Source organism: Serinus canaria, chromosome Z (genome assembly GCF_022539315.1).
Source record: "Serinus canaria isolate serCan28SL12 chromosome Z, serCan2020, whole genome shotgun sequence".
Lineage (NCBI taxonomy): Eukaryota > Metazoa > Chordata > Aves > Passeriformes > Fringillidae > Serinus > Serinus canaria.
Genome location: NC_066343.1, coordinates 48,201,942 through 48,310,887, shown reverse-complemented (window position 1 = coordinate 48,310,887; position 108,946 = coordinate 48,201,942). Strand labels below are relative to the sequence as shown.

General features: G+C 37.2%; 3 protein-coding genes across 9 annotated transcripts; 2 read left to right on the top strand and 1 right to left on the bottom strand.

The window, feature by feature from the left end:
• Window positions 1-2,746: 2,746 nt before the first annotated feature.
• Window positions 2,747-17,224, top strand: LOC103823841 (programmed cell death 1 ligand 2). Of its 3 annotated transcripts, XM_018924063.3 has the most exons (8): window positions 2,747-2,863; window positions 3,646-3,889; window positions 9,237-9,305; window positions 10,624-10,986; window positions 12,015-12,296; window positions 13,686-13,826; window positions 14,601-14,642; window positions 16,690-17,224. In XM_018924063.3, exons 3-8 carry the CDS (start codon window positions 9,251-9,253, stop codon window positions 16,770-16,772), a joined length of 966 nt encoding a protein of 321 aa, XP_018779608.2. In that variant the 5' UTR covers window positions 2,747-2,863; window positions 3,646-3,889; window positions 9,237-9,250; the 3' UTR covers window positions 16,773-17,224. The 3 variants fall into 3 exon arrangements, with proteins under 3 accessions (XP_018779608.2, XP_018779607.2, XP_018779609.2); XM_018924062.3 differs by lacking the exon at window positions 3,646-3,889; XM_018924064.3 differs by lacking the exons at window positions 3,646-3,889; window positions 13,686-13,826.
• Window positions 17,225-36,273: 19,049 nt separating this feature from the next.
• Window positions 36,274-83,206, top strand: RIC1 (RIC1 homolog, RAB6A GEF complex partner 1). Of its 5 annotated transcripts, none has more exons than XM_050987410.1 (26): window positions 36,274-37,023; window positions 46,747-46,854; window positions 50,836-50,912; window positions 61,200-61,307; window positions 62,381-62,523; window positions 62,761-62,894; window positions 63,861-63,952; window positions 65,015-65,103; window positions 65,953-66,097; window positions 66,571-66,619; window positions 67,740-67,889; window positions 68,184-68,387; window positions 69,823-69,861; window positions 70,118-70,228; window positions 70,811-70,900; window positions 71,516-71,676; window positions 72,670-72,808; window positions 73,869-73,985; window positions 74,753-75,481; window positions 75,801-75,959; window positions 76,070-76,203; window positions 77,185-77,471; window positions 78,253-78,447; window positions 80,208-80,385; window positions 80,515-80,703; window positions 81,006-83,206. In XM_050987410.1, exons 1-26 carry the CDS (start codon window positions 36,883-36,885, stop codon window positions 81,289-81,291), a joined length of 4,254 nt encoding a protein of 1,417 aa, XP_050843367.1. In that variant the 5' UTR covers window positions 36,274-36,882; the 3' UTR covers window positions 81,292-83,206. The 5 variants fall into 5 exon arrangements, with proteins under 5 accessions (XP_050843367.1, XP_050843368.1, XP_009097234.2 ...); XM_050987411.1 differs by having other exon boundaries at window positions 62,758-62,894; window positions 63,864-63,952; XM_009098986.3 differs by having other exon boundaries at window positions 62,758-62,894.
• A 3,978-nt stretch (window positions 83,207-87,184) lies between these two features.
• Window positions 87,185-108,124, bottom strand: ERMP1 (endoplasmic reticulum metallopeptidase 1). Its single transcript, XM_009098998.4, has 15 exons — window positions 107,835-108,124; window positions 106,922-107,223; window positions 103,415-103,542; window positions 102,982-103,087; window positions 101,956-102,102; window positions 100,327-100,419; window positions 98,735-98,947; window positions 97,314-97,534; window positions 94,356-94,530; window positions 93,620-93,810; window positions 92,730-92,882; window positions 92,039-92,241; window positions 91,268-91,383; window positions 90,585-90,748; window positions 87,185-89,440 (listed from the first exon to the last, which is right to left on the bottom strand). The coding sequence occupies exons 1-15, from the start codon at window positions 108,113-108,115 to the stop codon at window positions 89,276-89,278; spliced, it is 2,658 nt and encodes an 885-aa protein (XP_009097246.2). The 5' UTR covers window positions 108,116-108,124; the 3' UTR covers window positions 87,185-89,275.
• Window positions 108,125-108,946: the final 822 nt, after the last annotated feature.

Here is a 108,946-nt window from a genome sequence, read left to right as displayed (position 1 = left end):
TTGAGATATCAGGGCCATTTATAGACAAAGTACTGACTCAGCACAAAAGTATACAATCATATCACCACATAAAAGATTCCCTTTCCAGACAAGATGACCTTTTCACTTTCTACTTCCTGTTTGAGACTGGACAAGTTGTGTGCATATTACAGTAAAAGTGAAGACGTCTCCTCTTGTTAGTTCTTATTGGCCTTTGCAAGGCAGTGCTTGCTTAGTGTTATGGAACTGAAGTTAATATCTTTATCAAACTCTACTGTAGAGTTTGATAAACAGCAGGAACTGTTACATTTCTCTTTTCCCAGTAGGAGAAAGGGCAAGTTACTGTTGAAAGTGCTGTATATCAGATGAGTAAGATAATGAAATGAGGGAATAAAAACAGAAGTTCTTTAACTGAACCCTAACTTCTAAAATGACAGTGCTTGAATTCCTGAGTGCTTGATGGAAAGCATAAAATGTTGCTACTTCTTTAGAAAAGCGAGACATGTGGTAAATAACAGGTAAAGTGAAAAGCCCTGCCATCACTAAATAAGCTTTCTTTTATACTTCTCTGAAATACAAAGCTGAACTTGTCTAATCTTATTTTAGAAATTAAACTTTTAGTGTAATTTAAGTTTTGTGGCTTAACTTTTATGAAAGTGAAGGAGACAGGGAGACAGGCCCACATGTTTATCCTTCAATGCCATAAGTGGTTTCAGGTCAAGTATTTTCTGCTCATAACAGAGGCAGAATACACATCAAAGTGAAAATAGAACACATTTAGTTAATCAGAACTAGGTAAGTGAAAATTCTTCCTATCCTAACACAAAAAATGTAGTTAAGCACTATATATGTAATAACATTTTTTCTTTCCATTAAAAACTTTTGCATGATGCTTCAGTGTTTTCAGATAGCTGGAAGACAAAATACAGCAGCAAGCAGGAGCAGACTTAACTTCAGTAAGCTGCATTTTACTTTCTAGTAGCCAAGCATTATTAGATTTCCAAAAGTGCTCAGAAAAGCCTGGTTCATGTGCACAGTCAAAGTTGGCTTATTGCTATTTTAGTTCAGAACTCATTTATTTTACAAATGTAACTACGAACCAGTGTGGTGGCCTGCTTTGTGATGTGACATTTAATTTTGTGGAATATGAAAGCTATTGATAATTACAATTCCAATAAAGATCTAATAATATGAAAAATGTAATCATTGCTATTGACCTGCACAGCTTTTCATGAAGTAGAGCTGCAGGACTTTCAACTGTGTCCCTTTTCCCCTTTGGTTAAAAAAATCCAATAGTGCATCATTAAAAGCATGGGCTAGCCAGGAAAACAACAAAGGTATTAAGAGTGGAATTTCTGCTTTTGCAGACCTTAGCAGTAGGACTTCCGGTTTTTCAGCATATTGTCCCAGATTCCCTGTCTCTCTCTGTCTCCATATTTTTCTGGCTCTGCAAGTGTATGATTGTCCCAGTCAAGGCAGATACTACTGGGTTCATGTGATGCCCTAGGTAAGTCACTGATTCTTGGGCAATTTCAGTGAGCTATCTCCTTGTTCCGATATGGGAACACAGGAAGAAAACATACTGTAGGCAGGACTAGCTAAGAATGAGTAGAATATGGTGATGGTGGTTGTGAAGTAACTTTGGTGTTTCTTTTCTGTCATCCAAATCATTGACTTCTGCCAAAGTAGTCATTGGAGCTTTTCTGGGAAAAGGTGAGACTACTCTTGAATTACTATGTGTGACAGGGCTACACATGACAAGCGTACTGAGGAAAAATGAAGTAATGTAACAGTGGTTTTGTTGAGCTAGTTGATCTGTACTAGGCAGCAGGAGACATAATTTCTTAAATCAGGCTGGAATTGTGAGGCAGGCAATCATCATACATCATCCCAAACCAGCCAGGATTTGCAGGAGTAAAGCCACAATAGTTTTTTGTGTTGAGGTAGAGCACAATTCCCACAAGCAGTGAGAATCTAATAGGAGACAAAAGAGTGTGTGTGTCCCACCTCTAGCACAAACACATCTGTATCTCTTTTATGTCTCTCACTTATTATGTCATCATAAATTAAAAGATGGAGTGATGAAAAATGAAAAGATGCATCCATTTATAAAGCTGTTTGATAGAACAAAATTCTTTTATTTTGGAAGGGGATCTATCAATCACCTAATCCAATCTTCCACTCAAAGCAGTGACTTTGTAAAAACAATTGTGCAGGCTTTGTCCTGTAAAGTTCGGTGCATTTGTAAACATGGAGATTCATAACCTCACTGAAGTGTTTGATTAGCCTCATAGTGGTTTGGTTTTTTTTGTTGTTGTTGTTTTGTTTTTTTGTTTTTTTTTTTTTGGCAGTAACATCAACTTAGATAAAAATTAAGAGGAAATAGATTCTGCAAATATTAGGTAATTGCTTGATGAATTCTTGTAAAATTAATCTGATGAAGGTAAGAAAATGTAACTTGAATGTACAACAGTCCTAGTAAATGCAAGTTCAGATGAAAATGCTGTACACTGCTTTAAAAGGTTATAAACCCACTGAAAATCATGGGTATAATCAAAAGCAGAATTTGACCACACAGATTTTACAAAATGCTTTGTATAATTTAGGTAGACACATGCACATTCTCGGCAATGCAGAGAAGTGAGCTCAGTGTACATTCAGCATGAAACTGAAACTGATAACCTTCTGAGAAAAGCCCTTTCAACATAGTCAGGCTTTTTATGACATAAAGCCTGAATAAGAACAGCCTACAAGCTGTGCTATTGGTGCATGTTATACCCTGTCATAAGGCTTGGGTAGTCTCTGCTGTTGTGCAAATAGGAGAGTTTTGGGAATCTTTGCTGTTACATGAATCAGATTGCAATGTTCTGCGTAAAGATCTGATGTGAGTATAACACTGATAAAATGCAAATTGATGTTTCCTGTATTTCTGGCTCATGGATTGCAGGATTTTTCTTGGAGTCTTAAGATTTACTTAAGTTTATTTTCAAATTATTACTGGGATACGGACTCTGATTCTGAATGAAAGACTGGATAAGTTCCAGATCCTAAACCACAGGTCCATACAAATTTCTAACCCTGATATTTTTAGAAGTTGAAACTCTCTTACAATTCTATCTTCTTTCATAGGCAAAGGCAGAGGAGTGGTGCTGATGAGCATCTTTAGCTTATGCATGAGGATGTAGCTCTTAGTAAATATTTCATCCTGAATTTCAGGGAGGATTTGAATGGCGGAAAAAATCTCTGTATATATTTGTATCTATATATTCCTGTTTGCTTTCTTTTAGTTATTACTAACATACTACCTGCAGGTTGTTTTGATTCTACAGCAAGACTGGAGACTTTCACCTTCTGCATCCCAGAAACAGCATAGGCTATGAAGAGGAGAAGTTCTTGTGCCTCTCTGAGAAATCTTTCTTTCTGTAGAAGCTGGAGATACAAAAGAAAATTTGCAGTGTATCATGCCAGAGTGTCAGCCTGTATTCAGTAATGCTGCTAAAAGCAGAAAGGCTCTGAAAGATTCTATGATATGCACAACTGCTTTTTAAATGTAATAAAATTTCACCTCAATTCTATCCTAGTATCTATAGAAAAAAAAATTCAGCCGTATTAGAATGATTGTATTTGTCATAGAACAAAAAACTGACAGTGGAAAATATTCAACAGGTGACAGTTAAACAATGCAGGGAAAGTGAGAATTCACAGATGGCGTGAGCAAAGGAGGAAGTGAGAAATTATGTCTCTTCATCTGAAGGCTGAAAAGAGATGGAGAGCAGACTGAAATGATGTAAATAGGCTGTCACATGTAAACATCAGGAATAAACCAATCGTCCCCACAATATATTGCCTCTGTGGTGATGTGGCCAACAAGGGACTGCAACAAGTGTGCAAAAGGCAAGAAGAACAGCAGGTGAGATGGTATTTGGATGAGGTGGGCTTGAGAGAATGAGAACAAGAGATTATGTCCACAAAATATACTGAGACAGGCTGGAGAAATGGCCTTTGAACAAATTCTAATATGCATGGTTAGGATCTTTTATTAAATTCCTGAAATAGAAAAAAAACCCAAAACTTCTTTCTGATGGTGAGATATGGAACAACTGTAGTTTGAGGATCTAATGCTTGTTTTTTGTTTGTTCTCTTGTTTATTTTCAGACCTAGGATTTTTAAACTTTTTTTCTATAATTTTTTTGTTTGTTTCTTTTTTTTAAAGTGGATCCTTCACAGAAAGTAAAATCAGTTTAGCCATTTCATGAAGACGTCAAAAATTGATTATTTTTGCACATGTGAGAGTGTTAGAAGAAAGCTGTTGAAAAAACTTACTTCCATTGCAAAATGCACAGAAGGCAGGGGTGTTTCAGTAACAGAAAAAGACAAAAGAAACTGTGACTGGGACCATATAATCTTTTGCTGTGTACATAGGTGCATGAGAAGATAGTCTCTTTTCTAACTAAGTGATCATAATACTCCATTTCACGGAGGGAGAGTCAAATGAAGCCAAGTCAGATGACTGTTAACACAGCTTGATGGCTTGTGATTAAGATGAGTTTGTCATTTTGGATTATTTCCAGAAAGCACTGTCCTATGCTTAGTATGGGTTCTAGCTTTGCAGTACAACATGACAGAGAGTAGAAGGAGAGGGATTAGGAAAAGCATAGTCATTAGGAAAACGTAGCTGATCTCAGCTCAGTAATGTTGCAGAGTCTGTCAGCAGCAGAGCAAAAACATTGAATGTAGGAGTGAATAGATCAACTGCAATATTGGTATTTCAAATCTGTAACAAAGTCTGTCAGTTCAAGATGTCTCGGGATGCAAGACCACTTGCAAAACTCTGTTTGCAAAAGTGTATGGGACAGTTTGTGTTTTGGTGAACGCAGGCCAGCTGGCCAGTCTGGTGACTCATCCATCCTCCCAGCTCCCAGCTGTGGAGTTCAATGTCCCCACTTCCTTCTATGTTCTAAGCACACCTGTGTTGTACTTGCTGAAACCAAGCAGGATCACATCGGAAGTGCTGCCAATGGGATACCTTGGTTTGCAGAAAAATACAATTCAAAGAAGGGTGTGTCTACCATAGCCATTAAACTTAGAAAGAACCAAATACCCCTTCTTTGTCCTTTAATACTTCGATATTCCAGATTGAAATCTGAGAGATTATTGTGAACTTCTGTGTTGATTTGACTCCTGCTTTAAATCTGGAGGAAAGCCAGTGCGCTCGAAAGTTTGTTTAGCTTTCCCAGCTGTTCTGATTATTCTAGTGGAAGTTATGGGTCTCCTTGCTTAATGCTGCCAGATTACATTATGTAGACACCAAATGTGTTTACTGTTCTAAATCATACATTAGCTGGAAAACAAATATTTTAATAGCTGAAACAATGTTTCTGGGAAAGGGTTTTCCATTATTTATTAGACTATAAGGTCCCTGAATCAGTGACTGTGTCTCTAGTTTTTTGTTTAGTGAACAGCACAAAGACTTGTTCAGGATCCTTTGTTAAACTTGTGTTGAGAATAATCATAGAACTACAGAACCATTGAATGATTTGAGTTGGAAGGAACCTTTAAAAGTGATCTACTCCAACCCCCCTGCCATGTGCGGGAGCAATGATAGCAAGGGTACTAATCAAACGTAGCTCCAGAGGATCTTACACTAAGATGCTTTTTTATTTAAGAAAAGGATTATGACCTTCCATGGTTGAAAATAGGATTTAATTTACATTACTCACATGTGTGTTTTAATCATTATTACAAAGGAGTAGATTGTAAGATATTCTGTGAGCTTCATGTTCCTTTGCTTAAAATACTTCTTGTAAACTTAACATTATGAACACTGTGAGAGTTGTCACTAACACAAAATCAATCCTAACCCTTGTGACCAGACTGGTGCCAACCTCAGTTGCTAATGCACTGTGGTGAAAACACATATGAGTGTTTTCTGAAAATAGGATCCAGTAAATAACAATAAACACATACCAAAGAGATCTATACAAAGCATGGCTGCTAAATGAGCTACCCAAGCTTTTGCTCAAGAGCTCCACAGTTTAAGCATGTAGCAGATTGATGTTCATATTTTGCCACCTGTTTCAGTTCCTGTGAGCATCCTTATAATATCCAGTCATGATAAGCACCTTTTCACTTCTGTCTGTAGAATAGAATAAAGTCTATACATTATGTTGAAAATCGAATCATATAGTTGCATGGAGCACAGAGCTTGTACAGTCTGAAGTGGAAATACTGAGTCTAAATTTTCCAAAAATAACAAAAAATATCCTTCTTACTCCTTACAGAAGGATTTTGGACAACCACTAAACATTTTATATGAAGTGAGGCCAAAACTTACCTTTTTTTTTTTTTTTGAGACAAGTGTCATAAACCCTCCGGATAAGTGAGCTGGGGCCAAGGCTAAAGTTACGGCATGATCACGTGAATGAATCAAGAGGAGAAAAATAATACTTAGTATCATTTCAATCTTTGATGGAACTTCAGCAATTTATTATCATTACCATCTGGATTTCAGTCAGCAATCTAAGAAAATTTACCAGAATATATTGCTTGTGGCCCAATAAAGTCAAGTATGGGTTTCAACTTTGTATTTTCAGTAAAGCAAAAAAGCTGTATAAAAAGAAAATATTATATTCCTCATTTTCCCTGATCATTGTCATACTTGTGTTTTCATTGGTCCTGTTTAAACTTTTTGTCTTGGATCCTAAATCTTCATTGAAACTATTACAACTCATAAAAAGCCATGATGGTCTTCAGATGTTTGATGTGATGCTTTTTACCACCTCAATTATCCAAGGTTTTTTGACTTAATTCTCATAACCACCGAGCACTGTGTGAAAACTTGCTTTTTCTTTTGCAGGTTGGTCTGGGAAATCAATTTACTGACTCCATCTGAATTGGTCTTGAAATGTCATGCTACTTCTTACTGTTGTCAGATGTGTATTTTCAATTCCTCACTTTGCTCCAAGAACCATTAAGTACTAATTTTTGTGGCACAGTGTTCCTTCTTTTATCCCTGTGAATTTGTAACAGGCATATGATGAATACATTTTAGAAGTGGCCTTTTTCTTAACAGAAAAACAAAAGACTTTTGCATAAGCTTAGTATAAGTTAGGATGGTTGTGTACAAGGACTGTTGAAGAGCAGGGCATGACATATGTTTTATGAAAAGTAGGGAGAACATGAGGGCTATTCTGTAATATCATGGATGGTTAGTAGTGCAAGCTCAGAAGAAATCACCCTCTAGATGCTGGTGCAGACTTTTCTATGGAAGTGTGTCAGAGCCACATGATGAAGCTGAATGGGTAAATTGCACTGAGATTGCACAACAACTTGATTTCTGCTTGTGAGATTATGGAAATAAAGGATGCCTTCTAATACAGATCCTTGCTGACAAATCCTTGATCTTTCTAATACACATCTGTGCTAATAGATCTTTGATCTTTCTAATATAGATCCTTGCTGCTTCCCACAAGCATTCTATGACTGCTTTCAGTATCCCAAGTTAAAATGTTCTAATATTTGGTTTCTTTTGTGTATTTATATTATATGTAATACTTTTCTAAAACTAATCTCTTTAATCAGACAAGATTTACTTGATATGAAATAGTTATGATTATCTTCTGGGGCATATTTTGTATCTTCTTATTTTTACTATCAGTAATATGTGTATTTTTTAAAATCCTATCTCCTGCATTAAAAATAAACATGTTCTGCATTCTCTATGTACTCTAAACTATAAAAAGAGAGCAGAATACCTAAAATGTCTCACATAAGGTTAATCCAGGGATCTAAATATTGATGTGACATATTGTTTCATTCTTCATTCCATTCTTTCCCTTATGTCCATGAGCATAGTAGGAGACTGAGGATGGTAAATAGTAGCAGTCTTTACTTCTGCATCTGTAAAATAGAGATATTGATGGTGTTTATTAGCTTCTTTCTCATGCAGCCATAGTAATTTTGATTAATCACACATTAAATAGTGATGGACTCCATCCCCTGATAAAGGTAACTAGCTTTCATTTATATGTAATAAGTCTGCTTACAGTAGTTTGCATATAACCTTTATTACACACAAAAACATCACATCAAAAAGAAGTCCCATAATTTTGACTGCTAATTTGCTAAGATTTGAGCCTCACTTTCCAAGATACTGAAAGCTCAAGTGTATAAGTAATGAGAGAAATGCAGCACCTGAGAAAATTGGAACCAGAATGTTTCAAGCTGAACCCACAAAAGAATAGGGAAGTAAAATTCAACCACTCCTCCAGCAAGTCTAGCTCTGGGGAAGTCTAAAATTGCTCCTTCTCTTCTTTACTTCCTTGTAGCTTATTTCTGGATCTTATTCACTATTTCTTTTCAGATTTTACTGCATGTTAACAAGCTTTATTCAAAGTAATTCTTCTGTCTGTTTGTTATAAATTTTACCTGTGGTGCTTCTTTGTTGTTTGGGTTTTTTTTTCTTTTTAGTTATGTTGATCTGTATCCAATAGTATGAAAAATATGTGATAGTTTGCTTGCTACTGGAAGACAAATACATTCACTCTGAAACTGTACTTTCTCCTTTTGCATTGTTCCAGGGCTGATGGTTTACTATCAGTAATACAAGGCAGTTTGTACAAGTCAGACATTGCTATATGTAAAGTGAAAGAATAGCAGCAGTAAGTCTTCATTCTAATCCTTTCTGAAGCAAACTTCAATTTACCCAGAGATTTCCACTGCCTCACAATGTGTTCCTGGTATTTCCTGGTCTTTAGGTTTAAGGCAATAGGAAACTGCAAAATACCCCATGCAAACCAAAGCTGAAACAAAAGCAGAGTTAGAAATCTTGTAAACTAGATCATGTGTTAGTGCAGACAGTTATAATATCTGTTTGTGTATGTTCATGAATCTCTCCTACATGCGAGAAGTCAATTGCAATTGATTATTATCTGTGGATAGTAAAAAATATAAAAGCATTTCCCTGTAAGACTATTTGAAACTACCTGCAAGGTACAGATCCTGAAAATGTCATGACTGAAGTTGTGGAAATGTTTCATTTCTCTTTATTGCCACTGTTTCATTGCCATTGGTTCATCTTCTTTGTGTGTTCTTGAGTTGCTCTAATACAGATTTCCTTGTTTCTGCTGGTAGCCAGTGTTTGTTTCTGTTTTTGCTGTTTATGAGCTGGGATGAATTTTAAAGGCTAGCATGGCTCTGATCTGCCTCAGCAGAGGGTAGTTGTTGCAAGTTCTAATGCAATTCTACTTTTATTTCAGGTCTACCTGAGAAAATGTTCCAAATCCTTACAATACTGTTGCTGGAAACACAGCTCTCCATGGTTTCAGGTAAGAGAGAAGCTGCCTTTCAGTTCCACTAACAGAACTAATGCAGCTTTTAGTATGTGGGCTTCAGCACCTCCCCAGTACTTGCATGAATGGTCAGTAATGTCTGGAGCCTCTGCTGTATCTTACAGAAGGCACTGGTACTAACTGAGCACAGGACAGGAGTCCTGACTTTCCAGAGTCAGGCTTCTGTAACATATTGTGTATTGGCAGCCAGGTCCAGCATCAGTGGCATGGCTGTGAGAAGGAGAATGACCAAAGCAACCAATGCCCACTGGGAAGTGTAACAATCTCAATGTGAGTTGGCATGAAGTATAATCACTTGTGTTCCCCTGTCCATGCCTGTAGCAGAAGCAGCTTGGCAAAAACCCAGAAGGAGCTTGGCACTTTTTCACATACTTTTCTCCCTTGCTACAGTTGTATTACAGTGAATAAACAAACACTGCTAAGAAGAACCTAGCAATGCTAAGGTTTCCCTGTAAGTATTTCAGAGACACATAAAATAAAAAGAATGCATAAACAGTTGCATGGACTTCTCTTTGCAATATCACTACCAATACTTCCAAGTGCTCCTGAATTGTCTACCAATACATAGCACATCCAATAAGGGAAATAGTAACAAAGTATATTGAATGATGTATTAGAAATAACTCTGCCATATCAAGTACACTTTAAAATGGCAACCTATTCATAACAATATTAATTTCAGCTTGGGTGAATGACTAAGACTATTTTGATATATTTTCTGTAATACTGTTGCATGTATCTGAGAAAATGCATGAGATCAAATGATACTCACATTGTTCCAGGTTTGTGGAGACTGTAATTGTTACATAGCAATTTTGAGCTATACACATTTATCCAGTGCAACTCTGTTTAGCAGGAACTACACTGGTATTTCTTTTTGTAAAGGATAGTGACATTAGATTTACAATTTTCACAATTAATGTTGCTTTTACTCCAGTCTTAGGACAAGGAAGAGACTAAATCATAGTTTAATAAAAATGGTCCCCATGTAACCACTGGTCTAGCCTTAAGTTATTCATAAAATGCAAAAAAACCCAATAAAACAAAACCTACCACCAAAAACTTGATCATTCTGCCCTCGTCTTTCAGATTCTGTAATCAATACAGAATATAGATGATTTGCTAAAATTACTATATGGTGAAAATATTAGTGTGAATATGAAAAAAGGTGCTTACAACTTTCAGTCAAATCAGTAACCATATACCTCTGACTGACACAGTTTTGCCCAGCTTTAAAGAAAATCAGAACATATTTTGATGAAACAAACGAAACTGTTCTCTTTTCCTCACATAGCTTTATTTACAGTTGAAGTTCCTCAACAGCTCTACACTGCAGAATATGGGAGCAACGTGACTATGGAATGCAGATTCCCTGTGAATGGCTCAGTGGATCTAGGACTCCTGACTGTTGTTTGGGAGCAGAAAAGGCAGGGCTTGTTGAAGTCAAAAGAGGTGTACACATTCCGCAATGGGAAGGCACTCCGTCCATCTCAACACCCTGATTACAAAGGAAGAGCTTCACTTCTGCACAGTGAACTGAAGTTGGGAAGAGCCATCCTCCAGATCACCAATGTTAAGATCACAGATGCAGGATCATACCTTTGTCTCATTGACTACCAGGGCGTGGACTACAAATACATTGCTTTGGAAGTAAGAGGTGAGTGGTTAAATTAAATGTAATTATACACTCATTGAGATGTCTCTACTAAATTCCTGCAGGCTTGTAGAAATTGGTTAATCTGAATGAATTTGTTGCTAGTTGTCTCACCAAGACTTTGTGCTCAGCCCCCAGCTGAACCAAAGTAGTTGTCTTAGTGGTGGCTATCCTTTCAACAGCTGAGCTCCTCCAGGAGCACCTGGTGCTGTGGAGGGACAGCATCTGCTCTCCTTCCATCTTTCTTTCTACAGCCTTCTTCTCCCTCCTCTCCTTTGATCCCCTTCTTGGGCCACCCTCTGGTCATTCCAAAAAGTTTCTCAGAGAGGCTTTGAAACACTTATGAATTCTGCTGCAATGACCCAAGTGCCTGGGGATTCCCCTAGTGGCTGCACTTCCCAGAGCAAGGACATGTGATTTTCTGTGTCCATTGAAGCCAAATGGGCATTAGTAAATAAAGTATATGCTAATGGAAAGTGTGACAGACCAGATCTTTGAAAGATTTTTGGTGTTTCCCACTAATTGCATTTCTGTGTGATGTAAGGCAGTATTTTATTTCCCACCCAGATATTTAAATAACAATATTTATCAAATGCAAAAATGGACACAGACATTCTTAAGACCCACATTAGTTCCTATGAAAAGTCAATTTTGTTCCAATATGATGAAAATATTACACTGGTAAGCTATGGTAAAACAAACATGAAATCAGGCTTTCTGGAAGTGGCATATTCTAAAAGTGAAAATAAGAGTCCCATAAGATTCCACGTCTCCTTTGTCTTAATAAATCCTAAATTTAGTGTCAACTGCTGCCCTGCATAAAGTACTGAAGTGTATTCTTTTGCTGTAGGCATGGTAAGGATTGAATAATCCATTTTGCATTGTTCTACAAAATATCCTTTACCATTTTGAATAAGTGTTCCACAGATATAGCCAGAGACAATACATAGCATTAAAAGGAAGCAGGGAAAGTGAAGTGGGAAAATGACTGTTGTTGATACAAAAATTTCACTCAACAACTTCTCATGCAGCATCTTACAAGAGAATAAATACTCAAGTAATGAGAATACCGGGTGAAGACAAGTTTGTTTTTATGTGCCAGTCAGAAGGCTTCCCTCTGGCAGAGGTTTTCTGGCAAAATGAGAACTTCAATCTCAGTGGATCTGCAAATACCACCTATACACTCACTGCAGATGGCCTCTACAATGTCACCAGCATCCTGGCATTCAAACCAAATATGAGTGAGAACTACACGTGTGTCTTCTGGAATAAAGAACTGAATGGAGAAACTTCAGCTCACTTTTCTACTTTAGGTTAGTATGACCTTGAACTTGTACATGACAGGGTTCATATATACCTCATGTGCTATGCTCCATCACTGGAGTTCAGTTCTGAAAAACAGTGTAATATTGATTCTTGGTAAACTGAACAAGTCAGTATTATTTATGTCTTTGAAGTCTCAGTTATCTTCCACTCCAACAAACTGTTGGAGCTAACTGTTGTTCCACTCTGTATTTTTCTGTATGTTTTAATTTTAGAGTAGTGTTCCTTATAAAGCCAATACATTTCCTTATGTATTGACTTTCCCTGCCAATACAGAGGGAATTTCTTCAGGTGCATGGGCATCTTCCCTGATAGTCTCCTACTTAATTGTTCTATCTAGTTGTCTACCTTGATCTCAGCAAGGCTTTTGACACTGTTGCCCATAATATCCTCATGGATAAGCTCAGGAAATGTGGGTTAGATGAACAAGATCAAGAACTGGTAAATTACAGAGTCCAGAAGGTAGTGATCAGAGGAATAGTATCCAGATAGAGGCCTGCTGTCAGTGGCATTCCCTCAGGATCAATACTGGGTCCAGTCTTATTCAATTTATCAGCAAGCCAGCCAAAGGAATCAAAGGCATCCTCCACAGCTTTGCTGGTGACACTAAACTGTGTGCAGTGGCTGATCTACCTGAAGGCTCTGCTGCTATTCCATGGACCTTGATTAGCTGGAGGGCTGGGCAGAGAGAAATCTAGTGAGGCTCAACGGAGTCTAAGGTCCTGCACCTGAGGAGGAATTGCCTCACGTGCCAGAACAGGATGGGGCTGACCTCTGTGCAGTGGTTCTGCAGAGAAGGACCTAGGAGTCCTGGCAGACAAAAAGCTCTCCATGAGCCAGCCAAGAAAGCTAATGGTATCCTGGGGCACATTAGGAAGAACATTGCCAGCAGGTTGAGGCAGATGATCCTGCCCCTTTACTCAGCAGTAGAGGCCACATCTGGAGTGCTGTGCCCAGTGCTGTGCCCAGTTCTGGGCTCCTCAGGACATGAGAGAAAAGGAGGTACTGGAGAGGGTTCAGCAATGGCCACAAGGATGATGAGGGGTCTGAAGTATCTCTCTTATGAGGAGACACTGTTTAGTTTGGAGAAGACTGAGAGGAGGTCTCATCAATACATATAAATATTTCAAAGCAGGATGCCAATAGGATGACAGACTCATATGCCATACAAATAAAAGATTTGACTGGCTGTTTTTAAGGCTTTTCACAGTAGTATTTCAAAACAAATTATTCAGAAACTGAGTAAATCACTATGTTGATAAATTTTAAAAATCCTTTGTTCAGTCAGAGCAACACTTTGGAGGAACAGAACTGGAAACTTGATAAACAATGCCTGTTTTGTAAGTTATAAATTTACTCTCCTTTAATGTTTTTAACAGCTTTAATGAGTACACAGTATAGTGGACAAAAATTCCTGATCTCTTTAATCATCCTCACATGCGTGACTGTAGCTGTCCTTCTCTCTGCACTAATAATATTTCAGAAGAGAAAATCATTCAAGAATGAGCAACCCAAAAAAGGTACACTTTACTTCAGATAGTGAAACTTTTCACTATTTCTTTACTTTTTCCTGTGAACAACATTGAGGAAATTTTATTAAGCCACACTTGCATGACTTTGGTCACATTTTATTTCTAGATGACAAGAGGGTAGAAAATGAGATCTTGGATAATTTGAATTGAGTTTTATTTTCCTCACTGTGTTACCTATGTGAGACAAGGTGTATGGAACGTTTTTAAAGCTGACCAGTTAGTGTTCTGTACAGAGCACAAACAAACTTTGCCTTGCGTAAGGAGGACTGTAAAAGCATAGTTTGAACAGCATTTTCTTCATAGCTACAAAGACATTGTGGCTACAGTATATTACACAGAATTTTTATTTTTCAACTCCAATATGGCTCTACAACTAAAATGGTGTGATACAGGACTATTGCAGTATTTCCTTCCTTGTTTGTTGTGCAGTAGTACAAAACTAATATAGCAAACAGACTATTATTGTAGTATTTTCTTGCACATGAACAGACTCCAATAAACCAAATATATGTATTTATGGTCATGAAAGGAGAGTCTTAACATTATGTCTTCAGAATTTAATTCAAGTTTTGTAAAGGTTTTGATTCGAGTTTTGTAAAAGAAAAGAAACATAGAGAAGTTTATTTATTTGATCTGACTTAATAATAACTGTGCTTACAGCTCAGTTTATTCTAAAGATTTGTTGAATAGTTATAGTTACAATATAGTTTCTTTCAAATCTAGAAATGTTTATACTAAATTTGTTTATATTTACTTTAACAGACAGGAAAAGAAAACTGAACCCTAATGCAAAGGATGAGAACAGTAAGTCATAGGAAATTTTTAAAATTTACATTTACATATTTTTCTTTCTTACATCTAAAATCTTAAAAAATATGTAGATTGAAACCTAAATAATGTTACATCTGAATAGAGGTTAGTTTCGAGATTAAATTCTTTTATTCTTGAGTTTTTTAAAAATGCATTTTCTAAAGTTTTGACTTTCTCTTGGGAAATGTAAAAATTTATAAATATTGGTTCCCTTTCACTGAGGTACCAATAGCTTTCATACACAACTCAGCACACACCTCTGTATACTAGCTGGGGTTCTAGTAGTCTTGGCTGAGAATACTCACAGAAAGCTGGTTGTTTTGGATAGCATCAAGATTTTTGTGGCAATAGTCTGTCATACTTTTAGATCAGGCTACAGGTTTTAACAACAAATAAAATGATACCTTGTTTATCTGGAACAGGCTACTTCTTGTCTTAGGAGAATCTGATTTGCCTAGACATCCAGAAATGTTTATATTTCAGAGGGAAGATAATCCCTAAAAAACTGTCAGGATGCATCTAACTGTTCCATTCTAAAGCTGAACTGAAAAACAAAAGATACGACCATAGGAAATGATAAATCAATATGGCAAGAAAAGTCTTAATGCACCTACTGATATAAATCAATTTTGTTGCCTAGAGATAACAGTTTGACAGGCTAATGCATTGTGAGATGAGAGGCTGTGGCCAGTGTTATGTACAGAGGTACTTGGTTCAGCCATAATTCCTTGGTGTCCAAGCAGACCCTCACAGAGCATATTGAGGTCAGCCCTGAGGCAGCCAAGGAGCACAAGTGGAGTAATACTGTGATGCAGCTAACCTAGTGAACACAGAGACAACTCAGGGCTTTTCCAAGGATCGGATTTTTTTGAGAATCCACCCATGTTTCTCACTGCTAAAAAAATACATGAAGAAGTCACCAGCTTAAAAAATAAACTTTGTAGGTGAAAGCTAGAGATTGGATGAAGAGGGCATGAATTCACTGATTTCCAAATCACCTCAGGTTGTCATGTTTGCATCTTAACTGTAAGTGTTTGATCCACTGCCATCAGAAGATATTACAACTGAAACAACACTTTCAGAAAGACACTTTCACCTTCCAGAAACATTGCTACAGTCAAAGTCTCATTCTTATTTTTCATGTGACAGTGTGAAACTTTAGTGGCATCATGACATGCACTAATGAACACAAGCTCAAGGCAAGCAGCATTCTGGAGAACAGCGTTGGTGCATGTCGGGACATCATTCCAGTGCATATTGTCTGAGCATAGCTTTGCTTCTCCTGGCTTTTTGTATTACTTTTGTATTTTACCCCTTTGAAGCCTCTTCTGTGCACTTAGTGAAATGAAGAAATTAAAGGACACAAGGCCATTCTTTGTGGTTTTACTTCTTCATTTTAATGACAAAAAAACTTTGTCTTGCTTGCAACATGCAGTAAGTCAGATGACAAACATTTATATTTCTCAGCATTGGATGTTTTTAAGAAACCCTGGAAAGAACCTTTTTTCCATGATGAGTAGGTAGTTGAAGCATAAAGCCACAGATACTTTACCACAGTGCCTTGGAAATGATCCATACAGTCCTGGTTACAGTAACAAGGACTGTTAGGGTTATCAGTTTTAACTTACAGCTCAAGTTGTATCAGAACGAATAGTAGGACATTTAAACTCATCCCTGAAGTCCCAGTTCTGAATACTTTTAATCACATGCACATATTTACTGACAATCATTACCATGAATGGTCTCTAAACTGATTTCAGTTTTGTTATTTCATTTATATGGCTGAAAGTGAGTGATAGCTTTGTTGTAATAGAAAATTCAGAATCTGGACTACAGATAAAAGAGATAATTCTTTCCTCAGAAAAGATCACAGCAGATGTTCTTGTAAATTATAACAACTTTAAGGAGCCATTGTGACTTCAGTGTGATCCAGGAGACTGAGTTTTTACTCTTTACCACTCAGTTGTTAAAATCAGGCTTTTTATTTTCTTAAATCTCTGCAGACTTTTAAACTAATACTATTGCATTTTCTTTCTTTAAGGTGATGATTTTAACTCTCAGACTGAGGCTTTGTACTTGTCAACTGCCACAGCTTCAAGAGACAGTGGGGATGTGGGTCTGTGAAAATTCTTCATCTACATGCCAGAATTTGCACTTTTTCCAACAGTTTTTGGGGACTTCAAAAGAAAATTACAGCACTTTAGCCTTAGGATAAACAGTGAACTCATGGGGATGTATTTACACTGCAGCGATGGAAAGCTATGCCTCCTCAGATACCATATCTACTTGAAGTTACTAAGAACTATGCTGTCACAAAATGTGGTTTACCACTGTGGAGAGGTCGGCTGAGTGCCTTTGATACACTTTACTTTTGGACTTACTGTTGCTCAAAGGATTTTTGTTTAAGAATGCCTTTATCAACTGTTCCAGTCTCAGGGATGGTGCTTGGAGTCAAAAATCTTGTGAAATTTGAATAAAAGCTATCTTATGTCAATTATCTTTCTGGTGGAAACATCATTACACACCCATATCCCATTTCGAAATTTTCTAACACATTAAACTGGGTTTTACCATAAGTACCCACTTGCATCATTGTACCCACTTGTATAACTTGTATCATTGCAACATTGAGAAGATATTTCATATCGAAAGAGCAATAAGAGGTTGAAACTAAATCAAAGAACAGACAAAATAAAACCCCACCCAATACCAGCAATAAATCAACATTATGTTGCATAAGAGAATTTTAATGTCTATATAAAACCTCACAAGTAAGTCAGGTAAAAAACCATGAACTGTGATACTATGCTACATAAAAAGTTTCAAATTTTAACTGATTATTCAACAGAATTTTCTTTAGGAGGAATCTGGAAGCAAAAGTGAAAATGAAGCTCAGACAGATTTCTGCATCAGTTATTTTTAAACAGTAATTTTGCCTTTGTTCAGATGAAGAAGTGAGTCAGGCTGCTTTGCTTCCTAGTACTGGAATGCCAGATTTGGAAAAACATCCAAAATACATCCAGTTTTGTCTCTTAGTAAGTCATGAGATAGTGAACCAAGGGCATTGGGTAAGATCTGTCATAGTTTTGAAAGACCAGTGGTTTTGGTAATCTGTGTTTTCTACTAAAATCGATGTAACAAGATTGAAGAAAGGTGTTCACGTGGAAGCTACTTCTGCTATGATCTTGCTCTTAGAATTCTGAGTTCCACTGATTGAAGTTTTTGCATAGCACTTGTTATGAATTTGGATAGGAACTGCTTCTCCAGTGTCACTTTCCAGCTACTTATTCCAGCAAAAAGTGGACCTACAATGCTGCTATGAAACCAGAACATCATCATTCACCCTCTCGTTTCACCAGGACTGATTTCAAAAACCAGGACTGCCACTGATTTTACTTGTGGAGGAGAAAAACTAATCTCTCTCTGACATCATCTGTAATTTAATAGCTTTGTATTGCACCTTTAATTACCCATTTGTAGCCACTGGATTCAGCTGGGACAAATCCACACCAGGCTTGCAATATCCTATGTCCTTGCTGACATGGCAAATCAGGCACATGTCAGAGAATCAGAGGCAGCTTCTTAAAGCATTGGTTAGCTTAATATGGAATAGTAGCTTGGGAAGTGCCCTGGCTTGCACCATTTAGCAATACTTAAGGGTCAGTATATATGGTCAAGCAATTTCTCTCTGTTCCAGATTTGTACCCTGCTGGGAACTATGAGCCCTCGCTCTTCTGTCAGCCACGGTGAAATCTAACCCACTGTGTTCCTGGAAATAGTTAATCTTGCAATTTTCTATTTATTTTTTCCTCATGAAAATGAAATGGAAGTAATAAATATGAATTTATGCAGATGAACATAAATAGTACACTGCAGTCTTTGCAATTAGGTTTGGGTGATCATCATTGTTCCTTACTGAAATGGAAGTCATCTTGTCAGTATTTTATATTGGTAAATAAATGCTGCCTTGGTGTGAGCAACAAAGAACAAGTGTGGGTAGCATTTCCTGCCCATTTTACAGGCATGGAAAACACTACCCTGCTTTCCCTCTTACTGGATTGAAACACTGAAAGGTTTCACCTGGCATCCCTAGGCAGAGGCAGCTCAGTTTTCTACAACAGTCCTATGCTCTATCCACTCTATTTCATTATGAATGGAACAACAGCGCTGTTTACTGCAATAACTATAAGAATACCTAGAAAAGTATTTTGGCTCATGAGTTTCTATTTTCACCATCTCTCTCTGGATGCTTATGAAGCTGTCACATCTGAGTATGTGCAAGTTAGCTTCTCAGCAGCTTGGCCAGTTTATATATGTCTATGAATTAATGCAAGACTTGTCTTTTACTGTAAACCACTGAGCATTTGATACATGTGTGACATGATGAGTCTCTGTTCTTTCTGCTTCACCTACTGTTTTACATGCTGTTATCTCCAAACAGCTGAAGTGAGTTCTCACATACAAACTGCCTGCAAAATGTTTGAAGGGTTTATGTTCTGTTTGTCTGGGGTGTTCTGTCCGTGTTTTTTGTTGTTGTTTTTTTTGTTTGTTGGGTTTAAAAAGAAAATTGGGTTGTTGGGGGTTTTTGTTTGTTTGGTGGTGTTGTTGTATTTTTGTTAGGTTTTTTTATCGTTTTGAACTTGACAGTGAGTCATGATGTTGTTAGACCATAAAATTATTAAGTATTTTTAGAATTTGACTTACGAGTACTGTCATCTGGCATTTCTGAATAGCAGAGAGGATACCTTGCATAAGAAGATAGTGTTACCCTTTCTGATATGTACTGCCTCTATTCATCTCCATACATTTGTCTCAACTAGGTGCATGTTATAAGCAATAGCATCTCAGTGTACTAGAAAAAAGTAGGGATTCAACGGAAGTTGGTGGAATGTTTGTGAAAACATGTGCAAAGAATCTACTCAGGGGTTTGTAGTCACCTGAAACATAGTTCACTGAAGTTTAAGATGACCTTTTTTCTCAAGCAAGTAGAGAGTTTGTTTTCAGTATTGAATTTTTCTGGTACAGCTAAGGAAAATCTTTTCCAATCCAATGACCTGCTTTACTATGTATGAGTGAGGTACTTGCCATTTTAGCACAGGAGCAACTGACAAATTGAGTTTTTAGTCTTTCTGCCATTCCTCACCTCTGCTATCTACCAGAGATTTTAAGGGCTTACAGTAGGTTTATTTCAGTTTTTCTGCAACAGCAACATTTTCAGTAGCTGTGAGCTGCAGCATGGTCTGTAATTAAGAGCATAGAGCAGAATAAGATTAGCTATTTGTACCAAGTTCACTTTCATATTGGCAGCAGCCTAAACCCATACTATTTCCTTGATTCCCTTTACCATAGACATGTCTGAAAGCAACTGCTAATATCAAGAAGGTTAATATCTCTGGAAGAAGACTGAAGCAGAAGAGATATTCTAATAGCCAACTGAACTGCCTTACAAGACTGAAGTCTGCATACTAGAAAAACAGCAGCTGATTCTGACCATGGGAGCAATTGGAAATGCCTTTTGGAATTTTGGACATCAAGAAAGCCCTATTCTTTCTTAAGAAATACTGCAGTCATCTTTTCTTACAGAATTCCTTTAATCTGACAGAACCATATGGTTTATCACCAAAACTGATACCTACCTACTCCACAAAATTGTTACAGAGAAAGGTTTTACAAACTACCTCTATACAATAAAGGGTCACTGCTACAGTAACAAGTTTAACTTTTCTTTCTGTGGGGAGGGGGATGAACTAAGCAATCTTAGAAGTTCCTTCTAACCCAAAATGACCTTTGGCTGTAAACTTGTTGCTCAAATTAACTTCCATATCCTTTTATTTAATCCTGTTTTTTCTTTGACTCTGATGAACATGTGGCCTGAAAGTATAGCCTTAGATCAATGACTATGACTGGTTCAACAAGATATCCTGGTTTTCCTCACCATATGCCAAGCATGCTGTGTAATACTTTTTTATAGCCAGCGCTTGTTAATATTTCACTCAAATTCAATATGCAGCCATATGGTAAAAAGTAGCTGAAACAGGTAAGTGCACTGTGCAAATATTGTTAAAAGCTGACTTTAACGAAATACTGAGTTCACTTCTGGTTTTATTCTCAATGCAATTTTCAGCAGCTAATGTTTGTTTACTCACAAGCACATTTCCTTAATGGGCTTTTCCAAATGAGAAGTGAAACATCTTTCATGCAAAGTCTGTGTTAGAAACCACTTTACATAAAGAATGATGCAGTAGAAATTTGCACAGTGGGGTTAAGCTCATTCCTTACAGGTGTTTTTCAGGTAGTAGGGTGAGATGATTACCTGAGTCTCAGCTGGAGAAGGTGGTGCTTTCACTGGTGAGGGGAAGAATCTATGTAGTCAGGAATTTGGGGTTCTAATCACAACATTGCTAGCAAGAGGATTTCTGTACTACTGGACAACAGTATTTGTGTAGGAAATCAACTTTTTTTCAGGTGATATGATAAACATACTCCTTACAGAAGTAAAATAGATAACTGTCAGTCTTAACTGTGCAAACCTGGTGAAACAGAGGCTAGGTATCAGTGAATAGAAGTATAAACTTGAGAAAATCACTAAGAAAGGAGAAGCTGTTGGTGAGAATAGGGAACAGGAGTAGGTCAACAATTTGTTTTTTTTTCAAGAGGGACACAGAATGTTTGTGAAAATAATAAAGTCAGATGAAGCACTGTGAGTTCAAGGAACTTCGCAGTTCACATAAGAAGTTGTAACTGCTGAGCCATGTTTCTGTACACCCCCAAAATATTGCAGTCCTAGTGCACAGATCTCCCTCAGAGTGGTAATAAAACTGAGAAAGCAAGACAGCTTTCTGAAAAATGTATTGAGCAGAAGCAACATTTTAGACCTCCATGCAAAGTCTTTGATTTTCTCTATGTTTGCCATGAATGTACATAATACTCCTAAAGAGTTGTGAAGTAAAATGCAAGAGAGTAGACCTTGCTGAGATACTGGGGAAGCTGTCAGAGGTTAGAGCCTGCTTCCAATCCAGTTAAATGCTCGAAACCAGGCACAGAATCTAATTTACCAAACCCTAGAGATGAAGAATCTAATGAATTCTCATCTGTGAAGCTTATTTAAATGAAATTTCATAGAGATGGATGAAAATTAGTATATGTTGTGACTTGGAACGATTTCTACTGTCCCATACATTCTTCTCTTAACATAGGTTTAACTTCAGAAGAGACTACTCACTCCATTGTTTTAATTGCCACTATATTAGAGTGTATGAAGAACTGTTTGTGTCCTTTATAAAAAGTCTCAAACTTCCTTTCTACAAAGTTGTTTGGTTTTCCAAAACTAAAAATGCTTATGACAACTGCTGCAAGAGGACAGGTTAGAGCCCCTGTCCTCCTAGAACCTTGACTGGAGGAAGTTGCTTGGGTTGGGTACTCCCAGGAAAATGATGAGTTATACAGTTGTGCCGAGACTGCAGAGAGAAGGGTGAAAAAAGTCCAAGGCAGGAAGCACTTTCTTGCTTCAGCTGAGGCAGACTTGAACAAGACATACTTGGAAGCCAGTTCAGGGCATAAGCCAACGCTGCTCAATTAGTCACTGTCAACTATCTGGTCTCTAATACTGCAGACACTATTATTCTGTGCACTGGGATAATGTAACACTCCTAGTGCTTCAAGGTGACTGGTTATTGTCTAAAACATTGAGATTTAGTTGTGAATTTGGCCTGACAGGAGAATTGTTCATAGGCAGAAGCTAAAAGTTTCTTGACTCAAATGTGGAAAGCTGTGAAGAATGGTAGAAGTGATTTTTTTTTTTTACAAAATAATCAACCAGACAGTCAGGATCCCAGTACCATGCAGAAAAGGCCAAGGATATTCTCCAGTCAAAGGTCATCATGTATACATCTGCTGTGAGCTGGATATTGATATAAGTCATGCATCTTTTTTTGATCTGCATGTTTTGAGCTTCAATTGTTAATTGATGTGCCTCAGGTACTGGAGCAGAATGCTCTGCCTAGAATGGACAATACCCAGCTTGAACAATACCCTATTTGAAAAACCCATCAGTGACGGATGGAGGAGAGGGTGCACGCTGCTTTTCCTATTGCAGAATGCTGAAACCAGCCTGACTCATCAATTCTGAACTTAAAACATTCTGGGAAAAAAAAATGTTTCCTGGCAAACTGGCTATGGTGATAAAAGGCTCCTAATAAAGGAATCAGTGGTATTACTGGTAACTTATCTAAAGCTGCTGACTTGACATAGCTGGCCTACAGACATTTGACTGATAGTCACTTTACCCTATAAAAGCCCAGCCTGCTTTCATAAAGTGCCTGCCCAAGAGCAGGCCATACACCCTAGCATCACAGTACTATATTTATTTGAAATTTGGGAAACAGTTGCAGGTAAAAGTAGCAGGAAAATAGCTGACTGTGTTTCTGAAAAAGAGAGAGCAATTACATTGAGAATGCAGATGACTGCTTTCAGAAGGAACAAGGTAATCTATTTTGGTCTCATTTTCTATCTTTGGTGTGAGTTCTCCTAAGATGTGAGAAAGGGACTACTTTTTTGTACTGAATCTTGCTATTTCTCATCTGATCTATTTCACAAGAAGTAAGAATTTCCTTAGAAAGGGATTTAATTAGCTGACTTTGTGTTTCTTAAGTGAAGCAGCAGTATCTCGTATCTGAGAATCTAGAAATATTTTCCAAATGCATTTTACTGATGGACAAGGTAAGTATGTACCTTAACAAAAGCAGACTGAAGGTCATCAAAGAAATAAAAGTCACATCTCTGAAGTCTCATTACAATCGTCATCTAACTAGTTTTACTGTCCTTGCAAGATAAACTGTCAGTGAGGTGCAAGAGCAGGACTGCCCCATGAGGAGCTATGAGTTTGAAACAGAGGGAACCTCAGCACCACATCCTCCCAGCAGGGCTTAACACCAAGGTTAAGTAGGACGAGGGTTGGTAACACATCTCTAAACAACCCCTTTTCAGTCAAGGTGTTGAGTCAAGTTCAAGACCCACCCAGGAGTCCTGGTTGGGTACAGCCAGCCACGCCTGGACACAGGACAATCTACACAGCATGCACCAATGGCCCAGTCAGAAAAAGGAGCAAGTCAGGGCACCAGAGGACAGAGCTGGGCACAGACCTACCTACAGCTTGGGTCAGGCAATGCTTGGGTGCCTGGGCATGAACTTAAAGGGGGTTTGTGGGCCCATGGGCAGAGGATGCACTGCTGGCGTCACCAGTGAGGCTGGCCAGGGTAGCTAAAGCCCTCTGTCAGATATAGCTACACAACAATGAGGAGTCCATTGCCTTCTATAAAACATCCTGTGTTTAATATTCCTCGTTTTAATAGCAATCATCTTTGTATTAGAGTAGCATGACTCCCACAAGTCCTATTTTTAGAGCAGACACTTCTGGAGTAACAATGTTCCTTTAACTGTTGTATTTAACCACTGCCCTGCATATTATCATTTTAAATATTAAAGGGCTTGGAGTTTCTTTTGCAATAAAGAAACCCATATGTTCAAATATATTTATTCATACACACAGCTAAATGTCTGTTAACAAAAGTTATGTCAGTAAATTCTTCATTGCACAGCAGCACTACTTTTTCCCTTGCGAAATTCAGAACTGTTTGAGATCTCAGCAGAGGTTTGGAAAACTCTGAGCAGAAATTTAGCTGACATGATCCCTGCACCCACTCAAGATTTTTTTTTCTGAAAGCATTAATCAAGGAAAAAACCTTGTCCCAGCTTCGCTTACAGCTAAGTTCTGCTGAACTGACCACAATGCTGCTAACAGATCTTATCTCAAGTTAGGGGAATTGGTCACATGCTTTAGTGACCTATTCTCTCTTTTTCAAAGGAAACTTTGTTATATCTAAGGAAATGTCATCTGACATCTGCTTCTGACAGACACATAGTGTGACTTAGCAATTTTGCAGCTTCTCACAAGTCAGCAGACCAAAAGACTGGTAGGGCTGATAATGCAATAGCAAATGCTAGAGATCTTCTTTGCAGCAGTTCTGCTTTTACTGAATAATCATGTTCAGGCAAGGCCTTTAAATTAAAAGATAGTGTTATACAAGGTATCACAGGGTACAGAGCCAAGTGATTTTCAGCTGAATAAATCATCAGCACAGTTGAACACAGACAGACCTATTACCAAGAAGAGTAATGGAGAATTACAACAAATATCTCATAATAAGATCTCACCAACTAAAGAAAAGAAAACAAACTGCAAAATGCAAGAACAAAGCAAGTACTATTAAAAAAAGAAAATTATGAAAATAACCGATACTTTCCTGCATCATCTCCACCACCCCAACAGAGAATACACTGCTGAAAATCTGAAACAAGTTTGACTAAAGCAGGCCTGAGGATATGAAAAGAAAATAGTTAAATAGCTAAGTAAACTGTGCTGATATGCAGTTATTTAACTGCTGTGCTGGCATACTGTATGCCTCAAACAGCCAAATGACTCTAATGGAGATCTTTAATCAGGAATTTGATTGTTAAATTAGTAGCGGTTTATTGTATGCTACAGTAATAGGTTTCGGTCCTATTTGCTGTCTTCTCTCCTGTTGCCCTCCTCTGCATATTTCATATTTCACATTTCTCTTGAGCAGTATGTGCCAACAGCCGCAAGAAAAAAAAAAGAAATTACAATGTATTTGTTGACATTAATACATATATAACTAATACCAAGTCAGGGCACCACTGTCTGGCTGATGTTTCAAATAATCCCTTTCTTGCCAGTAAGCCTCTAAAGACTTTATTTTACTAATACAGAGATCTAAATATTTTATGCTGTTTGACTAAGATGCCATTTCAAGTCAGAATTTATAAATACAACCAGACAAGCTGTCTGATGCCCAAGCACTGTGCTCTGTACATGGATGCTGGGGGTATGTGAGGGCTGTTTCTGTATGCCATGAGAAATACAGCTCAAGTTGCTTCTCATAGGAAACAGTGAGGGAAAACAACAGTATCACTGAGAAATCTGGTTATCTTTCTTCTACTTTTAAAAAAAATTTCTTGCTGTGTTTTTTCCTCGTTTTAAGAATATTTGCTGTGCACTAGTGGCAATGAGTGCATGCTAGTATCTACTTTGTAACAAGAGAACTTCGGAATCTAGGTCTGGTGTTCCTACATTTTTAGTGACACCTAGCACTGGTCAAAGAGGCCAAACAGTGCTATTAACATGAGGGAGGTTTGTGTTTTACCTGTCTTTTACATCTTAAAACACCAGATTGCTAGTATTTTCACTGGGTTTGTCAATACTGAAATTATAATGTTCTCTTATGCAAAAACCTCTATTACTGCACCTCCATTATTCTACCGGCAAAAGCTGAGTTTTCAGCTCCTTAATTCTGATTTGCATGTTACATTTGGAAATTTCTCTTGAGACCTTTACAACAAAGCACAGGACTCTGCCTGTAACACGGGAATTTTAGTTTGCTGCCTCAGCAAGAGGAATTTCATTTTGGAATTTACTTCTTAGTGGGAGTAGAAGAAAGGAGGGATGAAATCACAGTATTTCAAGGACTACATAAAAGTCTCACATGTCACATGACTCAAGACAAGCCCTTCTTTTAAATACAGCTTTTCTCCAGATTTTGATGAGCAATGGCATACCAGGTTTTCCCATGTTTACACAGAGCTAAATCATGAGGTGTACTGAGCTGTAACAAGTATCTATGTTCAATAGCAGCTCTAAAACTGAACAGTTGCAGGACTAGATCTATAAAACTAATTTTTCTACTGACTTCAGTTATGAATGTCCTGTGCTTGCTTACAAGCCATGCAAGTTGGTAAATTCTTCCAGATGATAAAGCAAGGTTTGAAGAGCAGTTTTGCCTGTATGCTTTCTCATAAGCTCTCAGATGTCCGTCAGAGGACATTAAACAAAAATAAAATTCTGCAAATCTATCCATTAAAAAATAATTTATAATTGGTGAGTCACCAAGGTTCTGTTTTTTAAATGTCAATGGAGATTAATTAGAATTCTGTTTGTACAAGGTTTTAAAATGGATACTCTATCAAAGAGCAAAACATGCCCTTTTGAAATGTGTTGCCTGAATAAAATAAAAGGAGGATCATTGGATACTGTGATTGAAGGATTGAAGTTTTACCCCATTTAATACTGGGGAACACCTGTGAGGCAACACAGGAATGAGAGTCGGTTTCATTCTGAGCATTATGATTTTTAACCTTTAGGCAATCTTGTTCATCCTTACCAAGTAACAATGCATCCTGGCTGATGAACTGATTTTGGAAAAAAACCATAAAATGGTGAGAAAACCCACACCTGCAACGGAACAGCCTATTCAAGCAGTGAACACACTGATTTTGCCCTTCTGCTTATTTAGTACCTAACCAAATGCAAGCTTCACTGGATACTTCCTAAGTCTTGTACTGGAAAGGACAGTGAATACCAATCCTTGTTCATATCATTCAGTTTGACAGATTTGACAATGCTTCCCCCTCATCTCTTAATTCTTCATCTCCCACGCAAACAGAAACTGAACTCACATAAACATGGACACACAGGTGGCCTGATCCTCTTCCTCCTCTCTGGATGATCAACATATATGCAGGCCCTCACCCACATACGTCAAAGGTACATTCACATTTGCAGTCCTTTTCATGTCATGTACAATATCTTTTCACATTCTTTCCAATGAATTTAACAATTGGTCGGATCCTACTTACTTAATAATTTCCTGTTGCCCTTCTTGACATCAAAGGCTCAAAACAGCCCACTGTGTTCATGTGACAAGACCATTTTGAACTTCCTGACAAAATAATGTTCCTATTACTATCAATAATATTGAGCTGGCATTTGTTAGGGCAAAACATCAGTGACTAAAAAAGTGTTTAAAAGCTGATACTGTAGCTATAGTTTAGGAGTGTACTAGAAGTATGCTTAAGTGATTTTTAACATGTAAATATGAACCTCTTATCAGTACAGTATGTCACACTAAAAAGTAACGCTGTACAGCTGAATCTATTTACATACTACTGAAGCAAATGTGAGTTGCTAAGGCATTTAAAGCACCTGCTTGCTAAATGAGTCTTCTGACTAAACATCTTCCTGCCTGCATCTGTCTTCTGTAAGACATATATTTCCTGTCACAGAGATAATTTCAATATATTCGGGGTTGGTTAAAATTTTTCACTGACCTACATAAGTAAAACAGAAAAATAATCCTTAATACAGCAGAATCCTTATTAGTATTCTTAATAAAATCTGGTAGATACTCTTAATAAGACTGTAATCCAGTCACTCCAAGACCTGTGTTCCCCGGGATTATTTAAGAACAACTGGGGCTATGTTTCATTGTATGACGCCTAAAGAGATGAAAGTTTTCTGCATGTTCTTATTTATTTACTATAACTAAATAATGAGCCAAGTCATAAAGCAGTATCCAAGCTGAAAAACTGGCATCCAATTATAAATAACAGTTATCAAAACAAGTAAGCTTTGGTGTACAGAATTGTACTTTCTGCTACCAGCATTTCAACCAGTTTTCTTCCCACTTAATATTTTTGTGGGTATGGTCTACAAAAACTGAAATGCTCCTCTTTTTTTTATTAACTGCAAATGAGAGCTTTGACTACAATTAGGAAAATATCTATTTAACTCTGTCAAGGAACTGCTAAAAAGATGGCATGATTCAGTGACTGAAAAAAATGTGATTACTGCAGTATAGCCTAAAAGCAGAAGTTCATGTAGCACTTCTCCTTTCACTTCGCTGTTTTGATGCAAATTTAAATCTTCTGAAGAACAAGCTCTTTAGCTCCACACAGTGTTGACTTTCCAAAGTAATACCTCTGAAGAGGCTAGAAAATACCTAGATTTTTCTAAATGTGAATACAGTCAACGAACTTTCTATATTTTTCCAGTGCATTCTTATTTAATGGTTTTATTTTTCATTTTGGTTATTTAATATTTGTCAGGTCTATCTAAGAATACAACTGACAGTATTCATTTTTTTTGTGTGTGCGTATTTTCAGCCAGTCCTGATGTAACATCTTTTGCCACTTCAGATCTCCAGTTTCTGCTGAAGTACAAGCTTTTGCTTGACAAAAACTTCAAATCTGTCCCTTAAATAATTTTCACATTAAAGTGTGGTGATGCACATATTCTTAATAAGATTTTAGCAACAAAGACTTTGATGACATCCTAGAAATCACAAAGCTGTCCCTGCACAGTCTCAAACTAGAAGACAGAACACTTAGCTTGTAACTGTCCTCACTGTTCTGAGACTCATAATTAGAAAACATACTTTACTTAATGTGCAGGGCACAGTCAGGAATAAGAGCAATTTACTAATAAATACAGTAATGAAAAGGCTCTATTTTATGTGATGATATTTTTGCATTGAAAGGGCTACCATTTAATCAATGATGATTTGGAATGAGCAATTAATTTTCATGTAATTTACCAAGAGAGGAATTATTTCCAAGTTCTGTCCTGCAACTGGAAGATACTTTAGGCCACAACATATAAATTATTAACAAATAGGTAAAAAAATAATTGTAAATAGTTTTACATTGGACTTCTATAGGAGACAGCTCAAAATACAATGCCTTGTCCAACACTGCCAATTTCCATTGTACTTGCAGTTGTATTTTAAGGAAGTCTGGACAGTTCTATTTCAGTGTCAACTTGGCTGAAAGTGACAAAAGGCCCTTAAAAAAAAGTTGATTTTTTTTTTTGTGTGTGTAATCATTGTTCAGAAAGAACTAAAAGCTGAATTGATCACCTTTTTCTTTTAGATACAGCCAGTACAGACAGAAAGAAGTTTCTAGGGGAGAGGGGAGTTGGAATTCCTGTTGCTCAGAACTCTATTCAGTTGTAACACAAAAACTTATAAGAAACCAGGCTCTTGAAACAAGCATGTAATTTGTGTGCCATTTCATGAATCACTTACAGCGCTCTGTGTATGTTTCCAAGCAGCTTGGGAATAAAATTCCAAAGTTCAAATGATGCTCGGCTAGGAAAATATTTAAAAAGAACCAGCTCAACCACTACAAACACATAATCAGGACAGAGTGGAGCTACTACAGCTCTAACCACCATGGAAAAAGCCTGCAGAGGGCACTGCTAAACACTGTGTGCAACTTAACATACTTTTAGAGGTTATTTAATACACATGTCAGTCCAAATAAGTGCCTACAATGAAAAGACACAGAAGACAAGGTTAAGATCCACTAAAATTATGCAAGAAAATCCCAGTATTTTCTTTATTCCTTGTTGCAGTGTGATGTTACAGCTTGCCTCAGGTATCCCGGTCCTTCCGCAGGTGCCAATCACCTCTCCTCCCACCCTGACCCCTGCTGAGTGCTGTCTGTCAGTCATGACATTCCAGAAGGGTGTTGAGGGATTGGCAGAGTTCAAAAGATGCTCTGCATGCCTGGGGGGGCCACTGGCTCACCCAGGTGTCCCTTTCACCTGAGACCTGCCTGCCCTGCACCTGGTTGGTGGGATCCCGACCCCTTCCCTCCCCCTCTCCCCAGGGTTAAAATGAACAGCAACCACGGGGTTCAGGAGTTCTGTGGGAGCTGTTGCTGGATTCAGAGGCCTGTGGGGCAGGAATAAAGCTCTGGATCGACACCTTCAAGCAGAATCCGACTCCTTTTCCTTCACCTCGCCTTAAAGCTTCTCTGCCAAGGTAAAACTGAGCTACTGCATGTCTGGACTTGCCTCCAAGCACCCAGCTGCAGCATCCAGATAGCCAAAGGTTTCTCGGAGGTGAAAACACCACAGTTGCTGCCTTTTGGTCAAGCAGCAAGGGCCAGACAAGCCCAGGCACATCCCATCCGGCTATATTGGTATTAATTCCAATAATTCCTTTTAATTATTCCTTATATCTGCTCAAGAAGAAACCTGTGGATGTGTTTTACATCCTGTCACCTGAAAGTCAGGGCCCTGCCTCTTGGATATAGAGTGTTCCATGATGCAGAGGATGTTCAATAGACCTCCAGATCAGACCCCCACCTCCAGCATCTGCTGTCCTTTACTGTTCACCTAATGGATTTGAATGAAAACATTCAAATCCATTAGCAGAGCTGAGGCATGATCTATTACACGTAACACTGTAACACATGTGTTATGGATTATATGTATAGCTATATTATGTATAGCAATATAATTCAAGTGCACTTCCTTTGAATTTCAAATTATACAATAAAGCAGATGTTCACAAAATTTCAGAAACACCTAGTGAAAACAGTAATTTAAATGTATAATACAGGACAAGTCTAGGCCATCCTATCTACCAATGCTTCCATAAGCAAGAGCTCCTATCTCTCCAACTCTTTTGTCTGCGACTCCCATATCCATCTAATATAATTTAACCCTATTGTGTAGCCTGTACTTCATGTAGGTGGTGTTACCTGGTAAAAACATGCAGTTACCACCCCAAAAAAGTTTCATTAATTTCCTTCTACACACAGCAGCTTGCAGGGTTCTTTGGTCAGTTTGTTTACAGTGAGTATAAAATGTCTTTCCAGCACTGGTTCATATTGAAAATTATGTTAGCAAATGCATACCTGAGTCAGTTAGTTCCTTCTACCATCCCTTTTTCTTCTTGCAAAGTCATATATAGTTTATATACAGACTCTTTATTGAGCAGCAGTGACCCAATGCAATAAAATGATCTGCAGTTCTTATGTCGGTGCTTGCACAGGAGGCAGCACTGTGTGTTCCAGAATTGAAAAGAATTTAATTATTTTCTAAAGCTGAGATTTCAAAAATGATCAGTGATTCTGGATGTTTTGTCTTCCTAGTATCAAATATTGAAGGAACGCAGTTCAGAAACCACAATGGCTTTTGGCAAAGTAATTGTGTGCACAAAGCAAATACTTCCCTGGTAAGCTATTCACAAAAGCAAGAGCATATTCACCAGTCACTGAAACCCAGATAATGAAGTCTGAAAGAACAGACTGTATTTCTAGGGATATTTTTACTGATGCAGAAGACTTTTTTTTTTAAATACCCTCCACTGAACTTATAGCAGCTATGAAAACCAAATTGAAGTCCTCAGGGCTGTATAATCTGAAGAACACAGATTTTCTGCAAATGTTGTGCTAGGTATGTTAAATCCGATATACCATGGTTTTGGCATTCAAAAACTTTGAAATACTTGTCTCCCTTTTTTCTGTCTTTATATATTGGTATGGCTGTTAATGCATGGAAGGAGCTCTGTCATGATTTCCCTTCCTATTTTCTCAGAGATAATAAACAAAAGAAAGTATTCTGGGCCCAAATTTATTTGATTTCTAACCTAACTAAATCATAATCACAACTTTCTCTACTCTAAAATTCACTAGTAAGCTTGAATTGACTTCAATTTTAGCTTTGGGTTCTTGAATGCTTGGTGAAAGCCACTTTTCAATAGTATATACTAATTTAAGTATACTAATTTAAGTATACTATATACTAATTTAATAAATTTAGAAATGTGTCAGTTGTTTGATTTATCCACTGGAAAAAAAATCCAAAACAAAACATTACTGCAACACACTGTTGAAGAATTCAGGAAACTGGGTTCTAACACTACTGTTTTATACTTCTGGTGGCATATTTTGTTCAGTCAAAAACTGAAATGGTACCATGTGATGTGTACGAAATACACTATAAAATGGATGGCAGCATATTACATATAACCAGAGAATGATCTAAAAATAACCATTAATAATTGCATTAATTTATAAATTAACAAATGGTAAATAATATTGCCAAATAAATTTGTGACCATTTGTGAGTGACTGATTACTAGAAAAATCATTTAGAACTCATCTGATCGATTTTATTACTTGCACTTTCTTAGCTCAAAGTTAGATTTTTACTGTATTTAAATGTAGCTGGGTATAGTAAACAACTTTGAAAAAATTGTCAGAAAGTAAATCTAAACATTAGGATTAAAACTGTACTGTATTCTGCACCAGAATTATTGGGTTTTGTCCCAGTACTTCAGGCCATCCACTGTGCCTAAGCATGAACTGCTGCACTGAGTAGTAACAATATAATAAACTGTTCTTCCCCTTCCTCCTAACAGTCTCTTCACAGGAATACTCCTTAAATCTCTCTCAGCTGATTTCAGAAATTGTCTGAAATAATCAGAGTGATTTTCCTCTTTACTAATTGCAACTGACTAGCCTTAGCATCTAATCCACTCTTTGTTTGGTTTTCTTCTTTTTAAAATATGCAAGATTTTCTTGTTACAAGAAATCACTTCTCTTTCACTGGGTTGGTTTTGGAGTGTTTGGGTTTTTTTAAAATTTCTGTTATTATTATTTCGATACTCTAGATTTCATCTTTAAGGATGATAACAACCATTATAACTCACCCTCTGAGAACACCTCTGTGGATGGTCTGTGGGAAAATGGTTTGAATATCTGTCCTACCTTGTCCTGTTTATCTGGAACTGTTTTCAATGTGAATGTCTTAGTGGATCAGCAGATGACTAACAACATGGGCAGTTTAAATAACAGGCTAAACTATGGCAATCTTCACATTCCATCAGCAGAAATCTGCAAGGTGAAAGATTCATTTGTTCCACAACCAGTTTAAGAAATCTGCAAGGTGAAAGATTCATTTGTTCCACAACCAGTTTAAGTCAAGATGACTTAATGAAGACATTTTAATGTACATAACACAGATGCTCACTCACTGTCATAAACTTAGTGTGTTTTATATGACACAATGTCTGCATGTGTAAGCAGCATGGCAAAAACTTTATGACATTGACTGTGATCATGCCTCAGTCTTTCTGAGTTTTCTTCTTTTACTCTGAGCTATATTGCTAGTAGTGACAATGGTGGGGGGGGGGAGAGTAATTGTTCTTTTAAATTTAATATGCAGGAACTAACACTGTTACTGCTTAGGCAAGAGCTGCAGACACATAAGGTGAGAGCTAGCTGCACAATCTAAGGCACAGCTCAGGGCAACACCTGCACATCAACACCAGGAATCTTAACAGAGGCAACTACACAACAGCAGTATCTCTTCCTTCCTTTCACTAGCCGGCTAATATCCAAACTTAGGTACCTAGGCTTATGACATTTCAATGTCCCTGCATGTTCCCACATCTCTGCATGAGCTCTTAATTCCAGGACACAATCATCTCAGGAGCGTAGTTTCCAAAACCACATCACTAAATAGGCAGCTGCCATCAAGACTTATTTTCAGCTTGGTGAAGTTGATGTCAACTGGCAAGTGGACCTTTGTGTATAAAGGGCTTGCACAATTCTGTTGAGCTTTATCATAGTGTTGCCACTATCACCTAGTGGGCTTGGTATCACTATTGCGGCTTGGTAGCCACTGCCAGAGCTGTTCAAGAAACTCTCTGAGTTTGGTCCACTGCACACATTTAATTTCTGAACAACTTATGAATCCTAGAGTATTATGAATTATAATCCCATACTGCAACACTCAGAGATGCTTTTCTAGCCAACTACAAACAGACTATTATTAGAAAAAGTTGATCACTATTGACTTACCATTCTAAGCACCTAGATTTGTTCCTGATTCAGCCTACAAAAATGTACCAAAACCATTACATAGTTTGGATCACATTTGTACTATTGGTGTGAGGATTTCCGTAGTCACACTTTTAACAACACAGAGCCATCATCATGATTTCAAATATGTGCCTCCAGTCTCTCCACAGAGAAAAGAACAATAGCAGCAATCCAAAAATTGCAAAGGCTTCAGTCCCTACTTTTTGCACAAAAACTGTACTTTTTGTACAGTTACTACAAAATCCTACCATGTAGTGGCTATTAAAAGCAGAAGCTGTTTTCTTCATTAATGCTAGTCTTGATACACAATCTGACATTGATCCACACGTACGAATAGCATTATCTGGAAGTATGGATTACTTCTTACACAGCCTTTTTAGGATGCTGCAGCATTAACTAAGGAAGCTACAAACAAGTATGAGAAACATGAAGGTCTCTTACTAACTGCTTCACGGAATTTCTCTGACAAATCTCTCCTTACTTTCAAGTAAAATGAACTTGGCTAAATGCAATTAATCCAGAGGGATGTTTCTATAGTTGTAGCTATTCTTCAGTGTGTATTTTGTACAGTTTACTTAGTGAGTAAACAGGAGAGACAGTAAAATGAGATGATACCACATTCCTAACATAACTTCCATTTCCTAATTTAGAAGGCTAGCAGTCAAAAACACAGATCAAAATGATTCAGAGAAAAGACTTCAGCAAGGAGAGTATTTGTAGCATAAAGCACTGCTTGGCATATATTTGAGAGTGGTGAATTTGATTTTAAGGCATTTCCAACTAGCCCAGTTAAAAGCCTAAGGTATTAAACATTTGGGTACTTCGTTCCCTTACTACTATTTTTTTTACAAGTTATACTATGGTTTTGTTAGGATTCTAATATATGTGTCCTCTTAATTCACTTCTCTTTTTGTGCTTGTGCTCAGATGAAAACATTTCAGCTGGAAAATGGTATTCAGATGGTAACAAAAATTCATGGTAATGTAACCAGAAAGCTGCAGGGAAGGCCTTAGGTGTGCAGATAACCTATGTTCTTTGAGGAGCACTGCGTAATTTGTGCAGCGAGACCTATTACCAGACAGCTCAGTCCAGAGCTCCTCTAACAGGCAGCTGCAAACTCCTCTAACAGGCAGTGCAAGGGGACTGGTTCATAAAACTCTTCTGATTATTCCTACACTATTTCTTTCCAACAGAGGCACTGCCCTTGCAATGGCATAGAGATCTTATCTTTAGTTCTCTTCTATTTCCTTTTATCTTCCACTTACAGGAAAAGACTAACAAACCTGATCTACCACCTCTAAAGCTACAGCTTTCTACTTTCCATTCTTCATACCACATGTTCCTGCTCTCTCCACAATGTGTGAACAAAAGCATCTGGGCAATGATGGAAACACGATTAACAAACAGGTCTTGGGTAAAAATAACAGTGTGGATCCTCAGTCCAACACATCAGTTGGGAAAAAAGTTTGTGGTAGCACCTGATGTCAAACACAAGATGCAGCAGCTACTTACTGCGTGAGTAACTGCACCCTGCACTCATCCTTGTCCCCAAAACCACCTCAGGGACAATGTTCAGACTGGACACTCACAAGGCCTTCTCACGTGGACTTCATGACAGAACCATAGAATTGCCTGTGTCAGATGGAACTTCAAACGTCATCCAGTTCCAAGCCCCCTGCCATGGGCAGGGGTGCCTCCACTAGGCCAGGTCGTTCAGACCCCCAATCCAACTTGGCCTTAAACACTTCCAGGGACGGGCCATCCACAGCTTGGCGGGGCAACCTGCGCCAGGGCCTCACTCCCCCTCACAGCAAATAACTTCCTCCTCAGATCTACTCCACACCCACTCGTTTTACGTTTGAACCTGCTCCTCCTTATCCTGCCACCCCCGGCTCTGGTTCTCTGTTTCCCCCCCCACCCGCTCCTCTCCCTTCCGTCCTCGCTCCCCACACTCGCAAGGACCCCCTCAGCCCCAGCGTCAGGCGCGCCTTTTCCGCCCGGACCAGTGATGCGGACGCTCTGTGACGTCACTTCCTCCAGCTCGGGCCCGCCCCGGCCCCGCCCCCCCGTGCCGCCACCGCCCCTCGGGGCCTCGGACACCGGAGCGAGGGGAGGGGGAGGAGGAGAAGGGAGAAAAGAAGAAAAAGAAGGAGCAGAAAGAAGAGGAAGAGGAAAAGGAAAATCAAGAGAACGAGAAGACGGAGGGGGAGGATCCGAAGGAGGAGGAGGAGCGGAAGAAGGAGGAGGAGGAAGAGGAGCGGAAGCGGAAGGGGGAGGAGATGGCGGCGGGGGCCTCGGCGACGGCGACGACACCGATCCGTAGCGCGGGCGGGCGAGACACCCGCGGGAGGGCGGAGCCGCCGCTGCCGCCGCCGCAGCGACCCGGCGCCTGCTCGGAGCAGTGACTGCCCGGCCGCGTCCCCCTCGCCGCCGCCTCCCGCAGGCCGCCCGGCCCTTGCCCAGCCCACATCCGCCCCCACCCCCGGCGGCTGCGGCGCTCTCTCGTCCCTGCACCGGCGGCGGCTGCCCCAGCGCCGGCGAGGTCTCAGCTCCCCGTCCCCAGTGGTGCTGTGCCCAGCGGTCCCGTCGGTGATTATGCGTGGTTTGCCGCGGATGCTGTGTCTCTCATTCCGCTGATGCCCCCGCTGTTCCCCCGCCTAGGCTAGAGCAGGCTGAGCGCCAGCTCCTCTGGGAATCTTCAGCCATGTATTTCCTTAGCGGCTGGCCCAAGAGGCTCTTGTGTCCTCTGGAGTCCCTGGAGCGACCGCTTCACATCCAGACGGATCCCCAGAGAGCTTTCTTCGCAGTTTTGTTCCCATCTCAGCTAAGCATCTGGTACTGCAGAGTGAGTATCCACCGTTTTATAAGCTCTTGGACGCTGCTCTGTCAGCTGAAAAGACCTGTCCTCTGCTAATTTTTTTTCTTCCAGAAACGGTTGTAAAATTTGATGCTAACTTTACAGGATATTCCTGTATTTGTGAAGCTGAGCGGTTATCCACGATGTTTAGTGATAGTGGTATAGTCTTAAGAAAATATGCAACACCAATCTGCTTACAGTTAACACTGGTTTTTCCTAAAAAACGAGACTTCCAAGCAACTTTTTTTTTTGAGGCTGTACATTCTGCTTGTGCTTAACATAAGGAGTATTGGTGACAGGGGTTTTTGCATGTATGTTTCATGGCCTTCCCCTTTGTATTGTCTGTGTTTAGATAACGAATATATGAATATATAAGATATGAAGCACTCTGTAAAACATGGAGCAAATGCTGTCATTACCCAGAATGTTGTAACGTAGAAGTTCACAAAGTTTTCTTTTTATGGAAAGTTTGAAAGTTTTGTGGCTCTAAAGAAGACTTGTCATGGCTTTTGCATGGAAGGTGCTGGTTTACCTATATCTAGTTTGAAACTGTGTGAATAATTGACATCACATTGTATTATCTGGTAAGAAAAATGCTGTTTGTATGTTTGATTTGATGCAGTCAGTGAAAACTGTGATACTGACTTTGAATTTTGATGCTGGATCCTTTTAAATACTGCCTAGATTAGACCCTAAATCTGTCTATAAATATCTCTAGATCCAGGTGGTTTATGAAGTTCATCTCAGATTACCAGGGAAAACAACAAGCCAGTTTTAGAAAGCTTGTACTGAAAAATGTCAAATGACAGTCATAGCCTTAAAATCTTGTTTTTAAGATACGCAGCAATTTCATCATGTTATGTTTTATTGTGCTCAGTAAGGCTGTTCAGTAGTTCCTGGCTGGGGTGCTCATGCTGTTTTTTGAACCTAGACAGGTATCCGGCTGGCACATAATCAACTCTGCTGTGTGAACAGCATCATCTGGCCTCCGTTTTCTTTGGTTTATGTCACACAGTGTATATAAAGTGTACACTTCTTAGTTTTTTGCCTTACAGTTGGAGAACCTGTAGTTGTAGTCTGTCAACACGGCAGAGCTGATCTTTTTCATGGAAAGACATAGAAAACAACAGGCTCATGAAATGCTTCACAAGATGTGCCCTGTTGTCTAGAATGAAGTTTACTTTATGGTCTGTTTTTAAGGACGAGGTTCATTAGCTTGCATGCTTAGACTTGTTTTGAAATGTTAAACATTGTATGACTTGCTACACACAGCACTAGAAGAATTCACTTGGTGCAGAAGAGTTGACTAAACTTACAGATCATTAATATATTTAAAATAGATTTTGAGTCCATTTGTAATGGGTGCTTTTGAGGAAGGTGCCAACAGGCACCAGGCCTGACTGCTGACTGATCTTAAACTGAAAAACATGTTACATCTCATAGCCTCTGTGGACAACTGGGTGTTATCAGAAACCTGGAAGAATACAAGTTTTGGTCAAGGTCATTTTAAAGCAGAATTTCTTGCATTTTTAGGTGGGGTCCTGAATGTGGTTTGTTGGATTTTTTTCCCCAGGCTTTTCTTTTTTTCAATTTCTTGTTTGTTTTTGAAGGTAAAGCTTAAAATCATATGTTTGAACTTCGATAAAATACAATTACTGCATTCTAGAAAATGTTTTCATTAGTCAGAAGTAGAGTCTTTGGAACAAGGATAAATTCTGTCAGGTTGAACTAACTTGATTTCTTGTCACAAAAAGCCTTCAGGCTGGCATTCTTGTTAAGACTTGTTACTATTTCAGTTGTGTATCAAAGGTTTCATTTAAGAATGAGGGGATGAGACTGGGAAAGTTCTGTTTTGAAATTTTCAGAAAGAGAGCTCTTTGAAATGCTTAAAATGCTTCCAGGTGTGTGAGCTTGCATTCAGTATGTATGTTTTTAAGGTGACATAGTAATGTTTAAAACTCCTTTTCACCTACTGTGCACCAAGAGCTAGTGGAACTAAGGAAAGTTGATCCCAAAGTGTGGATTGCTTCCTGTTTTATAATCAGTATAGGTATTAAGACTCAAAACAGGGTAATTGGTGTTGAAAAAAAACTGACGGAATTCTGCTATTGTTTTTGAACCAAAAAATTCTTGACTTCTTTCATGTTAGGAGAGATTGGATTGTGGGTAGAGAAGACCACTCAGGTGAATGATTTTGATCGTGCACCAGTGTTGGTGAAAGGTTGTTGAGCACAGCCCCCAGATATAGTGACATTTATTTATGAATCAAATGCATGTCTACTGTACTAGTATACACATTATCTAGCATACACAATGTAGTCTAATTTTTTTCATCTGTTTGGAAGGGAGCTACATTGGTCGCCTAGTCTAACTGCCTGACCAATTCTGGGCAATCAAGTTAACTCATGTTATTAAGAACATTATTCAAATGCTCTTATATACACTAGTAGAGTCTGGGCATCAACCACGTCTTTTGGATGCCTGTTTCAGATTTTTAAAAGAAAAAAGAAAGAATGAAATAATACCAAAATGAACACCTTTTTAAATTTTTACTTTATGTATTTTTTTAGTGGTATGAAAAGTTCCTGGATTGGATTCTGTTAAATACACTCCACTGTGGAGACCTCTGCTCCAAGCATTTTCCTTAAATCAGAAGTTTTAGGTTTACATGCTGTAGATAATTCCTTGACACTTAAGAGCCAGCATAACTGTTTTCATTGGTAGCTTGTCAAACATTTTCATTCTGGTGGTTTAAGTACTTGGATGCTTGAAATGAGAAATATCAGCATTCTGAAATGCTATAATGAGATAATTGCTGTTTGATAGATTGACTTTGGAACTGAAGATGAGGTTTCACAAGGCAGCTGTGCAGTCCTGTGTATCATCATCTTTCCTGCCTGCATCTCTATTTTAATGGAGCTTATGATGGACTAGTGATGTTTTTTACAGGGCTGTAAAGCTTAATGAACAAATATAAGCCTGTTTATTTAGTTGATGAAAGAATGAAAGGAACATTAGAGTTGGCCCTTTGAAAGTTTTACTCCTTTGGCAGTTGTGGCTTTAATTTTAAATTGGTTTAGTTATCTCTTGAATTCTGGAAATTCACCCACAGGGCTCTAGGTATTAAGAGACAAGGTAATGTCGCTAAGGAAGAAGGTGTCATAGACAAGTGGAGTTCTCTGCCTAACCCTTGATAAGTGAGTTGTGTGCAGCAAGAATAGGCAACTGATGTAGTTGTACATATAAAAATCGTTCAGCGTTTCCTTTCTTTAGTATTAACAAACTTGTGACAATGACAGGAATAAGTGCTGGCCTTGAATATTTAATGAAAATAACATCCTGTAGGTTGTTGGGACTATCTGCTATGACTTTGCCAGTCAAAACCAGTTTTGTGAGCCCTTTCAAGCTAGGAGTAGCTTGTCCCATTTACTCATTCAGAGGAGGATTCTTGATTACCAGTATGCTTCTCTGCTTATGATTTACGTTTACTCTTGTTTTTCTTCTATTTTGGTTTCTTTTTTTCTAATGATCTGATATTGAGTCTGAACACCTAAATGAACTAAAATAAGCTTTTGGGAAAGCATGCATGTCAGAATCCTAAATTGTCAAATAGTTGGTATTAGTTTTAAGCACTGTGTAAGTTGGTATTCAGACAGCTCTCACAGCTCTCTCAATGTGCTCTTCAGTCTCTAGCTGTTGCCATATTGGAGTTGAAGTTGAGTGAATGTGTGCTTTGAATCTAAGCATACAATAGGATAAAACAGGGGACTGGGCTTTTGTTAGGGAAGTGATCTCTGTAACCTGGAATTTTGCCACACTATAAAAGAGTTACTTGTGACACAGTGCATGGAGTTCATAAGATATATGAATAAATAAATTAAAATTGTCTGCAATTGTTTCTGTAGTGTTTTTTTACTTATGAGGGTTGTTAAAAAGAAATGTTTTCACCATGCTTTCAAGATTATGTTTTCATCTCAGAACTGTAAGCAGAGTAATTTACAGAATTATTGTGTGTGGCTTTTTCTTAATAGAATTGGATGCAACCTCTGGAGGCTTTTTATCTAGAATTTTATTGCAGAATGGGACAACAGATGTCTTGATGTAAGTGGTTGTGTTGGTGAACAATATGATACAGATAGCATCAGTGCAAGTTAAGATATCTTCTGCTGTGTTTTCTTCCTTACTAGTCTAACCCCCAAAATGCTGATCTTTTATTTAGGCCGTTTAGACACTTGTCTGAGAAGTGGATTTCTTTTTATTTGTCAGCAACAGTAACAGTTGTGCTGTTGCTTCTTTTAAAAAGGTGCACTTATTATATAAGGGAAAAAATGTTACATTGATGAATTTATCTAATGAAATCCAGAACTGTCATGTGGTTATTTAGTAGGATTTACAGGCTTCCAATGTCTTGTGTGTTATAAAATAGATGACCCCTGAAAGCAGTGTCATAATTACATGCATGATGGAAAAATGCATTCTCAGTTATGACTTTTCACTGTTAACACTTTTCAGTGTTGAGTTAGTGGCATGTAAGAGAAAACCAAAGATGTATAGAATATGCCTTTGCTTTTTGGCAGCATTTTTGAGCCGTAGGTTAACTGAAAACTTTCGTTTGGGAGAGGTAGTGGTTGACAATTCTGCACTTTGTTTTTCTGAATTATTTCACAATAGCCATGAAACACATGATTGGAAGCTGTGTCTGCTCTGTTGGGTGGATTTTCTGTCGATTCTGAGCTTTCCAAACACTTTCAAAATTAAATTAAAGGAATTATGCTTTTATAATTTGCTTTTAGAAATTCGTTTGTCACCACCATTTGTCAGTGACCATTCTGTTACTGACAGAATGGCCTTTTGTGGTCTATTTCTACAAACTTTTCTGTTCCTTATTGTGCATATGCTTGCTCTTCTCCAAGAAGAGCAAGCATATGCACAGTAAGGATCCTTTCTTTTTATTAGTTTGTAATTTTACAAAGCTTTAGCATTTAAAGCAAAGCACAGACCATATAGTGACAAAATAAAGTACACAGTGTCACCAGACTTCTGTTCTGTTTTGTGGTTTTCTCCCAGACTTATCTTTGTCACTTAGATCATAAACTCATCTGAACAGTGTTTTTGATTTTTGTCTCATGCCTACAGCCTAATGAAGTGTTAAAAATTTGCCATATAAAACTAAACAGAACATTGCTGTTTTCAAAGAAATGGTTTCTTTATCCTCAATGAGATGGATTTTTGATATCTAGACTAATACATGGTCAGCGGATGAGACTATTAGGTTTTAACAATTATCCACAGTCAAGCAGGTTCTTGGATTGAAGTTACATTAAGAAACCCAAAACGGTACCATAAGACCATGTTGCATATGTGCTGTCAGGTCATGTGTTTGCTTTTCAGACTTAGTAGTTTTCTGCTGTATTTGCTGACCTACTTGTAAAATCAACAATATGCACAGTTTGTCATGAACCTGCAGTCAGACCAGAGAATCTGGTTTAAGGAAGCTATTTTTTTCATTATTTTATATTCTGTCAAATGATTGTACCTCTTTCCAATTGGTTAATGTGTCATTACATGTGATGGTGTAAACATCTCAATTAGGATGCTTGCTCATGGGAGGACTGTTGTTCAAGTCTGTTCAAGGCTACTTGTCATCTTTAAAGAGGGCCTTTGCAAAGCAACACTCACATTTTAGTTAAGGGTTTAAATGTCAGTTTGATTTGCATTTTCATCAGATGTAGTAGAATGCTTGTCTTAAAGTAAGTGAATTGGTAATTTCCCATATCTAAGCTTGCTGAGAGAATTTGCTGCAGGGTTTGTGTACTTTAATAGATTTTTTCATAAAAATTACTTTATACGTGGCTAAGTGTTCTGACATGGGTTATGGTGCTAATACTTGGTAAGTGAGCAAGATACTGTATTAGGTCAGGCAGAATTAAGTTAAACAGTAACAATTAGGGATTATTTCATCATGAGTTTGGCTGTGGTGTTTTATGTTGTAATTTTTTTAATTGTTTGCATAGGTATTTTGTCCAGATGTTGATACAGAACTCATGTTTCATAGGAGAAAGTCCACAGGGATTCTTAATGTATAACTGACATTGAAGCAACTGTGAGTTTTTAGGTAGTTTGAATTTAGGTGGCTTTGTTGATGGAGCTGTCTTGCTACCTTACTGTTTTACAAATAGTGCAGTTAATTTCTGGTAATGCAAACCAGATTTGCTTTCATGTTATAATCTCACACCAGTAAAAAAGAGGCATGTTTAATGCTAGAAAGACATTGTTGTGAAGCATAAAAACTTCTGAGTAAGAACTGTGGAACATGTTCTTGTCAAGTAGGTAGCTGACTGATGGAAGGAGATAAAGTTTAGCTGTGAGAACAAGAAGTTCTCTTTCTTTTCAGTACTGTTAACTAGTGCACTGGAGAGTTTGTTTACACATTAGTAATAGTAGTGCTATATTATTTTTAAGGTTACATTTCTCATTTTTCTTTTTACCAACGGTTCCTTTTGTAACTGAGTGGCAGCTTCTGTTTTGCCTGACCTTACATTCCTCCTGAGACAAAAGTACACTATCAAAATGCTAGATTTTCTTTGCAGCAGATTTAAAAATGCTAGATATGCTTCTTATCTATTTTGGGAAGTTTTTTTAATGTTACATTGCAATTAAGATTGCTTATTCACTTCTTTCTTCCTTAACAACTGAAGGAGTTTACTTTTTCCTCTAAACAAATTTTTTACTTTTTTTTAAACAACTCTTTTTTTTTTAGGTCCTTCGTTATGTTTCTGGAATCCAGTTTCTCCCAAATCTGTGGTTCTTCCATTAATATTTCAGCAAGTGGATTTTAAGCATATCAAAGAAGAAGGATTAATATACTGGTTTATTTGAGACAGTGGGCATAATTTGTTAGTTGAGCCTAACTACATAGCTTCATAATGTTAGTAGCTGCATGTAGAAGTGGGAAGAGTAAAAGACTTGGAATTTTTATGAAGCTTATATGGAGATATTGGGGTTTTTTAACATAAAAAAAGGAAGATTTAGGAAAATTTCTTATTAATAGAATCTAAACCCCTACTATTTCTATACAGGGTATGAATTAAATAAATAAAACTAATAAGAGGAGAGTATCTAACTAGCTACCCTTCCCCCCACACCTTTTTTTTTTTTTTTTGGTGTTTTTTGTTGGGTTTTTTTGGTTGCATTTTTTGTTTTGTTTTGTTTTGGTGTTTGGTTTTGATTTTTTATTTGCTTTGGTGGTTTTGGTTTTATTTGTAAAAATGTATGTTAAGTGGCTTGCTGTACTTGGGTCAGGTAGTTAGTTTGATATATATTCCTGTTTACAGAAATATTCCAGTACCATTATATGTTTTCATACACTTTAGATATAATAAATGACTTCAGATGTAAAATTACTATTTCTCATGCATAAGCAGAACAGGTTCTTGAGCTCTCCTTCTATCTTTGTTAATCCAGACCATCCACACATGTGTGGAAAGCTTTTAAACAGGGGAGTAAATTTGTATGTTTGGGTTTTCATCGTGTCTGAATTCATGCTTTTGTCTTCTGAAGTATGTGGAAATTAATAGTATCAGTGTAATATTTCCTCATTTGACCTCTAGCTAGGTAGCATTTGTGACCTATTTAATTCAAAGTAGGTCTGCTTTCTAGCAAGGAGCTAGTTAAACTACAGAAGGATAACAGTTTGAGTGCAAGCAATAATTTTTGACTGCTTGAATCCTTATCTGCGAGTCACAAAGCCTAAAAATCAATTTGTACAAATTTGGTAGCGGATGTGTATATAGAATGTTCTTCCAGCTTTGAAGATGTAATAGCAGCTTTCTTGTGAATGAATGTCTGAAGAATTCTACACTATAAATACTGGAATTATATTCTGTAAGAGTAGTAATATAGAAAGAAAATTGTGCATTACTGAGTTTCTAATTTTGCCAGTGGCTAAAATGCTTCAGGCATGGAAGTGCTTTAAGAATGATCTTCAGGTTTGCAGTAATGATGCAGATTACCAAGAGGCTGCTTTTTCTCATATCTAAGGCAGTTAGGGTGGTTCTAAGCCAATCAGTGAAAGGCTGTGTAGTTCATTGAGAACAATCAACTAGAATCTGCTACTAAGAATAGTTATCTATTTAATGTTGAATAATTTGATGCAAAAGAAGCCACACAAATTGAAAAAGCTGGTACAAATGGTTCTTAGGGTAAAGATTAATGTCCTTGTTATTCTTCATAAATGTTTATTTTTGGTAATTCAGTTCTGTGTGGGTGTGAAATTTAAAGAATAATGCTGTTAGCAGCACACCGAGTTATACTGTGAATTTACTAAGGCTAAGGCTGCCTATCTGACACTAATTCAGCTTGTTACTTACGTGTATGAGGACTACATTTCATTGCTTTGTTTTATATTCTTTAAAATTAACATTCATACTTTATAATTAGGTTGTTTGCAACTCTACATTTTCTGAAAGGAAATTGAAGGAAGGGATTTAAAATAGGATGGAATTCTAGATAGTATTACCAAATTCTGGAGTGATGGACACTCACAAGATTCGTGGGTAGAATTAATGTTTTTATATTTATTGTACTGCTTCTGCTGGTCCATCAAGTAAGCAAAGAACAGTACTAAACTTCTGTCACCTGCGGTTGTAGTGGGAAGCTTTGCCTTGTGTTATCGTGGTTAATTTCAGTAGAATGAGTGGTTACTCTGTACCCTCTTGGTTCCCTTTCAGTGTGCTTTTTCTGGTACAAGGTTCGATGCTCTAAATCTGAATGACAACTGACATTAATAAAGTTAGGACAGCATATGGTTTGACGATTAGAGGTAACTTCTTTGACAAAAACTGTGTCCTGCTTAATTTAACTTCCATGTCCCAGTATTGGAGGATAATGGAAGGGGAAAAATCCATCTAAGCTGAAAACTATTATTGATTCAAGAGCAAGAAAGTAGAAACACTTGTGCAATATATTTAAGGAGAAGGATCATTTCTAAGCACCAGAGCAAGGAAGGGTAACTTTGCATTAGGTTTTTGTGTTGCAGCTCTTGACTGCATTCATGAAAGGGAATGAAGGCTTAGTGCCTATGGTAACTTTGTCTGGTCTTCATCACCCCAAAGCTTTTCTCCCTTCCCAGAAGGAAAGGTGCTATTGGGGCACCTCATTATTTGCAAAATCCTTCCAGCTAACTGTAGAGGTGGATTTTCAGCAGGTTATGACAACTTGTTCCAGAAAACAAATTTCCTGATTATCATTCTCTTTAATACAATGGCCTGCCCATTTAGTAGAAACTAGGGAAATTCTCAGTACCAAATATTCTATAGAATATTTCATCCTAATTCATTTGACAGTCCTTGTCATTATAGGAGCCTGTTTGAGGTGTGTCTGTTCATCTTAAGCATCAGTTACCCTTTATCTAAATTGAAACTGTTTCTGTATTCTGTAATTACTCCTTACTGTGCAATTATGTATTTTATTCAAATGTCCTGGGTTTGAAAGAGTGAGATTAGGAATGACAGCGTTGCAACAGTTCTCCATGAGCTTTCTTTAAAAGCACCTATTTCTAATGGATTGTCAAATACATATTTTTTAATCTCCTTCAAAGGAAAAATGTTTTAGCTGTTTAAGGAGACATAGTACTTTACAGGTATAGCACAACGTATAAAACATTCCATTCCTTCTAGATGAGATGTAATTATTTTTATTTTTTTCCTCCAGCCAAGTGTATTAATTGTAAGCTACAAGGAACTTTCAAAAGCAGCTTCTCAGTTTGGACCTTATAAACAAGCAGAATGGCGACCTGACAGCTCAATGATAGCTGTTTCGGTAAGTAGAATTTTTCCTTCTTACTCTGGTTAAGCTATTGCAAACAAAAGTTTGTGTTACCAATTTCTGTGCTTATAGAAACTTGCAGATCATAAATACATCTAATTGGTACTTGTCTTGTGAAAATATATAATGGTGCCAAGGACTTTTTAGATGATAGAAGCTTTCTTTTATAGTATTCATTAATTTTTCCTGTGAGAATGAACTATGGTTCTTTGTCTTAAAACAATGGTTAGATGTATTGGCAAGGGGATGATACAACATCTCATTATTTTAGTAATCTGGTTGCAAATAATATGGTATATTGGGTATATGGTATATACCCTATTGATAAATAGGGTTTGAAGGTGAGTCTTAAGAGATGAAACTGTGGCCTTATTACTGGCTTTTGGTGGTTAAAAATATTACAAGTCAGAGAACACAGAAACAAGGGCAGTGATAAATGATACATGAACTCTTCTGTTTAGAATCTTAGAGATGAGATCTTGTCTCACATGGAAATAAAGTCTTGTTTCATAGCTGGTGCTGTGTTCACAGTACTTTGGACTATTTCAGCAGCAAAATTTAAAGCTTGAGGTGCAAGGTGAACACAAGAAAGGTGGGAGTACAGTTTATAAGAGTTGCAATATGAATCTTCTTGGTGTTTTGGTCAGGTCTTAACTTTAGGACCAGGTCTTAAATTAGATACTATTATCTTAGTGGAAAACACCAGATGATTTATGGAGTAGTTATTGTCTCTAGCAATATCATGATAATCATAAATCAGCTAAGTGTCCCATGGTCCAGTTTTCTTTTGCATAATGCAAGTAAGTAATTAGTCTAAAATGTTAAAATTGCCTAGAAGTATCTGATGAAATCAGTGAAGTATTTCTGTTAGCGCCAGACTATATCTCAGTGAGTACTAATAATTATCAATAAAGTCAGAAAGATTTCTGTAATTTTTACTATGGATCAAAAAGAATTCATCCATTTTATATTGCACCAAACACAATTTAATTAAACTTTTATGTAGTAGTTCAGAGGAAATTTGAAATTTTTTTATTCAATTACTTTCCATATTGTGGAGTTTTTTTCTGAGATGCTGTGATCCATTTGCTCAAGAGACCTTGTGGTTCAGCTTTAGTTTCTGCCACTTCAGTGACTGAACTTTAAAGTTTTTCTGCAACTAAATGTAAAGTGCTTTTTGGCAGATAGTGTTGAAATGTAAATGCCCATAAAGTCTCAGTTTGAAAGCTAAAGTTCTGTGTAATTCAAAATGGCCATCACTTATATAAAATAATGAGTGTAATGAGATTTCTAATATTCTTTGTGTTTCTTAGGATGATGTTTCATCCCTGGGTGAATGTATACCAATGATCCAGTCAAGCATGTATTGCTGGTTTTGTTGTACTGTGACAGCGCAGAAAGACAGTGTTTGGAGTTTTAATTAATAAGGTGTTTCTGCAGATGTGTGATACTCTCAACCCCAAGGAGAGTTCTGTCCGAGTTTTCTCTTTTAAAAGAAAAAGAGAATAGTTTTCTCTTTTTTCTTAATTAACACATTCAAATGAAGGAGCAATGGCAAAGCAAGTTTTTAATGAAAAACCCAATAATTTTGAACTGAAATAGCGTCACTTAATTACTGAAGTCCTTTGCAACAGCTGAAAATTTCAGTTTGAAAGCCGAGTTAAGTGATGTTTGTCACCCATTTCTACCTGTGCTCATGAGTACATGGTTGTAGTAATTTTCTGTAATAAAACTTTGTTTTTAAGAAAGTGAACATAAGGCTTAGTATGTACTTATTAGTGAAGTGGTACATTCCTTTTCTTTCCCCCCCCCCTTTTTTTTAATGACATCATCATGAGGAGTGTAGTCTGAATTTTATGTTCACCATACCAGTGATATACCATGTTTTTTGGTTTTGACAGCCCAAATATTCAAAGTGTCATTATGAAAACAAATCACAGCATATGCTTTGAGGTAAATATTATTTTTACTGCAGGCAGACTTTGGGCCAGCATATCAAGCTTTAAACCATACCACAAGTAACTACAAAGGTATGCAGTTAAACAAGCTTAAGCAGTTTTCACAGTGTCACCATCCCCTAGAAATTCTAACTTCTTTTTCCAATGATACCTTCTGTTGCTAAACTGTTGGCACATTTCCTAGGCAGATCTTATTTTTTCCCCTAATATTTTGTATTTTCTTTTTTCGTATTGCTGCCTTTGTGATTTTTCCAATGTTTCTAGGAAATACTACTTATTGTTTAGATTAGTACATACATTCGAGGTAGCTAATTCTTGTACTAGATCAGACTTAGGAGTTGGGACAAGATGTTTCATTATGGAGAAGTATAGGAAGCATTTTGGTCCTTCCCATGTTACAGGCAGTAACATGGGAAGGACCAAAGACAAGACTGCTCTTCAGCATGCATTCCCATAGCTAAGGCAGACCTTTATTAAACATGGTAGCATACAAGAAACCATGTTATGAAATCCCTGGCAAAATTCTCAGTGTTTATACTTCTGACTGTCAAAGATTAGAATGATCAGGGAATGGATGACAGTGATGGTTACTTATTTGATTTCACTCAGACGATTTTAAAGCAATGAGACCTCTGTAAATTAATTTGATCAACTTGCCAGAAGTCTGGGCTTGAGTGCTTCTAAATTTCATCCCCCTCTTCATGGAATTTGAGGTTTCTATTTAGAAATGAACCTGTAACAATAGCAACTTTGTGCTTTGAATAGTTCAGTAAGGCCCTTTGTACCTTAATATCAGTATAAAGGTACTTCACAGTATTGTTTTACTGTTCTTTCCAGGATAAGGTAACTTAGGGGTTAAATATTTAATGATGTAATGGAATGAACCTGTAAAGATGTTAGAAATGAACACGTGTCTTTACCACATAATACCTGAACTTGATATTACAGCACACAGAAAAGCTTCCATTTATTGTCACCCTGTCTCAAGCTCACCATTATGGCTCAGATTTTATTCTTGCTTGAAAAAGATACTCGCTTTGAATGAGAATAATAGTGTTTCTTGGAATTCAAAGCCAAAACACAAATTTTCTAAAGTGAAATGTTTGACTGAGGAAAGCCATGGCATCTATGAAATGATACACTAACTAACAAGAGTGTTGCTTTATTCAAAGAAAAGGAAACCAGTCTTGCAAGTAAATGTGAAACCATTCATTTCAGTGCTTTTTGTCTCCATTGCTTTGGATACATGCCCAGCCCATATTAAAATAATTTGATGGAAATGCTATTTAACCAAAATGCATTTACCATTTTGCCTGGAGAAGAAATTCATGCTGTAAACAAGTAACACTTCTTTGCACATATAACATTATTGGTCATCTACTTGTTTCATGCTTGTGCAAGCAGCTTCTAGGTATGACTGGAACATCATATAACTAAGTGATTTGTATTTGTATTTGGATACAGTATGAAGTCATTCTTCAAGAATGACAGAACATGGCTTGGGATTGAATTATTACAGGCTTTAAAGATAAGTGATGTGAGGATTTCTGGAAACTACCTGGATGACCAACACTGAGAGGCAGTGCCTAAACTCTTTGCATCCAGTAGTGTCTGTTTGTGTTCAAGCACCTGGAGAGTTTATCCAGATACTTCCCACCTTCTACTCTGTTTTCTGTGTTAATTCATGTAGTTGATAGGAATTATGTGCCCAGATTCTAAATATCTGAAATAGTTGTCAGGTTTTATAGGTTTGTATGAGTTAGACGAAAATTTCTGATGGACTGGTGCATAAACAAAACAGTTTTTCTGTTTTTCGATCTCCTGCCTATCTATTCATTTGACTTTAAGGGTGGGTATGGATTTTATCTGGAATTAATGTAAACACACAGTGTTTTAAATGTCTAATTGAATGTGTATTTGATTTCAATATATGAGACATACATAGAAGTCACATGAGACTAACAGATTTTACTCACACTGAGACTAGATATTAATCTTATCAGTACTTCTCTTTCAGACTGCAAATGGATACATCTTATTTTTTGAAATCCCATCAGCAAGAGACAAGTATCTTTATGAGCCAGTATATCCTAAGTAAGTATTTTAAACTTTGCATCCTCACAGTGTGAAAAATATGACTAGACAACTCCTAAGCAGCTTTTATGACAAAAGATACTTTATTACAGAGTATGTTTTAATGCTTGATGAGTATGTGAACCATCATTCCTATGAGTTAGAGTCAGTGTAGGGGAGAAGTTGTGTTCAAGTAGATTGCTGAGTGCCTCTGTGATTCCTTAGGTCCTTCTTACAAGCTCCCAAAAGCCTTAATAGTAGGTAAAGTCTAATTTTATAATTTGAGGTAGTCAATTGTGTTCATGATCTGCAACAGATTTAAGGATGCCTTTTGAATAACTCAGTCGAAAAAATCACATGTCTTAGGAACTATTAAGGTATAATTCAAAAATAGACCCTGTCCACGATGTTTTCGTAACTTGGAGATTTTTTTTACAAAATGGGGAATAAAATCCCAGTAGTTTTGAAAGCAAATGGATACTTTGTAGTAAGAACGTAGAAGTATTTTTGGTGCAGTGTGTTATGGTGTCAGTTTCATTTTATTTTCCTGATTGTGAATGACAGAATACATCTTACACATTTAAAATGTGACTGTATTTTGAGTGTGTTTGTGGTTGACTTAGTTGATTTTGGATTTTACAAAATTGGGAAATGGCTAGGACAAATTAAAACTTCAAGGAGTATATGTGTACATGTCTGTGTGTTTAGATAGGCAGAATCTATAGTCATGGGTTGGATTGAATTTGTCCATGCATAATAGCACATTCTCGATTTCTAATTGGATAGAAAATTTTTCTTTTTTTTTAATATATCCCTCTGTATATCTTCATCATTATGATAATACTGGTCAGTTTTTTTTTTTTTTTATATTTATAAAAGAGTTAAAGTTGAATCCTGGATCTTTCCACATGGTCATCTCTGAGGAGTGTTGGATAGCCTAAGATGTCATGTAAAAGGAATATATTTGGACTTCCTTTTCTTTTCAGTGTAACTGTTAAATCTGAACATTAAAAGAAAAGGGGTTTTCAAAAGTATTTAAATTCTAAATCTTCTTTCACAAATATGTGTAGGAAGAAATGATGTAGCAGGTAGTAAATGATTTAAAAGTGCATTTTCCTTTATTGACTAGAAATTTTTTTGTGTGTTATGGCTATAATCCATCTTTTGACCTCTGAAATAGCTCTCAAAGCTCTGGAATTGACTGGAATTTTTGTTGCAGTTTACTTTTCTTTTTTCCAGAAACTTAAGTATATTACTTTACTTGCCTCTTCGGAGAACTGAATAGCAGTTTTCAAACTGACTCTTCACATCTGGCTTAGTGTCATCAGGGGAAGAGGCAGACAGTCTTCTGCTACAACTTGTCCAAATAAATGAAGTGGTAGTATATCCTTGTCTGTACATTACATAATGCAGAAAAAACTAAGCAGTAATTTATTGTGAGTTTGTATTGTTCTTTTTGAAAAGTTTGGGGGATACTTTAATTGGCAAAATCTAAAAACTTACGGAGATATATATAAAACACACAGTAAAAGTTGAAAAAGAGGCTTTGGAAAGTTTGTTCAGAATATCACTTGTAGGAAGGCTTGAAAATACCTGTTAAGCCATCAGTGACTAACCAGTCTAACTTTTATAAACTTATATAAAACTTTTATAAAACTTTAGTAATTGATATGAATTGTTGACCTGAAAATGCATGTTTTAATTGTTAGTTGTGTGTTGAACAATCAGGGTTTTAAAATACATTTGTATAGCCCAAGAAGGACTATAATGCAGATTCCATAGATTAGTAGGACAAGGTATTTGTCCCTAGTGTGTTTATAATAGATTGTTCACAGACTCCTAAGACTAATGTGTGTGCTTACCTTTAAGAAGATGATGATCTCACTGAATTTACTGGGATTACTAGCTTGTCTATACTTAGCCCTCAATTTTGAAAACCTAAATAAAATTACTGCTGTTCTGATTATATTAGATCAAAAGAAAGACACAGGCATTTGTGGGTGAATTGTGCCTTCTGTGATTAATGTCAAATGATTCTTTAAGTTATTAAAATGGAATGAACTTCTTTTGCAGGTGCAGATACAGTGCATTGCCTGTAGGCAGTCTCACTAATTTACATTGTAGAGCAAATACTTGGCAGGGGTTAATCAAACAAAAAACCTCCAAAGAAAATGAACAAGTTGACAAATGAGACCAAAAGCTAGAATTGAAACTTTAATCTTTATTTGGACATACGTTCATTTTCCAAAGGCATTATTTCATTGAAATGGTTGGATTTCACTTCTGCTGGGTTTAACAATACCAAATTAGTTTTCTTCACTTTGAGGCCATTATAGATCAGTGAAAGGCCTTGTATGTGACTTGCCTCATGCTTGAAAGGGGACATCTTACTGTTTTCTCCCCCTGTAACAGTGTGTTCTTGGCTCCTTCCTCTGTGTTGGCAGCAGTGATAATGCAGCTGTGCCTTAAGTAAAGTTGGGTTGTTGACCTGATGGGGAAACTAAACCTGCCTATCTCCCTTTTTTAACCCTCCCGGTCCCCTGCTCTGGATTCTAGTAGCTCATTTTGCAAATTGGCATTTAATAAAAGGCTGACATTAGAAAATGGCGGCTTTGAAGTAGCACTGCGTAGCTACACTGAGAAGTTGAAAAAGATGAAGTGGCCATTCAGTGATACTTGTATAAATCTTATGATTCATAGTAAAGCAATTGCTTGGAACGTTTTTACAGTCATGGATATATTAATTAGAACTCTTCCAGCTCTGTCTTGTGCAGTTATTTACCTGTGTTGGGCAAAGTGAGAGAGAGGGTGATGACTTTTGGAAAAATTATGAGGATGTCCTTGCATTAGCGAAGTGACAGACAGCTGCTGGAAACAAGTCAGTAAAAACTGAGATGAATCTTCGGTCATGTTCTACTTTTAAAAATTATTACTAATTCTTAATGTTTATTAAGTGCCCAAGTTACTGGCCAGTTCTGTCAGAAATAAAGAATTTCAATGTCATGACTGTAATGAGAAGGGGAAACCCTCTTAATACAACTTGTTGAACAGAATATTAAGCTATGCATGTCAATATAACATGGTGGTTGTGTGCTGGGAATATGCACCAGTAACATCCTCAGCTGCGCCAAAATATTGGTCTAGTGCAAAATTTCCCAATTTAGTCAGTATCCTGAAGTTGAAATTGCAGCTAGATTTGTTAACATGCAGGTGAAAATGTTGAGAATGGTTATGTTTAGATCCTTTTGTCCGCTTAGCTCTCATTTAAACACAGTGTGCATATTTTACCATAAATTAAAGAAGAATGGATAGTCAGAAAAGCAAGTACTAGGAATATTATAGATAATTTCTTGATTTCATTAGTTTTTTGCAGTCTTCAAGATTGGGACACTGGTAACTGAAGTAAAGTAACTTCATGTGATATTGGTACTTTTTAAATAACTGCTTTAAAATTTGCTTGATAATAGTTTAGCTTTGATTTGAAGAAAAGGATCAAATGAGTTGCTGAAAGTCAGAATCACTCATCAGTTGTCTGTATGGGAGAGGGATGTTTGTGGAGAAAATGTCCTTCCACTTCATAGTTACTTTTATACAGAGTTGTTACTATATGTTGCTCTTGGGCTACACGGAACAGAAGAGCTTGCCTGTATCTGGTGTGTTAACAGAGCTGTTCTAGCATACAGCTGTTGTGTAAACTGTAGTTGCATTTATGAAAGTTTTTTATTGGTCCAACTTAAACAAAATGCTTCAATGTGGAAAGCAAAACAAAACTGTATGAGAAGTGACAGAAACACATTAATAACACAGTATGCATTCTAGTATATCTAATCGCTGCATGACTTTTTTTCAGGAGCACCTGTCTCTTTTTTTCCTCAATCTAATGGCATGTTTAGTAAAAGAGCTAAAGGGTGAATTGAGGCTAAGATGCCATGCTGTTTGAATGCCAGAGTCTTTGCTTTTCCTTATCTTTCAGTATTATGAAATATAGAGATTTTGTAAAGAAAGGTTGAGTGAACTTCCCTTGCACCCCTGCTATTGTTTGTTTTAAATTAGATAGAATCAAAGCCTAGGAAAATTGATTTCCTGTTTAAAAATGCACATTTCACAATATTGTCTCCTTTTCATAGCAAGTAATTGTAATGGTCTTTATATTCTGAAATCTGGTGGTTTAATGGAAGTACTAAAATACAAAATTAACATTTGTGGCTGGAGTTCACAAATATGTTGAAGCTTGTATTAGTAACAGAGGACATAGCTCTTATGAAATTTAGAATATGTTAAATACTTTAAGAAGGTTTAGTGGGAAATACTTCTTAAACACTATTTTATACCTTTAGAGATTTAATCTATATAAAATCTACTCATGTAGGTAGGTATGGTAAGAGTTAGTCAACTAACCTGTTCAGTATTATGCATATTATATGTAAAAACGTGTTACTAGACTTATATGATAAAACAAGTGTTCATGCCATAAGTGCAACCTGTGAATATTTATATATAAAAAAGGAAACTTTTCATTTTTATTGCTGGAATCCATTGGTATTTTTCTGTCATATTGTGATATTTTAGGCATGTAGTTTTTCTGTCAAAATGTTTCTGGCACTGTTGATATTTGGCTAGGAATTGCCAGTCTGTTCTTGGAGTGAACTGTCATTCATGCTTAGTGAAAACTTACAGTATCCTCCTTAATTTGTGAGACTAAAAACAGGGGAAAGAAAGCAGTAATTGTATGGTGTTTCATTTTTTAGAATTAAGCTAGAGTACCCTGCAGTTTCATTCCAGCTCTTGGAGGCTTTGCTCCAGTTCAGAGCAGATTTGGAAGAGAATCAGTATTGGCCATTAGCCCACATTCTGGGATATTTTCCTACAGTGAGCTCAAGTACAAAGTCCTGCTTCAATTAGTTCAGTCTGGTTTTACCACCCAATTCCTAAAGTAACTACAAGACAAAACATGAAAAATAATGTATGTAAGGTAAGATTGTACCATTTTAAAATAAAATTTATCTCTGCCTGTGATTGCTTAAGGAAAGTGACAGTGCAAAGTGACAGAAGCAAATTTGCAGTTTTGTAAGCTGTGGCAAGGTACAGTAGTAACTTTTTGGGGAGTTTCCAAATTAATTTGTATAGCTATTCTTATGTTTAAAGAGGTAAAGAGGTGAGTAACACCATCAGAGTGAGGGCTTCTCTGTACTGATCTGGTTGTTGTTTCTGTTTAGAGGTTTGCCAAGGAGAGTAACTGAAGTTTTTTCACTCAAAGAGCATGTGTGACTTAGTGCTGGGGATATTTTTGCCTTTCAAAAAGGACAAAATCTAAAAACTTTATATGGCTAATTAACTAAATGTCGTAAATGGAGAGTCTTTTGAGTCAGGTTTCTGTGTAAATTTAGAATGAGACCTCAATGATGTAGATTATTAAGTCTCTGAAAGTGCTTTGAAAATTAATTGTTATCTAACCAGTATGAATTTGTGAAGAAAGTAGTTAATATGATGGTTTTCAAAGCTGTATTGTTGCTTATATACCTGGGTACTCTATTCATGTCTTAATTTTTCTGGCATTTTTAAAAGCTATCACCTTTCCTATAGCCTGATGGTTTATAGGTGCCATAAATTACCTCATCAGTGGACATTTTCTTCCTGATCCAATGGCTGAAGATTAGTATGTACAAAGGTTTTGAACTTCAGACTCTGCAAGGGTAATCAATGAGGTGTATGGTTAATTAACTTACTAGGTAATTTTTGCTCAGCAATAAGCTTCTGCTGAACTTTGCCATTGTGGTTTTCCCTGTAAGATTTTAGCATTGCTTGGAAAATGTATTTTTAAAACTAGATTAGCTGAAGAACTTCTGTTAACCATTATGGCACTTGCAAACTCTTGATAGTGTTTCAAGAGGTTTTAACCTCTTAATTTACGGGAAACACAGGTTGAATATCAGGAAAAAGTTTTTTACAGAAAGAGTGATAAAGTACTGGAATGGTCTGCCTGGGGAGGTGGTGGAGTCACCATCCCTGGATGTGTTTAAAAAAAGACTGGATGTGGCACTTGATGCCATGGTTTAGTTGAGGTGTTAGGGCATGGATTGGACTCAATGGTCTTAAAGGTCTCTTCCAATCCAGTAATTCTGTGGTTCTGTAACTGTTGTCAAGAAATCTTTGCAACTGAAATAATCATTTAGTAAAGCATTTAGCTTTTTTATATGAATAGCTAGCTGTTTCTTTTCTCAAACTGCAGAAATGTGCTACTACCTAATTGTGTAGTAAAGGCTGTACTAAGAACTCCTTTTCTAAGCACTTATTCTTCATAGTTGTTACCATAAACTCACTTTAATTTTGTTGGTGCAGCTATTGCCAATTTATATGAATACATTTCTGCATCCAGTCAGATGTATTTAATCCTCATCTGGTGGCTCCCTGCAGTGTGTGGTAAAGAGATGCAGGTTTAAGGAGTGAAAAGATGCTAGATGCATGAAAACCAAATCTCACGGATGTTGATGCAGGCTCTTTCAATCAGATATAAAAAAATGAAGTCTTCAGTTTTTCAATGTGAACATTAACTGAAGTGTTCACATGAACCATAGTAAAATGGTTAGTAAACATTGTGTAATTGTGCTAATGCAATGATAATGGATGGTGTCAGGCTTTTTTTCTCCTTGCCTTCAAGGAGGACAACTTTTTGGTGATATAAGTTGTTTTAGAAACACTGCCCTGCTTTTGTCATATAAATTTTGCTATTAATAGCTTAAGCATCATGATTTTTAATCTTCTTCTTGTCCCTTCCCTTCCATGCCAAGTACTACTGAAGAAGTCATTTTATCAGGAACAACTAAGATCATAGCCCAAAAGTAGTATAAAAATATTTAACCTTGTTTGTTTCAAACAGTTGTTCTAGAAATAATTTTTAAGTGTCTGAAGTCTTCCTTATTTTTTTCAATGAAATGTCTCCATTACTTCTCATTACTTGCATGGTTTAGCTAGTGAGAATGGATGCAACTGCCTTGTGTGTTGTTTGGTTGGTTTTTTTAAGTAAAACATTGTTTACCATTAGCCACAGTATTTTTTTGAAGTGCTGTATTTTCTGACTCTGAGAGCATTTCTGAATTTTTCTAAACTATTATCCAGCAATAACTGCCAACTATATTACTATGATTACCCCAAATGGTACAGTGAAAACTTAAATATGAATTTAATGCTTATTCTGTCTTTAAACTAGAATTCTCCATTACTAAGCAGAAAACAGTGGACATTATTTTTAAATACTTAGAACAGACTTAAATATAATATGTGTTGTATACCTTAATTGCAATTATAAAGAAACCGTTAAGTACATGCTTTCAGATTCTGCTATAATTAACTTCTTAAGTATTTCTTAGATGCTTTTGGTAGCAGTGACAAGTTCATCCATGTATAATGTTGTATGACTTAACTGTTGTGCAATTAGCAGAGGCCATAAATGCAATATTGTGCACCTAGAAAAATTAGCTGGCTGGCGTCCTGTTTCGTCCCTGAACTTCCCACCATTTCAGATAACAAGTATCAAGGAAATTCTTCCTACTAGTTGAAGAGTCTATCTAACTCTGCTTTTGCATGGTGCTGCCTCTTTCTTGAATTTAGGATGCTTTTAAGTTTGGTGTGGTGGGTCTTTTAAAAACACCATCCCTAATCTTTCCATATTTCAGTTTTTCTTGAGTTGCAGATTTTCCTCAGTTCGGAGTTTTAAGAGATTTATTCACAGGCTTAGTTGCATTAACAGATGCCATGCAAATTGCAGTGATTATATGTGATTTGACATGCAGCTGGTCAGTGACTGGAATATGTTCCTCTCAATTCTTGTGCAAAAGTGAGTTACTTTAAGTTTGGCTGCAGCCATAGCAGATGCTGATGTGGCAACCCAGACCAAACATTCTTTCCTGCTTCAGTCATCTGTGTGCATTCTTCGTTTAAAGGTCAAAGGAACTCAGCCAGTGAGGCTGACTCATGCAGATGTGGACTGTATGAACACAGTGTACTTTTGGTAGCACCTCCTTTGCACCCAATCTAGGGGTTTCTTTTTGAATTGATGAATTAGACAAAATCATAGGCAATGAGTTGAAATAGTGGCATTTTTGGAGTTTCAGTCAAGGTAATGTACCTCAGCTCTGTGTAGATTGGCCTCTTGCAAGGTGGATAAAAGAAGCCTTTTTGGGACAGAAGTGATAGTGCCCCAGTGGAAAAGATAAGGTGCCACAGGTGGTGATCAGTTTACTAAAATTAGCTTGTGAAACTGAAAATATTCAAATATTCTGCAAGCTATTTTTTATCAAAGGTGTTGGAAGGTAAAAAAGCCAGCCTACGAGGAGACTTGAAATTTTTCTTCCTGCAAAACATGTTTTTTAAGCCATGTTGTTGTTACCATTCTGGCTTTGTAGCTTGTCCTGTGCAGAAACATTGGGTTTACACTTGGTTATGTACTTCGGTCAGTTAAAAAAGACATGTCTTATTGTGTCTTATACTTACCTAACAGTAACATTTCTGCATTACTCAACCCTTTCATCTCAGTTTTATTCACTTGCTTGCACAATTGAGTTGTACCACTGATTGCTGATAAACCAGAGTAGTTTCATCTAGTTTGGGAGTGTACTCTCTGGAACTGTATTTTCACACTATCTCCACTGTCTGGGGTTTTATATGTTTTAAAAAGCACCACAACAACCCCGCCAAGCTAGTATTATTAAAAAAAGAAATTACTGTTTTTTTCAGGGTTCCTGTCAGTCTGTGAGAGCTAGCTTACATGAAGGGCTAGATCTTTCCTAAGACAGCTGCCTTTTACAATTAATATTTTTTCAAAATGCAAACCAGACATTTTAATAATTTAAATTTATACAAGTTGCAAATCTTTTGGTGGTAAATTAATGAGCCTTAAAAGATTTTTTTTCTCATTTTTTTGATGTAATTCTTCACAGCCACCATAGTTTTGTTCTGGAAAAATGATACAGCTTCCATCTACTAAATCCAGATTGACAAAAGTTACCTTGGTCTTACCTTAGCTGGCATATATCTTTGTCCTTGCTACACAAGGAAAGGTATAGTGCCCATCAAAGAATAACAGATATGAATATAGCATTGCTATAAAATGGTAATGAATTAAGGAACTTGATATCTACTGAAATAAACAAGACAGGAAAGAGATTGATGTATCCTTGTGTTGTCAAACTTCTCTAAAGCTGAATCTGCTTTGGTTTCTGCCATGTCTTAGGCAGTTCTATTTGCTACCCTGATATAAATCAAAATAAATGTTCTGTCAGTTAAAATACAGGTAAAGATTATTTGAATCTGTGTACTTATCTATTGTTTTTGACTATTGAAGTTACTACAAATTCTAACTTGTCTGCAATGCCTGTTGCATTCATAGTTTGCTTTGCTTGCTAGCATAATGCTCATTAGGTAAATGAACTGGATGACATGTTACAATGCTTATGACTGTAGGTCAGTTTTCATTAAAAATAAAGTTTAAAAAGCACATGGCACGTCTGATAACTAAAGTAAGGAATACTTTAATGATGCTGTATAGTAATATATAATGATGTTGTGACAATCAGTGGAATGTGAAATTTAAAATGAGGGAGATAAAAATAAGATGCTTTCTACATCTAGAAGTTGATATTTTGTAATGGTCTATTTAAAGGGACGGAATCAGTGTTCAATCATCTCTTCTTAGTAGGTCTTAGGTTAAAAACTAGTTAATTTGCTTCAGAGAGAAATATTCCTATGAAATACTGTGATAGATGTTTGCTTGTATTATGCATGGTGGATTTATATTATAACCATTGATCTGACCAAAGGAATGGAAGAAACATAAACATTTTGAAGTCTGTAATGCATCTTGAAAAAGAATGAATGGGATATACTTAAGAATTCAACATATTTAATTACTGTAAACACTTGAGTAACAGTTTATTAAATCAGATTTTTCACTGATACGTATCCCTTTTTTAGGAGTATTAAGGCATGCCACACAACTGTTGTAGTGTTCATTCTCTGTTCATTGTCTTATTTTGCCTACATACTAGACTGAACTTTTAGCACCAAAATTACATCCTAGATATTCAGTGCTGTTTTTGGCAGATTGAACGTGTGGGGGTGTGGGTGAATACATAAATACATACATACATGCATACATACATATACATATACATATACATATATATATATATATATACACACGCACACGCGCACACACACATATATATGGGGAGAAAAAGGAATGTAAGTCAGTAACTCTTGCATCTTTTGAAGGACAACCTGTTTTAATTCAAATATTTCTCTTGTATTTAGAGGAAGCCCTCATCTGAAGGGAACCCCACATTATAAGGAAGAACAATGTGCTCCTTCGTTAAATCTAGAAATGAAAAAAGTGCTGGACTTGCAAGCCTCTATCACAAGGTATGCTCATTAATTGAGTCTTGAGAATTTTTCCATGTGTATCAATACTTTTTAAAAAGTGAAGGGAAAACTGGATGGAAGAAAAGGCTTCTAGTAAGTTTTAGGCTTATTAATAGTAAGGACTAGTGTTAGTAAGTTACTATTAACAACTAATAAGTCTGAGGAGGTAAAAAAATGAATTGCTGTATAAGAATTCTTTTTGTGCTTGATTATGCTGATATTTTTGGCATATAGTAGTATGTAGTATGCTCAGTATTACTGTGTATTGCTATAAATGAGTTTGTCCTTCAGCTCCAAGTGTGTATTAGGGATTTCATGGAGGTGTTGGTCATTAGAGCAAAACTGTATGCAGCATTTTAGCATTTTTCCAGATGCCTTCAAAAGTCCATATTTGTCCTTTTTCTTTACCAATTGCTTTTTTGTGGTGATGGTCTGTCCTATAAAGCAATTTTGAACATGCTAAATAAGTATGTGTGAAAAGTTGGTGAAACTTCCTAGCATTGGAGGAGATGGAAAAGTAACAGTGAAGTTTGGGAACAGGCTCCTTAGGACAAAATGGGTGTTGGAAGATATGCAGTATATATTGGAAAAAGCTTTGAATGCAAGTAGGTGAACAGTATTTGTCAGGATTTTGAAAATGTTTTTTAGGAAGGATTTAGAAGGAATCTAATTTATCCTTCATCAGTTTGTTCCAACCACAGATTAAAATGTAATCTGAATTATTTACAGCCTAGGCAGTATTGTTAATTTTCTGGCATAGATGAATAATTGATTGTTGGCAGCAATGTCGTACTGTTAGCCAAAAGTATTGAAAAGATCTTCAGCAGTTAGTATCCCGGTTAAGCAATTACTCTAACAATACAGACCTGTTAATGAGCAGTGGTTGCTGGAGAGAAATTGAGGTGTTTACCATATTTTGTCAGCATGGTACATATTTGTAACTCACATATAACTTTACAATGCAGTTACTGGTCCAAGAGGCAGTAATACAGTGTTTATGACATTAATTGATACTTCTGTGACATTGATTTGAGATGAAGTTTTTTTAGGGATTAACAAATATATTTTATTAGTTTGCAGTCCATGTTAGAAGATCTACTTGTAGCTACTGCTGATGGATTTCTCCATCTCATTCACTGGGATGGTATGACCAATGGGAGGAAGGCCATCAACCTATGTACAGTTCCATTTTCTGTAGATCTGCAGTCTTCTCGAGGTAGGTTTTAGGGATTCTATTGCTTGCAATAGTTACCTTTTGGTGACATACCATCTAATACAAAATATTCTCTATGTTCTTAAGCAGAGATGGGAAAATTTTGCCATTTATGGGAATGAAATGGCCTGTTTAAATTAGTTTTTCTCTTTGAAGTAATAAGTAAACATCTGAAATGTCTGTTAGCTTGCAATATTTCTGTGTTCATGCATTTTTAAATGACTCATGCTTTCTCAGCAGGTTCACTTTTGGGATTTGAAGATGTTTACGTCAGAGATATGGAATACTGTGCCACGCTTGATGGCTTTGCTGTTGTTTTTAATGATGGCAGAGTTGGTTTCATTACACCGATGTCGAGTAGATTCACTGCTGAGGTGTGTTTCCTTTAGCATTTCTACCATGCAAAATAATGTGTTTTCCTAGGTTTCTGCATATCACTTGGCTTTCTACTTTAAATTCTGTTCAGCTACAAAGAAACTAAAGTTTAACATCTACTTAAGAGATGACATAAGAACAAGACTGCATTTTGTAGCATAATTTGAGCAAGATTTTTATAGTGTTGGTGCCACTGGGAGGCCATAATTGATAATAGATTTAACTTTCATTTATTCATTGAAATTGTCATTATAGACCATGTCTTATTGTGTCAGACCAACAGATTTCCTGTTAAAAGTTACAAGTGGGATGACAGGAAGTGGTTTTTCCTATGCCTAAATATCATAAGTACTGTGTCTAGGACTTAGTTCTTGTAAAGTCTGTCTCTTTCTCATAGTGACAAGCATACTTGAGAATTTCTTTTACAGGAATCTTTTCCAAGTTAGGTGTTTTCTTACTTGTAATTCAGCCTAAAAACTATTACATTTTGTTGTTAGATATCTGTGTTTTAATTACGGAATACCAAAAAGAATACATCTATGTCAGATTCCTTCACCCACTTAAAATACCTGTGATCTCAGCTGTTGCAGATGGAAAATTACTTTCCTAGGTTTTTTTCTCTCTTTATTCTTAGTACCATCTACATTTTTTTTCCCTCCTAGGCAGTGTTAGGGACTTTTTTTGTCTTACAGGTATTGATTTATTTTGTTATTAAGAGATCTTATAAACAGTTTTCTTACATACTGATATCTTTCTGTAATTTATGTTAAGAAGAATAAAACCATTTTTGCATTTACTGGATTTTATTTGTTTGAGCCATGTCAATTGATCTTGACATTAATGAAATTTTGAGATCATGAAGGTCAACTGATAGATGCGTAACATGGTGGACATGGATAGAAGCTGACTGTTATTAATAAAAGCACTATTTAACCAAAAATTCTTCTAAATTTCTTTCTCTGCAGCAGCTCCATGGTGTTTGGGCACAAGATGTAGTTGATGGAACTTGTGTGGCAGTGAATAACAAATACAGGCTAATGGCGTTTGGATGTGCCAAGTAAGTTTTTTAAGGCTGGTTCAGAGCAGGGGAAGATTGTTTTATTATAAAGCTGAATAAGTAGTTACTTCTTACTAAGTTGGGTTGCAAGAACTGTAAAGATGAAAATAATCAGTCTGCCTGGAGATTGCATAATGTGCTGTCAAGAAGGCAGGAGAGAGGTGGAAAGAAATGGTTGCTTCCTTGAAGTGCAGTTGAAATTTATCTTTGCTGTTCAAGTGTGGGAAAAAAAAATTAAAAGGTGGCTGAATCAGTAGCAAGGATTGGAAAATGGTGCAATTCCAGCTAATCTCAAAGCAGGATTATAAAGTCAGTTTTAAGTAGTTAATCATAATAATATTGGACAAGAATCAGCACTTTGCACTCAACTGAGAAAATGCTCTATGCAGTCATGATTTGGTCAAGAAAAATGTTGCCTGTTTGAGTAATTGTGAATATTTGTAAATTAAATGTTGCAGGAGTGCTTTTAGTTGTGGTATTTTGCATACTGCTCCTTCAAGTCCCTCCTGTATAATACTGCTTAAGCTGGTCTTTGAGTGCAGCTTTTTATTTTCTTTGATTGTATTTTACTTGAGTTTTGTTTCAGAACATTTTAAATAATCTGGTTTATTTTTCATTTGTCTTCTTAAGAACTAGTATTCTTGTTTTTAGTAACTCTACAGTGTGTTGGTGTTTCCTCTGAAACAGGAATAGTTACTTTAATTTACTGATCATGGTATGCCTTAGTACATCTCTGAAACTTTGTCACTGGGTAAATACTGCCTTCCCTCATGAATTGTCTGGCAGTTGGAAGCCATAAATATATGTGGACTGTATGTACATATGTATTTTGAGAGAATGAAGTAGTTTCAGTGCATTGATTATTCTAGAGAGGGTGTTTTGGGTCCTCTGATGCCTTCTGGAAAGCATCTTAGAAATTTGCTTCATGAAGTTCTTTGCCTATTACTTGATTCAACATGTCTGTTCTAGATAAATTGTTACTGGTGAGAGAAATAGTATCTTTTCTTAGCCTCTTGAAACTGATAAGAAATCCAAATCTAAAGCATGTATAATGTCTTCCAGTGGCTCTGTGCAGGTTTATACAATAGATACCACCACTGGCGCCATGCAGTTTTCTCATAAATTGGAACTGACACCAAAACAATATCCTGGTGAGCTACTTTTATTTTTGGAATTTTCCAGCTGCTTTTAGGGTATACTATATTTTTTATCATTGGCTAGTTAACCTGTGTTTATTTGTTTGCATAATCACTGATATGAGTATTATTTAGTCGTGTCTGTTTGTAGTAATTAACTCTTGTGCCTTTGCACTTTTGGCTGCTTGCTTTTTAATGAACTTTTAGATGTGTTTTGTGTGTGAGGGTTTGGGTCGTTTGTGGTTTTTGTGGGGTTTTTAAACTAATTCTTAGTCTTGAAATTAATTTTCAATTACCTCAGGAAATTAGAGATTATTGCCAAAACTGATAATTAATATAATAGAACTGTGGATTAATTTGAAGCAACTGACATACAGGGTACAGAAAGAATACTGAGTAATGCAGCATCCTTCCTGCACTGGACTGCATTTTTAAATGTAGTATTCTGTGCTTGAGAGTAAGGAACATACGAAGTGGGTAAATTGCCTCCTCAACTGAAAATAGGTGTGTCTGTTGGTTTTCAGTAAAAAAACAAATCTATAAGTAAGTTTTACAGTTGTGTTAAGTACCTCTATTGTCCAAAAAATTATTTTATTAGAATTGTGTTTCTGTGGTTGTCTTATAGCAGTGTACTTCTGGCATGTTTTCCTGTATTCTTAGTTTCTTACAAAACCAAGCATGCATTGGAAAGAAAACATTTTTTGTTTGCTGCTTATTCATTTTGAGGTGATCAGTTTGCTAAATGCATCAGTTAATTGAAAAATCAGATATTTACTTCCATATATTTTTATTTATACCTTTACAGTGAAACCATTTGAAGGACTTTCACTGTTTTCTCTTACTTTGTTGTCTACTTTTAAACAGATATTTGGAATAAAACAGGACCAGTTAAACTAATCAGATGGTCACCTGATAGCTGTGTTGTGATGGTGACCTGGGAATGTGGAGGTTTGTCCTTATGGAGTGTTTTTGGTGCTCAACTTATCTGTACTTTAGGAGGTGATTTTGCGTGAGTATTTTTAATGACATTGTAAAGAGTTCATTAGAAGTGTTTGTTTTTCTAGTTGAAAGCATCTAATTAAAAATTAATTCACTGAATTAGCTTTTTTAAAGTCTCCTTCCTTTATGATTTCTTAGATATTGAGATATTTTGGCAAATATTTAGGAGGGGATCATTTAAATAAAAAGAAAAATGTATTATTTTTATTTTGTAATGGTCTTTTTGTCTGTAAAAGAAAATTACCCTAGAAGAAAGCTTGAGCAAGCAAATACTAAAATTCCCTAGTGCCTGTATTTCAAATAGTTCATGCTAGACATCTGACCATTGCATTGCCTTTTTTTGTAGTGTCATAGATCAAACACACTGTACCATTTGAGATGAGGTTCAATGTAGAACCATTTGAAAATACAGAGATAGGAATTTAATTTATTATTCTGATGAAGTTATTTGCAAACTCAAACTTGTTCTGTTCTGTTTTTAAGGTATCAATCTGATGGTGCGAAAAAGGACCCTCTAAAAATCCGTTCCATGGTAAATATGAATGTAAAAATACTGTAATAGGATGACTCTTAATGTTTTAAATTGTTTTTAGTGTAACAGATTTTCAGAAAATCAAACTGTCTTTCTTTTGCCAAATTGGTTTTCATAGTAAGATGCCTCTACTACAATGTTTTATTGAAGGACAAAAGGACAGCTGATGAATTTTTTTCATGAAGTATGCATGGCATGCCTTTTCTTGCCTTTGCTTTTAATATTAAAAATGAACATTTGTGGTTTTTTCCTAATTTTGCTTTTTTATCTGGTGTTATATTTCAAAGTGCAGTGAGACACAGATCAACATTAATTGTAAACTCCTTTTTTTTCTCTAAACTTACTAGCTGGCCTTTGACACTTAAAGTAACTTTACTCAGATTATAAATTTCAGAGAAACTTAACTGCTTTTTTTTTTTTTTAAACAAACTAGTTAACATTAAATCCAATCCTGATAGTCTGTAAAATCAATAAAGCAATAGAATAAATTAGAGTAAATTTTAAATCAGAGCAAATTTCAAACACATTTTACAAGGCCTCATACAAACCATGATGAATTTTATGACAATTTGGTTTATTCGTCATGACGTGGTTGCTATGAAGATTGACAGCTCTAAAACGTGCATCCCAACTGCATGCATCATATATGCAATGACAGTGTCTTTTAAATGTATCTCTTAAAAAATTTCAGAAATTGAAATTCTGATATAATTGAATTTGATGAGCAACAGACAGTGTAATTTTGGAAATCAGGATTGTTTCATACCTTGCTCTCTGGAGAATTTTTGTTTGTTGCCCTAAAGTGTGAACTAAACAGTCTTCATTACTTATGTGAGTGTCTTTGCACAGTTACACTTCATTTAATCTTTTTTTTTATTTTTTACATAAGACAGGAAATAATTCAAGCTAGATTCTTGCTGTACCAAGTGAATTTTAATGTTTGATTCCTATAATGATACAGTTTAGAACAAAAAAATGTGTGGATTTATTCCAGGCTCATGTGTATTGTAAGATCAGCTACAATAAGTTTCCGTAGTTCTTGTTTTATGAGAATATATAGTATTACATTTATCTATATATGGGGCTGGGGATTTTATTATTGTTATTCTTTTACCTTCAGACCTGGGGATCAGAAGGGTATCATCTCTGGGTTATTGATGGGAATTCTTCAAACATGAAACCTGAAAGAAATGCAAATAATGAAGCTCAGCAGTTTGGTATTCTGCAGTTTCAGTTCATCAAGAGTGCACTCACTGTTAATCCTTGTATGGTAAGTTTTATTTGTTGATAAATATGTCCTTGTTTTAGATCATACTTCCAGTTTTAGGTGACCTTTGAGTTGTTCTCTCAGATTTTAAGTCTCTTCTGCAGCCATTGGAGTTGTCTTTCTTTTCTGTCATAGACCCTTTAAAATGGTACTGTGAAAATATTGCTGTGCAATATTTAATATTTTTTACTTAGAATCTTTTAATATATTGATAATGAGTTTTCCTTTGTCTTCTGTATGTGGAATTCAAAGTTGCTTTTTTTCTTTTGTTTTTGTTTTGGTTTGGTTTTAATATAGAGTAACCAGGAGCAAGTCCTCCTTCAAGGAGAAGATCGCTTATATTTGAACTGTGGAGATGCAGCACAGACTCAGAGTCCCAGAAATACTTTGGCACACTCTGAACATAACCACACCAGGGAAAGAGGCCCATTTTCAGATGGCAGTTTAGATTCTCAGGGTTTAAGCACTTTACTAGGACACCGGCATTGGCATGTTGTACAGGTAATTGATTCTGCTTGCCCAAATGTGCTTTGTGCTTGCAAGAGTTTGTAGGAGTAGAATATGCAGCTGATCTCCTCACTCTCTGCCAGACCTTTTTCCTCTGGTATGAGATCCTTGCCTTTTAATTGTCTCTGGGGGTTTGCCATAGTACAGCTTTTTTCTCATTGACAAAAGGTAAAGCAGCATTGGTCCTATCAGCCTTATGGCTATGAGTTTGCCTCCTCGCCAATAAACACAGTCTCAAAGCTCCTATGACGTTGGGAAAGAGTAGTTAATTACTTTCCTGGGCTTTGAAAGAGAGAATAAGTGCAACACGCAAGAAATAATTTAGGTGTTTGTTTTGTTCTTTATGTAAAATACTTTAAAGCATAATCAGCTCATGTATATAGTCTTCAGACTCCAGCTGTATTTTCAAACTTAAAAAATGGCACCTGTTTAAGCATGTAACTAAAACGTCACAATATCAGGCTTTCAAAGAAGAAATTGTCTCTAGGGTAGTAATGGGACTTTTATTTTTCCTGAAATATAATTAAAAAGATAAATATCTTTTAATCTGTAATTCTATTGTGTAGTCTTTGATGCTTGAATTGGTGACACTTTTTAAATAGAGATTTCTGAAAGATCCCCAGTATTTTGTTCTTCACATACCACATAAATCAGTAGTATTAAAAAGTATTTGATTCTAGGCATGTCAGGCAGGTTCTAGATACTGTTGAATTTCCGCTTTAGCTGGCTAGGTAACTCTTCTGTCTTCTAAAACTGGTGTAGGAAGGAGATGTCTTTGTTCTGTGGTAAAAGTAAAGCTGAAACAATTAGAATTACTGTGCAGAGCAACATATCCATGAAAAAGGACAGTGCCTGGGTCTCAAGAGTATCTGCCTTCCTTGTGTCAGATCAGAGAGTGGAGTTCTAAGCTGGTTTTTTATCATCCCATATGACATGAAGAATACAGAATTGAAATTTGATCTGACGCATTCCAGAAAAGTTCTCTCATAAGAAGGCTTTTGGATATGCTGGTGTGTATTTGTGACAGGATTAGAAATTTCATCCCTATACTGAAAGTCCTGTCTGAAGACTGTATTTATCAAAAGCTTTATGTTCCTTTGAAAGATTCTCCTGGAGAGGGAAGTAGCTGGGAGGAGACATGAGCAAATTGTGGCTATTAATCTGTAATATAGTATTAGTTAGTGTATGTTGTTAATGCGTTTTGATATTTTGTGTATTCAAAACAGGGTCACATTTAGGCATCAGTAACTTTTGGTGTGTGGGCAGTAATTGTATTTAAAAACAAATTTCCAACATTAAATATCTTTATGATGGAGTTTTGAAAAAAAACCACTGACATTGTCCAAATTCCTAAGGATGTTACAATTAATTGGTACTTTAATGGTAGTTGATATAGTCATGTGGTTTTGGTTTTCTCTCTTTTTTTTAGATTCATAGTACATATCTAGAGAGCAACTGGCCTATAAGGGTGAGTTATTTTAAAAATACGTTCATCTTATTTAAAAATATTGGAGGGTTATCCTTAGGATTAGCTGAACTCTGAAAATGAAATCATTAATTTACATTACAGAGAGAAAACTGTGTTAGTAAAGTATGAAACATGAAAATACTTTACAGGTTTTGAGTTTGATGTTATTGCCTTGTGGTGCCATATTTGGATATATATATGTAGTTTAAATAAGTTCCCTTCTGGGGTTCTGGTAGCTTTTATTTCTTTTTTACAGTTTTCAGCTATTGACAAGCTTGGACAGAATGTAGCTGTTGTTGGCAAGTTTGGTTTTGCACATTATTCTTTACTCACCAAAAAATGGAAGCTGTTTGGAAACATTACCCAGGTGAGAGGTTGTGGAATTTTATTGTGGTGCGCAGGGAAGATTTTATTTGTTGGGATGTGAGACTTGGAGAAAATTAAAGAGTATCATTTTCAAGTAAACAGCCTATTGACACACTTGGGATTAGGTTGCTGGTATACATGTGTTTCTCATAAAGCGTCTGAAACACAGATCTTATGGTTTTGACACATCAATTTGTGTATGAATATTAGCAGAGTATTCCAATTTTGTGTGTGTATAGTCAGACAATTCCATTTGTTTTATCTAAGGGTTCATGTGATGTAGCTTTGGATGTAAAGCTTGTAGATTCTGGCTAGAAACACATTTGAGAGAGTCCAGGGATGCCAGTGGCATAAAGAACTGTAGAACTGTATTTTGTAGGACGAGGTTTGTCCTTCACATATTACTCTTTACCACTTTGGTTATTTTAAACATTAAAAACTTCTTATACATAGTCTTGCCACTATGCATAAAGGTTATAGAGATCATGCATGGCTTTAAGAAATTACCCATATAATGTACATGTCTGTGTGTATAAGTATATAAAAATACCTATATGTCATCTGCTTGCTTTTTGCTTTTCAGGAGCAAACTATGATGGTAACAGGTGGCTTAGCATGGTGGAATGACTTCATTGTTCTTGCATGTTATAATTTAAATGATCACCAGGAAGAGGTGAGATACTTTTCTTCAAAGTAAATATATAACGATTAGAATATCTGATCTGTATGACAGTATTATAAGCATGAAATTTATTGTGATATTGTAAACATGTTTATACGCTATAAACTTTGGTGGCTTTTGATTATATTCAGAGTTTATATATTAGTAATTCTCTGCAGAAAATTTTTGTTGTTGTTATTAAAAACTGTTTACTGCTGACTACAGTGAACCTACTCATAGTTCTGAAGACTTAGTGACATTTTTGCATGTTAGCATGAAGTGTGTTCTGAGATACCGGTTTACAATGTTTTGGGACAATTTTTCAAGCTTTTAAACTATATGGGCAGAGGAAATTTACTTACTCTTTGCATTTTAAAACTGGTGAATAAAATTCCTTCCTTATGATTGTTGTTCAGTACATCAGATTTGGCTGTACTGTGCTTTAACTGCTTTGGCTGTAATAATAAAATGCAATGGATAAAATACTTGATGAAGCAAAAACTCAGTAGTGTGTCTTGGTAGAAATTTTTGACAGCCATTCCACAATAAAGAAAATAACCAGAAGTGAATTTCTGTTACTTTGTTGGTAAACAGAACTCTTATTCAAACTTCTCCTTTTCCTTGCAGCTGAGAATCTACCTGCGAACATCTAACCTTGACAACGCGTTTGCTCACATCACCAAAGTGCAAGCAAACACGTTACTACTGAGTGTCTTCCGGGACATTGTGATACTGTTCAGAGCAGATTGTTCCATTTGCCTTTATAGTATTGAGAGAAGGTCTGAGGGGTGAGTGTCACTGTTTGAATGCTTTTGCAGTAAGGTACCTATGGGTCTGGTCTCAGTCTGAGTAAATTCCTGCAATAATACAAAGGTATTTGATAGCTGGTGGAGTCAGACTTTCAAAACACAGAGTGGTGTTATCTCTATGCAGAAGTTCATGAGTGTTTTCACTTGCACGCATGCTGATAGGCATGTGGAAGGTAGAGGTAGGTAAGGGCTGATGTATACACATTTCCAGCTGTCTGAACAAACATGTTCCTAAATTATAGGAACTTGAAAACTGAATATGAATGGGACAAAAAGTGGCGAAAAGACACCCCGTGTATTTGAATATCTTAAAAGAAAAGCATGTTTCTAACATTAGAAGCACTAATTAGTGAAGGGAAGGTGGCAGCAGGCTTGCAAAGATGAAGAGAGAAAAGGTTTGATCTTGGTGTGGAGTTGAGGAATTGTTTTAGTACAAAAGAAGTAGCAATGTAAAATATTCCAGGTGCTTTTAGACAATTAAGATTAGTGAATCTAAGGAGGAGATAAAGATTCAGAGATTTAGGGGTGGGGTTAAGTGCCTATGTAGGTGATTTTTCTTACAGTTATGGTATGTTCTTTTTACCAAGAAGGGACCTTTTTGTGGTAGAAAAAAACAAGTTGTTGATGAACTTCAGAGAAAAATATTTTCAATGCTTTTAAAAAAAGCTCCCAACAGAATCCAAACCTGGAAGCTGTCTCATTGAAGAGTCAATAGAGTCATATTCTGAAGTATCTGATATTGTTTTCTATCCATGCATAGCTGTATTTCCCAAAGTATCAAGATCAGTAGCCCAGTTTAGGTTTGGTAACTTTATATATACTACTGATTCCTGATTAAAGGAATGTCATTTGTTCCATAGAGTAAATTGTTGCTAAGGATAAATTGCTTATTTTATTTAGGTTTACTCCAAGGTAGTAATTTCTTGTTAAGTACTGTTTTAAAATTTCTAAATGTTGCCATTTTCCTTTCAGTCTTAATCCTACTGCCAGTATCCAAATTCTTCAAGAAGTGTCCATGTCTCGGTACATTCCTCATCCTTTTCTTGTAGTGTCTGTTACGTTGACATCAGTGAGAACAGAGACTGGCATCACCTTGAAGATGCCTCAGCAGGTAACAGATCTCGAAATTTGATAGAAATGGTGCCTGAATTTGTTAGCTTACTCCTTAAAGGTTACCTGGCTGATAAATCAGTCATGAGTCAGTGACTCTTCTGTGTGGTACAATCCAGAACATGTTTTTTTCTGATGTTCATTGTGTAGACATTTTATGTGGGAATTGGGAGTGAGGGGGTGGATAGAGAAGTAAGAGTTTAGATTTTATTTCATACCTTCTCTTCTTAACTTGCAAAATTTGAGACCAAATCTTGGTGAACAAATTAAATTTAACTCTGTCAAGGGTATGTTGCTCTATTGTGTATTAACAGTCAAAAACCAGAGCAATCCGTGGCATTAGGAATTACCTTTCTTGCAACAACATGTCCATTACTCAAAGAATAAATAGAAGAAATTAAAAGATGGCATATGACCCTATAAGGCACTCTTTGTCAATTCTGCAACAGCCAAATAATGACTTAAGATGTGAAGGTCCCTGTCTTAACTTCAGAATTTTGTCAGGGTATTGAAAGCACATGTAAAGAGAACTTGGATTTTTTTTGTAAATGAAACCAGAGTTGGCTTAACTGAGCCGAATACTTTGCTTTCTTGACACACCTTACAAAAACAATTTTTCTCTAACTGAAGCTAAATAAAAGTTCAGGATGCTGTACAAGTGTGGCTCAGATCTTTTTGGCTCAGCTCTTGGGTTTTGTACCAGTGTTAGTCATTGCAGTCAGATACTGGCAATCATACTGTGATGATACTGATAAGAATACAGAGCTTTTTTTTTTTCTTAGAATACTAGTGGATTACCCATTTTAAGACACATGGTTGGAAAAAGTCCATATTAAACACGTGCAATGAGTTTGGTGAATAAGAAACCTTCCAGTATTTACACTGCAGAAGAACTGGTTCTTGATATTTCTGAGTCCTTCTACATTGAATTCAGCTGTTAGTCATCTCTGTAAAGTGTCGCATTTAATTTACATTTTTTTCTGGGGTTTTTTGTGTGGTTATGAGTAAAATGATAATTCAAAAAGCTTAAATAATGTGAATCATATTCTTTCTATCCTTAGGCTTGTGAAGCTGAAAGTATTATGCTTAACTTAGCAGGACAACTTATCATGTTGCAAAGGGATCGATCTGGACCCCAGATACGAGATAAAGATAATAATCCTAATCAAAGAAAGCATGTGAGTAAATATATGTGGAGTATTGCATATGGCTTCAAAGATGTCAGTGATGGAAGAAGCTGTGCAAGAGAGTGGTCCAGACATAATGAAAATAAGACTATAAGCAAAGCAGTATCTATGCTTACAGACAGAATTGTTGGCTGGAAATATATTAGCATTTACTCATGTTTGCTAGTTATTTTGAAATTAAATAGACAAGCTTTAAAGATACTGCCCAAAATTTCATATGCACCAATAACAGAAAATCTCTAGTCTGTCCAGAAATGTTTTGTATGTTTATGGAACATTATAATTTTTTGCAGAGTACATTTACAAAGTTCTTGGCAATAACAACAATAGAAATCAATTACTGAACTTTCAATTCTTCTGAGCTGATGAAAAATGTGAAACAAGCACATTGGGAGAGTGAAATTTGGAAAATTCAGATAAAGATTTGTCAGTTCTAGGTTGGACTTGGGGGCTAACTGAAGAAGCAGAGAGCAGGTTTTTATTTTTCACCTTTATTCTTATCTCTCTGCTTCCTGACTAAGTAATAAGGAGGTTAAAAAAAGAAAAAAGTGTCTTGAGTTAATACAAGTATTAAGTGGTCTTTTGCTACATGCTAGGATGTAGATAAGAGAGAGGCAGATTTGTTTCATTTTTGTTAGAAGAATAACATGTTTGGTGTTACTAGGTGAAAACTAGAGTTCTTGTGAATAGGGTAAAAATAAAAGGAATCATTGATACTGATTTTTTTATTTTAATTTTTTATTTTTCTTTTTAAATAGCTGCCTTTTTGTGCTCCAGTTGTCCTAGCCCAGTCTGTTGAAAATGTATGGACTACTTGCAGGATTAACAAACAGAAACGCCACTTACTGGAGGCTCTGTGGCTCAGCTGTGGTGGGGCAGGTATGAAAGTCTGGCTTCCCCTGTTTCCCAGAGATCATCGAAAACCGCATTCCTTTCTGTCAAGACGGATCATGCTGCCTTTCCACATCAACATATACCCATTGGCTGTTTTGTTTGAAGATGCCTTGGTTCTTGGTGCTGTTAATGACACTGTGCTCTATGACTGTTTATACACTCAAACCAGTGCTAGAGAACACTTAGAGGTTCTCTTTCCTTTCTCCATTGTTGAGAGAACCTCTCAGATCTACCTCCATCACATTTTGCGCCAGCTCTTGGTTAGGAACCTCGGTGAACAAGCCTTGCTTTTGGCCCACTCCTGTGCTACATTACCATACTTTCCTCATGTACTAGAACTGATGCTTCATGAAGTGCTGGAAGAAGAAGCTACCTCGCGGGAACCCATTCCCGACCCTCTCCTTCCCACTGTGGCGAAGTTCATTACAGAATTCCCCCTCTTCCTGCAGACAGTTGTTCATTGTGCTAGGAAGACAGAATATGCCCTGTGGAATTACCTTTTTGCTGCTGTTGGAAACCCGAAGGACTTATTTGAAGAGTGCTTAATGGCCCAAGACTTGGACACAGCTGCCTCTTACCTTATTATTCTACAGGTAACAGCACCAGATATATTGCAAGAGATATTTACTAATATTGCAGTATTTTAAAAATAATGTCATATCAAAGTTGTGCATGTCCAACAGATCTTTAAATTAACAGTTTTCTGTTGATACTATGTCCAGTTATGAAGGGTGGTAAGATCATGCAGTGTAAGTAGTTAGTTTACTGCTGTAAATGGGGAAATTATAGAATGAAATTTATTGTTTATAATCTTTGGGATACTTGAATGTGAAATAGTGTGGCTTGACTTAATAGAACTTCTGATGCTCTATAGTAAAAGTAAATCACCTAATTATGCTTTGTTCCTTGCAGAATATGGAAGTTCCAGCAGTTAGCAGACAACACGCTACTCTCCTGTTTAATACTGCCTTAGAGCAGGGAAAGTGGGATCTCTGTCGTCATATGATTAGATTTCTTAAAGCCATTGGCTCTGGAGAAACAGAAACACCCCCAGCTACACCAACAACTCAGGTTTGTGTTGAGAAAAGTAAACACTGTGCATCAAGCCTTGCATGATTAATTTTCATGTTATCTATCATGTTTGGTCCTTTCAGTGTATGTTTTGGTTTTCTTGCTTTTAGGAACCTAGTTCAAGTGGTGGTTTTGAGTTCTTCAGGCATCGCAGCATTAGTTTATCCCAATCAGCAGAGAACCTCCATAGCAAATTTAATCTGACAAAAACACTGAGTATGCCCTCTGGCCCATCTGGAAAAAGGTAATGTCCTCTCCTACCCCACTTTATTAGGTAGAGGACTAACTTTCTTACCAATTTAAGTTATAGAAATAAATTAGAGGATAGATCTGTCATAATCTCCTTCTACATCTTTTGCATTTATAATTTCACAACTTTTGTACTCTCATAACATTCTTGGGAAAATACATTCTCACACATGTAAATATAGGTATGGTGTTTGTATATATGAACAAGCATGCCTAGATAGATATTGCTGACCAAAAGACACTGAAACAACTGGATGTGGTACACGTTATATCTGTAGTAATTTAAGTAGCTAGTGAGACCACGTGCCTCATATTTAAAGGGCTTGTTTTGCTGAAAAATACATTTTGAACAGCTCACAGTACACAGCATCACAGTGTACTGCTCTGCTACTGTGCACATCTTGATCTGGCACTGTGTTTCCAAGCTACAAATAGAACCTTTTATGCCTTGGGGTGAACCCTTCAAAAGCCGCTGTATACCAACTTGATATTGATAGGTATTACGGTTCAGAAGTAGGACTGAACTGAAATTCATTATTATCTTTGCTTTGGTGTTTTTCTCCATCCTGATTTCTAAAACCATCCTCGTATAAATTCTGAATTAGTAATTTTTAATAGAGAGTACTGTCTTAAAGGTTTGAACAGGAAGGGCTCTAGGCCAATACTTGACCATTGCTCTTAACTTTGCAATGGCATCTGCCTTTTATCTCCTACTTTACTTTTTTCTGCATTGCTAATAGCTTAATGCTCTATAAAAACTGCTGCTGTTGTAACTTAAATCCTTTACTTCACCTACCGATTGAGGCAGTGGGATCTTTTAAAGAATATAAGCAGTAAGGAATCAGGGAAACTGCTTCCGCTGTTCTATAGAAAGCTCCCCTTTTACTACTCTGCTGACTCAGTGTTCTGCAGTTGTGGCCTTTGTGACTCAGCTTTATCAGTGTTCATTTGGCTGTTCTGTGCTCTGTGTGTGTAGGTGGAGTAAAGACAGTGACTGTGCTGAGAACATGTACATTGACATGATGCTCTGGCGGCATGCTCGGCGTCTGCTGGAGGAGATCAAGCTGAAAGACCTTGGCTGCTTTGCTGCACAGTTGGGCTTTGAGCTGATCGGCTGGTTGTGCAAGGAGCGAGCCAGAGCTGCCCGTGTGGAGGATTTTGTGTGTGCTTTGAAAAAGCTACACAAGGATTTCCTCTGGCCATTTCCAGTTATACCAGCTTCATCCATTAATTCACCTTTCAAGAACGGAAAGTACAAGACAGGTACAGTAGCATCTGAGTTTGATAGATTTCAAACTCAGATTTCCCTCCTGCAATGCTACATTGGTGAACCTCATTTTGTTCTGCCTCTGTTTAGCCAAGATAAGAACAGGCTGAGGCTTACCACCTGCACAGCTTTCTCACCCAGAGTGTATTTTTTGAAGAGATTCTGTTTAGCATAGACAGTATCTCTTTTGTGATTACAATTTCTGTTGAAATCTCCTGCTTTCTTAGGTGTACTGAATTGGACATTACTGTAGATGTTAAACTCAACATGGAAATTGCTTCAGTGTAAATTCTGCTGCAGAAGATTACTAAAATCAATATTCTTTTGTAGTCTCTAGATGAGCTTTTGATTAACTTTTTGAAAATTAAATAGTAATGTTCCTAATGTTTGAAATTTACTTTGTTTGGTGGTAAGAATTTAGAAGACTTCTACACCTCCTTTATGATACTGATCTCTCAGTTCACTACCTTATCTACTTACAGCAAAGTTGACATTTGCTACCTTATCTCCATATGGCAAGATTGACATTGCTGCCAAGTCTTTGTCTTTTTATTACACTTTATTACGTCATAATGCTTTTATGCCACTGCTCTCATAAAAAGCTGGTCAGAAATTCCTGAAATGCCTAAATTTGCTGCATTTCTGTGAACTTCATTGGTCCCCTGCATATTGACTTAGATGCAAGATTTAGCTTCCTGAAATGCCTGGAGAGAACTGTCTAAATTTCCTTCTGGATACTTACATTATTTTTCTATGGTGTGTTTTGATTTTTTTTAGCTGTGGGGGAACAACTACTAAAATCTCAGTCTACAGACACCTTTGTAAACATGGAAATGGACACAGGGATTTCAAACACACCTCGCAGCCGCAGCTGGCTTGGTACTATCAGCTCTTCTCATAGAGAGATTGATACTGTTTCATCCCATGGACCGCATATGCAAGATGCGTTCCTTTCTCCTTTACTAAGTAAAGGTTAGTCACTCTTCCTTCTATCTGCTCATTGGAAGGATGTGAAGTGTGTGCTTATATTTTGATATTTGTGTGTTACTGCTGTATTATTGCTTCTCCACTGATAAGAAAAATTCAGGAAAAATAAAAGGAAGGACTTAGTGAAAAATGAACTGAATTTTTTACAACAGAAAGGTAATGCCCATGTTGTACATCTCTAAGTACATGAAGTTGAATATGAAATAGATATTTGCTGAAGTTTCTATCTGTGATGATAACTTGAAGTTCAGTATTTTTTCAGTCTGGATAGGAAGAGTATCCTATGTTGTGGCTTTTTGTTTCTTTGTCTCTTGCATAGATCAGCCTCTTGCAGCGGTTGGAACAGCTCTAACTGCATGAACTTTGTGCTTTTGGGTTTCTTAAGAATGATATTAGATACATTACTTATTGAGGAAGTTGAGGAAATTAGAGATCCATATAGTTGTATTTTTTCCTATGGCTTTATGTAAATTGCTTTTTAAAAGCTGCAATGTATGATGAGCTTACTAAAATCAAAATTGTACTTTTTATGTATTTTTTCTGGACACAGAAAGGGGAAAAGTTTGTCAGACCATTCTAGTTTTTTTAAAATTTTGTATACTTCCTCTTGTCCTTGAGCACAGAGCAATGTTTTCAACAGTTATCTAAATCATGTGATTTCCACTCCATTAGGGCAAAGATCGAAGTACATAGTGTGAGCTACAGTTTCCTAATTTTTACAGCTGTAGAGTCTTCTGTGTGATCCAGAGCATTTGGAGATCCTCTCTGTCTGCTTGGGCACGGTCTCATTTTATTTTCACTCCTGTTTCTCTTGTTTTTTATATCTGGAGACTGCAAGAAAATAGGTATCTCTTTTACTGATTTTACTGCTGTCTGCCACTACTGTTGTTTCTATAAACAAGTATATATGGGGTTTTTTTTCTGAGCTGGATGAAGACCTTAGAGTTCAATGGACTTTGCTATGCATTTTGAAGCAGTTTATTTCTAAAGAAACTAAATTAAAAGCCTTCAAAACATTGCTAACTGAATTCTAATAAAAATTTTCACAAGTTACTAATCCAGCACTGGTATTTATAGGCAAGAAGATAATCAAATAACTTTTTGACTTCCTAAACATTTTCAAAGAAAAGATGTATCTGCTTTAATATGGAAATAGCTTTTAAGAGTAGGTGCCTTCATAACTCACCGCTGTAATGTTTCTAGCTATGTTACTGTTCCTTTGAAAATTCTGTTACTGAATGTGCTCTTCATGTTTTTACTGGAAATACTTCTTTCTGTAATTTGTGCTGGTAAATATTTACCTTAAAAAGCATTTGAAATCTTCATGGTTTTGTGTGAAGAAAATAATTGATACTGAAACTTCATTTTAACAAAGTTTAATGGTAAATAAGCAGAATTTTAGACTATAATCCTTCCTGGACTTAATTCTAGAACTATAGTATGCAAGATGCTGTATTGGTGCTTTTATGATGATTGCCAACACATACCTAGGGTGGGTTACTGATAATAATTCTCCCGAATTATTTTTACTGGATAGAAAAACTATTGCATTCCCAACATTAGTTCTGCCATCCAGTGTGACAAGAAGAATGCTGAAGCAGGACGGACAATATGCCTGAAGCAACTGTGATGCACTGGAAAGCATTACTGTTTGTCAATTTTTCTAGGAAGTAGTTCAAAAATTCTGAGTCTTACTAAAGTGAGTAGTTTCTTTTTCCCCTTATGTTTCTGAGTGTTTTTGATAGGTGATGAATGCAGCATTGGTTCAGCAACGGACCTGACTGAAACAAGTTCTATGGTGGATGGAGACTGGACCATGGTGGATGAAAACTTCTCTAGTCTAAGTTTAACTCAGTCAGAGCTTGAGCAGCTCTCTCTAGAGCTGGCCAGTAAAGGGCCACACAAGTCACAGGTGCAGCTGAGGTAAGTAGTGACACCTTTGAGACTGAGAATTGCTGGCATGCAGCATTTGGAGAAAGAAACGATCTACACCATCACACTGCAATTTTTCTCTTGGGAGTAGAAAAATAAACAGCCTTTCTTTCCATATAGGTATTTGTTACATATCTTCATGGAAGCAGGATGTCTGGATTGGTGTGTTGTCATAGGCCTTATTCTCAGAGAATCTTCAGTTATCAACCAGGTTTTCAGTATCATGCAGTCCTCTGATATTGATGGAGAAATCTGTCAGAATATCAAGACTGGCCTAGATGCTGTTGACAAGTGGGCTTCTACGGATTGGTAAGTGTTACTTTCTACCTTCACAGTAATTTGAGCTGCAGATATTTTGTTACCTAAAAAGTAACTTTGAGTTGTTACCTTGGCCTTAGCTGCAATCTCACTGAGTTGTAATCAAACTGGGGAAAAAAACCCCCAAAACACAAACCAAACCGAAACAAACCCAGAGCAACCAGCGTTCCAACTTTTATTGTTTGATCAGGGTTGCCTTTTTCTCTTTATTTATAACCATTTCTGTTTTCAGGCACATGACAGAAGTACTAATTTTAATTCATTTATGGTGTTCCATCCCATTCTCTTCCTAGCCCTGGGTACAAGCCATTTCTAAGTATCATCAAACCACAGATCCAGAAACTAAATGAAATAGTAGAAGAGCAAGTACAACCAGAAGCGTTTCAGCCAGTGAATCCTTCTAAGGTTCCTGAACAAACAAACCCAAGAGCTGAGGAAAGCAGGACTTCATCTAGCCATGGCACTAATCCTCAGAGTGATGCTGGCAGCACCAGTGCAAGCAGACATGAAGAGGACAAGGCTAAGACAGAGGATGAGGATTCATTCCAAGAAGGCAGTTATGACTGTGTTGTGTCTTAAATGGAAGGTGAACGACTTCCTTTGTTCAGGTGTGAAAGGAAGCAAACCAGCTCTTAGATCTGCTTCTGTGTTTTGGATTTGAACTCTTTTTTTAATTTGGTTTGTCTGTTTTGTTTTCTTAAAATTTCAATCTTTGAAATTTTTAGTGGGGATAACTAAACATCAGTTTCATCTAATAATTTCAAAAGGAGGCATGACTCTTTTTGATGCAATGGCCAGACTGCAGCTTTACATTTTGATACTTTAAATAGTGTTGGAGAGTGAACACACATGGAGACAGATTCAGCCAATGTTCATCAGTACCTTTACATCACCAACACGTTCTGAAGAAACTACTTATATCTTGCTTGAGTTTAAAAGGCGAAGAGGGGATTAAATATAAAAACTGTTTTCTTTGCAGATTGCCTGCCTAATACAATGTCTGATCAATGCAGTTCAGATTGGTTTGATACTGATATTTTGTATTAAAGGACTGTAAAATATATTGTATGTTTTTGTGAATAATCTTGTACAAATACTCAAGACTGTACCATATTTGGAGGTACCTATGTGTATTTGCATGTTTCTAGATGACTAGTAAAGTTAAAGCAGAGTTGCACTTCTTTCTGGATGAGGCATACTTTACTGACCTAACACTGACACAAGGTGGCTTACCTGTTTTTTTACTGCCACTTAACAGATCGTGTAGTTGGGTTAAGGGACTGCTGAAAGTTATTTATTTAATTATAAATTCTTTTCTGATAAATGGATTTTTAAAAATGTAAATAATCATCATATACTCTTGCTATGGAAAACTAGTTTAACAGCTCATACTTAAACATTTTTCAAACATTTTATAATATGCATACTTCTAACTAAGACATATTTAACTTTCATACAATGTTATGAAAACCTGGCTGCAGAAGTCTGTTGCTTTGAGGTACTTATTTTTTCTAGCTGCTGTCCCTATGTAATAACTACCTGTTAACAGTATTAATTTAGATATTAGCTTGTTTGTACTGTGCAATCAGAACAAAAATGCAACATTACTCATTTTATACACGATAAACTAGTTTATTTTTTATAACATCACTTGATTACTGACATGGACCAAACTAGTCATCGTAGGGTAGTTACAGCATCTGTTGCTTTTTTAGTGTAGTTGCTAAATACACATCCATTTAAACTCTGAAATTAAGACTATTCACAATTAAGTTTTAAATTGTGTATTCATCATCTTTCTTTCCTTTGTAGATAAGATCAAGTGCTTTAAAATGTACAGATATTAAACTGTTGCTTTAGAATGGCTTTACTAAGCCAATACAACCAGTACAAGTGCAATAATTGCGAGTATTACGTGGAAAGCTGGAGCTATTAATGAATGCAACTTGAACTTCATTTTAAGAGTTGAAACTTGAGACTGAAGTTAGAGGAAAGAAACTCAGAGTCCCAGCATTAAGCTTATTCTGCATTGTAGCTACTGGTTACAGATAATGTCTATCATACCTACAAGCCTGTTCTGACCTGACGTCAAAATTCATTATTGTTTTAAGGGGATAATACTTAAAGCTTTTTTTATGATAAAGAAATCTGCTTAATCTATGTTAAAAGAAATAAAAACTGTCCTTCAAGTTAATATTTTTCTGTGGTTTTGTGGTAATGATGTAAGCCAAGCCCATCCTGGTCAGTGTTCTGCTGTTCAGGTTTTGGATCTGTGCAAATAAAACTTACATTAACTGATATATTGACATTCTTAATATTCATATCTTACTACTGTGCTATGTTGTTTAGCAGGTAAATCTTTTTAGTTGTGAAATTTTAGAAGTTTGTACTTCTTTAGTAGTAATTATCTCTATGCAAATCTTACATGCTAATTTTGTATTTTGATTTCACTGCTGTTATACTTGTAATTAAAAGACAAATGTATTCAACTTTACTTGAAGTTACTCCTGTGAAAAAGAACTATTTCTGACTTCAAGCCATTCAGGTAGGCTATCTTTGAGAGACAAAGCTCTCAGAGAAACCACCTGATATAATTGTTTTTTATACTCTTGTGGGTTGTTTTTTACAGGATGAAGGAATTGAGCCTTTGCCTTATTAGCGCATCTTTGAAGTTACATCCACCTGCTGCTGTGAAAAGATATAGTGGGTTTAGGTGGCAAGGGGGCCTCTGTCAGAGCCAGTTCCAACAAACACAAGCTGGTGCCTCCTCTCTGTAATGTATTTAACAAGGAGTAAAAAAATGCTATGGAATATGAGTGAGGAAGAGTCCTGCAGGCAGCCACGCCCATAATGGAGGAGCGGGAGGAGGTATTCCAGGCACTGGAACAGAGATTCCCTGCAGCCTATGGCTCTATGCAAGTAAACACACACATTAAATAATATACTGTCTTGCTAATTAGCCGCTTACTGCTGTGGTACTGCTCAGCAGCTCAATCCTTCTAGATGATGGGGAAGCAGGCTCTACACCTGCAACCCACTGTGTAGCACACTGGAGCAGATACCCACAGTGACAGCCTTGGAGCACCCACACTAAGCAGGTGGATGGATGAGCCCTGAAGGAAGCTGCAGCCCAAATAACCCATGCAAAAGCAGGTTTCTGGCAGCAACTATGGCCCACAGGGATCCATGCTGAACAGTCTTCCTAAAGGACCACCCCAGCAAGAGGAGGATCCACTTTGAAGCAGTTTATGAGAGACTGAATCCCATGGAGTAGACCCCATGCTGGAGCAGGGCAATAGTGAGGAGAGGAAGGAAGCAGAGGAAATGTTGCAGACTGACCACAACCTGACTCTTAAATTACCATCTCCAGTATTTCTACACCACTGTGAGAGAGAAGGCAGAAGAGTGAATCTGGGAAGGAAGGGGAGGTTGGGGGAAAAGTGTTTGGTTATCATATTTAAATTTTAATTGGTAATAAAATAATTTTCCCAAATCCACTTTGTTTCATCTGTTGTGGGTACTAGACAGTAATGTCCCTGTCTCAACCCATTAATTTTCTCATCACATTTTCTCCTCGTGGTCTGCTGAGGGGAGGGTGTCAGCAGTTTGGTAGGTACCCACCAGCTACCCGTAGTTAACCCTCCACAAAAGGTCTATTCATTCACAAATGTGCACTATTTACCTGAAGATAGGAAAAATGGGCCACTTAACCAGTTGAGGATAAACATCTTTTTATGGAATTCCAACATGTTGACACTCTTTTCACTTTGTGTATCCAGCTCACATATAACTGTCTGCTGTAAGATTTCCTCCTTCACAATTTGCACATCATCAAGTTTTCTTGATCTGTTTCTCATCCTTTGCAAAACTGTCTCAGAAAAACAGGAACAATACTATATATTCCTTGCTATTAGATCCTTTCACACTGGGTATACTTACTAAACTGCTTCAATCAAATTGCGTTTCTGAAGGTAATTTTTCACTATCGCTTTTGTCAACCCAAGTAAGGTAATTTTTCCTCAGCATGTTTTAGGTCAAAGAAACCAGTTCAAATTATTTTAGAGCCAAAGTGTCTCTAAGCTACAGATTTGAGACCCACTGTTAAGTAAGCAGAAATACCTGAATTCACAATCTAACCAGAACCTGTACAAAGGAGGTCCTTTTCATAATAAACTAAGGGGAGAAGTTGTCTATGGCTATAATGATGTTATAAAAGATGATGGGCAACTTGCTGAGGGTGGTAAGCTGGCTTCAACTGGAGGATGGATTTCCCACAAGTAAAAGGGAACATAAAGGCAACAGATACACCTACTGTCTCAGCTTTGTCTCCTATCCTAGAGCTGAACGCTGTTGAAGTACTCTAGTAGGCAGTGACAGGAATGGCAGCACAGGGTGAGTGGTGTAAGTCATCCCAGTGTTTAAGCAGAGAAAAGAGATACAAACTTGTTGAGTGTTCTGTTTATCACCTGGCCCCTGAAATAGGAAACTCCTTGGGCTTACTTATTCGGAGAGCACTGAGAAAAACTTTGAGTCCACAGCTGGAGAGTAAAGCTACTACACAGCAGACACAAAGCACCTAACAGAACCATTTCTGAAGGAAAGAATAATTCATCATACAGAGCTATGTAGAAATTAGATTACCTTTTTCAAGTTACTGCTTCCTATCCAAAAAACTCCAAACCCCCCCAAAAATCCCCAACAAAAGGAATAAAACAAAAACAAAGAAAACAAAAAAAAAAACCCAACCAAAAATCAAAAAACCCCCACCAAATAATACAAAACAAAAAGTTCAAAACAAAGTAAACCACCCAAACAGAACAAACCACCACCTTCTCCCCTGAATAAACCATCTCCAAATAAACTGTGCATGGGCAGCCTTCTAAGATGGTTACATAAATTCACCTGTGCACTTACTGGCTTTGAGGCTTCTATTTGTTCCATTCTCAGAACAGATTAAAGGAACTATTCCTTTTTAGATTAATCACTGCTAATTTTTAAGACTGATTCTTTCATCCTTCTGCAACTGAAATTTTTTAAATAATGTTTGCTAAACAACACTGATGCTTGACATCCTGCTTGAAATACAGATCTCCCTAAATTGGCTTGCACTTCCTGCTCAAGACTCTGCTTCAATGCTTAGCATGTTCTCATGCTGCACCCACAGCTTTGACAGAACCATGAAGAATTGCAGCCCAACAGAACTTCTTCCACAGTGAACAGGAGAGCCTGGCTAATTTCTAGGATCAATTTATCACCCAAGACTGAAAGGGATTTACATGAAGGTTGAGAATGAATGTTCTGTCTTCAAAATGGAAGCCAGTTACATAAACTGACACTAACCACAGAACATAGGTTTACTGATCTTGCATGTCTTCCTACCAGCACCAAGACCACATACCAACTTCTAAAATGGGTCATCCTGCAGGTCCCTTCCAGACAATTACCACAAGTCAGTTTATGTTTAGCCCTCAAGGGAGAAAAGTATGGAACAGCTTTGCCATGCAGACAAACTGTTCTTCAGCTACGTCCCACCTGCTACAACTACCTCTGTACAGACTTGTTTGATCTTGTCAATTTGATTAGTGTTTCTCCACGAGAACTGCAACCCAACACAGACTGACAGACATTAAAGACAGGTCTTACAAGCACAGAACAGCACCACTCAGCTCCACAATCTGTCAGTTTGTGTATGATAGCTGAAATTTTCCTGTCCATTGCACCTATCCCAACACTTCTTTCTTCAAATGCATGCTTCTACTTGACAATCTTGAAGGTATGGTGACACACTATAAGGATGCACTAGATTGTATAACAATATGTAGGGGCCCCCTTTGCTTAAATTGATAAAGTGCTTAGTACTCAGCTTCAGTACATAGTAGATTCTCAAAGTCATCAAAATGAGGGGAAAACCAGAAGAAAGCAATTTAATAAATGCTATGGATGTAAATTGTTTCCGATGAGCATAAGGCAATTCTAACCGCCTGTTTACTGCCTCTAAGAATAAATAATGTTTCTACTCTATGCCCTTGTATCCTTAAAGTTACCAGCTGCCTGCATTTCATACATTTCAAAGAGTAAATCACACTTAGCTTTTTTAGGAGAAATAGTAACCCATAGTAGCAGAAGACTCACCCGCTTGTACTTGAATAGGGAAGCAGATGGACACAAACAGACAATTTCCCCATCCTGTTTTTTTGTCTTGGATTAACAAAAAAACTGGTCTCAACCATCAATTTTGCAAGGAATACTTAGCTTGGCTACCAGTGACTCCTCTGTATCACATCTTTTTCATAAACTACCTTCCTCTCCAGGAAACCACCCAGAATTCCCATTTTGACTTTTTTCAACTCGGATGATTTTTGCGTTCTTTGACCAAGCTTATCTTCCACACAGCTCTAACACCAGCTGTCTAACCCAGCACCTCTTAGCAGTATTTCTACCCCAAGCTCAAGTAAAACATTACTGCAATGAATGAAAACTCAAATATATAGCCTTTAATCATGCTGAAAATCAAGTGTCACCAATCAAGTTTTGCTTTTATTTACAAAGACAGAAACTGGCAACAAACCAGATATACCTCATAATAAATTTATTTAACAAGGATTAAATCCTGAGACAGCAGAAGTTATTGCTTCACTTAAAGTTTCAGAAATTGCCAACAGGCATTTTTATATTTTTGGCTCCCAGTATGAATTCTTCACACAGCACTTCCAAAGCTTTAAATCATAAGCAAAACACAAAAATCAAAACTGAGAAAGATGGTAAATATCAGTGCAGCTTTAGTTAACTAGCTCTGCATCAGCTAGAGTACAGTACAAAACATTCATTGAGATTCAAGACACAGGAGTTTTAGTTCATAAATCTGATTTTTAAATCATTAATAGCACTTTGAAATAATAGAGGGATTGTACTTTCAAATCAGATACAATCAAGTGAGTGATGATTACTGCACATTAATGTATAAACCTAAAGGTTCTAAGATACTGATGGCCAGTTCATTATGATTACAGTAATTAAACCTCTTATCCTAGTCCATGAGTGAGCTGACAATCTTGTTAATGTCCCTTGCAACCAATGACACTGGTTCTTTGCACTATGACACACAACTACAGAACAATCCAAAGTAAAAATACCTGACTGGAGAGTTGTTATCCATCACAGCTCACACAAATAACTGTCACACAACTTTCATTCATGTGCTCTGCAAACTTACCGGTACTAGCATGTTTCTACTCTAAATGATGATGCCTGCACAAAATCTGCTCTGCATGACATTAGGCAATACTCATGAGATTAAAATAACTATTTAAATTTGTATTGTGATATTGATATAGCCAAATGTTTTATATATGATTTGGAAAAAACCATTAAGTTCCTTCAGATCCATCAAGTTCTTTGAATTTCAAAAATTACCCATAACTATTAACCACTGCCCTAAAAAACCCCCAAAACCTGGTAAGTATAAAAAATGAGGTCAGTAGCGTCTCATTTAAAAGCTTGCCAATTAAAAATTCGAAGATACTCTAAAACACAGTCATTTATAAAATCCATCCTATGAAAATAAAATAAGAGCAATCCAGAATATTAGACATCTTTTCAAGATTACTCTTTTAGGTGCTTTTCCTTAAGGAAAGGAAACCTTATTTTAAGAAATAGTAAAATGTATTAGCAAGTGCAATACTGATACACTACCAAAAGTTTCTCCAGAGGAGATACCAAAATTAGCCAATTCTAATAAATTGGAAGGAAACTGAAAATTTAGAGTAGATTAATTATAAGACATCCACTTAAAGGAGTAAGGACTTATACTCTTATGTACGAGAGAGCAAGTCCCATGCTCGTGTGCTGATAGTGAAAGATCCCAATAGGAACAAAACCACAAGTTGGTAGTTGGGTTGAACTTAGCCACTCATGCTGTAACACCAAAGAGACAGGAAAAGGGGTAGGACTAAGTTTTTTAACAAAAACATACAATGTGGATAAATAATTACCATGTCCCATCATAATATTGATTTCTCTGAATTGTGCATTTGCCAAGGACTCAACACAACCTACATGAATACCACAGCTTTCAGTGACTTCATCCAGTGACAAAAGCAATGCTCAGGACTTTGCCACTCAGCCATGCTCCCACAGGAACAAACACCTTCTATCTGGAGATCAGACTTGAATAGGACAATAGGATTGGTAGGTGATACTCCATGTATCAATGAAGTACAGTTTTATTTTACATAGTATCAAAATAATTCCATAAAGCCCTCCCATTACAATTGCCACTATTTATTATACTAATATTACCTCGTCAAGTGCAGTTTTCATTTTAAGAAACCCACTAGCCAAACTGCCACTTGTGGAAGAGCCAAGGTGAACTGCATTCAGAAAAGTATCATTATATCCCCAAGATAGCAGTAGTCTTTAAATAGTCAAACTGCTAAAGAAACACCGTTTGCTGAAGTATTTTTAATACTTGCTGTAGTCTCTGGCATCTTGTTAGAAAGTGCTTGCCATAAGAGCATGCTGCATCAGAGATAACCCTATTAGCCCTGCAGCATTGCTGTCAAAATTAAAAGACAAAAAGGTCATAGGTACAGGACCAGCCAGAAGAAAACGTCCAGTCTGGAAACCTCTCCAGTAAGGCATAGAGTTGAGGCGACTTTTGATCTTCCCCAAAAAAGTAATGTGCTGCTATAGCAAGGGAGACTATTCCATCAGAATGCTTCTCTGGGGCCTGAAAGTGAGAAAAGGACAACACAGTCTTTGTTTCTGACACTTCAACATAGATCAATTCAAATGCAGTATTCTACAGACAGTATCTATGCAACAAAATCCATCCTGCAGTTCTTCGTCCTCATGTTAAAACACACCCTATCTTCATATCAGTCTGATTACATGACAAGTTCAATTTGAAATTGACTGCCAACAAGATGTTTAGATCACAGTGTCTCTGATGTGTTACACAGCTTCCATGTGCTCCTACGACAGTGTTTGTATCTGTCTGTTTTGCTGACAAATCAAGATATGGACTCCAACTCAGTATTTACGCTGATCCTTCTACAGCAAATCCCTTCTGCCTAGCTTTGCCTCTATCAGACTTGCAAGGCTTGTCACACTTGAGACTCCAATCTCCCTTATCGAGTACCCTTGGAGGATTATTTGTGTTTAGACTGCCTGGTGCAAGAAGGAAAAATGGACTTTCTGAACTTTGAAAGATACTTGTAATATTTACTCGAAGAATAAGTGCTAAACCTATAGTAAAAACATACATGAAAAACCATACTGCTAAACCTACAGTAAAAACATACAGGTCTATAAAAAATAATTCCTTTGCAAGTTAGAAGCGTGCGGAGGCAGATAATAAATCCCACTCAAACAGCAAGGCTGGAAGCCTTGCTTCCAGCTGAAAATAATGTAAAAGAAAATTTAGAAAACAAAGCTTTTACAATTCTCTTCAGCTTAGGTGCATTTTCCACCAAGGATTCTATAATTTCCCAACACCAAGCCAACAAGAGAAGAGAAAGGGAAGGAGAACTACTCATAGTAATAAAAATCAACTCTGAAAACACAGTAGTAAAGATAAAACTTCAGGAACTGTGAGGTTAAGATCAGAGAAATCAAAAATTATGATCAAAGACCTTGCAGACAAGAAAAATATTTTTCCCTTGGCCATCTGTCAAGCTGGTGGACTACTCATGGAAAATACATGGAAGCTGATCTATAAAGCTGACGTATCAAAAGAGGGATACTAGAATCAAGATCTACCAAATAAAGCGAAGCATTAGGAAGTTACTGGGAGATTTTTCACACAGGAATGCAGCCATGGTGGGAAGAGGGGGGACCAAGGCACCACGGGTTTCCTGTGGCGCTGCACTCACCGTCAGTTCCACCCAGAAGTGCCAGGGAGCTGCATGCAGCCCACGGGAGTAGAACACAAAGTAGTCTCCCCCCAGGCTGGCGACCGGCATTCCATCCCCGAGGGACCAGCGGGACAGCGTCGAGCCCGCGTGCGGCCGCACATAAAGGGACATGTGGCTCGGGCCTGCGGGGACAGAGATGGGTGTCCACATGTATCAACAGGCAGAGGCAGAGTAACCACCTGCTTTCCCACAGAGCAGTAGGACTTCCTTGAACCACTAGTCATGTCTTCCAAAGCATAACAGAAACGTCCTCTCTACGGAAGATGCTCCAATTTTTTTGTAAGCACTGGGATAAGTGTGATGTTGATGTAACAGAGGAACACAGGACATTTTAAAATAATAAATATAAAAAAGTCTTATACACACTAACATATAAAATGCTACAAGATCCAGCTTAGAAAGGACCTTCTGTAAAACAAGCAAGACTTACTCAAGACAGATGAGGTTACCAGTCCCAGAAATAAGAGCTGCAAGACACAACTCACAGCTTCTTGTGCGCTATGGAACTGAATTCATGCTAATCTCAGAAAGCTCACTATCTTGGGAATGGCACTAAAACCTGCAGTACTGGAGTCAAAGCCTGATTTATTATGGGCATAAAAATAAACACAAATCATAAACCAGAAGCTTCAGTCACTCACCAGATACTTCAAAGCTTAACCTCACAGAATTCCAAGGCATCAGCTTCTTGGACAGAAGTTTAAATTGAATAGGGCTTCTTGGCAAAATTTCCCGAGCAGGAAGATACCAGTTTTTCCTGTGGAGAAAAAAAAAAGCTTCAAGTTATTCTCAATGCAACACCCTCAGGTCAGAAGACAAGAAGTTTCTCCATAGTACAGCTGACTGTGCTGCTACTACATGAAATACTCAAAAGGTATTGATTCTAGAAGAAGACAGGTAAAATCAGCTTTTGGCCAGACAAATATTTAAAGGGTATATTAATAGAAAAATAGTCACTAGTGTATCAATTCATTATCTTCATCTGCCTTAAATTACAAAACAAACGAGTGAGAGTATTTTCACCTTCAAACTAAACTTTTGCTCTCAAGATTATTGTGGTGTGAGAAACAGCCACAGCAGCTTGTTTCTTTCTGTGGAGACCTGCTACTCTAAAGATCCTCAACTGTCAGCTGCAGAGAAGGAAGGGAAGAAAATATATATCTCTCCTCCTCTGAAATGCCCTTTAGGAGGCCCCTTCTTCACCTTCTTCTCCTGTGGTGCTTACATCTAATTTCCACAAATCAACTTCTAGAGCTCCTGTAGCAGACCCATGGCAGAAGACACAGATGAAGGATTATTTACTTTAAGACCAAGATTATCCTTAGTTTTTCTTCCCTTATATAAGCGAAATTGCATAAACAACCCCTGTATTTTGCAATAAAGTGCTGAAGTGAAGCAGAGTTCACACAAACCGGAACATGAAATGGACTGGCAGAATCCAAGGAAGGCCACAGAAGGGAGCCTGCTCCTCGCATGGAGTTCTAATGGTGTCATTGATTTCAGGTACATGGGGAGTTATGTGAGAAATGCCATTGTAATCAAACCCATTAATCCATATACCAGAGTCACTTTTAACCACATTTCCATCTAGATCATGAAATCTTCTGCTCGTATGCTAGAAAGAAAAAAAACAACAAACACAGACAGATAATGGAGCCTCTGGAGTTTGCAAGAGTCAGAGGAGATTCTGAAATATCCTCCATGTGAATTCCTAAGGCCACTGCATTTTCAGTAGATTTTTCAGCACTGAATACATATCTGAGTATTTATGAATAAAATTGCAAGAATTACTTAGGTAAGAAACATACCATAAAAACACCATCAGAAGATGACTGTTTTAGCCCACCTCAAACCACATTCACTTTTTAAATTACCATTGTTTACACAATTCACCCACTTAAACCCCGCCCAAAAACACCCTGCTCTTCTGATACAGATGAGCTGAACACTGAGAGTGAACAAGGGAAACATTATCAATTGTTTCAAATCCAGGAATAATCATTAGACCTTTAAAACCAAGAAAGAAAAGGGATATTAAGCCTTGAAAAAACTATACATTCTTGCAACCAAAAGAGGCAATATAACATGCAAAGCTTTTCTTACCTGAAGAAAGACTCGCTTAGGCTTTGGATTAGCTGCATCAGAACTGTAAGGAAAGAAGATTCCACTACAAACGAGAACCAGAGTGACTACAAACACAGACGTTAAAGCTACTAGCGTCGTTTTTGTACTTTTGACAAGGTAAATGAAGTTAATCTAGAGAATAAAAAAACAGTCCAGTTATAAAACTGCAACACCTAAATATAAAACACTACTTGTTTTATAAACAAGTAAACACTAAAATTCAGTTAGGGAACTGAAGGTACATTAAAAAGACATAATTCCAAGTACCACCTCACACAAGACACTTCTTTTTAATCTCAGTATTTAAAACTAATGTTTTTAAGATTTTTTTCTTTTATAGAAAGGAATAAAGTGAGTACTTCCTGGAACTTTCAGAATTTTCTTGTTTTTAAAACATCTGCCACCCCTCCCCCCCCCCCCAAAAAAAAACCCAAACAAATAAACAAAAAACCCCACAAAAAAACGAAACACCAAACAAAAAACCAAACCCCAAAAAAACCCAAACCAATCTTTCCCGGTTCTATGGCAGCAGAAAAAGCTCAAAAATCTGAGTATTCTTTCTGAATTTTGTACATGTATTGTTCAGTCATACATTAGACCTAAATCAAATCTCTACTCAAAATTTAGCATTACATTTCGTATTTTACACCAGTCTTTACTATACCACCATAGAGCAATATAAGCTCTGCGCCAACGATCTTTCTTTGACTAACACAAACTGTGGAATCTTTGACATATGTTGTAGAACTTTGCTGTAACATTTAAGATATTGTCAAATTATCATTAACTTCCAGTATTATTTAAAAAACTCATTCTAAACTATAACGAAAGCTTAAAGATTTTAAACAACATTTGCAAATTCTACTTACAAAATAGGAAGACAGGATCATAGTGAAGATCACAATAAATCCTGCCAACACCACATCTGGTGGAATTTCTGAACCACTTCGTCCCATGACAGGTGTAAACATTTCAAACACAGTCCAACTAAGATACAGCACATACAGATAGGGAACAAACATCCCCAGCATATACATCACAATAAACTTTATTGTGGCACCTATACAGAACAGGAAAAAAAAAAAAGACAAAAAAGTAGAAGCTTAGAAGGACATATATACACAGCTTTATTGATACATCCACAAGGATACACTGCTGCAAGTCCCAATACGCAATACTGGTCCTCATCCCTGACGTGGATATGGGAAGAAGATCTCATTTTGCACAGCCAACACCAGTATAATTTTCAAAACCACCACAAAATTAATCTTGTATTACAAAAACAAAATTGAAACACGTTTTCTGTCCCAAGTATCATTTAAATATTATAATATTTTTATGAACCTTTACTGTTCATCAAAATTCTGATCACTTATTAATATACTTACATACTCTTTTTATAGCCTGAGACCTGGGGTGTTTTTCAGTGTATTTTTTTGAAGTGTCTCACACTTTCAAACTGTCCATAGTTCAAGAACAGTTTTTCATTACAAAAATGTGACTTAGTTAATTTGACTACTCAAAGTCAATGTCTGCAATTTCTTTTGCTTAGATTACAGTAGGGGTACAAGAATAGAAACAATTTCTGCCCCTCAAAACCCATACCTTTTTGGCTGAATTCCTTGTGGATCATCAGCTTAGTGAGTAAAGGAAATGCTACCCATAAGGTACAAATGAATGCTGAACAAAGGCCCATCTGAGTCATCACAGTCAATACTATTGACCAAATCATCAGTGAGGCATCAAAAAAGACATCTCCCAGGAAATGCTCATTCACATTCTGTAACAAAAAGATGTAAATACATTTCATTACTGTGCACATTCCATAGGTCCCATCTCATGAGAACACATAGAAAAATCCACATTCCTTGTATACAATTATTTTTCTTGGGCAAAACACTTTTGAATAGCATCATCTCACCATCCTCTTACCATACAGAATTATCTATGACAGTATATTTTTTTAATTAGTTTTCTAAATCTGCTGACATAACTTGTAAAAGAGATTACACAGGCTGGGGAAGAAGGAGGAAGGAATGTACAAATGACAATCCCAAAGCATACACAAGGCTAGTGTTTCAGGCAAAGAGGGCCTTTTTTAAAAAAACACAACACAGCATATTAAAAACTGTGTAATACTTACAGGTGAGAAATTATCTGGACCTCCTGAGAATGTAAACTTGTTTTTGAACAGTTGTTACAAGACTTCTTACACAAGCACTATTATTAATGCACAAATATTATACTTCTTTTTAGGTCATGCCATAAGCTGTCACTTCAGAAGTCTGTTTATTAAAATATGTTACTTGTTTTGAACAAAAGACATCATATGTGAGACAACAGCAGATATGTTTCGGGGAGGGGGAAGAAGAAATTTAACCATCAAAAATATTATTTGCTTTGGGTTTGGAGTTTTTTTTTTAAGTTACATGGGCAACTCTGCAGTGGTTGCAGCGCACAATTCCTAACTGCAAATCCTGCTGGTAGCCCAAGGGACTGCTTGCATGAAGAATGGTTAACAGAAAGCACCTACTTCAGTTTCAGGGTGAGAAGAAAAAAAGGGAGGAAAGTGAAGAAACATAAAAGTTGCCAAACCTCTTTCAAAACATAGAGCTTATCAACTCACAACTTGTTAATCCATGAATCTGCCTCTGATAGACAAGGAAGAAACTGGCTTCCAAAATTTTTATGCAACTTTAAAGTCAAATGCAAGTTACAGAAGCAACATTAACTGCACAGTGTGTTGCAAGCTACAGCATGCAACACTTCTGATTTTCAGATGGTTGGTCTGATGATTAGGCAATCAGTAGGCATGAAGAAGATCTAGAGCCTGAAATGTCTCAACAGCTAATGAAAGTAACAACCAGCTCATCCAGACGACTGGAAAACAGTAACATTGCATCTATTTCATAAGTTGCTCATCTTTTCCAAAAGAAAAAACACAAGGGAAAACACCAAAAATAAAAAACAAAGGGAAACACCAAAAACATGTATTTAGTAACTTACGTGTACCACTTAACACTCCCCTTCCCCAAAAAGTTTCCAAAAACCTACTTCCAGAGAAAGACACAACAGATCCACTCAGAAATTTTCACACCATCAAATGGCATGAAGTTCTTAAAACTTCTTCAAACATTTGTATTTGGATGACAACTAAGGCTTCCCAAATTCTCTTGTCCAAAACCCCCCTAAATGGCCGAGATAAGTAACAGCAAGCTGAATGACTAAATATTACTGCACCTAAAACCTCAACCTAGCAGGCCTGAGTAGTCATCTCCTGCCCTGGAGGAGTGTCATCTATCAGATATCTCAAGATTATTCGTATTTAACACAAAACCATATTGGACTGTTATAATCCATAATTACACGATTATTACACAAGTTAAATCACATTGGTTAGTCCATAAAAGAGAATCCTAAGCAAAACAGGTAAACATGTAGCTCGTAATCACGACAAATGATAGCAATGGAGAAGTAACACACCAACTCCTGACTGAGCTTTGCAGGGGCCTAAATGACTTTTACCTATTTCACAGAAGAACACAGACAACCAAGAGCTCTGTTCCATCTCTAGCTGTGGAAAAAACAACTATAAAGCACAATAATCACAGAACTGTTTAAGTTGGAAGATACTTTTGAGATCATTTGATCAAAGCCTTGCACTGCCAAGGCCATTGGTAAACCATGTCCCTAAGTACCACATCTAGACATCTTTTAAATACCTCCAAGGATGGTGACCCAACCCTTTCCCCAGGCAGCCTGTTTCAGAGCTTGATAATCCTTTCCTTAAAGAAAGGTCTCTTAATATCTGATCTGAATTTTCCCTAGCATAACTTAACATTTCCACTTGTCCTGTTGCTGGTTGTCTGGGAGAAAAGACCATACCCCACCTGGCTATACCCTCCCTTCAGACAGTTGTAGAGAGTGGTAAAGTCCCTCCTGAGCATCCTTTACTCCAGCCTAAACAATCCCAGCTCTCTCAACTGCTCCTTACAGGACATGTGATCCAGACCCTTCACTAGCTCCACTGCCCTCCTCTGGACATGCTCCAGCACCAAAACTGCTTTCTTGTACTGAGGGGCCCAAAACTGAAATTTGAAGTGTGGCCTCACCAGTGCTGAGTACAGGAGGACAATCCCTGCCCTGCTCCTGCTGGCCACACTGTTGCTGGCACAGGCCAGGATGCCATTGGCCTTCTTGGCCACCTGGGCACTGCTGGCTCATGTTCAGCTGCTGTCACCAGCACCCCCAGCTCCTTTTCCTGTGGGCAGCTTTGCAGCCACTGCCCCAGCCTGTGGCACTGCCTGGGGCTGCTGTGACACAAGTTACAAAGGCTCCTGCCTTTTTTCTGAAACATCTCCTAAAGGTCAATGCTGCCTTAAGTCACATAGCTCTTACCTCTCTGATTTAGCAGAACAATCTCTATGTTTAGATGAAGCATTTTTTACAGTGACACTTTAAACACTAAAAACTTTTTGCCCTGTTTTTTAAGCAGCTCAAATCTGCCTTCCACAGATTAAACACCTCATTGCCCTTCAACAATAACAACAAAGCCTTGCCTACCTTGTAGAAGAACTTCTTGGCTAGCATGTGCACAAGAATGAGCGTAGCTGCAGCTGCAGTGCCATAAAGAGACACAGAAACATAGAAATGGGTGTACCAAGAAAGAGCCCGTCCAATGAAGGAGACAAACACTGCCACCAGGAGGACTGCCACCAGTGTGCACACCCAACTTGTCAGGGTTAAGCTGAATGCAGCCAGTAACTTCTTCAGGTTATGAACAGCTATGAAGTAGAAAAAAGAAGGTTCATTCAACACTTGTGTATTCTACTGCAGACAATCATCAAAATTTTAACTACCCCATAGTGTAACTACTTTAATGACCAAAATAAAAGGATCCCCTGTGAAGATATCTTAACAGCATATTTTGCATCACTTAGCTAATTCTTTGCATGTCTATTTGCACACATCCCTGCTGCAATCCTCGTTCATAGAATACGGGTGTATTTTGCAGATCACAGCTTTCTTGATAAAAAATTTTACTAGGGGGCCAGTGGAGCCACAGTTCCAATTTTAAGTATACAAAAAAGCCCAACAAGAAACCCAACGAAAAACAACCACAAAAACTACAAACCAAAAAAAAACTACTCCCCTTAAAAAATTCAAAACCAAACCAACCAAACAAACCACCAAAAAAAACTCCAAACCCCCCTCTTCACTCCTCACAAAAACTACAAAAAAATTGAGTTGATTTTCTTGTAACATTTTCTTAATCCAAAAATGTTTTCTGGATTTTGAAGAGGAGAATGGGTGTGATTTCTTAAGCCTTATTTCTTTTAAACAGGCATGTTCCTACACATACTAAGAAGGTCTAACTAGATTTAAATTGGTTTACAATCTCCATTAAACTTTGCTGTCATTTCCCCCATTTTTTTTCTTACTGGTCCTGTCTATAGACAGGCGTTGAAGAAACACAGTTCTGACACCATATCTGAATTAACAAAATAAAAAATATTATATGGATACTCTACAATTTTCTTTTCCAATTTCCAGATTTTGAAAAGATTAAATTTTAACCTTCATGAAATGATGAGACAAAATCATGATTCATAAATGATAGACATCTGGGCCTATCATATTCTTTCACCATTATTAATATTTAGATGCAAAATTTGAACACAAAGCAACTCCTATGGCATGCTGCACACCTAAAATTTATTTCTGAAGTTCAACTAACTAGAAGTTGCAATGGCCTGAACACCTTTTTACCTGAGCTTCTGCATCTAGTAATTACTATTTGTTGAAGAGTAATGCAATTAAAAAAAAAAAAAGCTGAAAAAAACCCCCACCAAAAAAACCCCAAACAAACAAGCAAATAAAAACACACCAAAAAACCCCCAAACAAACAAGCAAATAAAAACACACCAAAAAAACCCCAAACAAATAAACAAAAAAACCAATAACCAAAAATCACCTAGACTTACCTCTGGGTTTTGGCTGTAATACTTTTTTGCTTAAATAAAAAAAAGCAATTGCTGCTGTAATATAGTTCATAATTGTGCCAACACGAGCAGGATAAGCCAGGACAAATAAACCAAGTATATCAAAGAACACAACATTTCCATGTCGATACTCAAAAGATTTAGCCAACTTTTCTGATGTAGCTAGGTATTTTAGGACAGCCAGAATATTGTCACCTATTAAAGGAGCAGATGCACAGTATAATTATATCAAGGTTAATAAATTACCACACAGCATTTTTAATCTAAGCATTTTGAAAAATTGTATAAAAATATCCTCAATGAAGGCATGAATACACAAATGATTATACTCAAGCAGGTATTTGACAGTACACACAGAATAATATTTTTATGAGTTATTCTACCCAGCTGTCAAAATAAGTATACTTGGGAAGTCTCATGCACTTAGACACCACCTCAGTGAAGGCAACAGTCAGGCTGTCAGCCCATAAATTCTTCTTCACTTCTGATATTTAGCACTGGACTTGAAGGCTCACCCATAGAAGAGTTTATAATTTCCTAATCTTCATTCTCTTCTCCTCACCACTAAGGGATCCCTCCAGGTTTCCATGACTATGAATTACCTGCCTTTCCTTCCCTACATGTCTGTAAAGACAAGACCACTATTTTACTCTGTAGCCTCCAGGCACCAATCACCTTTTGCTTTCACACAGTACAGCCAAAACACAGGTAACCAAATGAGAGCAATCATTCTCAACTTTGATTTTGCTTTTACTAGACCATTAAAAGTGCTTAATGGCTGTAAAATCTGTCTTTTTTTTTTTTTTTTAATCTGTGATATATTTAGTTCTGCATATAACCATCATGACCACTAAAATCATCTTTCCAACAGGAATTTAAAAGCATTATTATCTGTCCAGCAGCTAGACTGGTGCAAGGAAGTGTTTAAAAACCTAATTCATGCTGGTCATCTCAGCTAGCTTCTATATAAACTTGAAGAGTGCATAGTCAAAATCCAGGAGGCATTTAGGCTTATGCTAGCTTTTCCTGGGACATTAAAGGTCTTTATCATTTTCTTCACTGCATTCTGTCAAATAGCCTGCTATGAGCACAACCTGTTGTGGAAAATAAATCCTGTTTACCCAGTCTGTGTGCTACCACAGAAGTTTGACCAAGGTGCCTTCAAATACAGGAATCTGTTGGCAGATCAGTTTCTATGCCACCAATCTACTCCAAAGCTTCTGATGTGAAACATTAACCAATAATGGGACTTAGTGAGATAAAAGGAACACAGAATGCTGAATAATCGGGTTATCAATGGAGAGATAATAACTTTGATTTGAAAGCAAACTGTGGAATCTAACATTATTGGATGCTGATAAACTTTATCTTCCCAAGCTGACCAAATATATTTCTTTTAGATTTAAAATGTATGTATTCAGTTAATTCTTTTTTTGTGTTCTTGAGAACACAACCAACATGTATTAAATGTGTAATTAAAATTATTAATTCATACCACAGCAGTCTTAAAACAAAATAAAAAAGCAGCTACAATACTACTCTTTGGTAAATTACTGAATCCTTAAAATACCAACCTGCTCTCTGAATGGAATCTGTCAAAATTCTGTCTGATGTATCATATTCTGTATGGTAAATGTAGCCATTTTCAATAAAAGCCAAATCTATTCCTACAGAAAGAAAAGCAGCATTTTTAAGATCTGTAAAATCCTAAAACCCCAAAACAAATACGCAAGAGCCTCCCGTATACTTCACAGAAATGATGCTCTACTTTGTAACCCAGTCATTATTCTTAGAGATGAACAAAATAGTCTTCTTTACAGAAGGAAAGCTATCTGGACTTCCAGTGTCTTTAAAAGAGAACAGCTTTAAAACATTTTAAAGTATCTGTCCTTTTGCATGTACCATTCCCATGACATCTGGAGAAACACATGAAAACACAGACATCTCAGCCTCATGTACAAGTTGTACAAGGTGCTTGCCAAATGCTTACTTGCAACCCTTCAATAAATGTTCATGCTGAAAAGTAATAAAAAGGAGCACTGTGAAACTACAGAGCACCTTCTCAAAATACCAGGTGTGCTCTTTGTACTTCTAATGTGTAAACAAAAGTATTTACCAAAACCCAAAGGTTACTCTGCTTGATAAGTTATCCATTCAGTGTATCCCATTCACCTGTTAAGCTGCATATGCAAAAAGCTGCTACCTGCAATCTGAATTCTCACAATTTTTGGTCTCACAAATTAGGTCTCGACTTAGAAGAATGTATCAGTTGTTAAACTTAATTTTTTTTATTGGTTTATTAAAAAAAAAAAAAAAAAAAAGGTCAGTAAGAAATCATTTACCATGCAGGTACAACTGTGCAAAATCAGCTACTTTATTTTCAGACTAGAAATGTACTTCAGAACAGTACAGAATCTGCCAGAACAACTGCTTTGTACTAATAATCAATTCAAAAATATCACTTTTCTTGAAAGTGACTCCAATGACAACCTGTCCTGGACAACAAGGACTTTACAGAAGTTTACAGTCTTTTCACTGAGTGAACATTTTGCATATCTTTCTCACTGTTCATTCTGCACAGAAAGCATAGCAACCTGTAAACACATGAGCAAAACTAAAAACTTCTGTCCTGTCCTTGATTTTGGAAAATAAACGAACCAAACCGCCAAAACCCCCTAAAAACCAACAACCAAATCCCCCAAACAAAACACCACCATCAATTATGAAAAAAAACCAACCCCCAACCAAACAAAAACAACAATAAAAACTCCCAACCAAACAAAACCCAAGGGCAATGAAAATGCATTAGTGACTATGTCACTATCCCTAAAGAATATGATTTTGGTTTATCCATTAGATACAGACATTTCATTCCTGCAAGCAGGTTATTAGCATCATGTACCAAAATGTTGCAAGCCAGAATATTTAACAGAGTACAGTTAATTCCTGGAGTATTTTCCTGATTTTCAAGAAACTTTTCTACCATGAAGTTTCTTTCTGGAAAACACCAGTCATCTAAAAACATCCCTAGCAAACTATATGACAAACTCAATCTAAACACTCTTTCCTTAGGAAAGGAACAGGGAAATTCCCTCCCAGTGTGACAGACAGATCAAATTTGAGGATGTTCACATAGTCAACCAGAGACCAGTGTTGTTGTTATAAAAATGTAATGTGTATTGACATGCCTTTTGATAACATACCTGGAACATTGCCAAAATCCCTGTAGATACGGAAGTCTGTATCTGCTGGGATAATGCCACTCTGAAATATTTCCTGTGCCACTACAGAGGCAAAAGGATGTTTGGCCGCAACTACATATGCTTGCACCAACCAAGGATTCTCAGGTCCTAACAAAAGATAAGCAGAAAATTCAGGATATGCATTCTCATGGTAAGAAATAACACAAAGTAACTCACTGGATACTTAACACTCTTGCCCCGCAGAGCATATAGTAAGTACAATTGTATTGGATGAATGACTCACACTTGAGAGAAAGAATTAGCTACACCTGAGGGGAAAAAAAATCTAAGCCACTGTTGCCTCCTAAAAAACTGTTGCCTCCTAAAAAAAAACTAAGCCACTGTTGCATTCAGTGGCAGAGCAAATAAGCTATGTCCCAAAGAGACCTTGCATTAATGAAGAAGTCACAACCTTTAGCCAAGCTTCCAATCCATCATGTATCACACAACAATACTGCTGTTCAGAAAAAAGTCTGTCCTCCCCTAAAGCATTCAGTGGAAGTAAACACCTAAGCACCTGCACCAGTACAAGAATGTCTGCAGTCCAGCTATAATGGGGCACAGGTCTAACCACAGCCCACAAAACACAAAAGTTTTGCTGCTTCCTGAGCATGAGATGGAGTTCTAATGCCAACATCTTCCTGATTTTACAAGAACTACTATGAAAAATAAATAGAACATGTGAAAGTATGAGTATTAAGATATATGTACTATCCAAATACTTTTCTCCTTTTTATCTTGAAGTAAAAGGGAAACACAACTTCTGTTATTCTGCCCTCCACAGGCTTCCCACCTATGAAGCAACTTCTGTGGTAGTGCTTTAGCCTGTAACTATCTAAAGATTGAGAACAACTTAATAGCTACACAGGACTGGGAAAAAGGCACAGATGTTCTCTTGTCTTTTGCTTATGAGTAATTTTAAATATTCCTTCAAGTCTGCATAATTTACTACCTAGTGTAGAAATTGGACACAATGCAAGCTCATACCTGTTTGAAAAACAAGTTCTTTTCCTCCTACACCTGCTGCCTCCAGGTTAATAAAAGCTCTGATTGACTTGGCCCACTCATGTTGTGTAATGAAGCCGTGACTAGCCTTGATGGGGAAACAAAAAAATATAGGTCAAACATCTACCAGACATGCCTAAATGTTATTTTCCATCATTCAAGACTGCATATAACTCAAGGCACAAGGCAGAAAACACAAACAGATGCAGAAAATGCAAGTCTTCTATTTAAACTAATATATACAATATCCTTAATCCAAGTGCATGTTTTCCTTTGAGATGCTACACATTCTCTTCAGAAAATACCGATAATTAAGGAATATTTCAAGAGATTAAACACAAGCTATATCCTTCATTTGTTAAGAGCTTTAATATACTGCTTTGATGTATAATTTCTAATTTTGGCACATCCTCACCTGCAAAATATTTTCTTCTGCACCATTAAATAAGAATATGACAGCATGCTGCAGCGACTCTGATGATTTTGAAAGTGTGTTAAGTATTTCAAGCATCACCGCACAGCTAACAGCATCATCGCTGGCACCTTAAAATAATCGGCAAAATAATAAGGCTTACAACAAACACACAGATTTGTAACAAAGACAAGAGAGAGAAAACAGTTTATGCTATTTCAGTTTTAATATAACTGCAGTACAATTGTGTTAAGCTTTAGTATATCTTCTGGTACTCTGTCTATACTAGTTGAAAGCAACAGCTGAGAGAAAAAACATGTTCAGAAGCTAGGAAAGTGAATGACAAGATATCAGATTCAACACTACTGTTCAAGAGAAGCAGACTAAGCAGCTTATTAGGAAAGCAATGTGATAATTATCTATTTTCCTAAATACAACATGAACAAGTAAGGATGTAATTTTCATTGACAGCACTCTCAAATTTTAAGAAATAAACATTCCCACCCTGAAGTGCTCTACACTGTTAAAACGAATTCAATTAGGAGGACAAAACCTCGAAGTAACATAAAGCTAAGACTGCAAAAGAAAGCTAAGGAAACACCAGAATTCACACCTTTAAAAGTCTCCATAAGGTATATATTATAACAAAAGATTTTCATTCATTATCAGATGCTTTTCACCACCCTTCTTTCTTTACAGAAACCCCTTTCACTCTAATCTCTGTTGTCTTTGAGTTTCTCATCCAACTACAATCTCACACTTCCCACGCACCACTGCTTTTTTATCTTGATTAAGCAGCCATCTTTGAGTCAAGGCCTCCCATTTTCCCACTTCCCTCACTTTGGTGCAAGCTGCAGCACCTCCCTATTCTTCTCTAATAAATAAAATTTGAGAGAAAACAGAAATTTAAACCTCATTCCTGTGGGCCTGGGTTGCATGCATGCTGCTGACATGCACTGAGATGCCAACAATAGTGTGTTCAGGTGTCAGCATGCTATGTAGGTACACTTGTTAGCTGCTCAAAATGTTCAATTTACACATAAAAGAAAAAAAAGAGCAGCTTTTCCAAAGTTTGTCACCAGGCAAAACTTAAGAAGTATCTGCTATGAAAAGGACATATTCCTAATATAAACATAAAGCTAAAACCTAGGCTAAGATTTAATTTATTGCATAGAATAAGTAAATTTGAAGTCTTTCCAATACACCATTTTCTACCCTATTTCTCAGAAATTATGGCCTTGTTGTGACAAAAGCTTTCCATATATCGCCACCCAAATACCTGATTTAAAGCCCTGACTGTCAAAGGTTTTCTAATTTCACAGAATATCACAGAACATTCTGAGTTGAAAGGGACCTTAACTGCTACCCCAGTTTATCAGGAGTCTGCTCTTAGCCACATTGAGTTATTTTATTTAAAATGCTGTATTGAAAACTCAGCAGACCCATATAGTTTACAGTGAGGTTAGTCATTTACCTGCCCTGCTGTGAAGCTAAGAAAAATAAAAGTTATTGGCTTCAAGAGCCATAGAGATTTAGATCTGATAAAAGCAGCCATGCTGCCATAGACTATTAGACAAACTTGCAGAGAAAATATATCCCAGTACCTCATACACAACAAAACTGACAGGAGGTTGTAACAGATTTTATGGCAGATATCAGTAAACTAAGAAAACCACATTATGTCTGCAATGATAATTTCAAGGATGCTTTTGCTGTCAAGTTTATCAGAAAATAATCAAATAGGCCATACAAACTGAAGACTAGTAAATCAGAACAAGAGACATATTTTAGGAATTTTCAGATTATAGTTTTTCCTTCAGAAGGAACACAAGCTTTCTAAAATAAATGATTTACTGAGATTCACTTCAAGCATTTTGTGTATATAAGCGCCACAAGCAGATTGTATTTTATTATCTGATTTTCAAACGTATTACTCACTGATCTTTGAGTCAGGCTGATTCTGGTTAAAAGCCCACCTTTTTGGTAATGAAAAGAAGGGCTGTAAGCAAATAGCTAAGAGAAATATGGGAGAAAACAAAAGATTCTTGCTTAGGTAATGTGCAAGTGGCATATTAAGAAAACAAAAGGCACAGCAGCTCCTTGCTGCTGTAAAGGGCTAGGCTGCTTTGTGATTGAGAACAAGCACATAGGATGACTTCCAGCTTCTCTGCAGTTTTCTCTAAAATCCTATACAAACCACTCCTGATTTTGGCCCTCCTGTGCAAGGTTGGTGAAACATTTTAGTGTCTGAGTAACTGTAAAGAAAATGATTGATGTAAACATAATCTTGTTTTATAATCCACAGAAATCGACACACAATTTACACAGGACATCAATTTGAAAACAATTTTTAATTATCATACTACTACGTTTGTGAAATACTCTAAGTCTTGGTAGACATACATAGATTATACATACAGTAAATACATCTCTGCAGTTCCTCAGTCACACAGCACTATAATAATCACGCATTTATTAAGCTTAATTTAGAAGCTCATGTTGTACAAATACGATTGAGGAGAAAGAGAAGTTCTATATATTATTTATGGACAGAAAAAAGGCAGAGGGAGTCCAGCAAAAGCTTTGTTTCTCTAACTAACACTCAACTGTTCCCTTAATAATGAGGACTTGTCACATGTGCTACAGAACAGAAGGCTCACCAGCAAAAAAATAAAATATTGCGTGGGATGTAAATGAAGAAACTCCAGTTAGAGCTGCACCATTGGTGAGTGCCATCTGTGGGTGTTTTTTAACTGTAATAACAGGCACACACCTGTGGCTGAGTGTTACAACAAATTTTGTGTTTTAGATCCATACCTTCCTAGCTTTGTTAAACTCACAAATGTACAAAGCAGTTTACATCCTTGCTGCAGTAACGATTTAAAAGGACTAGATTTAAAAAATATAGAGGAACAAGAATAAGAGAGTATACAAAAGTGACAATCAAACTAGCAGTAAGATATACACACTAACAAGGTAATAGTACTCCAGCCCTTGATCACTACAGTCTTTTGAGAGAGAACCTTTGAATGTAGAAAGAAAAAAAACCCTGGCATATCTTGAGCATATCAGACTGAAAATCTGAGATACCAGCAAAAGGAGGGGAAAACAGACTCATTAGTGGGGGTGGGAAAAGTCTCTGGCACAAAGCATCCTGTGAAAGGAAAACCAGAATTAAATCAGTACAGAAGTATAAAAAGACCAGGACGATGTGTGGAAACAGCACATAAACAATATGCGTAAGCAGTGAATTACAAGAAAGGCAGATATAACCAAACTTCCCAAAAATCTAAATAAGTATCTGTAAATGGCTGCCTACCAGAAAGTGAGAGTGAAATCCTGAGCTTAACAGGATCAACCTGTCACTCTAAACAATGAGTTTCACTGAGACCAAGTTGACTAGTTGGCAAGTACATTATTCTAACGTGGCTACTTGGTAAGAGAAATCCATGAGCCAAGCTCTGCAGCTCATGTCACACACAGAAACATGGAACAAGCACACAGACCTACCTGGGGTATTTGGTACGGAATCAAAGTGACAATTGGATAACACTGCATGCTCGGCTCCATTGCGAGGCTCCAGCTTCACTACCACATTGGTTATGTTTGCATAGTAACTAGTAAAGCCTCCTAAAAAGTCAATGCTGAAGGAGCCCGTGGGCCTCTGTATGTCTACAGATATCTTGTGAGCATCCGTGCTTTCTCTTTCTATTCCCCTGATTTGCTCTAAGAGGTAGTTAACTGCAAGAACTTCATTTTCTGGACTTCCAACTGTTCTGGGCCCAATTGCTGTAATGTTGTCAAGATATCCCCTGTAGGACATAAATTAAAACTTAAGCATCAATACATTCAACATTTAGTATGTAACTTATCTACAACTCTAACACTTTAGTAGATGGTTCTATTTCAAAACTCAAGGTAGGGAGAAGAGGCTAAAGCCAGTTAGATGGTAACTTGTAATGGGCATATAGGCCTGATTAAGATTTCTTAACTATTTACCATGACATTAAGCCATGGTATTAGTTTTCTGAGCTGAACACATCAATTTAAAAAGAAACAGAAGGGTGAATGGAGAAGCTAAAGATTTTACCTTTAGTGAGGTTCTGTATATGCATATACGTCCTTTTTTGAATGTCTGAAAAAATCACATTTTTATCAAGACATACACCTGACGCTAACACTCCAAAACTGAAATTAAAGTGAAAGCTTTAGTTTTCCCGACGTCTCGGTGACATACCAACTGAAAACTTGCAAAGAAGCTTTCCCAGACACAGAGCGCTACATGAGACTACTAGAACTAAACTATGGGGGAGGCGCTGTTCCATCAGCTCCGAGCTCTCGCCAAGGCACAGCGCGGCACGACCCCTTCTGCCAGGGACCGCCACCCACCCCGGCCGCCTCCCGCCCGGCACCACCGCCGTACCTGGCGCGGGAGGCGCTGAAGTCGCGGGGCCCGGCTGCGGCGGGCGGCTGGCTCAGCAGCTGCCGGTGCGACACCTGCGCCAGCGCCCGCAGCCCCAGCAGGTACAGCAGCACCAGCGGTGCCCCCCGCGCCTCGGAGAGCGGCAGCAGCGGCCGCCGCCCGCCCCGCTTCTTGCCGCCCGTGCCGGGCTCGCCGTCCTCTCGCGGCGGCGGCCGGCGGCGGTCCCGCTGTGCGGCGGTGGCGCGGAGCCGCCACCCGTCCGTGTCGCCGCTCCGCTCCATGGCCGCGCCGTCCGCCGCGCAGCCGCCGTACGGGCACGGGCGAGGGTCAGAGCGGAGGCCGGCCCCGCCCACCGCTCACGTGACCCGGCGCAGAGCGCGGCGCTGGCGCTGCATCCGCCGGTGTCGCACAGCCTCGGGGTCGGTCGGGTTAGAGGGCAAAAGCGAGTCACCTTGTCCAGCCTCTGTGCTCCAGTAGGGTCATCCCAGAGCACATGGCGCAGGATTTGTCCATACTGCTCTTGACTATCCCCAATGAGGGAAACTCCACAGCTTCTCTGGGCAATATGTTCCAGTGCTCAGTCACCTGCACTGTAAGGAAAAAGGTTCTTCCTCATGCTCAGGTGGAACCTCCTGTGCATCATTTTCTGCCCATTGTCCTCTTGTCTTCTGCCCTCGTGTCCTGTTGCTCAGAGCCGCTGAGAAGAGCCTAGTCCATCCTTTTGGCACCCTCCCCTCAGAGACTTACAGACACTGACAGGCCACCTCTCAGTCATATTTTCTTGAGGCTGAACAAGCCCAGCTCTCCCAGCCTTTCCTCATAAAAGAGATGCTCCAATTCTTTAGTTACCTTTGCTGCTCTCGTTCAGACCGGCTCCAGGAGCTCCATGTCTCTCTTGTCCTCAAGGGGCCCATACTGGGCACAGCCAGTGCGGCTGGGCCTGTTTGGCTGCGCGCTGAGGCTGGGTGGCCCTCAGCAGTGGTTGCCATGGAAAGTGGTGTGCTGGCAGTGGTGAAGCCCTGGGCCCTCTGTCCACCACAGCTCCAGGGTCAGCGTCCACCTGCCCCTGCCCCTGCCCAAAGACTGCCCCGTGCACCATGTGCTGCATCACC

Excerpts from the sequence above, each read along its gene's own strand:
- ERMP1 (XM_009098998.4), bottom strand. The coding sequence starts at position 108,115 with ATGGAGCGGAGCGGCGACACGGACGGGTGGCGGCTCCGCGCCACCGCC. Across the intron at positions 103,543-106,921 it reads TTCCGTACCAAATACCCCAG|GTGCCAGCGATGATGCTGTT; the intron begins GTAGGTCTGTGT and ends GATTATTTTAAG. Across the intron at positions 92,883-93,619 it reads TGATCCTGTCTTCCTATTTT|ATTAACTTCATTTACCTTGT; the intron begins GTAAGTAGAATT and ends TTTATTCTCTAG.
- LOC103823841 (XM_018924062.3), top strand. The coding sequence starts at position 9,251 with ATGTTCCAAATCCTTACAATACTGTTGCTGGAAACACAGCTCTCCATG. Across the intron at positions 9,306-10,623 it reads ACAGCTCTCCATGGTTTCAG|CTTTATTTACAGTTGAAGTT; the intron begins GTAAGAGAGAAG and ends TTCCTCACATAG. Across the intron at positions 14,643-16,689 it reads TAATGCAAAGGATGAGAACA|GTGATGATTTTAACTCTCAG; the intron begins GTAAGTCATAGG and ends TCTTTCTTTAAG.
- RIC1 (XM_009098986.3), top strand. The coding sequence starts at position 36,883 with ATGTATTTCCTTAGCGGCTGGCCCAAGAGGCTCTTGTGTCCTCTGGAG. Across the intron at positions 69,862-70,117 it reads AGAGCAACTGGCCTATAAGG|TTTTCAGCTATTGACAAGCT; the intron begins GTGAGTTATTTT and ends TCTTTTTTACAG. Across the intron at positions 73,986-74,752 it reads ATCCTAATCAAAGAAAGCAT|CTGCCTTTTTGTGCTCCAGT; the intron begins GTGAGTAAATAT and ends CTTTTTAAATAG.